This window comes from Rissa tridactyla, chromosome 1 (assembly GCF_028500815.1).
Source record: "Rissa tridactyla isolate bRisTri1 chromosome 1, bRisTri1.patW.cur.20221130, whole genome shotgun sequence".
Classification (NCBI taxonomy): Eukaryota; Metazoa; Chordata; class Aves; order Charadriiformes; family Laridae; genus Rissa; species Rissa tridactyla.
Genome location: NC_071466.1, coordinates 86,216,819 through 86,360,997, shown reverse-complemented (window position 1 = coordinate 86,360,997; position 144,179 = coordinate 86,216,819). Strand labels below are relative to the sequence as shown.

The following is a 144,179-nucleotide window of genomic DNA, read 5'->3' as shown; positions in this document are numbered from 1 at the left end:
TAGAATCCCATTAAAAGTATAATGTAAGCACCTCTTCTCGCAATGCATACTGCTCAATGAGTTTCTTCAGTTTTTCCCCCAGTTCAATATTTTCCTGACGGAGCTTGGCATTATGCATATCGTGCTGTTCCAGTTGAGCCTGAATTTCATTCAGCGTAATCTGGAAGTGTGCAGTTCCTTCTTTCCGTTTTTCTTCATATTCACGCGCTTGACGCATGTTGTCTTCCTTTTATGAGAGAATATTAATGTGTTCAAGCCAAACCGTGCACTTTTTTCATATTTTTGAGTCAGAAACAACGGTAATAATTCACTTCTGTAAAGTTTCAAGTTCTAGAGTGCTAGAGTTAATATAAGTCACAATCATAATATGCTATGCTGACTACCCATATGAAGCGCATGGAACGAAAAACCTAGAAATCCCAAAGATTTTACAGAATCTTGTCCTTATCACTACCAACATTACTTAGAGGCTGGTATTGTTAAGATGCTACATGAATACCTTTGCAAGCGTAAGAGTTACCCAGATGTTAGAAACACCACTGATGAAATTAATGAAGTTTTCTACAGTGATCACAGATAAGACTCTCTTGGCTCTCTTCCATTTCACTCCTGTTCATTATATTCTGTCAGAATTAAGCCTTTTCTGATACCCTGCCATTTCATACTACTGTTATTTCACTTGTGCTATTTTTTCCAACAGTCATCAGCACAGGTCCCAGAAACAAACGTGGCAAGATCACATACTGCAAGTAATATGACCTATGAACCAGTCTGAGGGGAAAAAAAGATTAGCGAGTTGAACTATCCCCATATTCTTTACCTTAAAATCAGGTACACTTACACCACATGACACATCCTCTGCAGGTACAGGTAATGGACAAAGTGGAAAGTAAAAAGCAGTGGTCCTCATTTTAAGCAGTAATCAGCAAGTAAGATTTCCACCACTACTCACACTGTAATTTATGTAAATAAACTAACCTTCAAAGTCTTGTTATGACGCTGAAGCTCCCGACAGAGAGATTCCAGTTTGCTGCGTGCCAAAATGGCCTTGCCATGCTCACTCTGCAAGTGGACTTTCTCCTTCACAACTTGTGCTTGCTTCTTCTGCAGTATCTTCATCTGCTTTTGAACATTCCGGCTCTCCTCCAACTAACATTAGAGAGTGTATTTATTAAACAAACATAGGTGAAACTATCTTTATGCATCTAGATCAGCAGACTGAACAAACTTTTAAACATTTCAGATGAAAGCAAGGAAGTCAGTAATTTCATTAAGATCCCCAAGTTGATCTTAAAGAGCAACTCCCATCATCCTACGGAAAATTTGAGATGTGTAAGGACACAAGATGAGAACATACAAATTGCAACTTAACAGACATTTGGCTTTAAGGAACAGGGACCACGGACCTGTTGACCCTGGGCTATCATCTTGTGTTCAGCTACAGGGATAGGGCTAGCCTTGAGAAAGGAGGATGTAGCAGATACAGTTAAAAGCTGACTGAGACTGTCTTTTCAACAAGTCACAACTTTTTCCACTCTCTTATCTGTAAGGTACATACAGCTGTTTATCCAACAGGTCTTGTTTTTACTATCAAAAAGAAAACCCCACATGACTGTGTACAGAGTTCATTCTTGTCAGCAGGAGCTCCTACCAAAGGAAGCAGTAATTTATACAAGTTTTTAAAATGCTAAGGTATTTCAGAAAGGAACAGATACAACTAGCAGCCCTGATAAATCAAGTCAAATACTATTAAAGCTGCACAGCCCAGACTTTGTTGACTTAAGAGATCTGTAGTCTCAACCATTTGAAGGAAAATTTTTATTTTGTTTCCTTTAGGCTGCTTAGATGGTAGACAACAGTGTTAAACTTTCTACATGGTGTCAACTTCAAAATCTATTCTATGAATATCCAGTTAATGCAAGAAACTTCTATTCACATCTAGTTGAGAGTAAGTTCCATTATACATGATTTTTGGGCTCCCCGAGAAACCGTGGTATTTAGTCTGTTCTATTGTAAGAAGGTAACAATGTTAAATGCAACATTGCACCTTACTAGATAGTGCCTCAGCACACCACAGGAAAAGAAGGCCGGCAACAAGGAATACCGCCGTGACAGAGAAGAATACAATGCTGGTTTTCTGAAAGAGCTCAAAATAATGCTAAAGCATAGAAGAAAGAATAAATAAAGTTAAGGCCCTCCACGACAACAGTAAATTAAATGTATATTTAATCTAGTTTAGAGAAAAGGAGCATTAAGGAATTATTTGACATCCAGACATAAAAAAGCCCTTTTCTTGGGTGGCCATAAAAAACACTTCAAGTGGCTGTGCTGTTTGCATACCTATGAAACTTCAGGCCTGTAAGAGTACGCCAGTGTGAGACATATCACCAAGGACACAAACCTTCCTGCATCATAAATTGATCTCCTGATAGATTCCAAATTAGGAAAAAAAAAATTGTGGAAGATCTTTTGCCAGGAGAGAGGCATTCCTACCTTTATTGTACAGTCCTTTTCATGAGACACCACTGAAAAACCTGACAGTGAGCTTTAAAGATGATGAATCTTTAAAAAAAGAAAAAGAGCATTGTAGGTGCACTGTCATAAACAGTTCAAACCTCTGCTGGCATTAAAGCTGACACCTATGCCAGTGGTTCACCACCACTACCATGAAGAAAAGAATGCATCTTAAAAGGAATACAACCAGATCCAACCTAAACTTTCTAAGGGGAACAGAGTACCTCTAAGACTCACTCAGCTAAAACAGAGCTACTGTTACACCCGGACAAGCTCCCACCCAACTTCCCAGCAGTTCTGAGCATCATGGGGAAAGCAACTGGTTTTCTACAATGGTGAGTATCTGTGGACTCTGAATGCTTACTCTACCGATAGACTATGGATCCTCTTCCTGGCAGGGGAAAAAAACATAACGTGAACCCGTCTCTCCTGATTGCCAAGCTTCCTGAAGGAAATTAAAAATAATTTTGTCTAGCTGTTACCCAATTGTTTTGAGATCCTTCCTTCAACAAGAAAACTCGAGTGAAGATGGTTCAGACTGTTCTCTTTCTGCAGAAGCAGGGAATTCATGCCAACCTAGCTTCTCATGCAGGCCATCAGGATCACCATTGATTTGACACGGGAGCTGTTCACTCAAATACTTTTCTAACAGACATGCACAAGCAATTGTTCATAAGAACTAACTCATTTACTGCATTTTTCTCTCACAAAAATCAAAGCTCATTTTTAGGTGGGCTCCCCATTCTTGAAGTGCACTATAGAAGTATTACTGTTTCTCATTTAAATGAAAGTGACTTCTTAGAGAAGCTGCCGGTTTTGAAGGATATCCACTCATGTGAACAAGAGCATGCATGTAAGAAAACATGAGGAAAACAAAGCAAAAATGTAACAGACCTCCAACGAGGACTCAGAATTTCCTAAAGAGAACTAATCTTAATTTACTTTTAGTGGTAAGTATTGCCTCTTGTGAGTGAAAAGACTACCTGCTAGCTCATCCACAAAACTTTGGAGACATTAATAATCTCAAAGGAAAAATAAATTTATTTCAGAAGAGTTATGCCATGTTGTGCAGCCATTATGTCATTTTCATAAACGTTTTCATATATAATACACTTGACATTTACAGAAGGCAAACCGTATGCTTTTTTCCAAGATATTCAGTTATCTCTTCAGGTTTGCATTCATTTTATATCTACAAACATGGTGGGAAAACATATACATGCAGTATTCCTAGTCTTTCCATTCTTGTCTGTCCCTGTCTCAAGATGAACAAGCATTTTTGTCTCCAGGCACATTCTTATGAGCCTTCCACACACTTCCCCCCCTCCCAGTTTTGCCATCAATTAATTTAGAGAATAAATTATCATTTCTCCTACTTGGGGTGGGAATATACTTCATGATTAATCGCTGCAAACATTTTGCCTTTTTGGTTTGTTACTGAAGAAATGTATACTTTTCTATCCATTGCTTTGCATGATCAGAAAACACAAAGCAAAATTAAACCTAGATCTTTCCAACTTCTCCTACCCACCAAAAATCACTAAGGACATGAGTACAACTGACACTTTTTTTTTTTCCAATCTCTCTCATTATCACAATACGTCCTTTCCCTTTATCCTAAAGGATATAAATTATAAAATGCTAGCACAAAAGCATTATCAACAGACAGCAACTAAGAAAACAATTACTCCCAAAAGATACTCTTAGCTTTTCTGTTAATCCTAATGTTATGCTTCAGCACCAAGTTACCAAAAAGTTATCATAACCTATTTTTTTCTTTGGATTTATGCAGTCACGTAGAAGTGAAATCACTACATGCAAGTTTGGCTGAAGCAAAACTCATAATAAGCCTAAGCGTGGGTTGTTTTTTTTTCCTTCTTCCTATCAACACTGTGAGACACTCAGTCATTAACTGTCCTGTATTAGAAGTTCCTGCATTCCACAGTTAATATTAACACATGAATAATTCGTGCTATCTTTACAAATTACTTACCAGATCAGCATACTTCTTGCACAATGCTGCCAGCTTTTCCTCTGGCGTAGAAAGTGTGTTCAAGGCTTTCATTAACAACAGCACTTCTTTTCCTATGAATTGGATGAAAGACAACCATATTGAGAAAAAACAAAGCAGAAAAGAACCATGAGATATTAGTGTGAGTTAAGTTGTTCTTTAAATTGTTAAGCTGCATAATCCTAACAGATGACAAATGGTAAATCATCACAGGAAGAGTAAATTTGTCTTGCCTATGTGCCATTACACAACTTGGATAGCAAAAACTTGGATTACTTTAATCTTAAACCACAAAAATATTTTTGTTTTCTGGTTTATAATAGCACAGGAAAAAAAAAAATGAAAGAGTGAAATTTAAAAGGTTAAGTTTTGCTAATAAAGGATACTCACACAAATGTTTTTACTTGTGTGTTAATACACAAATATTTAAAACCTTGGGAATTTAAATAGTGGCAGTGCTTTGGTAGCATTAAACACCACAATCCCAAATTTAGAAGTTAATCCCACAACTGGAAAGTTAAAAAAGTCAATTTGTAATTAACACATTATTATTATTAAAGTTCCAGTAAGAATAGCGCTACCAGCAGAATTCTTATGTATGCATTAAGAACTATTTTTTCCTAAGCAGAAGTACACATTTTCTCAGGACATCCTGGTAAAGATGACAAGTTTTGGCTACAAAGTAAGCTTGAGACAGAGAATATACGTATCTATTTTACGAAAACATTAAAGCCATTTAAAAATCAAAATGCCAAAGAGAACATACCCAAAGTTTTTTCTTTGTTTTTTTCACTCTCTGGATCTTGTTGGCCATCAGGTGGATCAGTACGGGCTTCTTCTCTCCCAGGAGTCTCCTCCCGAGACTCTTGAGAGCAGCACACGGACCCTGGGTGCTTTCTATTCTTTGTGATATACTCAGCTTCTTCCAGTGCGCCCGTGTTTTCCAGGCCGTAACAGTTGGACTGCACATGCTGCAATGCTGTATAGGACAATTCATTGCACTTGCTGTTCACCAGCTGATCCTGGTTATTCATTCCCATCTCCTGAGATCCAGCTTCTTCCATTGCACCACCAACCAACTTCAGAAAGGAAAGGAATAAGTGGAAGTACACAGTCAAGCAACTGTATTTAAAATGAAAACTTAAACCTTTCTTTTGCATAGACAAATAAGAATAAAAGACGGGTATACAAATAACTATACAGAGAATAAGCCTAAAGAGTGATAAAGAAAACAGCACACACCAGCCCAAAATATTAATTACTCTATTATGAACCAACCTTGATACCTTGTCATTGCAAAAATGTTTATGCTCTAGAAATTAGAAGTTCACACAGAAATCTGTTCTTAAAGCTCCAAAACAGCTACCAACTCAGCTGTTAAAGCACACAATCTTTAGTGAAAACATTTCTCCTTCATAGTTCTTAAAAAAAAAAAAAGTATCTCGCAAATCATCGCTAAGTATAATAAATGTAAAACTCAGCAAGAGTTTAACTAGCTTTATGTACTGTTATTTGAAAAATAAGGTACAGAAATTGAGACAGGAGGACACCGTTATGAAAAACAATTTTATTACACGTTAGCTTCATAAAACTGAAAGACATCAGCTTTATAATAATTCAAGAGACATACTTCAAGAAAGAAGGGGAGAAAATTAACCTGCTAGGAAGTCTAAAGAAATCCACAGAAATACACTGTTTTGATAACGTAGAGGGTTAGAGTTTAAACTACTTCAATCAGAATGCCAAATATGATTGTCAGGTAATGACTGGGTAAAGTCTGTCGTTATAACAAGAATGATAAACAGGACTGGGAGCACGTCCATTTTTGAAATGTTAAAATTCACATCTATGAAATCATCACAAAACTGACTACTAACTGGCTTCAGATTTGGACCCTATTACCTATGATTTTTAACAATACATCATTTCTACTCAATTAAGCACAACTTTCCTGAAAGATCTCTTGAACCCCAAAATGTTTACTCATTTAACTAAGAAGTTAAACATCACCAGTTTTAACACCGCAGTGATATGTCTGTAGTTTGGAACAGCACACCTGATGATACTCTATATCTTACGAAGCAGCCACACTACCAGACTCCCCTCTCAATCACCAGAACAACATTCCCAATTTCTAGAAACACTTCTGAGAACTTCAGTGGTGTTTTGTTGGGCATTTTTTCTGTTTTGTTACACTACAGAGGGCGGGACTCGGGACAATACTTGGAAGTGATTGGGTATTTTTTTTGCTGTCCATTTACTATCCTACTATACAACATACAAGTTAAAAGCAGATAAGCAGAGCTGAACTGACGCTACTGCAAAAGCAATGCGATCATTCTCATCGATTTATTTCCCAGGAACTGAAAGTAAATTTCCTTAACAAGTCACAAGGAATTATAAAAACAGGGCTTGTTTATATTCACAGTTATGCTGTTTAAGCACAAATTAATTTCAGATTATCTTATATTTTCATATTAAAAATTTGCTAATTCTTAAAGCCAGGAGTTTGCATTGGGTTTTATATTCTGCACAGATGGACCCTTTTCCTCTTCAAAAGGAATTAGCCAACATTGAAGGAACGCAGCCAACACTAATAATACATCGTGAGATATATTTCAACTCCCGATTTGTTCAGTATACTTGGAAGAGTTATTTAAAAAATCATTAAACAAATATGCATTAATGTTGTAAAAAAACCCATCTAACAGCTTAGTTGTCCTCTATACTTAAAGCAAGTCTCTTGCTTTAGACCTTTATCTCCAGGCAGATTCATTCTTGAAAAAACGGAATTCATACGATACCTTTCATGAAGGACAACAAAGGTTTTTAACTGCAAATAATCTATATAGACATAAAGGAGCAATTTTTGACTTATTAAGGAAGATTCACTTTGCACTGCTCTTTACAAGTGTGGAAACGATGCACATGCTTTACAGAAAAATATAAAAGCACTGCAGTTTTATCATTTTCCAGTCATGTCAGACCATGTACTTGATCAATACCTTGCAGAGGTAACGCAGTAATAGAATTGCTGTAACAAATAACCAACCCCGACATTTAACAGTTGACATTTTAGATCAGTAAAATGCCTATTTTTTCCTTAAACTGTGAGGCTTCCATTGGCATGGGAAAGGCTTACCCCTCCAAGTTTAGGGTCAGCTAAATAACCAAGAGATGCTTCTTAAAAAAGGACAAGAGATGTGAAACCAGTAGAGCTCCCTTAATCTTTTTGCAGGTACCAATGGTTGAAACCATGCTACAGATCTTTAAAACACAGGATTCATACAGAAGCTCAAGACAGTGCGTCACATTACATGGACAAAACAGGAACGATCAGAGGTATCTGAACACAACATGATACCAAAGTAGAACTGCAGTACCAACACAACTACTAAAGCTTGCAGGTTTTCCATCGCACAGAACGTGAACTTACAATTCAGATTCTCGTGCCTAAGAAGCTCTCCAAAAGGTAGGGAAAGTCAGCTCTAAACTCAAAAGTTTCTGGGTTTGCACAGTATTTCCAGACTTACCAAAATCCATAAACAGACTCAGAATTTTCTTTTTGAAAGCAGAGCACAAAATTGCCAGGAACTCCAACAAGCAGCTGAGAAGGCCTGACTGGCTGCGGCTGTGGTTACACATTGAACAGCAGCGGTGCCCAAACAGCGCTCTCGCTATCATTTCATTCCCCTTTCTCATACCTGCCTCTGTTGTGCTAGCAACAATGTTCATGCAACTTGTTCTCACACAGTTCATAGCCAGATCAGTACCTCAGCCCAGTTCACTGCACAGCAACAGGCAATCCTGCCAACCAGAAGTGCTAGTACGACGGTTGGAAAGAAGCCAAAGCACGAGAGTCACTAAAAAAAAAAAAAAAAGTCAGCCTAATCACAGACAGAGCACAAGGAACTAAAAAAACACCTTATCCTAACCACAAGTACGTAGCTAACATTTGACTACTGAGGTACTGAAACACTGTCAGCAAGAAGACATTCATGAGCAGCACTGCTTCAAATTTAGGCAACCCAGAGATTTCTCATATGAGAAAATTCTGCCATTTCTGGGGAAAAAAAGAACAACTACTGGCAAGGGCATACATATGACCAGTATGTCACGAAATGCCCACCTCTATTAGTAAACCATCATAGTAACCTAAACATCTGTCAATTCAGAGCTGGCAATTAACATGCATATTCTAAAGCATGTGGAAGTTTCACAGAGTGAAAACCACCACCTCATTAATTCAGCAGAGCTTTTTGTAGAAGTCAAATTAGGTGTCAGTCCAATTCTTTACTGACAATAATAATTTCTTAACGCTGAGTATTCTCTATCCTTTGTCAAAAAAACCCACAAGGATTTTCAGAACTTCTGCCTTCTCTGTTAGTCTTCAGAGAATGAGTCTGAAATAACCTTTAAAATACTGAAGAAAAAGGTTTGTGTACAAGTGTCTTGTACATCTCAAATATATGAGATATACCACCTGCTGTGGGTGACCCTGCTCTGGCAGGGGGATTGGACTAGATGATCTCCAGAGGTCCCTTCCAACCCTATGCTTCTATGATATTTGAAAATAACAGCAATAGTGAAAAAACTATAGAACTTGTCAGCCTTCTCTTGGTTTTCCAGTGAACACGGAGCAAATCCAAGCTTACTGACAAGCAAACATGTTCCCTGCAAAACCAAAGCTCAGTGTGGCAGTAGACAGTTTTTGTAATAATATCCAATTGCCTCAAATACAATTAAAAATTGGTGACCACAGGCTAGAATACTGTATTTAAAGAAACGGTTCTACCAGCAACTAGAACAACTTGATAACATAGAAAAATAATTACAAAACTCCCTACCAAATAGTCCATAAGTTTTGTCAAAACTGACAGTAGTGGCACGACATACTAAAATTCTAATGTATTTAACCTACATTAGAAAGTGTTGTTTTTTCCATTTTAAGCAGAGAAATCTGCTATTGCCTGACAAAGGCCACAAACACTAATAGCTAGATGACTTCCTGATTATGACTAACAAAGAATTTTCTACATTAGCTGTCACTTTAGATATTAAAAAAAATAACCAGAAGTCTAAAGAGCCTTCTTAGACTCAACTTTATTCTTAAAATGCTTTAACTACAGATAGTTTCAGATTTGATCTGCATCAAGCTTCAAGGTGGAGTATAGCAATAATAAGCATCACATTGAGAATGGTCAAGTACTAAACTGTATTAGTATCATCAAAATTGTCCCGTTCCCCTCCCCTTATTGAGACAACGGTCAGAAAAATTACAGACCCCAACTATTACCTCTATCTTTTCAAACGTATGCTCATCAGACGAGTGAACTTCTCAGTTTAACATTCCAGCCAGAACAGAGCACTTCCAACAGCACATTGTATAACAGTGCTGATTCAGTACTGACTGAATAAAAACAAAACAAAACCACCCCACCAAAGACCTTCTACTGAAATCACCGCTACCTTTTCTAGCTGCTACCGTGCTCTCTCAGCTTCTAACTGGCTTCCAACCTCCAGCTTCTAACCAGCTTTAATAATAGGTACCTTATAATCTGACAGACCAGAATTAAGATTTTTACATACCTAGAAAGATTTTCAGTGAGAAACAAAAAGAGTATGTTGCACAGACATGCCACTTCATAAGATCACAAAATTGTTTATCAAAATTCAAAACTACCATTAAAAAATAACATACTTGCCACCTACCTAGCTGTAAAACCAGCTATTAGAAGACGCTTACATTTCTGAATAAGCATATCATCTTCAAGCTACTTAAGATAAGAGTTACCGGCCAAACAACTCCAGGATGCCTGCAGGAAAATTACTGGTAACATCTCTCCTGCTCACCCCAAAGTTTTCATTCACTCTTCGGCTTTATTCTCTCAACTTGTACCTTGATCAAAAAAGGTGCACATCAGGAAAACTCTACCTTACTTCATACCTAAAAGATGAGAGTACAAGAGAGGTATCTATTTATGAAACTGGCTATGATCAAAAGAGCCTAAGCCAACTTTACTTCAAACGATACTGCTTCAGTAACATGCACCCCATGTAAGGACACAACAGGCACCTAGGCAGAACTAATCAGGAGCTAATCAGTGCCCCTGGAGGCAGCCTGGGCTGCAGTGATCATGCACTGCTGGAGTCTGCAGTCCTGAGGGTTAGGCAGAGTGAAGTCAGGACCCTGAATTTTAGGAAAGCAAACTTCTACTTTTTCAAAGAGTTAGTCAATAGGACCCCCTGGAAAACTACCCTCGGGGACAGGGAGCAGAACAGAGCTGTCAGATCTTTAAGGACAGAGCACAAGAGCTCTCAATCCCCAAGTGTAAGAAATCAGGAAAGGAAGGCAAGCAGAAAACACACAGGCAGTGGTGGAAGCAGGGGCAGGTATCCTGGTAAGATTACAGGGATGCTGCCTGGTTGTGTAGAGATAGGGTCAGGAAGGCCAAGGCACTGAACTTAACAAGGGACACAAAGAATAATAAGGGCTTCTACAGGTATGTCAGCCAGAAAAGGAAGGTCAGAGAAAGCATACCCCCCCGATGAACAAGACTGGCAAACTGGTAATAACAGACAAGGAGAAGGCTGAGGTACTCAACTTTTTTGCCTGACCTGTCACTGGCAACCTCTCTCCCCACACCTCTTGAGTGGATGGACTGCAAGGCCAGGACTGGGGAGAAAAGTCCCTCCCACTGTAAGAGATGATCAGGTACATGACCACCTGACGAACCTGAACATACAGAAGTCTATGGCACCTCATTAGATGCATCCCGGAGTCATCAATTGCTTGGATGCTCACATCCATAGTGTAGTGGTCAACAGCTCAATCTCCACATGGAGATCAGTGACAAGTGCTGTCATTCAGGGGTCTGTTTTGGGACCAGTACTTTTCAATATCTTCATCAATGACATAGATGGTGGGATCAAGTGCACCCTCAGGAAGTCTGCAGACAACACCAGGCTGAGTGGTGCAGCTGACACACCTGAGGGACAGGATACAATCCAAAAGGACCTGGACAAGCTTGACAAGTGGGCCCATGTGAACCTCATGAGGTTCTACGAGGCCAACTGCAGGGTCCTGCACCCAGGTCAGGGCAAGCCCTGGGGCAGGCAACAGGGCACCCAGGTCAGGCAACCCCTGTATCAATACAGGCTGGGGGATGAAGGGATTGACACCAGCCCTGCCAAGAATGACTCGGGGGTGTTGGTGGATGAACAGCTGGACATGAGCCAGCAACATGCACTCACAGCCCAGAGGCCAACCTTATCCTGGGCTGCATCAAAAGAGGCATGGCCAGCGGGCCATTGGACCTGTTGGAGTGGGTCCAGAGGAGGCCACGAAGACAGTCAGAGAGGTGGAACACCTCCACTACGAGGAGAGGCTGAGAGACTTGGGGTTAAGCCTGGAGAAGAAAAGGCTCTGGGGAGACCTTATTTAAGGGGGGCTTATAAGAAAGATGGGGAGAGACTTTTTAGCAGGACCTGTTGCTATAGGACAAGGGGTAACAGTTTTAAACTAAAAAGGTAGATTTAGACTAGATAGGAAGAAGAATTTTTTTTTTTTTTTTTTTATGCTGAGGGTGGCAAAACACTGGGACAGTGTTCTAAGTGTGACAGGTTGCCCAGAGAGGTGGTAGCTGCCCCAATCCCTGGAAACATTCAAGGCCAGGTTGGATGGGGCTCTGAGCAACCTGATATGGTTGAAGATGTCCCTGCTCATTATAGAGGAGTTGGACTAGATGACCTTTAAAGCTCCCTTCCAACAAAAACTATTCTATGAACTTATCCTACCATGCCAAAATGCAATATGAATGGACTTATTTTTTTTTGTTTTACTTCCTACAAAAGTCTGTAACATGCAGCATTACCTAAAATATACTTTGCTTGTTATTGGTACTACACATACTAAAGTACCTATGTCTTATACTCCTGTGCATACACACATTCAGTCTTTCCCTAAAACACCTCTCTGTACCTCTTACGAGAAGAAACCATAATTAGTAGCTACACCAACATCCTTTTCTCCTATATGTTAGCAAATTACCCTAAAAAAAAGCACTGGCATTAAACTATCAAAACATCTACATTCCCCATAGTAGCAGTTGGCCTGTACTTGAATTGAAAAAAAGACTTGGAATTGCTAATACTTTTTAAAAATATCCTGGAAGCATTAGAACAAGCATGAGTATATAAAACAGATTTTCACAACTGTAAGACAACCTAAATATACAAGTCTCACTGTCTCAGATGGGATGGAGCTGGCAGCAAAATTTTTTTTTGCTGGCAGCTGGTATAGTGCTGTGTTTTGGATTTGGGATGAGAAATACTTTTGATAGCACGCTGGCATTTTCAGTTGTTGCTAAGCAGTCAAGGCCTCTTCTGCTCCTCACCGTCCTACCAGTGACCAGGTTGGGTGTCCACAAGAAGCTGTGAGGGGACGCAGCCTGAACAGCTGTCCCCAACTGACCAAAGGGATAGTCCATACCATATGACATTGTGCTCAGCATATAAAGCTGCAGGAAGAGGTGGATGTTCAGAGTGATGGCATTTGTCTTCCCAAGTAACCATCACACTTGATGGAGTCCTGCTTTTCTGGGGATGGCTGAACACCTGCCTGCCAATGGGAAGCAGTGAATGAATTCCTTGGTTTGCTTTGCTTGCGTGCACAGATTTTGCTCTAGCTATTAAACTGTCTTTAACTCAACCCATGAGTTTTTTCTCACTTTTACTCTTCCAGTTCTCTCCCCCATCCAAACTGGGGCAAGTGAGTGAGTGGCTGCATAGCTCTAGCTCTGCGCTGGGGTTAAACCACAACAATAAGCGAATATGTCATCATTCACTCAGCATCAGGCTCCAGAAAAGACCACTTGAATAACACTGCTCAGCTGACTACATTTTCAAAGTTATCACACATGCAACTGGACATCAAAGCCTTATACTCATTATCCTTACCAATTGCATAAAAAAATCTTGTATGTTATATTTATCATAACTGTTTATGGTCTATAATAAGTTTTAGGCTTCCTACATCTCAGCAATTTACTTTTACCTATCAACACAGGAAAACTTACTTTGAAAACATCTGCAATATATGTTTCCTCAGTGCAGATACTCAAAAAGACTTCATTTAACATAACTGTATTGTGCTGAAAAATCAGTCATTCTTGGTAGTAATTTTATTCATGACTTCTCCATAAAAACTAGCATTTGTGGATGTCACAAAATTTGGGTTTGAATTTTATAGCAGATGCACCTTCATCCACTCGTCTAGACACAATAATTCAGGTGCTTGTAACCACAAGACTAGCTTATTAAGGTTATTTCTCCATGCAGTATTTCTCTATACTGTGCTCACTGACCTGAATGATCATGCAGTCTAATTATACCTTTCTGAAAACCTGATGGCCTCTGAGGTGGCTTACCCACTGAACTAAAATCTTAGTTGTAAGATCAGAAAGTCATTTCAAACAAACACCTCACCCTGTTCTGTCATTACCTTAAAAATTATGTTCTGTGCACTCATTTATCTACTTTCAAAATACTGGACTGAAGCACCTGCAGTATTGCTCATCATTAGTTTCAAAGCATTGCAAGGTTAGAAGTCCCAACACAGCAGGAGGACGATTAACAGATACCTACTTTGGAAATCTGTATTTTATCTTTATAAAAGTCAATACGGAGTCCATGTTAATAGAATTCCACTATTAATACTGCCGGCCTTACATTCAAGATATGGTATTTGGTACTGGTTCAGACGCTTTCTCACGTGACCCCTTATGGTCCTTACTTTTTTGTTACCCTTCCCATGCTTCTTGCTCTGTCTTTCAATGGCCTTATGACACAGAAGACATTCCTGCTTTTAAAAATATTTATTTTTTTTTCTTTACCTCAAACATAATCTCAAAGAAAAAAAAAACATATCGGTTTTGCATCATTTTTCTTCTCTCTGCTCTGAGAAAAGATTAGAAAGATCTCGTCCCTGCTTTAGCTCAAGACACTAAAAAAAGTTACTGTAATTCTAGCAAAAATTTCACTAGAGGAACCCAAAGCTTAAATGGAAACTTTCAGTGAATTTATATGCAGGGCAAAGTGCTGCACATTTCACCAGCCCTTTTTTAATGCAAGCATCTGAGACAGGTGCTAATTAAGAAAACACTTAATATAGCATGAATCACTTCCGCTAATGAGGTTTCACTTCCTCTTTACTCTAAACCTAATAGTTTTCTAGTCATCCACAGTACGTTTCTGGAAAAAGCAGGGTAGACAAGTTCTGAATTCCCAATGCAAACAGGTCACAAGGAACCTAAAAATAAAGAAGCTCCCGTGTTCCAAGGCAGGGGGAGGGAAATCTGCAAGAGACCGCTGAAGGATTTTTAATTCACAAAAAAAGTTCAAAGTAAAATTTGCTTAATACTCCCTGACATATTTTGCCTTTCTTAAAAATGAAATTCTGTTTGACAGTGGGTATATGAAATACAGAAGGTGCTGGTTAGTTTGATGATTTTGTTGTGTTGTTGTTTGTTGTTTTTTTTTTTTTAAAACATCATCATCATCTGCTTTCATAGCGGACACTAAAGTTACTTAGAAGCCACTTCCTAGTAAAGAACTTCAGAAAACACGCAGTGGAAGAGATGTTTTTTCATTGAGGAAAATTAGCTCCACAGCCTCCTAAATCTCGCTCCACCACGAAAAAGTTACTATTTCTGGGATGTTATTATCTTTTGTAACACAGAAAAGAAATTCACCATAAAAAAAAGCCACTTGAATTTATGTAAGGACACAGGATGAGATACTACAGAGGCACATGAGATTACCAAGGTAGTTGTGTCACATAAAACACTGTGTTGGTAATATTACATACAGCAGCTGAATTACAGCACATTTTGAGTCTTTGCTGTTTGGTGCCCAAATACACATATTTTAGACTTTTCCTATGTAAAAACTCAACCAGAAATTACTGTCACCGAGGACACCAGGACACCGTTGCCTTCAGCGTCGTTTCAGTAGAGAAAGGGAAAAGAGAGAAAAGGCCGTTTTTACTTATTTCGAAGGGTAAGGAAAACACTCCCGTCGCCGCCCCCGCCCCCCCCACCGCGCTGGAGGGAGGCAGAGCCAGCCAGGCACGCCTCGCACCTCCGCCGCACGGCTCGCACCGGCACCGGAGTCGCCCGACACTGCTGGGCCGCGGTCCCTCGGCCGGACCGGGGAGGGGAAGACAGACAAAGCTGGGGCCGCCCGGCGGAGCCCCCCGGGGCCACCCAGACCTCGTCCCCCTCTGCATCCCCTTCGCCGGGCCCCGGCCACGTGCTGCAGCCGCCAACGGCCCGGCGCGCGCGCGAGGCAGGGCCCGCCCCTCGGGGGTTTGGACGAGGGGGGGGAAACACCCGCGGCTCCCCCGGGGGAAGGCGATGACGAGACTCTCCCCCCCCGCCCACGACACACAGCCGCGGCTGCAGCCACAGGTCCGGGTCCAGCCCCGGGGGGGGAAGCAGAGAGGAACCTGGCCTGCTCCCCACAGCGAGGCGGGGGGGAGCGGCAGGGGCCCTGCCTGCCCCAGCACCCGTGCGGGCCGGCGGCGGCGAAACGCGGAGGCCGCATGGGGACGGGGTAGGCGAGGAGAGGGAGCGCCCTCCCGCCGGGCCCGGCTGCGCGCCGCCCTCACCTCCGGGCTGCCGCTCGGGGGGGCCGCCGACACAGTCGCCGCCGCCGCTTCCTCCTCTTCCTCGCCGCTCTGGCTCGGCCGCCGGCTCCGTCCCGCCGCGCTGTTGCTGCTGCTACCGCCGCCGCTGCCTCCTCCGCGCGCTGCCTCCGCTCCGCGCGTCGCCATGATGTGACGGCAGCATCCAAACAAGCTGCCGAACCGAGGGAACACCGGAAGCTCTCCCGGCCGGCCCGCCCCTTCTCACGGCGGCAGCCAATCGTCGTGCAGTCCCCCCCTTTCAGCCCCCGCCCCATCTGGGGGGGGACTGGCGCCCTCCCCTCCCGCGGGCTCCCCGGGAGAGAGGCGGACTGCGCTACCCAGCCTGCCCTGCGCGGGGGCGCGGCCGCACGGATCCAGCGTGCAGCGCGCGGCTCCCCTGCGCTGCGGCCGCGGCAGGGCATGGCGGGAGCGGTAGTCGGGCCTGCCGCGGGGGGTGCCGGGAGACGTAGTCCCAACTGGGCCGGGCCGTGGCCGCGGCCGCAGGCAGACAGCGTTATTAACGGCCGGTCACAGAATCACAGAATGGTAGGGGCTGGAAGGGACCTCTGGAGATCATCCAGTGCAACCCCTCTGCCAGAGCAGGGTCACCCACAGCAGGTTGCACAGGAACGCGTCCAGGCGGGTTTTGAATGTCTCCAGAGAGGGAGACTCCACCACCTCTCTGGGCAGCCTGTGCCAGTGCTCTGCCACCCTCAAAGGAAAGAAGTTCCTCCTCATGTTGAGGTGGAACTTCCTATGGTCAAGTTTGTGCCCATTACCTCTTGTCCTGTCACTGGTCACCACTGAGAAGAGCCTGGCCCCATCCTCCTGACACCCACCCTGTAGATATTCATAAGCATTGATGAGATCCCGTCTCAGTCTTCTCTTCTCCAGGCTAAACAGACCCAGGTCTCTCAGCCTTTCCTCATAAGAGAGGTGCTCCAGTCCCTTGATCATCTTTATAGCCCTCTGCTGCACCCTTTCCAGCAGTTCTTTGTCTTTCCTGAACTGGGGACCCCAGAACTGGACACAGTACTCCAGGTGCGGCCTCACTTCAACCTGCTGGCCACGCTCTTTTTAATGTCCCCCAGGAGACCATTGGCCGCCTTGGCCACAAGGGCACATTGGTGGCTCATGGCCATCCTGTTGTCCACCAGGACTCCCACGTCCCCCTCTGCAGAGCTGCTCTCCAGCAGGTCAGCCCCCAACCTGTACCGGTGCATGGGGCTGTTCCTCCCCAGGTGCAGCACCCTACACTTGCCATTTGAGAGTAGCAAGAGAACCAGGCAAACATGCTCCAGCTTATCCCAGGATGGCTCATGCAATCCTTAAATAGGGCTTTAAGATTACTTTTAATTTCTCCCAAGCATTATTTGAGAGTGTGTATATATGTAGCAAAACATAAATTATTCTTTCACCCTCCTTCCCCTCCTTAGATAGGCACTTTTTGGAATAGAAGGAAGATTAATTACAAATATGAGCTAGTTTGAGAGAGAATGGAACAAAGAACCACAGAGTTCTTGCTGGCTGTAAGCCTTTACTGTAATAAACATAATTGTGAGGCCTATTTTGGTGAATTTGGGTGCCAGAGAGGTTAGCACACATTGTGCATCAGAAGCAGGCATGAGGCCATTCCATCAAGGGGGACGAAGTTTTCTTCAAAAACTACCAGATGTTAGAGCATAGATTTCCAGCAGTAATTCTTTTCACACTTGAACTGGCGGGGTTTTTTCTGTTGATACAGTGACACAGATCAATTATAATAATTTTGTGAATAAAGATACTGCTTTAAGTAAATTTTTACAGAAGTTTAGGGTTTTTTGAGGATAGCTGATGCGGGCGGAGTGAGAGAAGTACCATCAGCTTCCAAACTCAGTCACAGATCTCTGGTGCACAGATTACTCGCTGTGCTATTGTCCTCTGAAGAACACAAATGTGAAATTGAACAAAATAGCTACTTTTACTGTTTTCAGCTACATTTATGGTTGTCTCTCTATGTCTCTTTACGTGGTTTTGTGAACTGTTTTCCTTAAAAAATGCATTTACCAGCAAAGTGCATATCAACAATACTGGAAATCCATATTGCACTCCTGCAAGTAGGTACATGTACTGCCAGGAGAATGAGAACATATTTGCAGTTATGCCCTGTTAATGACCCTGCTGGGGATTCCTTGTGCGAGGGAGGAACAGTCGTGGACTATACAGCAGGAGCAGCCAAGTAGATAGTCCACCCAAATGGCCATTGCCAAGAAGCTACTTAACTGTTGCCCATCAAAAGTATTGGTCTCATGTTTTGACAGGCAGGAAGCTGAAATTTGAGGAAAACTACTTCTCTTTTATCATTGTTCTTATTTAGGATATAACTAAGCATCCATTGGTAAAAATCATTAGTCATCAACTTTTTATACATTTTCAGGGTAATCTACTTTTACGGACTACATCCAAGTTATGTGGTTATTACCATACTTAAGAGTAGTCTAACTTCATGAACACTGTATGCTTAAGCAGTCAATCTGACACCTCTCTGGAGTACTTCACTGCCTTCGTTGGGGTGAGGACTCCTAGGCAACATGGTGAAAAATAAGTTGCTTCATTATTTTTTTAAAAACATCACTAGGGTGACAACTAGAACAAGATGTTTAAAACTCTAAACAATGACAATTGAGAAATTATGAAACAAAGATAGTATTTATTTTCTTACAGCATTGTTATAATATGCAAGGCAGTCAGGAAACTATTGGAATGCAGCACCAAATTTAATTTTGTCCTTTTTATCATGATTACTATGATGACTGCTTTCAACAAAATTTTCAAGAAGCTTTGGACTACCAGAGCTTTTCTTGGAATGCTTTCCCCCTGGTACTCATAGAATCACACAATAGTTTGGGTTGGAAGGGACCGTTAAAGGTCATCTAGTCCAATCCCCCTGCAATGAGCAGGGACATCTTCAACTAGATCAGGTTGCTCAGAGCCCCGTCCAACCTGACCTGGAATGTTTCCAGGGATGGGGCATCTACCACCTCTCTGGGCAACCTGTGACAGTGTTTCGCCACCCTCAGCTTAAAAAAAAATTCTTCCTTCTCTCTAGTTTAAATCTGCCCTCTTTTAGTTTAAAGCCATTACCCCTTGTCCTATCGCAATAGGCCCTGCTAAAATGTGTCTCCCCATCTTTCTTATAAGCCCCCTTTATGTACTGGAAGGGGCTCTAAGATCTCCCTGCAGCCTTCTTTTCTGCAGGCTGAACAACCCCAACTCTCTCAGCCTGTCCTCGTAGGTAGGTGCTCCAGCCCTCTGATCATCTTCGTGGCCCTCCTCTGGACCCGCTCCAACAGGTCCCTGTCTTTCCTGTGCTGAGAGCTCCAGAGCTGGATGCAGTACTCCAGGTGGGGTCTCACCAGAGCGGAGCAGAGGGGCAGAATCCCCTCCCTTGACCTGCTGGCCACGCTTCTTTGATGCAGCCCAGGATATGGTTGGCCTTCTGGGCTGTAAGCGCACGTTGCCTGCTCGTGTCCAGCTTTTCATCCATCACTATCCCCAAGTCCTTCTCAGCATGGCTGCTCTCAATCCCTTCATCCCCCAGCCTGTATTGATACTAGTGGTTGCCCCAACCTGTGTGCAGCACCCTGCAGTTGGCCTTGTTGAACTTCATGAGATTTACATGAGCCCACTTCTTGAGCCTGTCCGGGTCCCTCTGGATGGCATCTCGTTCTTCAGGTGTGTCAACCGGACCACTCAGATGGGTAGGAACTGTAATTCTTCCAGTGTTACTTTTCACAGGATGACCAATCAAAAATGAAAATGAAGGCAGGAAGGAAACCGAAAAATACGAACCAAGCAAATGAAACAACCCAAATCACCGCTCTTGTACTTCACAGAATCCTAAAATTAAATGATGGCTACTAGGGAAATTGCCTGGGGCCCAACGAGGACAATATTGCAAACATGTACTGGCTGAACCTGAAAAATAAAAAAACCCAAGATGTCAGAGTACATAAGGAATGATATGAGGAGTAATACAGAAAATGAAACTAGCATGTGTCAGCTGGGTGGTGTGTTCTCCTATGTGCCTGTTGCATGTATCACATCTCTCTCCCTGAAAATGAACTTGGAGTGTAAATGTGCTTTAAGGAAAGCTGTCACAAATTATTGGGGGCTGTCCTGTTTTCAGCCGGGATAGTGTTATTTTTTTTTTCCTAGTAGCTGCTGTGTTTGGATTTAGTATGAGAATAGTGTTGATAACACATATTGATTTTAGTTGTTGCTAAGCGATGTTTACATTAGTTAAGGACTTTTTCAGCTTCCAGTAGAAGCTGAGAGGGAGCATAGACAGGACAAGCTGGCCAAAGGAATATTCCATACCACAGGCGTCAAGCTCAGTATATAAATGGAAGTTGGCCAGGGGCAGGAATCCGGAATCACAGCTCAGGATGGGCTGGGCAGTGGATCATCAGGTGGTGAGCAACTGTATTGCATCACAATTTTGTATATTCTTTTACCATTATTTTTATTTCCTCTTCTGTTACTGTTCTACTAAACTGTCTTTATCTCAACCCATGACTTTTTTTCCTTTTTCTCCTCCTTCTCCCTACCCTGTGAGCGAACGGCTGCATGGTCCTAGTTGCCGGCTGGGGTTAAACCGTGACAGGGGCATAGAAAGCTCCTGTATGACACGAGTGAAAACTGTGAAGTTGCTTGCTTGGCTCAGGAAAGTAACAAGTGAGACATGATGAAAAGAAGGCCAAGTCAGGATCTTCTGTTTTCCTATGTCACACAGAGTTAAGTTAAATCACAAAGTGGCACATTTAAAGCCAATAAAAAGATTTTTCCCTGTCACACATTAAGAAATAATTACCCCACAATACCATTGAAATAATGAACTAGATTAAAAAAAAAACTGGACACTTGTATAGGTAGGAATGATAGCCAGTTACAGGTCCCTGCAGTCGTACTTTGAAAGAGAATTCGGATGCCAGTCACCAGGGTCTGAAGGCAAGCCTTGGCTCACGGTGATGAGGGAGGCAGTTGGTCTGGATGAACCCGGCGCTGCTTACCCTAACGCTGCTCATGTCCGTGTTTACACCAGCCTGGACTGGGGGCAGGACACCCGAGCCAGAAGCTGTGCTTGCTGCTGTGAGTTAAATCTGCCAGTGATCGTCCTCCAGCACCCAGACCGAGGGGATGCAGACCATTCCCTACCGTAGCCCTTGGCGCTCAGCCTCCAAAGCTGGGTTACTCAGCAGCTCCACTGGGAATAACTCATTGGCCGGGAGTGGATGGAGAAGTTGCTTATTGGCTCAGGGCAAACATTTTTAGGGGTGTTTCAAACTGTTTATAAGCATTCAGCTTTCAATACGTGCTCAGACACGTCAGTTGACTACTATATCCATATCCAGAGGGGCCCGAACTGTGTCCGATACACCAGTTCCTCCACCTGAAAGATCCCATGCACCAGTATTTTTGCCTGCTTAGACAGTGGTTTCAGCCCTTTCATTCACATGCCCTCTAATCCTTTGACGTCACATCCCACCGAGAGAGACTGTTGTTTCCACATCCACACTAAATGTCTGTGGAGGCTCCTCTCCACCCCAGTAATGCTCTTACAGCAGCACTTTTCATCCACCCAACACACGATGGGCTTGAAAGTCTTGTTACACATGACGCACGATGCAAGGCAGTGATGATTCAGCAAAAGCAAAAATGTTTGATGTTTAAATTGCAGACATCAAAGTCACGAAAGGGCACATGGCCAGCATGAAAACATTTCTGAAGTAAGTGGGACAAGAAGCTGGGTGTCATCAATCTGTTCTCTGGCCATTATTTGACTGCGAGGTAAATTGGGCTCGTTTCTCCTCAGGAAAAATAGGAAATGCAGAAAAGCAGCAGCTGTATTTGGTTCTAAAATCTTCATATTCGAGTATGGAAACCGTAGCCAAGAGAACGAATAAATAAAAGCAACTGCAGAATTAAGGTTTTGCGCATGCATACAATTAAAAAAACCCACGCTAATCAAAGCAGACATCAAATCTTTATTCTTCTAATTTTATATATAACCCTTAACTCACTGCATTTTTCTTCTGTCTTTCCCTACTTTGTCAGAATCACACTGAAATAAAATAACCTTTCTGCCCATGTAGTTTTGGATTAAGCATACCTCCCAAGTGTATCTGGAGAGGTTTGTCATAGCTTCATGAATCCCTGAATCAGCAAAGGAATACGTTCCCAACCTGTGCCATAATGAAAACCAGGCTTTTATGAAACGAAGCAAGTGATTCATTCTTCAAGATAATTTCTACAGAGTGCTGTCTCATTAAAAATGATAGAGTGTCAAACTAATGATAATTATTTTGGTTGCTCCTCCTCCCAGCATGGTATCTAGTTAAAAGTAACAGCTGAAAAGTACATTATGATTTTTTGAATATATTTAGACACCCTAATAGATGTGGGTTTGCATTTATATATATGCATGGTCTTTATATGTGTATATATAGAGAGCCAATTCTGGGCTATACTGAGAAGAAAATGAAGCCATGCATGTCTTCTGATGTTTTTGCAGGAATTGTTGTGTTCTGAAATAATTAACTTCAACATAATAGAAAGCAAATATAGCAAGAAATTAATTCACTGTTACTCACCATTCCGTTTGAAAAAATCGGAATGCTGATCTAAAAACAAAACCCCAAACACCCTAATGTTTAAGAAAAAGGAAAAAAAGCATTGAAAATGAGTAGTTTGGAGCAAAATCCTCCTAATGGATAATGTTATTTAAGGCTAGTCTACTTTACTGTTGTTGCTATAGATTCATCAGTCAGCATGTACCGAGACAAACAGTATCAGGCCGGAGAATACAACTTCAGCTGAATTGAAACGCAGACCCTTATCAGCGCGGTTCTCGATGCTGTCATCGTCCAGCCAGACTCTAGATGCAGCACATGGACTGAGGGCCCGATGTGGCTGCGACTGCTTGGCAGCGCGCTGCTGAGTAACCAGGCACACTTCGTTCCCTTTTTATGTAATAGCTATTGCAAAGTAAAAGTCAATAATATGTGAGCGGCCAAGAGTTCAAGGATGCATATCGTGGTCAGGTGATACGCTCCTGTACCAGGTTATTCTTTAAGTGCATGAGGTTAAAATCGACATTCTGCGCTTCAGTGCTACATACATAACCCCACCAAACAAACACCAAGATAACTGAACAGCAAGGAGAAAAAACCCACTTTTATGACCCAACTGAAGTGACAAACTAAAGAAATTCAAAGTTTACTGAAACGATTCAGGAAACTGAAAACTTTGGTTAACTTTCTTTAGAGACCAGCTGTACACGACCGAATGAAAATAGGGGCACATTTTACTACACTTTTTTAATTCTAGCATTTTACGATCTTTCTTCTTCCTCCTCCTCCAAACCAATTACTGCATCAAAAAATTCCATACGCATATTCACTAATACCAACTGGACTAGTAAACTAATAGTTGACTATTAGAGGATGCTAAAAAGAGGATACTAAAGAGGCTGCTTGGTGCACAGAATAACTGGAGATGTTGGCATCTCAAAAGATAGCTGTACACTGTTCCAAGCTAACCTAAATGATTCCTGGGCAATCTTTTTCCCCATTTCTCAAAGTTTAATTCAAAAATCTGCAAGTTTAGCTTCTTCTAAGAAAACTTCTTAACAATCTTTTTGCTTGTTTGCTTTTTGTCAATGTTTTAAACAACTGCATTTTCTGTTACGTTGTCTCCACAGGTTGGTATTACTTACATCCCTTCTTGGTTTCTTTTGGTTTTGTCATGGATTTTGTACCATTGTTGTTTTGCTGGATTGTAGCATCTGCACTATCCCAGTGCTTGGAATAATGTTGTTAAGAAAACACCGGCATACTCATTTATGAAATATATTATTATGACACATTTGGGCTAGAAAGGCCTACAAAATTCACCATGAATGTACAGAGATCACAACAAAAACTTCTCAGCACTTATAGCACTGACTTAAATGAAAGGCATGGGCCAGTCCTGAAAACTGCAGGATTTATACAACACTTTCCAAGTTAACACTAGATACGTAGATTTGCAAACATTAATATGATTTTTGAGAAGAGGCCTTAAACTAGCAGAGCTCAAGTCAGATTCAGCCTTGCTACGTTATTGCCTTTTTAAGTGCAAATTTAAATAGTGGGTTTTGATTGTTTTTTTTTTTTTTTCCTAGGCATACTTGCGTTTCATGAGACTTGGAAAACTAAGGTTTATATGTAGGAGCCATACTCTAAAACAGATGGAGTTTAATATCTACAACCATTACATAGGCTGTGCTTATATGAAAAGAAAGATGAAGCTTGATGATGTATAAACCCCATGCAAATAAGCCCGTCACATATGTGAAAAATACTAGGAATGATCAGGCTGGTTTTTAAGAAAGTGGACATTTGGAGCAGTGATTTTGAGCTCTTAGTCATCCAGGGAAGATTTGCCACCATAACAATAGAACTACCTCTCTTTTTAGAAGGTGTTGAGTCAAACTGTACAGTAGGCAGTTTCTAACGTCTCCAGCTTAAATCTATGAGCAGTTGTATTTGTCAAGAGTAAACATTAAGCTTTAAATAGTCTGATTTTTATGAGTGTAACAGATTTAACTTTTGTGGCATTTAATTAATCTCCGATATAAAAAGCTCCTAAAGTACCTCTTATTTACCATGACTTATCTTGCATCTGTTAACTAAATGTGAAAAACACTATAAAAATTCAAATTGTGCTTAATATAATTTGTAGTTGTGAAAGTGTATGGTAATAAAGAAACTAATTTGAGAAGCCAAATGTATGCAAGTTTAAAACAATTAATTTTCCATAATGAGAAATACAGGAGGGCTTTCCGTCTGAGTTGCTAACAGAGACAATTTTAAGTAGTCCTTTCTTACAGTAACATCAGTTAAAACTAACTTCTTAGCTCTTTTCAATTCCCACGGGATGAATATTGACTGAATAATTACAGCTATAATCTTTTCAGTCTCTTCACAAAAGTTTTCTGCAGAACTATGTCATTAAGACAGTGCTTACTGTATGTAACATGCCCATAATTCCATTGTGCTTAATGGCTCCTACCTACTTCATTTTACCCATTTTCCTTCGTATGTTTTGTCAGAGAAGTTTATGAAATAGATGATAAATAGAACATTAAATTTTCATTTATATACATAAAGATACTGACTTCATGGTAAAACTACAGGAAACATCCAGATGTCTAAGAACAAAAAAAAAAAAAAATCTTTAAAAGAAAACTATTTTTATTTAAATTCCATGTCTTAAGCACTGTGACAAAGTATATTTTTAAACTTGTATAAGTCTGAAGTATGTTTGCCCCTTGCTCTGCCCTCCCTCCAAATAAATGAGCCAATTTTATACATATCTACAGTATTTAATAAAGATGTCCAAACCAGCCAAAGTTTTTACATAATTGTTTCAGCGCTTAAAATAAAGAGAAATATTTAATTTGCTCTCACTCAGACAGCAAAGTTAAATGGAGACATAACAGTCTTCTGAAGAAAGAATGCATTAAACCATTTCTCTCTGTGGGAAAAGGTAGTACCTTAATATGATGATTTAATAAAACCAACAGTTTAATTCAAGCAGTTTATAACTCTGTTCTTATTTAAATGCTTAAATGTTTGCCAGTTAATCATACCCAATGAATAATTAATCAGTATGTCTTTTGGAGTCCGAATTAGTATTTTTTTAACAAACTATGGGAAGTTATTCGATAGGGTTTTCTATAAATTCTTTGGCTACATACATTAAGGAAGTTAAATTCACGTGAAAGCTACTAGCTACAAGTACTTTAAAATAGTACACATTTACAGATTATACAGGGATCAGAGTGCAAATGTGACGAGAAAGTTATTTTCAAGGATTAAGTTACTTACAACATCCATTTTTACATCCCAAACAGAAGGCTGTAGACAAAAAAAAATGAGATTCTTAGATTGAGAAATCTCTTTGCAGAGCTTCTTGGACACCTAAAAATGCCTCAAACTAAACTGTTGCTTCATGTAATAATGTTATCGCTTTTAATTATGACATGTAACCGGCAGTGTCTGTCTTTTTTTTTTTTTTCTTCCTCCTTTTGAAGACTGTAGAAGTTCAGAAACTGCTCATATAAAGAACAGAAATACTGGTTGTATTCCCATATGGAATTATAATGATTTTAGATTATTTTATGTCTTTTGAAGATCTTTCGTAAGCAAAATATGAAAGCAGAAATCCATGTCAGTTCTCAGAAAAAGCTTAGGGTTATAGTGATTTTCTGAAAATGCTTAGTTTTCTTCTTGCAACATTTCTTCTATTTCTTTATCCCAGTTTTCATCACGCTTTTCTGATTCTGTCACCACCTCATACTCTTGAAGCTCTTGTTGTAATTCCTTTTCCCAATCAGCAGTTTCTTCTACAAGAGAGAAATGATGTGTAAGAATTAACTTGATAATATACAATGTTGCTTATTTATATAAAACTAGGCGTATTTGCACTGCATATTTCATATCCCATAATTTTTATGGACAATTCTCCTTAAAAATTAAAGAAACTTGAACATTAGAAATTTCATCTTCTTATTGACTACAGATAGGAGTTAATTAATATACAAGTCTATACTCCTATGTGCGTACTATAATAAAGATATAAAGAGCAAATATGGGGTTTAGTTGTAACAAGCGTCCCTTTGTAAGTTCATTTCCTACAGTCTCTGAGTCTACTATCAACTGAATCTCCCTTTGTACTTTTAAATCTCTGGAAAAAAAATGAATGAAGTTCATAAGTTTGTTGGATATCCTGTTATGAAAAGAAAAAAATAAATCACGCTCAAATACTGTGGATAATTTAAAAAAAAAAAAAAAAAAAAAGAGGTAGGCATTCTCCTCACTGACGTTTGTAGCTAGGCAAGCTCATTTAATCAGGGTTACAGGTTACAGGTTATATTTCATACTTCAGGGCAAAAAATGAGTCAGAAGGCATTCCTGTGTTGTTAATCTCTGTTTTAATTAGCTCTACCTATCATATGCAAGATTATAGGGGAGGAGATGGGTGTTTGAGGCATTACATGCTGGTTAGTACTTCAGCCTAGATATGAAGGTACGTAATTCCATAGTCCAAGTCACCAAGGCCAGCTGAGATTTCTCTGAACAGATTACATGACTTATTGAAACACTTCCATCCATACTTATTAGAATTCCTCAAGCTTGCCTATGTACTGGAAAAAAATAACAATTTCAGAAAAAAAGGATTCCGCAACATCTAAAACACATTGTAAGATGAATTCTGAAAACTGTATATCAAGCATCTACATATACAAGTGTCTTCATAGTAAATTGTTCATTGTGTATGACCAGAATCACATCATCACAGATTGTTTTTATGCATTTTACACCGGTATTATTCTGAATTTTTTTAAGTATAAGCCCCACTTTATTTCTTCTCATCCTTCTTGAAGCTCTTTGTTAAATTCTAACTGTTCCAAATGCATGTAAACCTTTTACAGAGGCATCTGGAAGCTCACACTCTGGTGCAAATGCTGCCTTTTTAGCTGGTATCACAAGAAGAAAACAGTCTGATTTCCAAATACTGTACTTTACCTACAAGGATGTCAAAGAAAGAAAAATTCATAGACTCTACTGCCACTTTCATAAAAGAACCACCTAAAAATTGTTAGGTTCTTTGGATTTAAACTCCTCACAGCTAATGTTCTGTATAGGACGTGGTTTGAATGTGGTGAGAACTACCATTGATTTCTGCAATATTTCATTGCAGGTCGTTTCATAGACTTTGAAAAACAGTCACAAATCTACTTTCTTAAATCAAATAACTTTTTTTTTTTTAAATCATTCTATCTTAGAATTGCTGTATTTAAGACACAGAAGGTAATAATAGCTTTACCTTCTACTACTGAAGTTTCTTCTTTCTTTTTGTCTAGCACCAGTTGTTCCATTTCTTTTCTTAGGTCTTCCTGATTCAGATTACAGGCATCAAAAGCATCACTCACAAATTCTGATACACCTGGACTTGTGGAAATCTCTTCCTCATCCTGCAGTAAGACAGTTTTGTGTAAGCTTATTGAAAAAGGGGAAAAAAAGGTCACTGATACATACTTCCACTCATGTGACTGACTACCTTTTGAAGAGTATCTTTGTACACACAAAAATGTTAGAATGCTGTACTGAAAGTGATATGCTTTTCATTCTAGGCTCCTTTCTGTGTTCTCTTAACAACTTTAATTGATTTTGTAATCTTACAGAAATAATAATAAACTCGTAAGTAGTTTAGAACAATACCTAAGACTAATATTAAATTCTGACCACAATTCAGTAACAGTTTTCTACACACAAATAAGATTGAGAGCACTGTTCTTTGGAAATCTTTCTAGCTTAATTTAGTCCACCGCTTATTATTGGCAAGTGAATGCACAGCTCGTCTTCTGCCAAGAGTGTTCTCTGGCACTGATTTTACAATCCAGAAATTAACAAGGGTCATTACGTGTCTAAGTTAAAGGTTTCAGCAGTATCAAGCAAAACTTTCCTTGCCATTGCAATAAAATGATGTTGCTATTACAATGCATCATTTAGATTTCCTATACTTAAGCCTGAAAACTACTGAAGAGTTGGACAGAACATGGTACATGAATATATTTTTATGAAGGTACTCCTCATGTTTAAACACAATGCAAGCCTTCTATTCCAAACACTTTGGAAATGTCACTCTTCAGAGTCAAAACATGTTTTATTATAGCGTGCAGGATACTAATGAAAGTATTCTTCAGATAAACTACTGTTTTCTTCTACTGGAAATGAGTTTAAAGTGTATGCACCAAAAATTAATATCACAGCACAACAGCAGCAGGTTAGGACTGTCAGATATTATATTATTATGGTTTCATAGCACAACTTACTCAAAAGGATGCATAATTACCTATTAAGTAACAGTTTCACATACTAAATACCAGATAAAAATAGAACAGCATTTTTACCTCTTGAGATTTTATTTGAGGCTTTATTGCAACAGGCGGTGTTTTTGGCCGTACTGTTTCTATCAAGAGGGGGGGCAAAAAAAAAGGTAGATTACATTTAAATATATAAAGATCTGCTTTAATCTGCATAGCTATTAAATGTACAAGAAATTATTGTATTTTGTGTTTTACGGAATCCTGGTGTTCAAAGGCTGAATTCAGCCATAGGTAAAGCATTTGCAACAACAACAAGGAAGAGAAGCAATTTTCTATTCTTAATTAAGTAAGGCAAATTTAGCAAACCATTCCTCATTATGACTGCAAAGTTAAATCACAGGAACACCTCTGGCCCTCAAAACAATCCAAAGATTGTATATAGGAACAGCTGGGAATCTGAAAGAATGTCTTCTATAAAACACTTCCAGATTGCACTGCATGTCACAAGATCTTTAAAGTTACAAAGGTGTAGAGTACGTCATGAAATCCAGTTACCACCTATCACAGAAGTTCCCAAACTCCCCTGGTCGGATGGTACTGCTACTAACGTGGGCACTAGTTAGCTCTTGGGTACATCAGGCTACATCTGCACCCACACCCCTAAATGCACATGAGAGGAGCGCTCCGCAGCCTTGCCTTCTTTCACACAGGCAGAGGAAGTCACTGAAAAAGATAAACCCTAGATGCTGAAGTAATTCCCTAACTGGTAGCTGTCACTGCTTATACAGCTCATCTACTCAATGTTTGCTGCTCTGTCCCTTCCTCCCCCTTCCCAGTCTTGAGAAGATCAGTTACTGCACCCAACACCGCAGCTAAGGAGGATCCAGCACTCCCTGCTCAGGAAGGCTGTAGAACATGGCACTAGCTTTGCTGTTCAGCATGGAGTGCCCAAAGCACCGTGGAAAGTGAAGTGCCTCAAGCTCCATCTGCTGCTCTTATGCAGAAGCAGCACAGCAGCTCTGCACTGGGCCACACACCAGTCTGATGTGACTGATGTACCATGAGCACTCTTCTGGATCTACTGGCCTAGCGTCAGCTCCTCCACTGCTGATGTGCAATCTGCACAATTCCCAAGTAAATAGTTACTAATACCTGGAGAAGAACCAGAACTTGGCATTTTCTTATAGATCTTATCTAGTGTCTGCACTGGAACATGGAATATCTTCCACTTGTCCCTTCTTTTTTTTATTTCACATCAACCATGCTAATTTAACTTTGTGAAGACAGCGGGTAAGGAGAAGACAGACAGGGATAAAAAGGGAAGGCAATTAATTCTATTTTATAGACATCAGTCAGCTTTAAGAAGAAACCCTGAACATCATGAAGAGTTACCAACAGGTAATTACTTCCAGTTTTAGCCTCCAACCAGGGAATCCAACCTTCAAAAAGGTTATTTAAATCAAAAATAACACAGATGCTTCAGAGCTTCCCAAATCTATGCAATTTTTGAATCTAACAAAACATGTATTTACTACAGTCTGGTAAATGTATCTTTTTATTACAGAATATACAGTTATTAGGATCTATCTGCATATCCTATACTGGTCTCATGAATTGTGAGAAATACATAACAGGTGAAAAGACAGTGCCCTTTTTTTTTTTCCCTCCAATTTTTTTTCTAGATGACAATATGTTTTGTTTTCAGTCACAACGGTAATTTTACTAGAATTCTAGAATTTTACTTCACTCTAGATTTTACTAGAATTACTAGAACTCTTTGGGTATTAGCCAGCAACTTTTCTCTTTGACCGGGAATTTCCAAGGGTTTGGATGACTCAAAGATAACAGGGTTTTTTGTTCAATAGGGTCGGTTGCTATCCCTCCTGTAGAGCTGAGATACTTCAATTAAAATGGCTATAGTTTGGCAAATGTGAGTAGTGTAAAAAAAAAAAAAAAAAAAAAAAAAAAAAAAAAAAAAAAAAAGAGGTTATGCTGCCCTAGAAACATGCAGTTTAAGACTGTCCATTTAACTACATATTTAGCTTGCATAAACAAAAGCTCCAGCACTGTAATTAACAATAGAGTAACTTCTATTTGTCAGCCACAACAGCAGCAGCTTTCTTTTTTTCTGAAATTGGTTTAGTGAAGCAATGATATGCAGAAACAGGAATATCAAATAAAAAGCTCAGTGGAAAAGGGAAGCATACTGATAGTAAACAAGCTTCACAGAGAATATGCTTATAAACAACAGTGAAGAAAATATCTCTTGGCAGAATTTATGTTTCTAATCTTTCCAAACACAGCCTTTTCCTCTATACAAAGGACTAAATGCAGTAGCAAATGAAAGAATCTAAGTCCGCACTTTTGACCTGTTTAGGAAACTGGTTGACGGAGTCCCTTGGGAGGCAGTCCTGAAGGGCAAAGGAGTCCAGGAAGGCTGGACATTCTTCAAGAAGGAAATCTTTAAGGTGCAGGAACTGGCTGTCCCCATGTGCTGTAAGACGAGCCGGTGGGGAAGAAGACCGGCCTAGCTAAACCTAGAGCTCTGGCTGGAACTCAGGAAGGAAAAGAAAGTTTATGACCTATGGAAAAAGGGGCGGGCCACTCAGGAAGACTACAAAGATTGTATCAGGCTAGGCAGGGAGAAAATCTGTCTACTGCTGTAAAAGGCAATAAAAAATGTTTCTATAAATACATTGGCAACAAAAGAAGGACTAAGGAGAATCCCCATTCTTTATTGGATGCAGGGAGAAATACAGTGACAAAATATGTGGAAAAGGCTGAAGTATTTAATGCCTTCTTTGCCTCAGTCTTTTACAGTAAGACTAGTTGTTCTCGGGGTACCCAGCCCCCTGAGCTGGATGACAGGGATGAGGAACAGAATGAACCTAACATAATCCAAGAGGAAATGATGAATGACCTGCTACAGCACTTACGTCACACAGAAGTCTATGGGGCTGGATGGGATCTACCCAAGGGTACTGAGGGAATTGGCAGAAGAGCTCACGAAGTCACTTTCCATCATTTATCAGCAGTCTTGGCTAACTGGGGAGGCCCCAGTTGACTAGAAGATAGCAAATGTGACACCCACCCACACGAAGGGCTGGAAGGAGGACCCAGGGAACTACAGGCCTGTCAGTCTGACCTTGGTACTGGGGAAGGTTATGGAGCAGATCATCTTGAGTGCCATCATGCAGCACATGCAGGAGAACCAGGTCATCAGGCCCAGTCGGTATGGGTTTATGAAAGGCAGGTCCTGCTTGACTAACCTGATCTCCTTCTATGATAAGGTGACCTGCTTAGTGGATGAGGGAAGGGCTGTGGATGTTGTTTACCTGGACTTTAGTAAAGCCTTTGACATAGTTTCCCACAGCATTTTCCTGGACAGGGTAAAAAACTGTCTGGATGGCCAGGCCTAGAGAGTTGTGGTGAATGGAGTTAAATCCTGTTGGTGGCCAGTCACAAGCGGTCGCTTTGCACAGATCTGGCCTAGATCTCCTCTGTGCTCCATGTAATACACTCAAGTGAGGCCATGATTTTTTTTTTAAGCTTAAAAAGCCTGAAACAGCATGAACAGTGTTTCTATGATTAACAGCATGCTGTTTCTACATGGGGACATGCTCCAATGTTTGATTTTACGTAGTCCACTGGGACAGCAGACAACTGTCCTGGATAAAAGAAGTCACAATTGGTGCCTCTTGGTCTGCAGTAGGTTCTGGAGTGACCTGTCCTGTCAGCATTGCTTGGATTTTAACTCAGAAAAAACTACTTTTTTCATTCTAGATGTGGACCTTGCCTATGCTAACACACAGGCACTCAGAACAGAACCTGTGAGAAACAGAATGAGACAAACTGACAGCAAAGGCACGCACACACACAAGCTTGAGGAAACTACTACAGTCCTTTTTGAAAAGATATCTTTTATGCAACATGCAAGCCTGGCTCTGTAATTCCCTTTGTAATGTCCCCTTCATCCCAAGGTTCAGCTGCCTGTGTCCAAGGAGCCAAGACCCAGCTGAGTAACCTTATCAGTCTGTGCAGAAAATCACTAAGACTGTAAAAAGAAAGGTGAAATTAGAAACTGAGAGAGAATTAGAAAGATGGGATCATTAGCAGTACAAGCACTCAAGAGGAAAAATACCAATACGAAAATATATTATATTTGAAAGGAAGGAAAAAGATGTCAACTTTGCAGTGATCAGTTGGTTGTCAGTCAGGCCAGCAGTGTCAACAGGACCCAGCGTTAATGGATTTCATGGATTATGACAATTTATTGATTTTGGGGATACGAGAATCTGTTCCAAGGTGCAGTGAAGGCTTTCTCCTTTTGCCTAACGTCTACCCAGCCTACCAAGATTCTTCAGGTGTCTTATCGGGGTGCTGAGCATACCTAGCTTAAGTTAAAATTTAATAAGCTATAGTTATCTTTTGTCTTAGCCAGTAACTGCTTTACACTCTTTAAGCTGCACATATTCCTGCCTGCAGAATTTGTTTGCATGCAGATAAAAGATGCCCAATGGTTCAGTAAATAAGAATAATCTGTATAAACTGATCAGTGTAACTGAAGATACCTACATTGAAGCAGCTTTTTCATCTCACGGTTGAATCCCAGGTAGACTCTTCGTCCTCATCTTCCTCTACTTCTATAATACACAGTGTGCTTTTCCATGTCCTGCATGCGTCTCTGCCTCCACCACCACAGTAATTTTATCCCCATATCACTAACTTTGTTTAGCCTGAGGCCTAAGCAAAAGCCAAGAGCAAAGCGTATGCCAGCTGGCTGGATTGGCTAGTACCTCTTGCCTTATCAAGTGAACCAAAGTTACCTCCTACTTCTTTCTGAGAAGTCAAAAAAGCACACCAAAGACCACTAGTGGTCTTGAGCTGTTGTAAGCCAAGTACAAAATTTCACCTCTGGAGACATCCGCTCTTCTGACAAAGCTGTCTGAAACTGGAAAATTACTTAAAAGCACTAGGAGCCCCCTCTTCCCCATCTGGGCAAACAGACCAAGTATGATGAGAAAAGCTCTGATTTCATAGGAAATCCAGGATAAAAATTCAATGTCACTTGATGTACACAGTCAATATGTACGACACTAACTTAATGAGCTGTGCTAAAACAAATCCTTTCCATACCTTTCAATTGACTGTCCTCTTCGCTGCCTTTGTTCTCTTCTTTTCCTGCTGCTTGCTGTTGAGCTGCAAGTGCGGTGAGTTGGGCGGACTGTTTAATTAGGGACACCCTGTAGAAATAATTTCTCCAGAACACCTCCTCCTTTACGCTAGAGAGAACAAACAGGTTTTGATTACTACATTTGGAAATATGGTTCCTTTTACCATCTAGCAATGAAATAAAATTAAATACTCAGAGGGAAGGAGCAGGAATAAGCTAACTTTTAAGTAAAAACTTAAGAAATTTCTGATATTAACAAAGTTTTAAAAAATCCATCATTGTAGAAGTTCTGGATCTCTTACATGACAGTTACAATGGACTTGGACATATAATATAATAATAATAACAATAACAACAACGTTATTTTTTTAGATAACAAGCCAAATAACTCTGTTCTGTTCACTTACTCTCCAAAACCAACATTTTATCACTGTCAAACTATACTCATCTACATGTTCCAGTTCCACCTGAGGTCTAGGGAAGATCTTTGATCTATAGGCAGCAGCCATTCCTAGATTGCAGCAGAACTATTTCACTATCTTCACATCTGTCAGCACGTCTGCAGGACCTTCTGTAACTAGAAACTGCCATCTTGCAAATGACCAGCTCTGATAAGTGGGAAAGTATCACATGTTTTAAGGTAATGTTTCCCTCTGATAATCCTCCAGCAAGCAAGAAAAAACCCAACTTTAACCCAGAGGAAACAGAAGCCAGAAATAGCAAGGCCTACGAGGAGGAAGGTGTGTAGGTCAAGAAAGAAAGAAGAGAGTGAAGTTACCTTCCCTGCATTCAGGCAAACGGTGACTACTGAGACTAAGAACAGGAAAAAAAAAACTATTAAGCAATGGGGCGGGATAGGCAAGGATAGCATGACTAGAGGCTGAAGACAGAGCATCAGAGAGAGATCTGATGAAGACCTAGAATATGGGCAGAGCTTTAGGACTGACAGCAGCAAAGAACAGCAGGGAATGGGGTAAATAACGTAAGGAGCTGGGAAGGTTTATAAATGGAGGAGATTTAAGATAGCAAAGTGCACAAAGAAAGGTTTTAATTTTTTTTCCTGTTTCCACCCTCAGACAAGAGACTAATGTTTGGAACTCCTGCTTAACAAGAATGTTGACCTGTGAAACAAGCTTAAGGAGCAGAGTCTGGGGCTGGGCAAGGAAGGAGAACACCACTAGAACAGAGCTGGGATCAAGAAGCCATACTGGAACAGGCCATAATGGCTGGGACAAAGACCTTACAGATCTTTTAGTTAGGTCTATTAGAAGGAAGGCAGTCACAACACAGAGCTTTTCCCACTGCCTATTCAAAACCAGTTTTTCTTGCTTCATTGCTGCTGTTTTGTGATGTCTTCTTTTACCATTTCTCCGGGGGGACTCTGACTATCTCCAATAACCTTTTTGGGGTGTCAGTAATGCCAGTAGATCTGAACATTTTTGTTGCTGCATGTACCTTTGTTTGGGAAAAATATTTTCAATTAATTTAACACAGTGGACATGGAAAAATTTAAGGCCTCTCCCATACTTAAGTCAACAGGTCCTTATTAGTTCTGAATTTCTAACAGATCTACTTCTGTTCTTTTCTTTAATTGCTAAACTGCAATGTACTGCAATATTCCATGCATTTGAAATTAGCAGATATAAAATATATATGGAGAAAGTATATAAAGAAAGAATTTAAAGAAATGAAAAGAAAAAGGAGTAATTTATGAATATTTACAGACACATTAAAAAGTACAACCATACATAGTTACCCGCAGAAATTACTTACTGTTTGGGAACGAGATCAAATCTCATCCTATTGAGAAGTTCATCTTCTTGTAACATCACCATTGCAACAGGGTACATTTGATCAAAGTCAAAATTAAACTGCACACCTGCTGGAGGATCCCGCAGAAAGTTTCGTTTATCCTTTGAAGAACATATTTATGATCATTAACTGATACCAGAAAAAGGATATCATATTTCACACACAAGATCAGCAAAGCAATCACACTTCTCACATAATTCTATCATACCACAAATCTGCAAAGCCTTTATAAAAATCAAAAATTATATTTGGGATCGACTTTGGCTCAAGTTGATACTTAAAGAACTATTTACTCTTGCACATAATCAGTACAGTAACAGACACATTAAAAGAAGTACACTGAAAATACATAATTTAATAATGCCAGCCAAAATTACTTTGGGAAAAAAAGGAAGTTTTAATCTCTCCAACAGAAAAATTTCAGATCTTACAGGAAACTAAATACTTACTGCTGATAAGGCCAGTATTTGTTGTTGAATTGTCTCTTCTTCATTGCTGTCTACCCAGGGAGGCACTGCTGCTTCTGTTATGGAAAGGAGGAAAATAATTGCACGTGTATTACTTTAAACAAAAAAACCCAAACACCCAAACCTTACATAAAGAAACATATGATGTCACAAAAATAAGCAGACTTACATCAGTAAGCCAATTCATTGTTCCTTTCTCCAAAACTAAGTTCATGGCATAAGAGAGAAAGTCTAAGAATGAATCTTTACTTATCAGAGGTAAAAAAAAAAAAAAAAAAAAATTTTGCCGATTTCTGTTATTGTAAAATAAAATTGTAGGTATTTCTTTGCAGCATGCGCCAGTCAGAACTTGGTGCCTCTTAGTTTAGTTACTGAAGTAGTGCTATATAACTGGTTAAACTGCCTGCAAATAGAAATTTCTAGATTGACTTTAAACATGTAAACTTTGACTAAAAAACTCTGTCTAAATTAAGTTTTCAAAATCATTTACTATTATATTAATTTTCTAACACCCAGAAGACAGCAATTCTTTAGCAATGGAGAAAAATAAGTCATTTGTTATAAATTACACGTTATACACTGAATAAGCATACTCGAGTTCATCCAATTTATGTATTTACACAGATATTTCTAAAATAGTTCTGTAGGCTGTACATAGAGGAAAATAAACTATTGTAGATGTATAGAAATCTATTAATCTCTTCACTGTCAATGCAAATTCAGCCTACAGAGACATTATGATGCATCTGTAATAGTTAACAAATAATTCTTGTGCACTTAAACTAACAATGCTTATTTGCTTATGCACCTGACATCAGCAAGATCTTTCACCCACATGGCTTCACACCTGATGCTAATGCTTCTTTCAGTTAGGCCATCTGTTACTCCTTCTTTTGGCAACCTAGCTACCTATTTTCATGAAACTTGTAGAAATATATAAACAGATGCCAAAGTTTGCTAAGAGACAGAAATACAGACAACATGATCACATAAGCAGTCTTGCAAGAAAAAAACCAGACTAAGATAGTAACTAACGACAATATGAAAAAATATATCACAATCCATTTAAAACCAGCTCATTTTCAAGATTAAAAATAGATTAACTGTCAGAAATTATTGCATTCAGGTAACACATTAAAAGAGGTAAGAGCCAATGATGAAATGCAATGTAAAAAAAAAATATTGGGGTTATTGTAAAGTCTCAAATAGATCCACTGACGTCATAGTACACTAGTGGATAACTCACTCAAAGTATTTAGATCACAAATAATTATAAAGCAAATGGTTTATGGGAAAGCAAAAGAGCAATTATGCCTTTAACGTAAGCAGAGCAACTCCTACAGCAAAACTAATAAATACTATAGTGCAAACCCTAACCCATGTTTTTCATTTAATTATGAAAGCATGACACGATTGCTAATGCTCAAAAGAAAAGTAATCAGCATGCCTGTTTTCAATAAAGACACAGGCTTAAGATTCAAAACAACAATAAGAGATCAGCTTTGTTAGCACAGCGATCTTTGAGTTAATTTCATAAAGCTGAATTTGGTTAAAAAAAGCAAATCTAAACCAACCAGATAATATAACACTAACCTCACTTAAAAAGGTCATCTTCCTATTCCACAATGTAAATTAAGTTCTGCCATAATGCATTTCATAAATAAAGTTTTGATAGATTAGGTTTAGATATAGGTCAATTATGCAGCTTCCCGCAAGTTTTAGCTTATGCAATGTTACGCATTACCAAAAAAAAGCATACATTACCTGATTTTTTTGTTTGCTGCTCTTGGACAAATTTTTTCTGTTCCTTCTGAAAATCTCCAATAATTGTCTGAAATAAAAATTAGGGAACCACAATAAATAAGAAAATTCACTCCTCTTGTTTTGTGTTCACTCAGAAAGTGCTTTCAAATACTTGCAGGATCATATTCTTATATCCCTGGAGGCCCTTTTTTTAAGTTAAACGTGCTTCATGGAACTCATACATTCCACTTTACCAAAACATTTGATTTTGCCTTCAAAACTTTTAACTATTGTGTATGCTTTCAAAATTATATTTAGTTTTATCAAATTCAGGGGACAAAAAAAAAAAAAGAAGAAAAATCGTAGCTGGTAATTTGAATGTCAGCATACTATGCATATAAACATACCACCTTACCATATCAAATACAGATAATGTAGACTGTTTAGACTTATTTAAATATGCTTTTGATGCATTAAACTTTTAAAGATACTATTGCCCTTACAATAAGTTTCAAGAGTTGCCTAAGAAATATACCCATTGCAATAAATCAGACTTGTAAAATTGTTAAGTATGATTTTAAGAATGTCTGCTTAGCTGAAATAAAATCCTTTCTCCATTTATGTTGACAAATTTTCATCAAAAAATTATGTTCAGAAATATCCTACATTAAATTTAGAATTAAAAAAAGGAGAATGGTCTCAGAAGTTGGCATGCCATAAGCTAGAAATAACAATGCAAATGTTGTTCTGTAGTTGAAAGCAGAGGGAAAAAAAACAGTAAGTTAGAAATTAATACTTAAACCACTCACAAAATACAAATTTTATGCAGTGAGGTCTATGGCTTAACAAGCTGCCCAAAAGCATGCAAGTCTTCAAGCTAATTCCTGATAAATTCCTACAACATTTTTTTTCCTTCAAAAACCCAGCATTTCAGTTTAAGATTAACATCAGTGAGAGAAGTACTGTAGTGCCTGTTATAGAAGTAGATCATTGTGGTTCCTCTTGTAAGTTATATGAATTTTTGATATTTATGGAATAAAATAATTTACATGGTGTAAGAAAAAAGCTTTATGATGATATAGCTATGATCCTGTTGCTCCCATATCTAAACTTATTAATTAAAGCAGGAATTCATATAACTCTAAGGCATTCACAGAAAAAAAGAAAATGGTATTTTAAGCATAAAATATGCTGTAGGTATTTAGCTACAGTTTCTTATGAGCATTACTGTGTATTAAATTACCAAATAGCCTTCTTACTTGATTTTTCCTTTTTGATGTGGATCAAAATTACATTAGACTCTAATATATTGTAGTAGATACGTAACTGCTATTATATAAAGACAGTTGTCACTAAAAAGTCAATGAAATCTGGAGACAAAATTCCATCATAACAGAAATTTAGAAGTGTCACTTGATGATTAATTTGGAAGACAACATGAACATTAATTGTATCAAGAAATTGAACTTTATTGTATTTAAAAAAAAGGCAACGCTTTAATTCCCCTGACGGGGTGTCTGAGAGACGGGAGCCGGAGGAGGGGTCTGGCGGCATCTCGCATGTCTGACACTCCTGGATGCACAGTCCCACTACAGCTGTGTTGGTTTTGGTCAGTTCCCTTCCCAGCTACCCTCGCCGACAAACACAGAGCATTACATAGCACTTACTGATACTTTACTTTTTTTTCTTCTTTTTTTTTTTTTTTTCTTTTCTTTCTTTCTGCCAAGTTCATGACTTAAAGCACTGGAAGAACACTCACTAGCAGAAGCTAAGCAACTGGCACTGGCAGCCAGGAATGTGGAGGGCAAGAGATAAGTGGCAGACTGAGGGTGGGGGAAAGAACAGGACAATAGTAAACTGTTTCATTAACTCATCGGGTCTTATGAAAACACACCCGTATAGCTCTAGGGTCTTACATACAATACCCACAACGCTGACCTAATTCTGAATCTCACTTCAGAGATGCATTTAAGATTCAAGCTACAGCATTCCTCTTTCCACCTAAATAAACTGGGGAAAAAACCCAATCCACACATCTCCCAGACATCCCCCAACAGCCTGTCTTTACTGGCCTCTCCTCCTATGTCAGCATTTTTCATATTTTCTTCTGGTCATTCTCCAGTGTATCTACATCCTGAAGGAATGGAACACAAGTGCAGCACTAAGTAAAGCACAGTGACCATTTTTTGGCACATCTACCCCGAATAAAAATTTCAGTCACGTTACTTGTCATGGCAAGAGATATGTACTTTTGAAATACATAATTCCTAAAGGCAGCTTAAAGAAATGTTATTACTTGCCAAATTTGCCACATTACAACAACCGTAAGCAAACAGATCTTTCAGATCAAGTATCTAGAAATAAAATACCTTATCAATGATACTGTCGATTTTTCCTTCTTCTACAGACTTCTTTATCGTCTGTGCTGTTTCCGCAACAGATTCAGATATCTTTTTTGTAGCAGCAGTGGCAAAATTGAAGAGGTAACCTTTCACAGACAAAAAAAGACAGACCTGAAAAAAGATCTCTTTACATCCAGTTCTCTTACTAGATTTAGTTTCCTTTCTCTTCAGACATCTGGATATCTACTTGAAAGCTTCTTTCAAAATCATTTAACCCAGCTTCTGGCCTACAAAGAACTCCTGAAATTCTATTTATTCTTTTCCAGTTTGTATTCTTTAATGATAATGATCAAACTGTACGTTTGATCACAACTTTCTGTAAAACAAACTATTATACAGGAACCTTGTTTACTAAATCAACCATTCCTAACAGTCCTTGAAATACTGCTTTCCAACAAATTTTCTGAAACAATGTGTCCTTCCTAATTTCATTTAAGTATTTTGGAGACATTAAGCAATAAAGTAACTTTAGCAACAGTATTAAAACACAATTATATTTTTTTAATAAAATCAACACGCACAATAAATTCTCATGAAGGCAGCAAATGCATGAAAAATTTCAGGCAAGTAACACCAGAAATTCCTTCAGAAGTCATAAGACAGAAGCTTGCTCTTGATGTTTCCCTTTCCTATTTTGCATTGTCTTCCTCTTTTTAGCTCTATGAGAAGCACTGTGGCTGTTTCTTATTTTTCTGAATACGCTCAGTGTCAGAACAGTAGTAAGAAATATTTTCAAAGACTAACTAGCACTTTTTTTATATTAGCAGTGCTAAAGTGAAGAAAGATGGCAGGGGAAGAACTATGTAGCATGGGCAAGGTGCATTGTATTGTTCGTTTTTAATTAAGGAGAACAAGCTTGCAACCAGCAAATGTATATCACAAACCTTCAGAAACATTAAATATCAGTTTATTGACAAAGGATCTTAAAACAACATAGGTATTGTTTATTTCTCAGATAATGACATGATGCCACAAGCCCTTTATTACATTTGAACAGTTGTATTATGACTGTAATATCACTGTTACAGTATATACAATGATAAAATGTCTGCAAATGTCATAGTAAATATAATAATTGCAGAAGGATCTAGATAGATTGGAGCATTGGGCAATCATCAATGGCATGATATTTAACAAGAATAAACACTGGATGCTGCACCTAGGATGGAGTAACGCTGGGCACAAGTATAAATTGCGAGAGGAGTGGCTGGAGAGCAGCCCTGCAGAAAGGGCATGGGTCAACAGCAGGCTCAATAGGAGTCACCATGTGCCCTGGCAGCCAAGAGGGCAAGCTGCATCCTGGGGTGCATCAAACGCAGCATCACCAGTCGGTCAAGAGAGGGAATTATCCTGCTGTATTCAGTGTTGGTGCAGCCTCACCTTGAGTACTGTCTGCAGTTCTGGGCCCCACCATTTAAGAAGGATGTTCAGGTCCTTGAATGTGTCCAGAGGAGGGCAACAAAGCTGGTGAGGAGGCCTGAAGGCACAACCTATGAGAAGCGGATGAGAACTCTGGGCTTCTCTAGTTTGGAGAAAAGGAGGCTGAGGGCTGACCTCATTGCTCTCTGCAGCTTCCTCAGGAGAGGAAGAGGGGAGGGAGGTACTGATCTCTTCTCCCTGGGATCCAGCGATAGGCGATGGTTTAAAGCTGGTTTAGACTGGACAGTAGGAAACATTTCTTTACTGAGAGGGTGGTCAAACACTGGAACAGGCTTCCTAGGGAGGTGGTTGATGCCCCAAGCCTGTCACTGTTTAAGAGGCATTTGGACAATGCCGTTAACAACATGCTTTACCTTTTGGTCAGCCCTGAATTGCTCAAGCAATTGGACTAGATGATCATTGTAGGTCCCTTCCAACTGAAACAGTCTATTGTATTCTACTTCTGGGGTTAGCAGTAGTAATGGTGGATCTAAACTGCATAGTAACTACCAAAGATATATTTGAGGCATTAGTAAGAATGCAAATAATGTGGGATGGTAAGGTATTTTAGTTATTCCAGAAAATCAACTTTGACTTTTATACAGGGGACTTGAAAAACCCCCAGCACTTCTGTTTCAAACAAACAAAAACCCACCTTCCTTCTCAAGACCTCACAAAAATTCCAGTTTCCTTATGGGTTAGAAATGTAACAAATAACCCTACCATGCAAAAAAAAAAAAAAAATTCAGTTGTTTAACACACAGTTGTTTGCCACTGGTAGAATGAGTTACTTTGGAACACTGATGTCACCTTTTGGAAAGCTGACTGTTCTTTGTGGCATATAAAATATTCCCTCTTTATGACATCAGCAAATCAATACTGGAATATGCTGAGGTCTAGCCAGCTGTTACGAACGCCATTGTTTGTTTTTGTTTTGTTTTTTTTTTTTAACATGTAACTTCCATTTATAAAGCCACAGAATGGTGGCAACCAAACTTCATTCAAGTACTTGCTAGCATCTTTCGTATCTGTTATCAGCTTTACAACCCATCACATGCTTCACACTGTATATTAAATAAAAAAAAGCCTATCTTCTACACTGTAGATATAGATACATATACTATCCCTCTTATAACAGTAGGGGAAGCAGCAGCCTACTGGATTGTTTCCTCCCTGCCAGCTTTTATTGGTTGTTTTATGTATCTCTGGAAACTTTCTCACATGCAATTGTTTTAAGCGCAAAAGGTGCTGAAACATTCACTGTCCTGCAATGCTTTGGTATTGTTGGCCAGAGTGGTTTTGGCCAGTCCTGGAGCCAATCTGAAAGGCAAAATGCTCTTTATTTCCATTAAGGGCAAATATTCTTCTGAACTAAGGTACTTATAAGCCTCAATACAAGGTGATACTTAGCCTTAGAAAAATAGAATTAGTGGTGGAAAACCAACACTTCTACTTTCAAACGATCAAGAAGGTTTCCCTCCCTCTTATAAATCTATGTCTGTATTAAGAATACGTATCTAGCAATATTTCTAATATTAGTTCACATTGACAAACTCTCCTAACCTTTGTAATGATGTGATAAGGAGCAAAAAGTAATGTATGTAAGGCTTCAGTTTTACCAGTAAAATTCTTTATGTGCTAGGGGCGTCCTTCTGCACAGCTACCCTGGTTGTTAACCACGCAGATGTTTCTAGAGTCATCCTGTGTTAAAGCAGTGACGTCCAAATCCTTACAAAAAAGCCTTCCCACTACAGTCTTCTCTAGTGTCACAGACAAGACACAGACAGACACAGATACATAAATCACTAAACCAAATTCTCACTTCCAGAGCAAGTTATGGGATGGACTTTTAGATCTGTAGCAGTCAATACTTATTCTTCCCCTAACAACTCAAAGTCTTCTTTTCCTCCTGAACAATCAGAGTGACTACCAGATTAGGATTGATTTACAAGAACCAGACAAGTATTTGACCAAACTACACAGATTATCTGCTGCAGCTCAGACAGCCCAAGACAAAGCACAGTAAAGAACGTTCTCCGACTAACCCTTCAGATGATATTGATCCAGCGTTTCAGAGCACCAATTAAAAAAAACCAAAACACTTCAGCAATGAGTATGAAGCTGCACTTTGGATTAACTTTATCTAAGAATCTACTACAGTAAAGCAGAATTCTTACCTGTAGCCAGTTACAGCCCTGGTTCATTACAGATTAGTTCAACAAAATCAAACCCCATTACTTTCCTATGAAAAAACTCATAGAAACCTCTCACTACTTCATGAAGCACATTTTTCCATATGTACACATCACTTCTGACACAGTCACAACAGATACTTAAAGAAATGTTGTTAATTTAGTAACAATTCTGAAACATATGATAACTAAAGGAACACAATTGTAGCCATTTATTTGGTTCATATTTTAAACATCAATTAAATTTTCCAATAAATTAAAAATTTTTTTTTAATCTCCAGCGAGGCAACATGCTGTGCACAGAATTGTTAGCAATGTAAGTCTTTCTTGTTGCTAACAACTGCTATTTTAAAAGATTCACAGAAATGCAGAAAACTGAAGATGTGAGTTAGGTCACTTCCAAACTTGCGGCTTTATCAATTGCCTAGGACTGTTTCAGAACTGTGGAAGAGACTGGTCAAGCTGCATGAAAAACTACACAGAAGTGACGCGTGTCATAGACTGCCGTTAACAAGCATCATTTAAAAGAGATGCAAAACAAAGATATGCAAAAACATAAAATAAAAAGAGAGCAGGGAAGAGTTACTTTTAACACTTCTTCACTGAAATAAGCTTCCATACTAGCGAAACTGACCTGAGTCACCATTTGCATACAGAAAGATATGCTTCAGAGCTGTTTTGCTTTTTTAAAAAGAGTATGCTGTCACCTCAAACTTGCGTTCCCCATTTTGCATCACCGTGCAAGCTACGTTTAAGTTGCAGATATCCAGATGAAAAGCGATTTTTCTTTTACAGATGTTGAACTGAGAATAAACATGCTTATCTCATCTTAAAACCTGTCTGTAACTGTTTAGTTCAGCTAAAGCTTTGGTTTAAGTGCCAGTGGTAAGTAGTGGTAACTTTTCCCCTATCCCCAAAACGTGCACTAAACCGGCCGACCTTCAGTTCTCCTGTTGCCACCCTGTACTACTCTCACCACACCAAGGGACTTTTGCTGCTAAGACCAGCTTTTTTTTAAAAAAACAAAACAAAAAAAACCCAGACCCATAGCAAAACGCCCCGGGGGAAGATGCCAGGACACGACACACCCCTCCAACAAGCGAGGCTGCTCCTTTACTTAAGCTTTCTCCCTGCACGAAGCCCCCCAGCCCCGCCACGGGTGTGTGTGGGAGGGGGAGGCGACCCACCCCCTTCTCCGCCACGGCCCAGGGTACCGCGGGGGAGCGGAGCGGGGACTCTCGGGTCGCAGGGAGGCACAGGGGCAGCGGGTCGGGTGCGGGTGTGCCCCGAGGCCGGCGGTACCGGGCCGCCCCCGCCCCACTCTCCCCGCCGGGCGCGGGCAGAACACTCACTGCCGAGTCCCTTGGCCTGGCTGAGGAGCGCCTCCGAGTCCGCCTGCAGCTCCGCCGGCTCCGAGCTCTGCGCGGCCGGCTCCGCGTCTGCTGCTGCCGCTTCCTCCTCGGAGCTGCTCCTCTCCTCGGCCGGCAACAGCTTCTCCTCGCCCGCCCGCTCCAGCCCCAACCAACTACCCAGGCCGCGCAACATGGCGCGGGAGCGGCGACGGCCGCGCTCGGGCCGTTAAACGGGCACTCCCAACGCCCGGAGGGAGAGCAGCCCTGTACGCGGAAGCCTGGGCTGCCCGCTCCTTCCGCGTACGCCGCTTCCGGAACCGGCAGGCGAGGTGGGGAGGGCGCCGCCGGCGGCGGGGCGGGGCAGGAGGCCCCACGGAGGGTGCCTCCCCGCGGCTGCTGGGTTCCTCCCTGAAGGGGGAAGCGTCGGCCGGGCTCGCGAGCGCAGCGTTGCCCGCGGCTACCGGCGAGGTGTCGTCGCCGCCGCCCCCCGCGGGTTGACGTCAGCCCGGTGGCGGCCCCGGTTAGCAGGCACGCCTCCGCTTCGCTGCCGGTTGGAGTATCCGCCTTTAAAACCCCAAAAGGGCGGCGCGGGGGCGGTAAGTCACAGGCCGGCGGCTGGCGGCCCTTCTCGCCCCGCCGCCCTGCTCCTGAGGTGGTGGCCGCCTGGACGACCGGGCCGGGCCAGGCAGGGACAGCCCCTCTCCTGGGCTCGGCTTGCTGCTGGCTGGAGCGCAGCGCGTTTGGGGTGGAGGGCTCCGAAATCCCCGCTGAAGAGAGACAGCTGCAGTTGATAAGGCTGTACGGAAGAATTCCTCTTCCTCCCGGCCTGTGCTGATTGCCAGTTCCCAGCGCACTGTTTGCTTCCAGTATTCTCTTTTTGCTTTCCCCTCTCCCTTATTTCCTTCTCCTTTTACAAGTGACTGCCCAAACCACCTGGAGTTGTTTCTATTGCAAGTAAACAGCATGTTTCCTTAAGCTGCTGGGGAATCGCTGTTCTTGCTTTTTCCTTTTGGTTCCTCTAAGCAAGGTGACAGGATTTAAAAGTTTTAAAGTGGCATATATTCAAGATTTATACCTGTTGAATTAATTCCCCCACCCCCCTTCTTTTTGTGGAAGTAGCTTTGAAAATGGCTTAGATGATTATGAAGTGTTAATGTTCACAACTGCATTAGCTGATTTAGGAAGGAAGAGTCTGAAAGAGGAGGTAGGCTCCAAATCTTGAAATCTATGCCATTAAAAAAACAGAAGTTACGTGTTAAAATTAAATAGCAGGGAAAAGTTAATTCCTGATGATCCTTTTCTCCTGATTTAAATCCTTTTGATGGTTGTGGTCTTCCTTTTGTCTACATTAACAAGGAAATAATAGGTTATTAATTCTTGTGATCGATCATAAGAGCATTGATAACAAGCATTGTTAGATCCTTGAACTCTCCTCCTGAAGATCCAGGCCTTATTTATGTTACTTCAGTATTTTGAGGGGAAGAGGTACAATGTTTGTCCACAAGCTGCTGCTTACTGCCAACATTTGAGGAACCATACCGCGTTGATTTATCCTGAGTGCTTTTAGATCAGGTCTTGTTGCATGTTGTTTTGAACGAATTAGGTACTTAAGTAAGGAAAGATTTTCTTGACCCTAGAATTTTTGCTCTGTGGCGAGCCGCATTGTCGTTGTTCAAAAATTATTCCATTGATTAGCTTCCACAGCTGCCTGAATGTAATGTGAATGCAGTTATGGATGAGATACACACAACATCATCCTGTTTCAGAAGGGGTGGAGAAATGGTGGCAAAATGTACGTGTCTGTGAAAGCCAGGTGAAGTGGGAGAATTGCAGGGACAACATAAACAGCGGTCAGTGAGAACAGCGGATTATAGCAACAAGAAGGGTGATGAAGAATTTTTAATTAGGGTAGTAATTATCAGAGTTTTTAAGGGGTGGGAGTGTCTCCCTGTCTTCTCCTTTAAGAGTTCTGGATCCCTTACCATTCATACTCACACAGTGCAAGGTGGCATAGGTACACTAGCATCTATTAGATTATTCCCAGCCCCCCCGGTCATATGCTTTGCTTAGTATATTTGAATCCCTTAGTTCATAGCAAGTCCCTTTTTTTCAATTTTAGTTATCCGGGCTTCTTATAAACAGCAACATTTTCAAGAGAGGAAGTTTCTGTATCTGAATAGCCATTGTTGCTCATGCTAGTAGTATTGTAGAGTACTGTGAAATACGATGTTTTGTCTGATCACCATAATCTTCATTAACTCTCATGTTTCTGTCTTCAGCATATAGAGTTAGTGAGTACTCATAGTTGCAGTTCCTTCTTGTGAAGAATCATTTATTTCACTGTCTAGTGAAGGCCACATGAAGGCCACATGCCACATCTCTCAGAGCTACTCTGTCCAGAGTTACCCTTCTGAATTCCTGATGCTAATGTGTGTCATAACACACATTATGTGTTTCTCTAAATCTGAAACCTTAAACCGATACAATGTTGTTTTGTTTTCTAGAGCAGCCTCAACTCTTACTCTGCCTTGGAGTCCAAAAATGCTAGGTGATTCTTTTTCTGATTTTTTTCCTCTCACAGTAATTACACGGAGAGGGAGAACGGGTAGGTATGTGAAGAAAGGACTCTAGGCTCTTGATCAGTAATGTACTGTAATATAAATATGGACATTTTAGTTCAGTTTTTCTTTCCTGGTCTCATGCTCTGTTGATCTGTACGTTATTGTAAGACTTTTAGTGAAATACTTTATACACTGTAAGTTGGAGAAGTGAAAGCTGCTGAAAAATGGAGTGGGTGGTATAACATTTTGATTTTAATAGATATTTAAAGCTACAGTTGCTATTTTTGAAGGTAAGGCTACTGGGTAGAGAATGTAAGTGTTCTGGCTCATGTAGCAATGAACAATTTTTGAGCTAGCTTCTCAAAATACGTGTGAAATGATTAACTTCTTTAATTTACAAAGAATCCAGGGTGAGATTCATCTTGCCTAACTTGTGGTTCTAAAAGTTAGCTGACTTTTCCTGTCACAGGAGAGGAATGGGCTGGATGAAGTGTGCCTCTTTGGCATCTCCCCAGGGCAGTGTATCAAAATGGTATCTGTTTTACCACTGACTGCGAAGTGGGTTTAGGTGCTCAGCTTACATATTGGTGTATAAGCTGGGAGAGACGAATCCTACTCCCAGATTCCAAAATGGTGATTTTGTTTTCTGTTTCTGAAGGTTGTTTCAGCTTAGATTCTTTGCATACTGACGCTGTGTTCTTCCCTGGAATGAATTTGCATTCATCAGATGTATATCTTTTGTCATTTTAGATTTCCAGCTGGAGATCAGTGTGCTTGTGCTGATTTTCCGATGAAGTACATCCTGGTAACTGGTGGTGTCATCTCAGGCATTGGCAAAGGAATCATTGCAAGCAGCATTGGCACCATACTAAAATCATGTGGTCTACGTGTCACTGCAATCAAAATTGATCCCTACATAAACATAGATGCTGGAACCTTTTCACCATATGAACATGGTATGGAGGGCAGTGCTGTTACCTTTTGCATAAATATTTATATTCACAGTAATGTGGTGGTTTGGGGTTGGTTTTGTTGTGGTTTTTTTTTTTTTGCTTTGAAAAACAACAGTATGGTAGTTATTAGTCATTTTATAATGTATTTAGCAATACAAGTTTTCCCCGTACTATGTGTTCTCAATGGCATTGTCTGCTCTAAGTAAGGAGAGGAGAAGCCCATTTGGTGAAGATACTTTTATGAGTAGATGTTTCCTTCCTATAAAGTGCCACTTTGTTGGGAAAATCCTAGCTCTAGGCCTTGTTCAGTCAATGGTATCTTCAGTTCAACTTGATTTAAAAAAAAATAAAAATGAATAGTACTGTAAATCTTTTTTGAAACTTAGCTTCTCGACGGTTACTCGTGAATGCTGTTACCTGGGTGTTAGTTGTCAGTGTCTCTAGTGTGTCTTCATGAGAGTTAGATTAAGTTCCCATTTTAGACAATGAGGATCTAGTCAAAACCATCAGTGAAGCTTAGAGAGCCAACTAGTGATATAATTTTAAAGTAGATATTTGGTTGGTTAGTTCTCTTAGCTATGTTGGTTATATTGACTACATTGCTGATGAGCTACAAGACAGTCTGACATGCATTTATAATTTTGAATGTTCCTTCAGCTGTCTGTCTTGTTACTTGTACATTTATTTAAAGCAATGGTTTTCAAAGTTCCGAAGTACCTTCAGCCAATAGACATTTCTAACTTTTTTTATTTGTTTTTGTCTGCTTACTTTTAGTCTAGACCAAAATTTTTTGAACTGGAGATAAATGTGTTTATCTCCTGAACTGAAAAAATACCACTTTTCTTTTTAACTGGAGGAAGAGCACAGTGCATCAAACCTCTCTCAAAAAGAGAAATTTAATTAATCCAGTAGTCCTGCATTTTCAGAAGTGCACCTGGTGCTACTTAGGCAGTTGACCAGGGAAGTTATGCCTTTACCTTTTGTGGTAAGACTGCTGCAATGACTTGAGATTGTGAGGATGTATTCCTCACCTGGATCAGGTACAGAGCAGAGGGGATACTATGGCATGTAATTCCAACATGACCTTTTTTTCCCCTCCTCGCTTGAGAGTTTGCTACTGCTTGTGAAGAAACACTGGCTTGCTGGGTAATAAGTAGAAATTCTTTTCTGTGAGGGTGGTGAGGCACTGGAACAGGTTGCCCAGGGAAGCTGTGGATGCCCCATCCCTGGAAGTGTTCAAGGCCAGGCTGGATGGGGCTTTGAGCAGCCTGGTCTAGTGGGAGGTGTCCCTGCCCATGGCAGGGGGGTTGGAACTAGATGATCTTTAAGGTCCCTTCTAACCCGAACTGTTCTATGATTCTATGAAATTCACACAAGTCAGAATGCCAAAGTGTTAATAAAAGAGGCTTGCCAGAAATATGATTGAGCCAAAAAAATTAAATTTGGTGATTTCCAGTTAACTAAAGAGTTGGTTTTTTTTTAATATGTATTTTTTTTTATTCTTCCAAGGCCGGCTTATGAGAAGTGATGGTTCCACTCTGTGTCTGTTGGCTTAAATGGCAACTTAGTACAGAGGAGGATCAGGCGTAAATCTTCCATTCTGTTGTATACATTGTGGTGTTTTTGTTAAACCATTAATTGGACTGTTGCATCTTGTTGTGATATATATTTCCATAGTCCACGCTATACCTTCAGGGGGATTGCTTTTTTTTTAAATTGTGCATTAGTCCCGTAACTTGTTTAGTTGTTGATTCATTGGGTCATGGCAAAATATTTTATGGTTTTTCTGAAGAGCTTTCAGAATTACCTCAAGATATAGCAACTTCAGTTCCTTCAGAAGTTGACTAGATTCAGAATTTAGAGACTCTTTAGAGGTCTAAGAAAAGTCTGGACCCGAAGGATATTTTCATTAGATTTTTAAGGGTCAAAAATAATCCTCGCTGGGGACATAGTGAACCAAATATACAAGATGAAGCAACCAAACAGTGATGACTTTTGAAGAAGCATTTATGTTCATCATAACTTTACTCCTGATTCAAACCTTAGTCATTAAGATCCAAACAACATGAATTTATAGTGAAACACTTTGAACATGCGTAATAGTTAATGCTTATAAAAGCATCATTTTGGGCTGCCATGTGTAAATTAACATTTTATTTGTTACTGATTTATAATTCCTGGAGAGTGGTTTCTTCTAATCAAGGATTGTATAATGCTGTTGAAATGCTTGTTAAATATTTTTAAGTCGCTTAAATATTTTGGCAATATAACTTAAATTTATTTGCAAACCTATACATGACTGAGGGATAGGCATTCAATGTAAAAGTAATGACTCGGATATTAAGTCTGATTAATTATTAATTATTAAGTCACACAGAATGACAACACAGATTGAGTTGCAGCATGTTCTTTATTGACATGTCATTGTGCTATGTCATTTTAAAAAACATTCAACTTTAAGATAAGTTTGTGGTATTCCTGCTGTCTGTGTAATAATTTCTGATTATTTTATTGCTTTTCTGTCTGTTTTCACTTTCTTTTTTCAGGTGAAGTTTTTGTACTGAATGATGGTGGAGAAGTTGATTTAGATTTGGGAAATTATGAGAGATTTTTGGACATCAATCTCTATAAAGATAACAACATTACCACTGGAAAGATATATCAGCATGTCATTAATAAAGAAAGACATGGTGATTACCTGGGAAAAACTGTTCAAGGTGATATTTTTAATTCTGTGGAATACTAGTCCATTCAGTCTTCACAAAAGAGTCATCAGCTAGAATAACCTGCTCCTTGCAGCATCATCGTATTCCTTTCTCCTTCCCAAAAGATATGGGCGTATTCCTGTAATGTTGGGCTTCTGGGTTCAAGGAAAAGAGGAACAGAAAAAGGAGCTAGTAGTTTCCTTTTGACTTTCTGCTCATTTTCCCCCTTTTGCATGCGAAACCTGGTATATGGGCCTAAAGTAAGATCTGCTTGCATTCTTTGGCTTTGTCTTGTAGTTGTTCCACACATCACTGATGCAGTTCAGGAATGGGTAATGAATCAGGCAAAAGTTCCGGTGGACGATGACAGAAAAGAGCCACAAATTTGCGTAATTGAGGCAAGTATGGAACCTTTTAGGATATATATCTGCAGTGAGCACAAAGAACTAGCTTGCTTTCTCTTTGCTACTTACTGTAAAAAAGGTCAGACTGAAGTTTTATGGAGAGCAGCAATGCAAAGACACGTTTTATGTTCTTTGATTTGCTCTGAAAATTATAGGCATCATTATCCCTACAGCTTCTGTTTACTTGACTAAATCCATTCTAGAGTACTTTTGAAACTGAGCTGCTTAAGAATTTATTAATTTATAAAATTAAAGCAGCCGGTGTCACTGTAATGTGAAGTATCTATTCCAAGATACAGACATTTGACTGAACCTTTATACTGTTAATAGTATTGAGAAAACTTGTGTAATACCTGAAGTCTCCTATGGTCAGTAGGAGAGCCTGTAACATTCCAGCTTTCCATATGGCTTCAAATGTCCATCTCGTTGCTCGTGGTCATGTTTAAAGGAATATATTTAAACACTGTATAAGCTAGTTTCCCACTTTCTGGTGTTATTTTTAAGATCTTTGGAGGCAACTTTGTTAATCGCTTAGCCAGCCGATGTTCTGCACAATGGAAATAATGAGTTTTACCCATCCTTAGTAGGCTATTGAGAAAACTGGAGAAAAGGCAGTCAGTAATTGCTAGTATTGCTATTACAGTGGAAAATACAGAAAAAAAATATACCTGAGAATCTGACAGAAAAATATGTCATAGATTTAACGCCAGAAGTGACTGCGGTAATCAATAGTGTGATAAACCTTGTGACGCAGGTCACGGAATTGCTTAGTATTTCTTATACAGAAGAATTTGCCTTGATTAAAATACACTTATTGGTATAGCTATAGATCTTTTTTATGATGTGCACAGTAAGAGTCAAACATTTCATTTAAAACAAATGTAAAAACAGTAAATACAGAATTTGCAGAAGAACATTAATAAGTCATGGCCTTATCAGTTCATTAACTTCAAACTTAATTTTCTGTTTCCTCCACGTAAGGTTTTTTTTTTTGCCTGACAAAAATATTTTTCTTCAGGACTTTAAGGATAATTGTAATGTTTTTCCATGACAGAATCACGAAGGAGATAGAGTGAATATGTGTGCAGCGTACAAATGTAGTTGTCTGAAATTTTTTTGGTACTGGGTGAACACATATATGCAATTCTGTCAAAAACCACTTGGTGGCACAGAAAGATCATTGTGAAATACAACTAGTTCAGAAGACTTACGTGCTAAACACTGGTTTATTCAGTGCTTAGTCTACTACAGCTCTTTGCATCTTTGAAAGACATCAAGTTTCTGTCTTTATAAATAAGCTTTATCATGGACTTAGTCTTGGGTTTTGGTTTGGTAATAAATTTTTGAAGTCCTTTATAATGTGAAATATTCTTTCACGTTGTCCATATGGCATTTATTGATGTTTGAAAGCTATGATAACGTTGCTAAATATCTGTATCTTGTTGGTCACAACTGTTGATTAATTTGACAGACAATAAAATAAAAGTTTTTCTGTACGAAAACCTTCGCATTAGCTTAACTACTGATTGCTTTTTCACCACTTTGAAGGCAGTGTGAAAGCATGTATTATTCAGTAGTTTATGTATTTAGAAGTTTATGTATTTGGTGTAAAGTGCATATAACAAAACTAGAAAATTGTTTTACGTTTTCCACAGGAAACAAAATGCCCAGAATAGATGAGGGTTCTTTGCAGAGTAGGCCTTCAAATTTCAATTGTCAGGGGTTTTTTAAGATAGAAATTTCAGGAAACTTGTTGAGTATGTAAGAGAGAGATATTTTTTTTCTTTTTTTTTTTTTTTTATGCTTTCTGCCTCTCTGACATATCCAAGCTTTCTTTTTCAGCTGGGTGGAACCATTGGAGATATTGAAGGAATGCCATTTGTTGAAGCATTTAGACAGTTTCAGTTCAAAGCGAAAAGAGAGAACTTCTGTAATATCCATGTTAGTCTAGTACCACAGGTAAGTTATTAAAAATTAATAACATAGATTTTAGTCTGTATTGGGCTTTATATTTGTTTACCTCTCCCATTCACCCTTTCATGCTGGAGGGTTTTAGAGAGAGAGATATGAAACCCAGGCACATGGGGGTAAAGGCAGGCCTTGATGATTAATTTATTGATGTGAGAATCTGTTTTAATATAGTAGGTTGCCAAAAACCCCAAACCCTTATCAACGCTAATTTATCTAGAAGGCTAAATATAGTTGTGCTTTGCACTGGAAGGTGAACCCAGTAAGAAGGGCACTCAAGATTCCGTAAGGTATCGTTTAGCATTGTATTTGTTAGAGGTAAGACTGTACGGAGAGACCAGTATAAAGGACCTTGGGTCCCTCCAGCTGGTGATGTGGCATTGAATGGCCCTGGCCAGCACAATGCTGGGCGGGCCACATCCATAGAAGAGTCACCCCTTTCGGTCATTTGAGCTAATAGATGATTTTATAACAAGGAAACAACTGTCTCATTTTTAATGTCAAATAGAAAGGAAGTTCTCAGGAGAACTCGCCGCATCCCTCGGTAAAGGCAAGGCCACGCCGCCCCTGTAATGGCAGGTGGGAGCTGCCCGCAGGCTCCTCCGGTACACGCAGCTGGGGGGGCTTGTCCTGCGGCCGAGGGATTTGCGCGGCACAGGCCTGGGCATCCGCAGGTGAACGCTAGGGTTCAGTTACTCCGCGGTGTGCAGTGGTCTTCCAGTCAATAACAATTTTTTGTACAGGGCTAAAAGTATTTTTCCATTCAGACTTTAGATTCTACTTCACAAAGAGGTTTTCTTATTATTTTAAGAGGTAAGTATTCATTGGGGAAATTGTGGTAAGCAAAGGTTGGTAATGATGATATAACTGCACCTTGTATAGATTAAAAACAGAATTATTAACCACTGCAGCTATGGATTAGAAAATCAATCAGCAATCGGTGGGGTTAATTTTGTGTATTTGAGAACAGAATTATTCACTACATCTGATTATTTTCAAGGACAGTCACTGAAGGCTTTGTGCTATGTTGGACATTCTCCTTTTATTAGGAAAATCCAGCTTTTGGAATATTCTTCTCCTGCCTGAGTCAATTATATTGAAACTTTTCCTGCGTAAGAAAAAAACCAAAATAAACCTGACCAGAGTTAGGGCTGTGTGGTTTCTTCACAGAACTTCTTATATATGTAGTAATAGTGGTGCCATTTCTGTTTCTGGCATATTGTGTCTCTTTTTGGATATGCTTGCTTCTTGCAAGCATTATTACTTGCAATGAGTTTTCTCCATTAACCTGTAATTGCTCTGTTTGTAGATTTTAATTGCAATTTGAGCTTTCAAAATATGTCTTTCCAGCCTAATGCCACTGGTGAACAGAAGACAAAACCAACACAGAACAGTGTTCGAGCATTGAGGGGTCTAGGCTTGTCTCCAGACTTGGTGAGTCAATAAATGCAGATTTTTATTTAGACATCATCAACTAGTGAACCTGTGTTCAAAGTATAAGCCTTAGTCTCCCATGAGAGTCAAGAATTTTAGAAGATATGCAACATGCATGCTGCACTGCTTCACTAAAGCCACAAGAAATCAAATTACTCAAATTTACTCTGTTAGCTTAATTCAACTAACTCCATGCAATATCTTGGGACTGTAGCTATGCTCTTCTTCTGAAGGGATCTTTGCAGAAGAATCATTCTGCACTGCTAAAAATAATCTAGTCTCAGTTCACTTTGTGGGAAGACCTAGAATGCTTCTGGCTTCTAACATTCTCACAAATTTCTTTTTATGCGTCATTAAAAAGAAACAATCCTTCCTTTGAAGCACAGCCTTTAAAAATACTCCTGTTTGGAAATATAAAACATGTGGGTGAATCTTCAGAGTAAGGTTCCTCAATCTCTTTCTTGTGTTGGACTTGCACTGCATAGTATAGTGAACCTAAAGCCAGCAAGTTTCACCTTGTGCCAATTGGCAAATGATGACAAATGCTCAGCTCCTTCCATTCTCTCTCCCCAGTGCCCTGGTAATGAGTATGTGCTTATGTGGATGCAGCGTTTGCCTCCCTGGCACCACTTCATGGGAGCAGAGCGGAGACATAAGTAGATTGCAGCTCCCTGTTGTGGTACCTGTCTGCCACTGCAGATGTTAACCTGCTTGGTCAAGTGTTGATAGCAGTTAAGCCAGGGCAGCACAGCTTCAAATACCAGTACAATCCCAGTTTAAATTTATGCTTCATATCTTCCTGAGCTGCAGCTGGTGCAGCTGAAAACACATTCTGTTTCTAGGTCTGCTTCAGGAACAGAAAATGGTGTTTTTGCTCTTTTGTGTGAGGCTGCTTGTTAAGTCAAAAAATATTTTCCATAGCTGATTCTGGAAGCTGTTGAGCAGTTTCCATTCCTATAAAGTCCACTGGGAGAAAAAGCTTCCTAACCCTTCTCAGAAATGAAAGAGCAGTGAGAATAGTCACTGCTTCTGTATAATATTTATATCCTCAAAAAGGAAAAATTATTTGCAAAAGGACAGTCACACAACTCAATCGTATGTTGTGTTTCTTTCTGATTTTTTTGAACTCTTGCATTTTACGTATATCAAAAAGCATGTTTATAGCTACAAACTAGTGGCTTTATAAATAGGATGTGTGAAGGATGGGTTAGGTTGCTTCAAATTCTTGTGACCTGCTAACTATAATCAGCTTGTGGAGGGAAAGACTTTTATTACCGCAGTGCTGCTGTATATTCCAAGCTTCAGGGCCTAAATTTCAAAATCCCTCTTGAGATGCTAATTGCATATTGAAAGTTGCATGTGATTTTTGAAGGCCTTTAAGATAATTGCCAGTGCCTGACACCCACCCCCTCCCCCCCATTAATTTTTAAAAGCCTGTTAAGTGTGTGTGTGTGTAATAAATGGAAAACAGACTAATCTAGTCACTTTCTCACATCTTGAGTTCTTGCCTGGGGCAGTTCTGGGACTGCCAGAAGCACAGTATTTTATTTTTTTTTCTCTTTTTTTTTCTTTTTTTTTTTTTTCCCCCCCCAAACTGCTGCTGTTGACCACTGAAGCACAGAGGGATTATACTCTGAGCAAAGCCTCTTGGCGCTGTTGTAAAGTTGCTTGGGCACTGCTTCAAGAAAAATCTCTAAATGGTTCCTCTCTTGGGCAGGGGCCCAGGGCCAAATCAACACATGGGGAAGCTCCTGAAGAGCAGTCAGGAGGGCTTCCTTCATAAGCTGTGCTGCCGGGCTGCCCCATCTAAACTTGGCTGGACCTGTGCTTAATACCTGCTGCCTCGCTGTCTGGTCCCAGGCTTCCCCGAGGCGGCGTGCTGGGCCAGTCTCAGCTGTGTATGTGCGAGAGCTTTTCTGTTCTCCATGGGGTGTTCTAAGCGCTTAATGAATACACCGTATCTGCAGATTTAATGGCCTCTGTTACAGCGTTTTGAAATCTGATTATATGCTCGTCAGTGCTGTCTTGTTCGATTGAATTGTTTCTTTGTATTGGGTTTTTTGAGATGCATTTCTGCCACTGTTACTGTAGCTTCGTATTTTCATGCTGACTCTGATGTTTTTGATTTCTGTGACTCCATTACCTTTAAATTTGTCTCGGCAAGATGGATGATAGATTTCAAAGTGGATTTAATCATGTGCTTATACTGTCAAGGTTTATGAATTACGTCTTCAAACAGTACCCAATTTTTAAATATAAGTTGTGCTTAATTGAATAGAATGTACAAATTGTTTCATAATTCTATTTTTATTACTAGAATATGCACTAATTTTCCCTTATACTCGGCATTGTTTTTCTCTTTCTAGAATTTCTTGCAAGGGTAGGGGAAGTTAATTAATCTTCATCAATATCAGTGTAGCTAAACTGCATTCTAGCAAGGTGATCAAAGATCAGCTACATGTTTCTGAACAAAAAAGGTCTTAATGCATAAAGTAGTTGCATTTGCTAGACAGATGGGAAAGAATTCATCAATCTTTTATCAGGATCATCCCACTTCATGTTATACATTCAGGATTCAAAATAACTGAAGACAGTAGACTGAGTAATCAATAGGCACGTTGATAGAGCAGTTCTGCATTTTGAGCTAGTTGCCTGAAGTTACATGATGCAAAAAAAACCCCTTCCAACAAACACCAAATCAAGGGCTTATTTTCTTTATTGGTAAAAATTATCAATATTTTCCACAATTACCAAGTTTTACATATGTCAGCAAAATAATATCAGAATAATTGCACCAGGAAAACTCCACAAAATTATGAAATAGTTTTCTCATCTTCAGGCTCCTCCTTTTTATCATGATGTGCAAATTAAGAAGTGCTGAAGTACTGAAATAGTAGAAAACATGCATATAAGCCAAGTATTACTGCTCTAAATTTAACTGATAAGATCACAGTATTTCTTTTGATTCATCATATTATTTGTACTTACAGAGGTGCTAGGCTTTAGGTGAAGAGTATTACAAAGGAGAACATGAGGAAGCAGTATTGCAGAGAATGCCAAAGAAAGATTAATAAAAGTGGGTCAGTACAGGCAGGTGACTGATTTACTTCTGCCTTGCTAGCAGATATTTGTGAGCTCTGATATGTTGTAGAACTCCAAAAGAGGGGAAAAAGGAAAAAAAAAAGGCACATTTGTTTGTGCCTTCTCCATGAACAGTATTGAGGATTTTCTATTGGTTTGCCTAGTAAACATTTAAGATTTTTCCTTCTGTTATGACAGATTGTCTGCAGAAGTGCAAAACCTATAGAAATGGCAGTGAAGGAAAAGATTTCCATGTTTTGCCATGTGGAGCCCGAGCAGGTCAGTACTTCAGTATTTTATTTGTCATTATTTAAACACGTGGGAAAGCATACAAATATTTCTGAGCATTTCTGTTTTCAAGTTCAGACAGTTTCATTAATATGTAATTGTTTTTACAATTTCTATCTTGCTGTAGTGTACACTATAACACTTTAAAAATATTGGAAGCTTATATGTCAAATTTTATGTGAAATGGTCATTAACAAAAAGAATAGATTTTGAGTGCATGGTTAATTGCTATACATAGTTGAGAAAACTGTGCAGTGTCAATCTGTGGTTGATTATTGTCCATAAATCATCTCAGATGGTTATAATAATGGGTGAACATGGTGTGGTTAAAGCTAGGGGTTTTGCTTATGTCCATAGATTATTACAGCCACATGAACACTCTTACTGTGATAGTATGTAATAGGCTATTCATGCCCTTTAACGTGTTTAGAACATCTACTGTGTAGTTATATATCCTTTTATAATTCACATGTGATTTTTGGCCTTAATAGTTTCTGTGATTAATTGCTATTCGAATACTAATTTTGATAAATCAAATGTTCTTTAATATTTTCGCAAGTGAGAGCATTTCACTCTTCAATGTAATGGATGATATTAAAGGGATAATAGATGCCAACAGTTATGTTATATTTCAAATATGTGTCACTGTTGACCTCTCTCCCTGCAGTGTGTAAGGAAAAGCTTTTTATAGTAAGATTCCCGACGAGGACATAGAGGGCCGTGTGGCCATTACTTCCCCCCCTTGCTTTCATCTTGCTATCCGTGGAAGACAACACCCTTGAGCTAGCTTCTGGAAAAACCTTCAGAAATGCCTTTGTGGTTCCTCTCCAGCCAGAGAGAAACAACTGGAAGTTCAATCAAATGAAAATGGTTTGTGCTTTTCTGGCAGTATCAGGCCACGTGTAAACATGTACATACTCAGATTCCAGCTGCAGTTATTACGCCAGTCTTAACTGGACCAAGAGTCCTACGTGTAACTGAACTTCCCCAAGAGCTCCCTGGCAGGGAGGGAGCTGTCTTCATGGCACTGTTGTTTTTTGTTTTTTTTTTTCCAAAGTTCTACCCTTTAGAGTAGAAGCTCAATAGTTGTACCAGTCATAGCTTTCATGAGAAGCTGAGTATATGATCCCGGGCAGAGTGCTGCACTCTTCTTGTGCTCTTCTGGCTAGCTCAAATGTCTATTCACAGCACTGCATTGTGTAATATAGGTGTATGTTGCCTAATATAGGTGGTTAGACCCAGTGGACTGAACTGGGATGTTGCAAGGTGCCATACTGTGTTGCAGCCTTATTTTTTATTTTTATTTCCTTTTTGTAACTCTATTAATCAGAATTCCGCAAAGCCATTCTTAAGTCCCCTGTGTGTCTTAAAATTAATGAAGCACTTCTGGATTGGACATGGACATGGACACTGGCCACATGTCTATATATTCCCTAGAATGATCCTGGATTTGTTGTGAACTGAAGGATTAGAGGCATCATCAGTCTTCTTCCTGGAGTTATGTGCAGTCCCAGTAGAGAAGAAGCTACAGGTTTTGTGTCTAGAATGGTGGTTTACAGTCTTGAGGAGGTCAATCTTTTCAGTCCACCTTTCCCATTTATTTGCTGTCATAGAATCACAGAATAGTTGACATTTGAAGGGAGGTCATCTGGTTCAACCGCCCTGCTCAGACAGGGCCACCTAGAGCCACTTGCCCAGGGCAATTATTCAGGCAGCTTTTGAATATCTCCAAAGATGGAGACTCCACAACCTCCCTGGGCAACCTGTGCCTGGGCTTGGTCACCTTCACAGTGAAAAGGTGGTTTCTGATGTTCAGAGGAACAGTTTGTGCTTGTTGCCGCTTGTCCTGTCCCTGGGCACCACTGAAGAGATCCTGTCTCCATCTTCTTTGCACCCTTCTCTCAGGTATTTCTATACATTGATGAGATTTTTCCACCCCTGAGCCTTCTCCAAGCTGAACAGTCCCATCTCTCTCAGCTTTTACTCATAGGAGAGATGTTCCAGTCCCTTAATCATCTTCATGGCCCTTTGTGGGCCATGGACTGTTTCCAATATGTCCATGTCTCTCTTGTACTGGGGAGTCCAGAACTGGACTCAGTATTCCAGGTGTGGCCTCACTAGTGCTGGGTAGAGGGTAAGGATCACCTCCCTTGACTTGCTGGCAACACCCCTCCTAATGCAGTCCAGGATACCCTTGCTTGGCTCATGTTTAACTTGGTGTCCAACAGGACACCCAGGTCCTTTTCTGCCAAGCTGCTTTCCAGCTGGGTGGCCTCCAGCATATATTGGTGTGTGGGGTTGTTCCTCCCCAGGTGCAGGACTTTGCACTTCTCCTTGTTCATGAGGTTCCCGTCAGACCATTTCTCGTGGTGGCAGCATGATCCTCTGGCATATCAGCCACTCCTGCCACTTTGGTGGCGTCTGAAAACTTGCTAAAGGTATGTTCTCCCCCATCATCCACATTATTAGTTAAGATGTTAAACAGGACTGGGCCCAGTACTGACCCCTGGGGTACTCTGCCAGTTACTGGCTTTCAGCTAGACTTTGTGCTGCTCATCATCACCCTCTAGACCTGGCTATTCCTCTAGTTTTCCTCACTGTCTGCTCATCCTGCCCATACGTGAACAGGTTGTCTATGAGGATCTTATGGGAGACAGTGTCACTTCATGAAGTCCAGGTAGACAACATCCACTGCTCTTCTTTCATCTGCCAGGCCAGTCACTTCATCATAGAAGTTTATTGAGTTGGTCAAGTATGGACCTCCCTTTGGTGAATCCATGCTGACTACTCCTGATGATTTTCTTGTCTTTTTATGTGCCTGGAAATGGTTTCCAGGACTGTCACAACTAGTCCATGAAGACCACATGCTGTTCCACAGACTTCCTCTAAGTGGATTTTTTTTTAATTCGCTTTTATCAGGTGAGTCCTCCCTCCTCACTTCAGTGTATTTACCACCGAAACAAAAGCAGTGTCTTCAGCTTATTTCAGGATTATAACTGTTTCCATGGTCAGCACGGCTGTAACCTAGAGCAGCTGGTGATTCTTTCTTAATGCTATATCCTTAGGATGGTAGTAGCCAAGTTTGAAAGAACAGTTGGGTAAGCCTTATTCCTACTGTAGGAGGGCTGTGGTTCCCCTATTTTTGCTGTTGAATGGGCATGCAGAGAGGCATGGGGCAGCACGCATGTGTACATACTTAGGTGATGAACAGAAGTAACTCAAGGATAACTAGGCGAGTATCCTTTACTTCTCGTGTATCAGGGAAGAGAACGCTTGTGCTCAGGTTTCTGAACTCTGCAGTCTCATGTAAGCCAAGTGCAGTGAACTTAACTGCCAGCAGCTTGGATGCAGATTATAAATGTGTTCTTAACTAAATGGTCCTTGAAGGGACTATGCTCATTAATTAATTACATAACCTAATTCACTATGAAAATTCCTTCAGGAGACTTTATCAGAACCCAATTGGATCTGTTTTGTTAGATTCCGTTTGTGTTCTTTCTTTCCCAATTAATATTCTTCAAGTTTGTGAGGAGGAAGAAGTGTTAGCGAGCATGACTGCTTTTGGGGCCAGATGTTTGTATTAAAACTGATGCGTTGATAGGCTTGATGAGCTATTTTTGCATGATTGTGTGATGTAGAAGCGAAGCCCATTTTTACCTTTTGGGTATCTTCTTCCTTGTAGATTTAGTGGAGCCTTAAATATGGGCTTTGCTACCCTGCTTATTCAAAATAGAAGTATTTAAAAATTAGAATGTATGTTGAATAAAAAACGCATGTAGTATACTAAAAATAGAATGTATATTTCCTATGAAAAATATTTAGGTAAGCCTTTTACATTACGCTTTTTTTTGTTAGGTGATATTTATCCATGATGTTTCTTCCACTTACCGAGTACCAATCCTGTTGGAGGAGCAAGGCATCATTAAGTATTTTAAACAGAGGTTGAATTTGCCTATTGATGACCAGCCAAGCGATCTTCTAATGAAATGGAAGAAAATGGCTGACAGGTATTCTAACTCCCGCTGCTTTTTCTAGAAGTGTTTTAATTCAATGTAGGTTTTTAGCTGCTGTGAAGTCACCAAACTGGACTGGGTTCAGTAGCATGCTGCTGATCAACACTTGGGAATGGTCTGGATTTAAAAACATTGTCAGCTTTGAGATTTTAGAGCATGTTTTGTGAAGTTAAGTTAAAGAAAAAGCAAACACTGTTAAAATGTTTTCTTTGTGAAAATTGGTGTAATAATCAAAAACCTTGTTTTTGTCAGATACGAAAGGCTGTTGAAGGTGTGTTCCATAGCTCTCGTTGGCAAGTACACAAAACTAAGTGATTGCTATGCATCTGTCTTCAAGGCTCTGGAACACTCTGCGCTGGCAATTAATCACAAACTGGATTTAATGGTGAGGATGTTTCTGGATTTTGCTTTCAGGAATATTTTGAATATATTCTACTAGTTTCTGTCATGCGAGGCAGTTTTAATTCATGTGGAAATTAGAAAATGAATCATGCAGATAAATACAGACTGTCATCTCATTTTTTTAAAGCAGCTTTTACAGATTTATTTATTTTATTTGGAACTAAACTTATCTGAAAGAAATGCTGCAATTACCCAAAACAGAATCTGACGCAAAGGCAGACTTTACCTGCAAATTTATATTTACTATCAAAGGTAGGTTTCACTTGTTCTTATGAGATTGCTTATCATGCTTAAAGACAGGAGAAAATAGGTAAATTGGAAAGCAGTTTACTTTCTTTTTAAAATCTGGTGCCAGAAGCTGTTGCTCTTCATTTCAGTTGATATTCTGAGACCCATCCAATTTATTTTCAGTAGGATTCCAATGATAGCAGAGTTAAGCCATGAACTTAGTTTCTCCAAGATAGTAGTTCCTCAAATAAAGGACTATCTAGGAATCTAATTTGTCTCATTTTAATGAGAATAGAAAGTTGAACTACAGGGGGAAAAACTATTAATCAGCTTTCTCACTGGTGGAACTGTCAGTTTCTAGGGATGGCAAGCCTGGGGCAGAGGAACAGTGTGGAAGTGTGTATTATTATCACGTAATGGGTACAGAGGACATTTTAGCAACATGTAGTATCAAGAGAGTAATAAATGTTCACAAAGTATCAGCAGCAACACGCTGCTTTAGAGCGATTCATTAAATGATATAAGATAAACTGATCAAAGTGGTCCGTTGCAGGCTGTACTGCACTCAGTAGGTTTTGGTCTCTGCCTGTCTCTGATTGAAGTAAGTTTGTGTGTTTATGCGCTGAAAATTGCTGAACCCTGTGACCTTTCTTGATCATTCTCTTTTTCATGATATACAAACCAGAAGATACTGGAGTGAAAATTTCAGTGTGTCAAAAGCTATGCATGGGTTGCTTAGATAGTGCTTGTGCAAGGAAAGCAGGCTGGTTTCACTCAGCTCTAGAAAGCTTCTCACTGGAATTAACCACTTCTTGACAAGAAAGGTCATTAATGTCCAGGATGACTTAACAGGTTGCTAAAGGCAGCAGGCCAAAGACATAGCCACCATTCTGTTGCCTCAGTCTGTCTACCCCAGAAAGAAGCAATGGGACCACCTAGAACAACCAGGGTTGCATATATACTTTTTTAATGAAGCACAGAGTAATGAATACATGGGAGTCCTGTTTACCGTGTGTGGCGGGTTGACCCTGACTGGACACCAGGTGCTCACCAAGCTGCTCTATCACTCCCCCTTCTCAGCTGGGCAGGAGAGGGAAAATATAACAAAAGGCTCTTGGGTTGAAATAAGGACAGGGAAAGATCACTCGCCAGTGACAGTTACAGGCAAAACAGACTTGACATGGTGAAATTAACTTAATTTATTGCCGATCAAATGAGAGTACAGTAATGAGAAATAAACCCAAATCTTAAAAAGACCTTCCCCCATCCCTTCCTTCTTCCCGGGCTCAGTCACACTCATGATTTTCTCTGCCTCCTTCCCTTGAGCAGTGCAGGGGGATGGGGAATGGGGGTTGTGGTCAGTTCATCACACGTTGTCTCTGCTGTTCCTTCCTCCTCAGAGGGAGGACTCCCCACACTCTTCCCCTGCTCCAGCATGGGGTCCCTCCCATGGGAGGCAGTCCTCCATGAACTTCTCCAATGTGGGTCCTTCCCACGCGCTGCAGTTCTTCATGAGCTGCTCCAGCGTGGGTCTCTTCCACAGGGTGCAGTCCTTCAGGAACAAGCTGCACCAGCGTGGGTCCCCCGCAGGGTCACAAGTCCTGCCAGCAAACCTGCTCCAGCGTGGGCTCCTCTCTCCATGGGTCCACAGGTCTTGCTGGGAGCCTGCTCCAGGCACAGGCTCTCTATGGGGTCACAGCCTCCTTTGGGTGCATCCACCTGCTCTGCATGGGGTCTTCCATGGGGTGCAGGTGGTTATCTGCTCTACCATGGACCTCTATGGGCTGCAGGGGAACAGCCTGCCTCACCATGGTCTTCACCACGGGCTGCAGTGCTCTGCTCTGGGCCTGGAGCACCTCCTCCACCTTCTTCACTGACCTCGGTGTCTGCAGGGCTGTTTCTCTCACACATTCTCACTCCTCTCTCCTGGCTGCTGTTCCGCAACAGGTTTTTTTTTCCTCTTAAATATTTTATCACAGAGCTGCTACCAGTGTCGCTGATAGGCTCAGCTTTGGCCAGCGGTGGGTCCGTCTTGGAGCCAGTTGGTGTTGGCTCTGTCAGACATAGGGCAAGCTTCTAGCAGCTTCTCACAGAAGCCACCCCTGTAGCCCCCCCACTATCAAAACCTTGCCATACAAACCCAATGCACTCCACCCCTCGCCTCTGTAAATCACATATTTAAGAATTATCATTAAAATCCACATTCATCACACAATCTTCACAATCTTCACTCACATCAAAAAAAAAAGAATTCCGCACACCACAATCAAAACAACATCATCACAACACTGAATGAAAGTGGACGATTTACATACAATCCACCCCTCATCCCTTCACTGCAATTACAACAGAAATTCCCCACAATCATTCCTCTCTTCACTCTCTAACAAAATTCAGTCCATGTTTTGCCCATTACCTCTCCAAATTACCATCCTTATCTTGAATTCCTCATGCCCTATGTTAGGCGCCAAAAAGGACTGTGGTGAGTTGACGTTGGCTGGACACGAGGTGCCCACCAAGCTGCTCTATCACTCCCCTCCTCAGCAGGACAGGGCGGGGAGAAAACAAGATGTAAAAATACTCATGGGTCAAGATAAAGGCAGTTTAATAATGCAAAAGCAAAGGCTGTGCATGGAAGTGAAGGAAAATCAAAGATTTATTCTCTATTTCTCATCAGCAGACGATATGCAGACGCTTCCTGGGAAGCAGGGCTTCACTGCATGTAGTGGTTACTCTAGAAGACAAATGTCATAATAATGAATGCACCCCCCCACACACACATACCCTCCTTCCCTTAGCTTTTATTGCTGAGAGATATCATGGTATGGAATAACCCGTTGGTCAGGTTGGCTCAGCTGTCCTGGCTATGTCCCCTCCTAAGATGTTGCCCACCCTCAGCCTACTGGGTGTGGGAGGAGTCAATGTTGGAGAGGCAGTCTTGGTGCTGTGCGAGCGCTGCTCAGCAGTAGCCAAAACACTGGTGTGTTATCAACACCTTTCTAGCTACCAATACAAAGCTCAGCACTATGAGGGCTGCTATCGGGAAAATTAACTCCATCTCAGCCAGACCCAATACACAGTGATATTTTAAATATCTTCTGGGAGAAGATGGTGAATTCCCTAAACCATGAACACCGAGTACTAAAGAAGGAATTTCTTACATCAAAAACCTGGTAACATACTAATGTTTGGTTGAGAACACAGGTCACCAGGAATTTATCGCCTCAGGTGTTTTCTTTCCAGTGAATTGGTGAGGGAGGTGACTAGCCCTGTACCAAGATAACCAGTTATGTTTTGCACCCTCCCATCGCTGCTTGGTTCTGATGAACTATTCAGATGGTGCAGTAGTTGCAGCAGCTTGTGATGGCGTAGAATGTACTTTTCACTGTGGCTTGTGCTGTTGTGGGCTCTGAAATCACCCTGTTGTTTTCTCACAGTATCATTCTGCCGCTTGTCAGGCACATCAGTCAGCTGCAAATCCTTCATGTTTTGCTTCTCATTGTTGATTTCATCCCAGAACCTTTTCAAGTAGGGAAGACATGCAGAGATGCACAAACAAAAGCAAATCTGAACTGTTTTTTCTGTAGGGCTTCTTTACTGAGAGAAGTGGGTTGATTTAGTCTCTGGGGAGGGGGGAGAGGCAGTTCCTATCAAGAGAAAAGGAAAAAACCCAGAAACTGCTTATCTTAGTGTCCTTCTACTCTTGTCCTCTGTAAGATATGCTGAATGTTCAATAGTATAGAGACAAAGAACTGGTTGCTACTGATCATGTAAAACAGCTAGGGAAGCACTCAAGAAAACAAAATAACTTCATGTTTAATAAGAGGAAATATTTTCCTACATACTGAAGAACTTATATATTGTGTTCACTGCTAAAAAGTATCTCTAGGTACCTCCCAAGACCTCCCAGGGCCCTTTCTGACCTACATGACTCTGTCACTTTAAATAGTGTTTTATGCAGGCAGCTACATAGTGGGTAAATTTTATGATGTGTAAAATAACTTTGCTTTTAGCAAAAAAGTGAAAGGCACCAGGTTTGCAAATACGTGGTTAGCTTTGTGTGCAGCCAGTCTTGAGTTCGGTGGAGCTTTTGCATTAATGAGCAAGTGAATTGATGACTGCTGGAGTTCCAGCACGGTGCTGAAATGTCAACAGACAAGGGCTCCTACTGTACTTACCTGCATGTGCTAACCTCCTTTTTAGTGTTTTTGTCCAAAGGCTCTCCGTATAATCCCATGTTCTGAAGGAACTGCTTAATATTGTATGTGGCATCCAGCTCATAACCTAGCATCCACATCTCTGAATTGTGAAATGTTGGTGCTGCTTGAAGTGATAAATGTGCTGGCTCAACATGTTTGGCAAGGAAACCACAATTAACTTCAACTGTAATTAGTTTCTCTCTCCAACCTCCCAGCATGATAAAGTGTGCTTTTAGTAGTCATGAGTAGTTATTTTTATGTTGTATTTTTGATGCCTTCTGGAGTGTGGAAAAAGTAGAAAATGCTTGCTAGAATGCAATCCTATCTGGAAAACTTTCAGCAATCTTCTTGATGGTTTTGTTTCTCTGTACATAAATGAGTTCTGTCATTTCAGGTGATCTCATTTTTATGGGGTATGGACTCTACAGCAGGACGCTATTAATTATGTTACTCTGAGAAAAAGACTGGCAAAACCAAGAATCAGACTCTGATCTTTTGTGTCCCGAGTGCCGTACATAGCCACCTCGCTCATTTGCTCTAGTGGTACCTCAGGAGCCATGCTTATTAATGACAGTAGAGTTTCTAATGCAGTATTTCTAGTAATAATACATAGATAATGAGTCTGCTTCTCCCTCTACAGCTGGTGCTTTCACGTCAGTCCCCAGGAATGCCTTTCTCACAGGCTAGACAATGCAGGTTTATCCAGTCTGTGATAAGATTAGATAAACTGTGGCATGCAAAAGCTAGGAAAGTTAACACCCTGGCTGCGTATCATTTGGATGAGATAAGGTCAGCACCACCCCTTGATTGGTGCTCTGATTTCCACAGGAAGAAAATCTGGGTACGCAGCTATGGAGCATTACCTGGAAGGTGGCAAAATGAGGACTGGAGGCGCAGACAGAGCTTCAGAGCTATGCGCAAAGGGAGGGGCGCGCGTTACTGCAACTAGGGCAGGCACTGGGGTTTCAGAGCAAATACTGGGTCTTCGGTGATGTTGTTATGGGTTTATTGGGAAATTCACTGAAAACTCTAATAGGTTTGTCTTAGTGCTATTAAAAAGTTGGTTATATAGTGTATGCGGCTCTTTCTGTGGAAGAAATGACTATTTTATGCATATCTTTTTATTAGTATATAGATTCAACAGAACTTGAACGTTCTACAGAAGCGGAGAACTCAGTGAAGTATCACCAGGCATGGCAGAAACTGTGCAAAGCAGAGTAAGTGGCATTGGGTATTCTGTATCCCAAATGCATTCTGTGATATTTATTTCATGTGATGAAAAATGCTTTGGTAAATCATTTCTCAGTGTATCCAAACTTCCGTTACTTACATAAAGGGATAGATGTACATGGTTCATGACAAGCTCCAGACTTAGCAAATTATAGTATCAACCTATATCCTCAAACTCTGCTTTAATCTCTTTAGACAGGTTGCAGTTGTTTGTTTGGTTTGTTTTGGGTTTGGGTTTTTTTTGATAGCGAGGCTTTCTTTACAGTGCAGGTCAGTTGTCAAAGATTTTTCTTTGTCAACATGCATCATAGTGAAAGGTAGTTAGACAAAAGCTTAGTAAATGCTGGTGACACTCTGCAAATGTCTCTTAAGAATCATTGGCAGGATTTTGTATTTGTAAGAGGATGTTGTTTGTTGTCAAAATGCATTCATTTCTTCAGTATTACTTAGTAGACATAAAGTTTTTTGTGTTACGATCCTAGAGTAGTGGATATTTAGCTAGTTTATTTAAGCAATACGTATTTAAGCAGTAGGAATTTCACTGTGAAGCATGAGGTTGGTCAGATAAGAATCGTGGTGGGTAGGTGAGGGACTTTTTAGGATGTCGGGTAATGGTAGGACTAGAGGGAATGGATTAAAACTAGAGATGGGTCGATTCAGACTGGACATTAGGAATAAGTTCTTCACCATGAGGGTGGTGAGGCACTGGAACAGGTTGCCCAGAGAGGTGGTGGAAGCCCCATCCCTGGAAGTGTTCAAGGCCAGGCTGGATGGGGCTCTGAGCAACTTGATCTAGTGGGAGGTGTCCCTGCCCATGGCAGGGGGGTTGGGACTAGATGATCTTTAAGGTCCCTTCCAACCCTAACAATTCTATGATTCTAGATGAGACAAATCTCCAAATTTAGAGTTAAATTATGTGTATCCTGAATGGCCATACAAAACATGCCTTTTGTGCATTGGGCTTGCTTTGTTATAACCTAAAATGTCTTTCTTCAATTTGTATGGACTTCCTTTGCTGGTTTGATTCTAACTGTTGGTTGCTTTATATATGGCTGTCATTACAGTGGCATTCTGGTCCCAGGAGGGTTTGGAATTAGGGGAACAGAAGGCAAACTCCAAGCTATCTCCTGGGCAAGGACAAAGAAAAAACCTTTTCTTGGTAAGATCCTTAGAGTCAGAAATTATTGTGGTTTGGAGGTGCATAGCAAGCTAAATAAAAGCAAGCTAATTGATTTGATTTAAAAAAAAAAACCACAAAGAGCACACACTAGGGAAGGATCTTTTCTTAGGGGAGTACCTATGCTGTTGTGAATATTTGCCTTGTAAATAATGTCCAGGGTCATAGTCATGTACTACATCTGCTGTATAAGGAAGGAAGAAAAAGACTGTCCCTACTTCAAAGGTTTTATTTGCTATATTCACATTTTATGTGAGAGTCTTTGCTTTACATTGTAATTAAATCAGGATCGTTATAGATACTAATCAGTGTGTAGAGAACATAGGTGTCTTTGGACACATTTACTATATTAAATAATTTTTGTTGATTTACTGGTATATTTTATTATGGCAAAATCTAAAGATGCCATCTGGCCTACAAGCTAAGTGCTGTTTGTTTAAGTGCCTCCAAAGCTTTGGTTCTTACTTCCCATTTCCTACAATTTTATAAGTGACTACTGTGACTAGTTGCCAAAGCAAAATTTGCATCTGGATACATAGGTTTTCAGCTTCTGTTTGTCTTTATTTTTTATTGGTAAAATAGATGGCAGGAAAAAAATTCTTTGAAAGGGCTTAAAGCACATAATTGTGTCACATGTACTTACAGTGTGCCAAGTTTGAAGAGTGAGTTTTTGGTTTACATTAGCCGTTTTTGGTTTACATTAGCCATTTTTGGTTTATGTTTTTCGTAAGTCTGTGTATATACACCGGGTACCAAGATTTCTAAGCAGTCAAGTTTAAGACAGAACAGCAAGTACTTTGTCAGTGCTGCTCTTTGTCCTGTTAAATTCTGGGGGGTTTGTTTTCTCTCCTAGGAGTTTGCCTGGGAATGCAATTAGCAGTTGTGGAGTTTGCAAGAAACTGTTTGAATTGGAAAGGTAAGCTCAGTATGACTGTGTGAATATGATTTGCTTAGAAGAAATTTTATTCTACATGTGAAATGTGTATCTATTATTAGAACTATTATATAGAGCCTATAATCATTAGGTACTTGCAACATGATCATTTTCAGCTAAGCACCCTGTGCTACCTTTTTGTACAAAGGAGTAGGAACTCTTATTATGCAGATTGCTTGAAACTTGCTTCTTGATCTAAGCAGCATAGGAGAAAGTGTGCCTACAGTTCACCTCTGTCATCTCTTTCTGGAGCATGCAGGTGGTGAGGAGTAAAAAGTAAGAAGTGTTTCCACACTTGCTTTCATTAATTGTAGTAGCCAAACCATAGCCGTTGCAGTAGTAGTATGAAGCGATTTAGCTCACCAATGAATTTCTGTCACTAAGAGCTGAGAGGAAAAGGGTTTTGGAAGTAGGAAAGGGAGCCTGTGTGACGGAGGTCATAGGCTTCCTGTGGTTGCTTCAAAAGTGGTGCAGTATGTGCTTCAACATACAAGATTGTAGCTTTAATGCAGACAAGCCCTAAAATTTAACAGAACTGTTATGATGAGTTTATAGTGCAGGTAGAACAATGGAAATGTACTGTGTTTGTTTTGAACTCCTGTTTCAGATGCAAATTCTACAGAATTTGACCCAGACACAAAAAAACCTGTTGTAAGTACTGATTTTTTTCCTGCATATGTTTTTTGCTAAAAAGGGAGTTCCCTGTGTGTACATTAAGGTCTATATATATTTTTACATGGTAAAAGAGGTGAAGGGGTGTCCGCTGTGCCTATTAATTGTTGTTTAAAAAGGTGTTTTCTTTTAATAGTCCCTTGCTGTCATTTGCTCACTTTTGTGATTTGCCTTACCTTTATATTTGTAGTTTTTCTAATAGTTTCCTTTGCTGTAGACTGATTCTGGGAGTAGACGATAATGATTAGGTTGGCTTTACAAGAGAATAAAATATAAAGGGAAGCTGGAAAGCGTAGCACAGAGCTATTATCAAAATATAAATTTATATAAAAAATAAGGATTATATGGAAAGCTGTTGAAAAATTCTTGTTTTTCCTTTATATAAATAGTATAAATAACCAATACACCCCTCCTCCCCCATGTATCTCACAGTCCTCCTTTTGAGAAAAATTTCAATGCTGTAGTTGTGACAGGGTTCTCTGTATCATATGCCAATGGTAGAATTTTAGAATGGAGTTCTTCCAGGCATATCCTAGTTTAGGAGAGTATAGTGTCACATTGTCATAATAGTAAAACTTAAAAATGATCAGTAAGAGAAGGTTTTTAAGAAAATGAAAAGGAACAGAAAACTACGTGTGAGATGGTGTAAGATGTATACATCTGTTCTAGTGATAAGTTAAGGGGGCTGCTCATAGTGACTCACTGTTTCCATATCAATTTCCTTCAAAAGAGTTTTGTTGGGATTTGTAAATAAAATATTTTTTTTCCTCATTTGCTTAGCCAAAACATGCAAATAGGAGGTTTGTAAAGTCTTTGACCTCTTTGTCAAGGTTGTTTATATGCATAGGAGAGATGATCTAGTGTGAACTTTTGAAGGTAAATTAGATACCTTCAGAGTTTCGGTGTGAGACCTGCTAAAACTTGGTGGCAGTTGGAAATGTCCTCAGATGAACAAAGGTAAACTTTGCATTTGGCATCAAATTTGTGGGTTTGACATTGTAAGAGGTCTCTTCCTTCACCCTTCAACTGTATGTGAAGACGTACTCTTTCTCTGGAGGGGTCAATTTCATAATAGCAGTATGTTGTAAAATGTGGAAGGTGGTGGAAGATGTTGAAAGCTTACTGTAAATTTTTTGGGAAACAAGGGATAGTACAGAAGACTGATTCTGGGTCATCTTTGTTTCTAAGGGTTTTTAGTGTGAGTTTTATTTAACTTCCCCTGACTGCATTTCAGCTAATCACCTCAGGTACCTTTTCAGGATGTAGTCAGATCATCAGGAGAGGGTGAGACACCCTTTGGAACTGCTGGTTTCGTAGAATCCTAGAATGGTTAGAGCTAAAAGGGACCCTGAAGATCATGTAGTTCCAACCCCCCTGCCATGGGCAGGGACACCTCCCACTAGACCAGGCTGCTCAAAGCCCCATCCAGCCTGGCCTTGAACACTTCCAGGGATGGGGCATCCACAGCTTCTCTGGGCAACCTGTTCCAGTGTCTCACCACCCTCACAGTAAAGAGTTTCTTCCTAATATCTAATCTAAATCTACCCTCTTTCAGTTTAAAACCATTACCCTGTGTCCTATCATTACACTCCCTGACAAAGAGTCCCTCCCCACCTTTCCTGTGGGTCCCCGTTAGGTACTGGAAGGCTGCTTTAAGGTCTCCCTGGAGCCTTCTCTTCTCCAGGCTGAACAACCCCAACTCTCTCAGCCTGTCCTCATAGCAGAGGTGCTCCAGCCCTCTGATCATCTTTGTGTCCCTTCGCTGGACTTGCTCCAGCAGGTTTATGTCCTTCTTATGTTGGGGACTCCAGAGCTGAACGCAGTACTCCAGGTGGGGTCTCATGAGATGGGAGTAGAGCGGCAGAATCACCTTCCTTGACCATTATTCTAAAGGTTGTTCACAGTAGCTGGCTCTGATGCAGAGCTCAACACTTAGCTGGTCAGGAACACGGATGCTTGTCTGCTGCAACCCTACCAGCGGTTTCTTCTATTACAGAAACTGTGGTGTGTATTGGTACAATATATCTGGGACAAAATTTTATTCCACAAGTAATTAACTGACTGATTTGCAGTTTGCATTCAAGGGCAAGTAAGGTATATATGTTAAAGAGAAACTTATGTGGACATAAAATTAAGGAAATAATGGAGTTAATGTATGTGTCATAGAAGATTAATACAGTGTTTACAATTGAAGCAGTGTGCTTACAGTACATATAATGGATATTCTTTTGTTCTGAGCTGCGTTGAGGTTCTGAAATTGGTTATTACCAGTCATATTTCAGCATCTTAATCTGATCTTTGACATCTCAATTCTGTGCGAGAAACAGATGTAAATCATTCCAAGGGGGAAATTTGCACTATCAGTAATTATAACTGCTAAATAATCTGCTTTAGCAGAGTCCATCTTGTGCTAAAAACTGTTTAGATATTCTATATAATAACAAATAAATAAAAATGATAGGAAGAGAAGCAGATTGGTGAAGCTTGTGAACTACCTGATGTAGAAGTTTCATTGCCCAAGAAGGTTAATTGGGAACACCCTATCAGCACTGATAATATCTTGCGATGCCGCTGTGTGGTTCAACTGAGTGCTAACTTACGAGCAAAGCAGTGTGCTTTTCTTTTGGTTCCTGCTCCTTTGGAGACTGAAGAGGGAGAAGAAAGGCACTGGTGAGGCAGTAGTTCTATTTCCTTTTATTTTTAAGAAAAAGGAGAAAAGACAGAAGTTCAAATATGTAGTTTGGCAGGGGAACTCAGGGGCAACCATAAAATATGCAGCTACTTACATCCCTTCTTAATTTGCTGAATGTTCAAATACGCAACTGTACTCACTGAAGCACAATGAAATATCTTGGTCTACTTTGATTCCCTTTTATCTGCATCTATGGAAATTTTGCACCTTTTTTATTAGAAATAAAACCTGAGATTTTCAAGTAATCATGTCACTCAGAATTAGGCTTCCAAAGGAAAAACAGGTGGCGGAAATAATGAGAAATTATATGACTGACAGCTGTCTCTCAATTAAAATAAGGTTTTTGTGAGGCTATTGTGACTTGTTCTGTTTTGAACAATAACGAATGCACAACTAAACGTGCAAACTTAGAGAGTTGCTTGCAATGCTGAATATGTTTCATTTTATCTGTTCACCTATTTCTACTAAGTATCACTACAACAATGTTGCTCAACGTGGGTTCTGCAAAAGCACCCATGAGTAATTTTATATAGGAGGAAAACCCCGTGTAACCCTGTATTGCTTATTTCAGGGAATATTGATATCAATTGTATTGGCAGTAAATGACTTCAAGTATTGTAGAGTTAAGATTTCAAATACCTCGGGAAAAATAGTAGTCTCTTCAAACAAAAAATGGAAGTTAATGACTTAATAATGTCAAACAGCCAAAATTGTGTATTGAAAATGCTGTAGGGAAAAAGAAATTCCTAAAGCTGAATATTTATGATGAAAACTTAAAGGAAATGGGACCTAGAATTTGAAAATATTAATAAGCTGTGATTTGGCCAAGAAGGCCAATGGCATCCTGGGGTGCATCAAGAAGAGTGTGGCCAGCAGGTCGAGGGAGGTCATCCTCCCCCTCTACTCTGCCCTGGTGAGGCTACACCTGGAGTACTGTGTCCAGTTCTGGGCTCCCAGGTTCAAGAAGGACAGGGAACTGCTGGAGAGGGTACAGCAAAGGGCTACCAAGATGATGAGGGGACTGGAACACCTCTCTTATGAAGAAAGGCTGAGGGATTTGTGTCTCTTCAGTCTGGAAAAAAGATGACTGAGGGGGGACCTTATCAACACTTATAAATACTTAAAGGATGGGTGTCAGGAGGATGGGGTCAGGCTCTTTTCAGTGGTGCCCAGCGACAGGACAAGAGGTAATGGGCACAAACTTGAGCATAGGAAGTTCCACCTAAACATGAGGAGGAACTTCTTTACTTTGAGGGTGGCAGAGCACTGGCACAGGCTGCCCAGAGAGGTGGTGGAGTCTCCGTCTCTGGAGACATTCCAAACCCGCCTGGACGCGTTCCTGTGCAACCTGCTCTGGGTGACCCTGCTCTGGCAGGGGGGTTGGACTAGATGATCTCCAGAGGTCCCTTCCAACCCTATGCTTCTACGATTCTATGATTATAAGCTGTGTTTGATTTATAGATTTGAAGTTGCTATTAGATATTTTCATTTTGGCTTAAATTAAAAATGTGTACTCTGAATCTAAAAAAAACCCGCAAACCTCTTACATGACAATTATCTGTATTCACCAGACCATACCATTTACACTGTCAAAATACCACCTTAAGGTTTTGGCTTCAATTCTTCTTTAACACAGGTTTGATTTCAGTAGGGAAAGTGAGGGCGGTGCACGAGCACTGATCACAGTCCCTCATGTTCTTGATCACATCTTGGTTGAATATTTGGAGGTCGTGTTCCCATTATATCTTCTTAAGCTTTCTGCTTTACTTTCTAGCCTTTTGGAAAATAATGATAGGAAAATTACTATTGTTATTTGCAGGAAGATAACTGTTTGGAAAAGTAATGCATGTGCTTCAGAGTAGTGCTTAGTATGAGTTTTCTGTTGCAAACGATAATTCTAAAATTAACTCCTTTAAAGGGAAACTGTGTAGTCTGTGAACTGCTGATGAACTGGATTCCTTGGATGGCAAAAGAGTTATTTGTTTTGTTCCACCTCTCTAGTCTTCCTCTACTATTAAACTTACCTTTATTTTTTTTTTGGATGAGCCTCTTAATTATGTTCTCTGTCAAATTTATTGCAACTGCATCTAATACTGTTCCAGGAAAAAAAGATGACTCTTTCCAGAAATAATTTTAACACACTTCTTTTTTTTTTAAATTTAAAAAGGCTGAGTTTAATTGTGACTGTTGTTCTTTATGACCTATTGCATCTCGTGTATGATCATGAAACTTTAGATATTGTGCTGGGTAAAATGAGTGCATTTTCTATGAACTCAAGAAATTGTGCATAAACAGATTTTGCCAGTAGGTGACACTCTTACAACATATTTGTTTCTGGATGCCAGCTTTTCCTATTCAGGATGTCCGTAACCTGATTGAATTAAAAAATTTCTAAGGTTGTCTAAGAGGTGAAAAGGAACGTATGTCCCACTTATGCAAAAGCACCTCTTAAAATTCTGTGGTTTTACTTATGTGTGTAAAATAGCTAACATTGCTTAGTAAGCAAATGTGTGTGAAGTATATTTAGTTTTGAAATCAAAGCATATTTTAGTTAATTTAGAATTACGTTTTTCATAAATGAGAAAAAAGTGGTAAATATTATAATTTTCTTTCCTTGCAAGAAGCATAACACATTTTAACAACTGAAGGCTTCGTGTAAAAGAATGGCCCGGGAGCTTGTTAGAACATTCATATCGTGTTTAAATATCATAATTTTTGAGGCTTCTGTTACTGCATCACTGGTGTGGAGTACTTTATTCCTCATTTCATGGGGGGGAAATTCAGGGATAGGAACCACTGTAGTATGGGATCCTGAATGCACTTGGTAGGCTTTGCAATTAAGTTGAGTCTTTAAGTCTTTAAGTAACTCTGAGATCTAACTGATTTGTCAGGATAATGGATGACGTTGGTGTTAAAATTCAGTCTAAAATTCCAGAGTTCTCTCGTAGGATTAGTGGCTAATCCACTGAATTACTTTTTCTCAAAATTTCCGTTCTTCTCATTTCTCTTCTTTTTCACTAATTTCCTCCTAAATTAAATAATAATGCCCGTGGATTACATGTGTGAAAGTACGTATGTCACAGGGAATCATGCAATGAGAAGGTTAAAACTGCACCAGATAAATGTAATGAATGTTTTAATTGCAATGGCAATCACTCAGTTCCTATATATGCTTATGTAGTCCCATTTACAAGAGTCATAACCAAAAAAGTACATACTTATGTAAATGCAATTTAAAATGAACACGTAATGTTACAGTCCTCATACTTAGCATTGTTACATCATTGTTGAAAATAAGAACTTTATGTTTTGAAAATTTGAACCTTTTTACTGTGTGGAAGCATTGTCTTGTGTGAATGATGAAACTGAACCGGGAGGAGTATTGGATAGTATACACCAGGGGACACTCCTCAAATGGAATGATACAGCTTTCCTTTTGTGTGTTTTAGAAACCATTTGATTTGAAGTGCTCTAGAGGTCAAAATAATAGCTCAGGTAAAGCAGGGTTTATTAAACAACACATCCTCAAATGTAGCGTGAAATAGAAACCGGTAGTCTGAACTAATTGTGAGGCAGCTTAGCTGGAAAGTGTGGGTAGCGAATGTGCAGGAAACACAATACAAGACACAGTTATATGTCAAATCTTTATTCTGTATGTTTTAAAATCGTAACCAATCCGTGGGTTTAAGTGTACATATAATGTACACGAACACCAGGCTCTTCTCCGTCAAAGCAGTGATATTCATTCTTGCAGATGCCTTACTGTCCTGTACCGGTTATCTTTTTTATAAGCATCACAAACTCATCAAAGCTGACACTTCCATCATTATTTTTGTCCAACGATTTAATTATGTTGTCAAGTGAGAATGAATCCTGTTTTTATAGGAAAAGAATTAAAAAAAAAAAAAAAAGAATGAAATAAATAGATTGCCACGACTATTTTCGTATGAGGAATGTTGCCAAAAAGTGATGCAGTCGATAACAGTCAGTGTTACTTGAAGATGTTACTGGTAGCGTTGTATTTACCAGTTTTACTGGTTAAACTAGAAATACAGTGCCTGCTATTGCCTGCCAGAAATGTTAACCAAGATATGATAACCATTTGAGAAGTATCAAGTATTACTCAAACAGAATACTTCAGTCTTGTGGGTAAATTCGGATTTTAGGAAACTGAGCAGACGGAATAGCTGCAGCGTGTACATAGTCACCAATAAAAATTAATATGTATACCACCTACTGCTTTATTAGATACTAATTTTGGCCCTGCATACACTATTTGAAAACATGTCGCTACTTTCATTAGGCTTTTGACGAGGATCTGAGAGTCTCTTTCCCTCTGCTTTTTCTCTCTTTACTAGAAATACTGTTGAAAATGTCTTGCTAATGTATTAAATCTAGTTTAGATTAGTAGCTCCTTTTATTTGTCATGTCTGGTAAGAGTGCTTGTAACATCCTGATGCAGTGAGTATTCTGATAACATCCCTGATCAGGCTAGCTAATATAAAACCAGTTTTGATTTATAATTTAAATTTTTAAAATGTTTTCTTTCTTCATACTTTATGTCTATGCATGTTTTGTAATGTCCTATCCTGCTTTTACGTTGATTTATTATGGTGCCATATAGTTCTGCAAGCAAAGCAGATGCTTGAAAATGTCTGATATCCAGACAGAAGACATCAGTATTGCTTTTCCTGCGCAATTCCATTTCTACATATGTGGGAAAACGGGTATGGTGCCAAATTGTCTACAGCTAATGTAAAAAGCATTATATTTCTGAATTGGCATCACATGTCCTATTAATTTTTGGTAATTAATTTCTGACATGTTTTTTAAGGGAAAAAACCTTTGTGTTTTATTAGGTTTTTGGGTTTTTTAATTAGCCACTTCATGTTAATGAAATGACTAAATTGGATTACTGTAGTTCTCAAAATACTGGATTTTTGAGGCAACTTCTTTCAGACCTTTAGCAAAAATTACTTTTGTCAGCTATCTAAAACACAGTATTTAAGGATATGTTGAGCAAAAGAATCTAAATTGAGTCCTAATGCAGTTCAGGAAAGGTTTGGCAGAGTGTATATATGAAATCGGAACCTAGATTTTTTCCAGCTACAGGAAGTGGGTATGTCTCTGTCTAGCTTGGTGGCATCTCTTTTCTTTACTTGGCATCTTTCTGGAATAGCAAACCTTTTATTTTTTGATGGTGGGAACTTAATCTAGATAGAAGTTGGCTCATGTCTGTTACTTTTAAATTTGTCCTACTAATTTACTTAGTTTATAGATTTTTATATATATTTTCTAGATTCAAGATTTATTATTTAGACTGAAACAAAAAATACTTTATAAGACTTAGATGCAATATTCTGGGTGAAATTTAGCTCACATAAAAAACCCAACCAAAACAGCTTCTTAGATTTTTGCATAGGGCTTTGTTATAAACTCCCTACTCAGATATCTGTTTGGAGCTACTGTTCGTTAATGTGAATCAAGTTTTATAAGCCAACACTTATTTAAGGATTATTTATGGAGTTAGTGAAAACATTTGGGCACAATAATCTGCCTTGCAACATCACTGTCTGTATTTCCTTTTTCCTATCCATTTCATAGGAAGCACAGTGAATATAATGAGTGAAACTTACCTTCAGATACTGTGCAAATTGATTCTGAAGTAGATTTTTCAGCCCACCAATAGACAGTGCACTGGTGCTACCCTCCATTAAAGCATACTGGGTAAAATACTTCAGAAGGTTATCATTGAGTAAATGTTCCATGTTTCTCCGGTGTTGTCTTGAAGAATAGCTGCAAACAAAGCAGACAATAACAATCCTGCGCATCAGAATTTTGAAATACATCTGACACCCTGTTCATTCATTTAATAACCATTTGAAATTAATACTTAACCTAGATTAAAAGGGGGGTGTTTGTTTTTTTTCTTCCTGTAAAACTGGATCAACTCTCCCAAGAAAAAAAAAATAATCTAAGTTAGGTTCAAAGATTTGAAATACCCAATATGTTTAGGTCATGCTTACCTCACTCAAAATCCAGAGCTTTCAAATGTATCCAGCAGAAGTGAGAGTCTCAGATTGGGGCAACCTTTATAGTTGCTTGCATGCTCCACCCTAATTATGAAACTAGCATTTGTCATTGAGTCAGTGCACTAGTTTTATTGTGCTTTCAATAGTCAAAGGAATAGGATACTTTAGCAACAGAAATGAGTAATATTTTTTGTTATCTCTGAAATGGATCAGCATCAGCATTCACCACTGAACTTGATGTAGGTTTATTTGGTCTTTATAGGCCACCCTGGAGAGGTTTTCTCTCTTAAATTTGTGTATTTTACACTTCAAGATGTACCACACCCAGAGAAGCCTCAAAAAGGCTCCTATGGGAATATGTATATCATTGGTTATTATAATGGTCTTTTGGAAAATGGTAAATATAAATTTGTTTTTAGAAGATCCAGAAAAGCAAATAAAAAATGAAGGAGCTACTTGCCCTTTGTGTGAGTCGATAATCACCAATGCCAAAGCCAGTTCTCCAAATTTTGTGCTATTTCTTAGCACAAGAGTGATGAATTTGATCTGGGGCAAAATTTTGGTTGATACTATTAAGAATCACAACAGTCCGTGATGTGAATGGAAAAAGACTGAAGCATTCTAAATGGGAAAGGTGAATCTAAGGTTCTGAAAAATGGTTCCTTCTTGGGAACACCTTCATAACTGAGTGTCGTGTTCTGCAAGTTCTAAAATAATATTCCATTGATGGTTTGTGGGGCATTTTTGAGTGATATTCAGCCTGTGGCTGATGCTTCATGACCCAACGCTGTTGGTTTTGCAACTGCTGAGTTGCTGGCTCTGGCTTTTACATGCTACTTAATCTGTCTGATATCTGCTGTTGTCATTTTTGGGTGCTTAGCTCCAGGATTACTTACTAGATCTTTCACCCTGTGCGTCTCTTATTAAGGATCAACCACCATTGCATCACTTACGACTTTGGGCCAAGAGCTTTGTGGGTCTGTAGGAGATGGATGGGTTGGGAAGGGTTTTTTTGGTACTGCAGATATATGGGTCTAGGGTTCCATGACAGGTAAGTAGGAGGTTTCCTGAGAAAACTAGACAAGCTTTGCTAGATGAATCATGTAGATATACACCTTGCATTAGCAACCTGCTTGTATGTGCTTATACTCATTTCCCTAAGTGTCATAGAGAAGAGTATTAGAAGAGTCCTCCAGAGATCATATAATTCATTCTTCCCTTTGCCCTAGAGTGGAGTCACTGGTATTTATGTTGGATGTCTGCTTAACATAGTCTTAAGTGCCTTAAATAACGGTGACTCCACAACCTCCTTATCTGGTCCATTCCTTGTGGTTCCTTGTTTTGCTATTAGACAGTATTACTAATGTCCGCATGCCTTGTTACACTTAAGCCCCTTGCTTCTCCTTTCTCCACAGATAGGGAGAACAGACCTATCATCTTCCTTCTTAAGATGTCCTTTAACTTATTTGAGAAAACCTCTGTCCTCCTTTTTTGGTTCAGAAATCCTTGCTAGTTTAGTCTTCCTTTAGGAGTCCTGTTTCTTGGATCTACTCATTTTCTTGGCTTTGTCCAGTTGGTTCTTATCCTGCTTGAGATGCCATGTCCAAAGCTGTACAGCTTGTTCACCACTCTGGGGGCTCATGGTGTTGCAAATTTAAATAGCGCCTGAAGCACTTGGTTGATGAGGAGGACCTTAATGTCATTTTTCAGGAAGGTGGCAGGATACAGGTCTTTAATAGTGGAAGACTTTGTCAAGTTTCTTGACACTTTATTTCAAACTTGTGGGGAGGACAAATATTCAGCAAAAAAAAAAATTCAGCGCAAAAGCCTGGCATTAGTTTGAGGATCAGAGATCAGGCGTGCCCCAATCTTTGTCCAATCCAACTGAGGGATGAAGCTGGAAATGCATTTTTCCTGTATTTGATTTTTGGCTCAACAGAAAGTCAAGAGCTGCTGCCGTCATCACTAGCAGAACCTCTACTGCTGCTACAGTAGATGGTGGTAGTGATGCAAGCCAGTCTGGGAGTCCTGGTCTAGAGTGCATTGTATGGGTTAGGGCAAGTCCCATACACCAAACTGAGGCGTGAACTCCATCATTGTTCGTGAGAGTAAGATACTCATAAGTCCTTTTCTCTTCCTATTCTTTCTGCAAACAAAATGCAAAACAAACATCTTTCTCCTTCCATCTTGTTTTCCACCTTTGGTAGATGATGAAATTTTATTAGTAGCGCATGACCAGGTGATCTTCTAAGTCTGCTGCTTCCTGATAAGGCTGCTTGCCTACAGCTCCTGCCTGTGGCAGCGTCACCACACTTACTGCTTTATCCCTTTTGAAAATGGTGTCAGTAAGCTGGTGTGCCTGATTTGTATTGTTGACACTACAGTATTTGCAGAACTTTTTTTAAGTATTCAAATGACTTGTCTTTACTTGTAGCAAAGGCCCCTCCCTGTCTTGAAGAGGTAGTAGATGCTTAGTAGTATGGAAGAAGAACTGTATTTCAAGGGATCACAACTCAAGGAATTCGGCACATTAGCCTTGTTAATTTGTTAAGGGTTCATTAAAGAACACCATCAAATTGCAAAATAGCATAACCAGTTTTACTGAAACATCTTCCCATGGAAGTGAGAGACCAATGTCTGGAAATTTAGGTGACCTGCTCAAGAGTTGCATGCCAAATCTGGGGTCTCTTCAGTTTAGCTTTATTCACAAGGCACTGTAATCTATAAAACATTGTCAGAGTGAGAAGAGTAAAGAGAGCATCAGAGTTGGGGTTTGTAGCTTGGTCTCCCAACTCTCTTCCTCTTCTCTCTCATTTAGACCACAGTGCCCTCCTCCAATAATTTGTGTGGTATCTCTTAACTCTGTATCGTAATCAGCAGCAGAACTCAGTTTGACAGGCCCCAGTACACTGTCTTTGCCAGAAGACCCCTTTGCAGGATGTGAGTGCTATTCTGAAATAGGTACAGTTTATCCAGCACAGCCCAGCAATGTCAGAATGATATCCAGGAGTAAGGAATTCTGGTCACTGACCAAGAATTTGAAGAAAAGTAGGGGAAGATAATATATTACTTTTGCCAAGAACAGCACTTGGTATCAAGCTTTGATGTCAGTGCAAGCTGACTCCCAGTGTAGAAGCAGCAGTCCAGATTTGGTTTACAGTGTTTTGCTGCTCTTTCTTGGATGTATGAATATATATTGTTCCTTCAGTTTGTGACATAATTCAATTGGGTTTGCCCTGGGCTAGAGAAATCATGTTAGTAAACACCATATCCTTTTGGAATTGACGTTTTTATTGTAGCTAGATACAAAGCCATTAGCAAAAAAAGAACTAAGTTGATGATGTGTTGCAAGTCTGTTTAGGGATGCATCTGACACACATGTCCCTGGGATGATTGTGTGTCATTTGCTTTCAGTGATGGTGTCTGCAGATTCAATATTCATTCAAAATTGGCTGTTGCTGAGTATTGCCCTAGTAAACTGGTTTGCTGGCATATTTGGAGCAAGCAATTCCAATCACGTTGGAGAGTAAGAGAATACAAGCTGCAGGGATGACTAAAGTTTGGGCACCACTGCTAGTGGTAGGAGTGGTGAAGCCTATGGCATCATGGTCACACGGTCTTCATGCACGTCTAATGATGGATTAAGTGGGTGGGATGGTAACTCAGGTGCTATCTCTTTTGCCCTTGTCACATCCTTCCTGCCACCATTGATGGCTGAATGGTATGTGAATCTGTGCTCCTTTTTTACCTTAACGTGCTGGACTATAAATTGGGTTGGTCTACAAGTAGATTTCTATGCCATTCACTGTCATCATTGGAAGGCACAAGACACCTTCAACAGGGGTGGGGCTGTCACCTGAGGGCAACAACTATCTCGGTCATCCTGTTTAATCCTTTGCTGATAGGTTAACGCCCTAACCGTCCAGTATTTTTCCAGTTTCTTCGGTGTGTTTTATTTTAGCAGCATCACTGTTACTTGTATGTTAGCCCAACTACTTTAAAGCTAGTTGAGGAACCTCTGTGAGGCTTATGTTACAGCCTGACCGCAGTACAGAAGTGTCTACTGTCAAGGTGAAATCGGCTATAATTGAGAACATATATTTGTGGATGTTGTGCATTTGGAAAGAAAGAACAGGAGGTGGTTTTGTGCTTCATATTCACTTATTTCTACTTCTGTACTGCTTGTGCATCATCTCTAGCTTCCAGACGTCACTCACTGGATCAAAGCCCTTGTAAACTTTGGTAACTTTCTGGAGTGGAAGTGGAGAAGGAGGATGGGACAATAAAATAAGTTGGGCTGGATTAGGGATTCTGTGGAACATACGATTTCTTAACTGATTTGCAAAGAAATCTTGCACAGGTGTCAAATAATTTTGATTTCTTATTAAGTAAAGTAGCAGAGCAGTATTTGTATAGAACCAATGCTAGTATAAAGAATGTATATGTGTCTATGCCTGTTTTAAAATACCAATCTCTAGCTGCATCTGAAGTTAGATACAGAATATGTACAATAATAGATCGGTAGGAATAATATTTTTTTAGGTGGTTGTACTGTAGATAATTTGCAAATAATAAAAGGAAAGCCGTGGAGATGCAGATGTCTGCTGCTGCCATGATGTGTGTTCATTTTGACTATAAGGGCTTTGGTGAGTTCTGCAGAGAATCAGTCTTGCGACTGCAGTCATCTCCAGACATTCTTGCACCACCTGCAAAAAGGAAAAGGCTTTAAAGTTGGGATCCTGATAGTCAGTCTACTACATGGGACCTTTTTCAAGGTGTATGTTGGCAGATCTGGGAACTAACTCTAGTGCAAATAGGGGAGTTGCGATACAGCTTTTCAATGTTGCTATTGCCATGGGTTCTTACTGTCAGGCTAGGAGGAGACAAAGGACAGGTTGAGAGAGAAGGAACATCCAGTTAACAAATTTTCTGAAAAAGATCAAATAATTACGGGTGAGAAGTTCAGAAAACTGCACTACTGCCACTGTAGAGAATCTGGCATTGCTTTGAGGTATGGAACTGTTAGATGGAAGTTGAGGATGGGTTGTAAAATCCTTTGTGTGTCACAGGTGATGCATTTCTTATGTTAAAATTGCCATTGTTTGTAAAACCTGCAATGGTGACGTGTGAAAGGGTTGTCTCATCTCACAAATTAAACTTGAACTATATGGGTTATCCTGACAAGAGTTTCTTCCAGGCCCTCCCTTGTTATACTATGACATACACCTAATGAGACATTGAAGGTGTCTCCTTAAACAGGACTGGGTGCGGCTGCTACAGGGATGAATGACTTCATATGATGCGTTGTTTGTAGTCAGCTTTAAATTGATGTTGTATTATTCATTGTAGCTATATGTGTCAGCTTTTGCTGCCACATGAAGACATCTGGAAGACAAACTATTATATCGCTGAAACTACCTGTGATATAGATATTCTATGTTACATGAGACAGTTTTGAGGGAGAACGTGTCTCAGGAAGGGGTTTTATCCTTCCGCTTTCTGAACGTTGGCTCATGCAGCAGTGCAATAAGGTTGTTACTGCTACAGCTGAAATTTACAGTTAGTGTAATTGCTAAAACGCTAAAATTTTTTGTTTGTTCCTAAACTCAGATTTCTTTTGTGGCATTCTTAATAGTGCTTAAAAATGCATAAATCTCCATTCCAGCAAGGCACATATGCATTTACAGAGGAGTGACAAAAATGTTTCAGGTAGGGCAAAAAAGTATAAGTAAGGTAATGCTGTACAGGGGGCACTAGCAAGTTTGTTATTTTCCTGATGAGATCAAGTCTTCTCTCAGCTGTCCCCTGACCTTGGAGGTGCCTGGACTCTTTAGATGTAGGTACCCAGCTGTATCTAAGAACCCTTCTTCATTCTGAAAATTAAACTGATGAGGAGAGATAGAATCAAGTTCTGTAGTTTGCTTTCAAAGCATTGTTGTTGCTCTTAATGCAAAGCTGATGGACTAGAGGTCTAGAGGTGCACCTAATTAACCACATGGGCACATAATGTAGGAATTACTTGGCACTGAGATACCTAAATCCCAAAGTGTGAAAATACTAGTAAGAAGCTCCTTTGCACAGCTTTCTTCTTGCCTAGAAATACCTATAACCTCTTTTCAGGCAAGTCCAGTACTACTGTCTGTCAATGTGATAACCCTACTAGTGGGTCAGAAATGACACATCTGGTTGTCTCGATCCTGGAAGGGCCTAATCCATTACATATTCTCACAATTTATTTAATATGATTTGATAGAAAGGAGCCTGATATAATTTGAGTTAGTGACACTTCCGTTTTAAGCAAGCCTACAGCTTGAGATGGTATGGTGATGTGATAGGATACTCTTGATTCTCTTTGTGTGCATGTGGGGAAGATTGGGAAACCTGGTTTCTGGCTTCTTTATCTGAAACAAATTTGCCTTTTACATTAAACAACAGGAGCTGGGAGAATGAGTATTCTGAATTTTTGACCACATGGATCGGTGTGCGCTCTTGTGTGGATGTCTTTGTACACTGCGTGGAGACAGGGGGCCCCCAGCACAGTTACAATGCTCAAGCCCCTAGAAATCGGGCACTGAGGTCTTCTATCAGAATTGTGCTGCAGTGACCCTCTAGGCCATTGTGACCCTGCTGCAGCTGTGTTGGCCTTGCTGCTGAAGCAGAAGGGTATTACTGAGACAGTGCCACACACAATACTGAGTAAAGGTGCTTGTGCTAGGAAATGCCCACCTGCTTTCCTCCAGGAACAGGTAAGTTTGGGGAACACAGCAGCAACCATGGGAGGTGCTCTTAGGGGGAAAGAAATGGAGGTCATTTTACAAGGCTTCTTTGGTCTCAACCTCTGAATCTCTCTGTTCAATTTCTTTATCTTCAGCACTCTAAGAACAACTAGATCAGCCTTGCCAGCCTTGTCAGACCGAGCAGTGCAAAATGCGGAGGAGGAGAAGTAGCATAGTGGTGAGAACCTTGGAGCTCTCTCTTACATTCAGAGAAAGATGTGTTTATATGCACTGGTTGAGCTCCAGTAGTTGCTAGTTCTCAGTCAGAAGTCTACAAGTATGCCATGCCATGTAAAATCAGATAATTAGTGGCATTCTGGGATACGTTTCATTACCGATGTGAAGCATAACAAAAACGATGTTACAAAGTAACAGCTTTACCTTTGGCGTACAAATCCGTCCTCTGTTAGCACTTTGATGTGTTGATTTGTAGATACAATAGATATTTGCGAAATTCTTTCCAAAGGAAAACTGTCGAACTGTTTAAGTAAATTACCATGAAAAACTGTCCGTTCTCTCTGATATGTGAATTTGGGACAATGGAAGCAAATTAACAGAAGTCTCCCCCTGCCTCCTCTTTTGACCAAGTCAAGAGTTACCCTGGGACATGAGGGAAACCCAAATATTAAATCAGAGGGAACTAATCAGGTGTATGAGAAGAGTGGCCCTTGTCTAACTAACGGTATAGAGCAATAAGTTGTCTAAATATGTTATATGGGATTATGGCCTATTGAAAGAAATGAAGCTATTGCTACTTAACAAAAACTGTAGTCAAGAAGGAATAGTGCATGTGTACCTAGCTTAATGTTAGATTTGCTAATTACCTAATGTGATTGCTAAATCAAAGCCAAATTATAATAAATTCAATAAGTAACAGCAATAGTAGTGTGGAAGTTCTCAGTTTACACAAATGGATCAAATGAGGAATTTGTAAAGAACTGTAAAACAGAACTTCAAAGAAGTAGATTTGCATTTTGTTATAAACTGAAATTAACAATTTATCACTCTCAATCATAACTCATTTCTCAGTTGTGCTGGTGAGGAACCCGACTATCAATTAAGTTGAATTGAAGATTCAACCTTAGAGCCGGTTTCATTTATTTTGGGTTAGTAACTAGTCTTGCCTTCAAGACAGAAAGGTTTTGCTTTTTGCTTTCCTTTCTTTCCTGTAATACACAGAAGTTCACAGCTAAGCTGTAACAAATTATAGCTTTACGAAGTTTCTTAGGATTCAGAATCAAGAGTGGAGAGGATTTTATAAGAAACTTTTAAGTGTATTTAGCTTGTAAGGGTGTGCACCAGGTGCCATGCGGAGCTCGGCCTTAAGGCTAGCATCAGTTTGGAACAGACCTGTGTAAGCCCAAGATCCCTGTGCATGCTGTGGCCTTTGTGTGTCAGAACTAGCAAAACATCAAAAAAGGAGAAACATTGGTTTTCCTCTGAGATGTTACTAAAGTTGATTTTTCCCAACACCTCTGCACACTCACCTTCTGTTGTCCATTGCACCCTAGGATTAAAAAGCCCTAATATCTAGCTGTGAAGAATCTGGAAATATTGATTTGAAAATAATGAAAATATGTGGATAAAACCACTTAGTGATTATTGCATTGCGGCTAAAAGATAATATAATTTAATTAACTGTGGCTTCCATTGGGATTATAATTTGGCCTGGCTAATTACAGAGAGCCTGCATAGGGATCGGAGATGTAACTTGCCGTGAAACTGTTAACATTGGTCTTCACTGATGAGAAGGGAACCCAACAGTTGCCAAAGAGCCTGGCAAAAATACCAAAGCCTCAGTATTGCTCAATCTGTAAACTGAAAAAAATGCTTTGACAAATCACAGCAGACATGCTGTGCCTGCAAAGAATGCAGATCAGCAACCATTGCTTTCTTGCACAGCTTGACTTTGTGCAAAACTTTTCGGTCTTATGGCAAAAAAATACTCTGAACTTCCTGAAAATAATCCGTTTTAAATAGAGATAATTAGGCTTCTTGCAAGGTTTGCATTGTCTTGCTGTTTCACTGTGAATGTGGAATTGTAAGTGATGGTATACGAATGGTATATGAATTCTGTAACACCAAATAAATTACTGGTTTTGAAATTCAATACCATTAGCACTGTTATGCGGTGAATATATTTATATTAGCACTCTCTCACCCAACCTAACTGCCTTTTGCCTGTGTTTTCTGAGCTGGATTTTAAGTAGCAAGACACATGTAATTGTCTCTGTCTTCTTGGGGGCATTAGAGTACTTAAGCAAAAAACTGAAAAAGTTTCTAAAGATTCTTTCTTCAGTTAATTTATTTAACTTCTTCTTCATCCACCATGTCCCTGCAAACTCATCAAAATCTGAAGTTCGAATGACAAGTAGCACTGGGAGGACCTTTATTTGAGATAACGAATTAAAAGGAAAGAACCCTGCTTTCCTCTTAGAACCCAGATTGAACTGATGAAATATATTTGTGAACTAAGCACACTTATGGTTATATCACAGGTAGGAAATGTGTTTGGTGTTCTCCAGTGCATTTTATGGTATCACCTTTACTTAAGAAAAGCCCACTGTGTCAGACCACAGCTCCATCTAGGTCAGAGGCCCGTTTGGCCCATCGCCTGTCTCTGTTATCATTTATGAGTAATTATCTGTGGAAACATATAATAGAGCAGGTGTACAGTGATGCCTATACAGAATATTTTCTCGTTTCCTACAACTTAAATAGCTCAGATGTTTTCAAACCAGAGAAGACTGGAAGATCTAAACTGCGCAGTATAAACTGTGGCCAGCACAGACATAAGAAGTGTTACAATGATCTCCTCTACTGTGGTCTTTCTTCCTTTTGTAATTGCTAATAATGTTGAATAGCTTTTGACTGTTACTGAGTGTTGAACTGATATCTTCATAGAACTGTCTATTGTAGTCTTGAGGTCCTGTTCCCAAGGGGCTGTGATGCGCTCAAAGCGTGTAACTGTGATGTGAAATTAAGCTTGTTTTATCCCCTGTGCATGGATTTATATTTGATTCTGCTGAATTTCAATTGACATTTTAATCTTTCATCACTAAATTTCAGAAGGTCCTTTCATGATTCTTTGTAGTAAGCTATCATCTTTATTACCTTCAGTAAATTAGGTGTCATCAGCAGGCTGTCACTTACTGTTCGTTCTTTTTTCTTTTTATCAAATAAGTTGAATATACTATTCCTAGAGCCTTGTTCAACTCTGCTAGTGAATTTCCTCCACTGTGAAAAACTATGTTTTATTCTACTCTTGTACTTTAACTGTATTTTGTGTGTGTTAATCTCATAGCTGCTTAGTTTTTTATGAGTCTTTGATGACATGCTTTACGTGCCTTTCTAACGTCTGTTAGAAATCAAAGTGGACTTCGATTATCAACCAAATCTCCCTTATCCATGTACTTTTCCTCTGGAGAACTTCAATAGCTAGGTGGCAGACAGACAACCTCCCTTTACAAAATCTTTGCTGGCAATGTCCCAAAATGTTAAAGCTGCCCAGGTGCTCCCTACTTCTATATTTTTGTTAAAGATTCTTCAAGTTGCATGGCACAGACATCAGGTGTTTCAGACTGTATCTCCTCTGAAGCATTTGCGACTTCGGAGTCTTTTTGCGTGACAAGGTCGATGAGAGGTTATTCACCACAGTTACTAGATTAGCTATTTCACCCTTCAATTGCTTCAAAATTGAGCGAGTACCATCCATTTCCAGTGTTGTTTTTTTTTACTGTCTGTTTTGTCTATTTGTTTTGTAATCACTTCTTTTAACACTTCAATTTGAGATGGGCACATTAGTCTCCCATGAAGAATGTTTTCGGCTTGGGAATGTCTTTCAAACTCCTTGACAGTGCACACAAGCAAAATACTCATTTTTTAATGCCATCGTGATAGCTTCTTTGAGTATGAGTTTTATTTTTTTAATCCTGATAATAGAGTAACTCTAGAATAACAGATTTTTCACCTTAAATGAAAATGAATTAAAAATAATTTAGTTACTGATGCCTTTTAAAAGTTGCTTCTCAAATATTTTAGGATGGACTAATGATTTGGTATTTATATATTCAACTTAAAAATATTTGTGTGTGTTTATCTTCATTTGGACATGGATTTAGTTTTTGAGAAGGATGCCTTCTTGCTGTTAATAACCTCCCACTTTTTTCCTTTCTTAAGGTTTTCTTCATAAGAAGGATTTTTCTAAATAGAATTGCAGGTTATGTTTTCAGAAAGTCTTTGACCTTTCCAGTACTTACATAAGGAATTATGTATAACTAATTGTAAATCAAATAGGAAAATTTATGCTAAGTACAAAACAATTTTCTGGACGAAGCGGACATAGGTGAGTATCTGTCAGTGCCTGATTTAATAACCAGAGAACATTTATTTTACGGAGGGCTGTATGCCCAAGTCTGTCTTGGTAACGCTGCAATATATTTGAATAGTGTTTCACTTCAGTATGAACTATGGATGCTCCAGGGGAGGTATATCTAGTGTTGATGAATTATGGATGTGGAAGGGCCATTCACAAAACCCTCTTGTGCAAGCAGGTTGTACATGTTCAGGCAGAACAGCGCTGCCTGCCTTATGGCTTAGACAAGGATTTCAGGCTGCCACACGTTTTGGTGTGATTCTCCAGCTGGAATCTATTGGCCTCTGGAGGTGCTTCGCTCTCTATAGAGAGGAGCACTCAGGTGGGTCCCTTAAATTATCTATTTGAAAGTTATGTGGACAAAGTTATGTGAGGTGATTCCCACACATGGGGACTAACTTGGGAGCACTGTGGTAAACTAGTTCCTCACAGTTGTCCTGTTTGGCAAGTTAAAAACGCAATACTGATCAATGAAATAGAGTAAATGTGGAAGGGGGTTGTCCAGATCCCTTAATACCGTGATTACATTGCTGAATATAATGCCTCCAAAACACCTTCTCCACACCCCTGGCCCCCAAAAAACACCCACACAAACAAGCTTGCAGAAACTGTGTATGAAAAAAAGAAAAAAAAGTTAGGAAACATGAAATAGATTACCTGTATACTGCAGCTCATGTGTGGAAAACTACATGAAATCCTGTTCAATATTATGAATGCCATTTCCATAGAAGTTTCTCCTACCTAGATAACTGACCAAGCGACATTAAGACACCGGCCTTGTTAGAAGCTCACCTGGGAATGTGTGAGTTTCTGTATCGTTAGTTGCCTTGTTTCTAAAGTGTAGGAACAAGATAAGGTGTCAGAGAAGTCCTGGTTCTGCTAGGTTAAACAAAGTGCTTAGTCTGCCTTATTTTTCTCATACCAAGTGGAGGTAATGAAACACACTTGCCTTTGTAAAGTGGCTTGATACCTGCAGGTCTGCACAGCAGCTGAGGATTTCCACCCTTTTCCTAACAGCCTTGTAGACGTCCAGGAGTGAGAACTGGAATTGAACTTGCACCTAAGAGTGCACGGGCAAGAAAAACCTGAGGAATTGAGATCAGTTGCACAGTTGTATTGGAGGGTGGTTTTAATGAGATGTGAGTGATCTGTTCATTGTGTTCTGAACAGTGTAATTTTAATAAAAAATAAAGAAAAACTGTCAGCCAAAGTTTTATTTTTAAGGAGTACCCCACTAGCAAATTATCTGTTGGAAGCGAGGCAGAAGAATAATAAAAAGGTTCCTCCCAAAGGAAGACTTTTTTATTAAATGAGGTTTTCGGTTTTCTTAATTCTGTATTTATTTGCCTCCCATCCTTGACTTTTATGTGCTGATACGATATTCCGTACTGTGCAGTTACGCACTGAACAACAGAACTGCATTTGCAGAACTGGGTTGGACAGTGATTCACTGTAGACCTGGGCTTTCTAACTAAAAATTGTTTCTCGTACTCTCCGACTCTTAATTCTGCCATTGGGGACACAAAATATTAGAGGTGCAGGTGAAGGATAAAAATGAGTTTTGTATGGGCACCGTTAAATAATTGATTACTTTGCGAGGTTGTAGCAGTTCTGTGTTGCTTTGTATGAGAGCTAGCTGCTGTGCTCGCTGCGTGCTGTGTGTGATACTGTGCTGGTTGGTGACACGGCCTAGAGCTTTTGCTGTGTGGCAATATCTTTTGCTGGTTGCTTGGTAAATATTTGTAGCATTTGAGTGGATGACTGCATTATCTGTTGAATTGATCTGTACCCGGCCACCCACACTTTTCACAGAGGATGTCTGAATTATGCTGGGTGTGTTCATCTGATGTCACATTTATTAAATCCCTACTTGAAATGTGCTATTATAAAGGTGACATTATTCTACAGATGTTACTTTCTTAGAAACAATATTGGTAAAATATTTCTTGTAGGCTTTTGCCATCTTGTTGCTAAATGAGAAATAATCTGAAGATCCATTTCTCCTTCTTTCTGGTCTTTTTGCTAATGGTTCTCCACATGCATGCACACATCCTCTCTGCTTCTCTTCTTACTTCCTTGTGTGTATCTCCTCCTATCTGATTATATTTTAAAAGTATGTACCATATTCATCTCTAAAAATGAATATGTAGATTTGCAATTCTGGTTTTATGACCTGCTATCAAACAAGAGCTGCACAGGTATATCTGTACTGTCATGTTAATTCTGGACCTCGTAGTTGAATCCAAGCATCCTAGTGGTGCTCGCTGGTGTCTTGTTGGGTGAGGAAGTGATTAACATTTGAGCTCTGACAATGTAGGTGGCATGGATGCAACTGGTCAAGCCACTTGTCTTTTTAAACGGAATCTGAACTTGACCACTAATACCTGTATAAAGACAATTTAGGAAAGCAAATTCCAAAGAATTCTTGTCATTTGATGTTGAAGGGGATAGAGTTAATGTGCTAGGGGGAGGATCACAAGGAGTGCAGAATTAAATTAAGGTCTGGACAGTGATGTTTATCAGGTTTTTGGAGCAGTCAGAACAGACAAAGCGAGACAGGAGGGGTCCTGCTCAGAAGGAAGACTCGTAGCTTCTGCTTGAAATAAAAAGGATTTGGATTGTATGTCATAAATCTTCTACCGGAATTAAGATTCTTCCAGGCAAGATGTTGTTTGGCCAGCTGAAGTTTTCTGTGTGGAAGCAGGAAACTATTAAATGTAATATACAGCTTGTACAAAGCATCCCTGAAATGGCTGGCAGAGGTAATTAAGATAATTGAGCTCTGCTGTGATATTAATATATATAATTTCTTTTGGTTTTCTGAAGCTTGTGAGATATGTACTGTTGTTAGATAGACACTAGTGAAAGTGCCAAGGTACTTTTTTGCAAGATAATCTCACTAGTTAAAGTTGTATCATCGTAATTATCTACCTATGCTGTCTTCCTTTTTTTGTTCTTACGTAGTTCACAGTATTCTTAGGAAATCCTAGAATTAAAAGTCAGTGCCTTGATTACCATTATATGATATACAGCACTTGCTTTAGTTCTTACAGTTTTCCAGCTGGAATGAGAAATATGATGTGTGTAGGGGAGAGAGGATAACGACTCATGAAAGTAATCTCCACTACTGCTATCACTCCGTGGAGGAAAGAAAATCCTGTAACTCTTTGCTGGAGAGCTTTCCAAAGGACTAAATGTCCATTCTTTATGACTAATGAGATATCCAGCATTCAGATTGTTCTCTGTAATTTAGGCCAAATTACAGGCATGAGAGACTTGATAGGACAAGGTACTTTTATTATCTTGGGCATGCCATGGAAGACAAGTGGTAGTAGTTAAAATTACAGTGTTTGTGCCAGAGGCTTTCTGCCTAGAAATTCCCTGTTATAATATGTCTGTCATGCATTTAGTCCATAAGATTATCACTACTAGAATGTCTCAAATTAGTAAATTAAGTGTGAGGACCACTAAGTAATGTGGTGGCCAACTTCAGTTCTATAGCTCCTTTTATTTTGTGTGCTTTTGTTACGGGGAACAGAATGTTACTGGATGATAGAGATGAGGGAACTGGCGTGACATTTAAACAGGAGTTAAACAAAACCAGAAGCTTCCAAAGGGGAAGAGGGAAGGAGTGCAATACAAAAATGCGTATAAAATATTACAAGATATCTGCGTAGTAGATATGAATGTCTGTTTAAACGCTAAAACTGATCCTGTTTGCCTTCTAAAACCGGTTACTTTAGCTGGCAGTGTTTGTTATTCCTGGCTGTGATCCTTTGTGAGATCCCATTTCAAAATGCAAAAACGAAAACAAAGAAAAGGAGATGGAAGGTAGGAAGAAGCATGACTACACTGTAAATGAGTATGAGGACTACTCTAGCTTTCATTATCTACACTTCTTCATTACCTGTATCTATCTTCATTTCTATAAATTTACAGCTTAAATGTAAAAGCAGAGTTGAAAAGAAAATAGACTTGCTCATCAGAACAAATTGCTTCAATTAAAGGTTACAGTGGTTGGCATGAGCTGGTTGTTTTGTGTGGTTTTGCAGGGTGGACTCAGCTGAGCTGCTTGTTAAATGAATTAGATTGGCACGGGATTTTGGCACAAGGAGTAGAGTAACATTTACTTTCACAAATTGTCTGCAGTTGTCTACAACTTCAGTGGGATTTTTTTGCAAAGATACACAACCTGCAAAATACCTTGTAGAAGTTTAACAGGTTTGCTCAGCAGTGTCTTTAAAGCATTTCAAGATATTTTCTCACTACTTTGCCTTTACTTGGGATCTTGGATTGTATTGTGGGTTTTTTTTGGTCTTAGAAGTTAGGAGTTAAACATTAGGGATTTTTTTCCTGAGTAAGTGTATTCTTTTTTCCTTATATTCAACTGATTTTCATAAAAATGCTCACCTATCAGAGATTTAGTTCAGATAGTAGAGGATTGTCTTTTTGATGTAGAAGTGTCATGTTTTAAATTCTGGTGTCTGTTTCGAAAGGTGATCAATCAATCGTTAAAGCTCATGGTCTGCCACTAATCTTTGGGAAAGATATGAAGCATGGTATCCTAATTGTGGGAAGAGTGGTAACGGGCTGCTTCCTACCATGTCTGTAGCACAGAAATCCTCATGGAGCTAGAATCCTTTTTTATTTCTGTTTCATTCATTTACTCCAAATTCAAAATAAGGCATTTTCTTGTGGCAATATCAAGCAATGTGATAGTATCTTTTTTTCCCCTTCAGTTTAAAAATTCAATTTAATATTGAAGTTATTTTAATATATTAATATATTAATCAAACATATATTAATCATATGTACAGTAACAAAAGCTAGTTGGTGCAGTCACCTTAAAGTGCATGCATGAAGTCGTTAATCAGTCAAGCATATGTTGTCAGAGTACGTAAAAATGATTTATTAGGCTGAATTGCAGACAGAATAAAGCCATTTCTCTTAGAAGTTAAACGACAAAAAAAGAAAAGATACGTTCACATTTGTATTCTTATCACTGACATGGATTTCAAGCTCTAGATAGCATTTGGATATCTTACTTTCTTCTGGGAGTAGAGCTCTTGAAAACTTCCAGTCTCTTTTTCAATATCAAAGAACAGTATTGTACCATTACCTTACGTTTTTCTATTCAAATAGCTATCCTTTCGTTAAGATGCTTTTCCATCTCCAGTAAATGAAAGATGTCTTTTATTTCCATTTCAACAACTGATATATTTTAGCACGTATACACACAATTTCAACAAATTTATGTCAAACATGTCTCTGCACCTGTCTTGGCAGGCCTGAAAAAGGAGAGTGGCTTACAAAAAATAATTAGAAACAAGTGGCCATGGCTTGCAGTTCTGATTAGCGTTTGAGATATATTACTCAAAAGAATTCTTTCAACTGATCCAGGACCTTTGCAGAGATTTCTTCTCAGCTCTGAAGTTACCTGGAAAGTTTTATACCACAACAAAAGTACCTTCCAACTAGAATAAAAATTAAGATAGGTCAATCTGTAATTTTCTACATGCTGCCCACTGACTTCCTTTCTAAAAGAAATGACTCGGTTTCTGCATCTCTGATCATCAAGTACCAAATCACCACTGGGCAGATCTGGAAGATGGACAGGATGTCAGGGTGATTGGTGACACTGTTCTGTGAGAACAATCAGTGGTTGGAATCCAGGCAGTCTTGCTTGCAAGTCTGGAAGCGGTCTTATTACATTAGGGAAATAGGATGGAAAACAGTTGCTAGTTCTCTTCATGTTACCTATGAGGATATTGATTTTTATGGCAAATGAGCGTAATTTCTTCAAGAAATACTAGGATAGTGCGGGTCATGGTACTGAGCATTGCCTGGAAGCTGATACCAGAAATTCTTCTCAGTGAAGGTCTGGAGCAGTGGGCACTTAAGTAAGCAATTTTCCGGCTTACTTTCCTTGAAGTAAGCAAATTGTTTTTCTGCCTTGCTTGCTGAAGGCAGAGATAACTGATAATGAAGTGATTGTAACTAATGCTACCTTGTTAATGAATGAGAAATAAGTGGAATGGGAGCTCGCTCATGTGTGATAACTCAGGGTGGTGGAAGTACAGAACCCTGTGGACAGTTTTAAGGGTAAAACATCATGTACTGTGCTTTGTCTCTACTAAGGACAATCTCATGTCTCCTTGGCTACTTTGCATAGCTTAGCTAGCAGGGCTTCTCCGTGGCCGAGTCTTCATGGCAGTTGCCTGTAGGATATAATAATTCTCTGAGTCAGAGACCATCGCGCATGCTACCGTTTAAACAGTCTTGGGCTGTGTTTGAGTATCCCCATCTCATCTTTGTGGCTGGGATGTTCGATGAAGAGAGGATCAAGCTCTGTCTCCCATTGTAGGTTCTTCCCTCTGCTTTAGAATGCTCAGAAACACAGACTTGCTTCATGCCTTCCTCCTCCTGATGTATCTTTTGTGGATTTAAGTGAATTTGGTAAGGGCAAAATTTCATCTACTAGCAATTTGAGTTGGAGAAGTCCCTGTCAAAGGCAGTGACAGAGTTCTAATTTTTTAAATAGATGTATGCAGTAGGAAGGGAAGGATTTCTCCTAGTTACAGACATGCTGATCTTTCTGAAATTAAATTAGTGAGTATTTTGTCATTAATTGTTAATGCGAACTGGACCAATCCAAAGCCTAAGAACACTTTTCCACTTTCTTTGAGTTATTCAAGTCTGTGGCAAATCCTGCACTGCCTGGCATGGCATGACTGGCACCCCAGCGTATTTCTATAGCCAGCACTGTTTGACCCTGTTCCTTTTGCTAACACTAACGGTCTGAACATTTCTGCTTGATTAAGTCTTTAAGCTGACTCTGAGACATGTGGTTGGAATAACTAGAATGAGTTTTAAAATGCTGTTAAGCAATATCTATATGGGTTTTGCATATCAACATCTCCATTAACTTTCTCAGTTCACTGCACTGTGCTTATAAGTGAGTAAGCAGTGTTTGAAAAAGGAGTTGCACCCTCTATGACTTTTTCTGAAGAAAATGTTACAAAACATTCTGTATCAGAATCAGGCAGAATCTATCTTAGGGAGTTTTTAGGCTTTAATTGTATAAACGCTCTAGGGTAATTACTTAATTCTAAAATAGGAAACAACAAATCTCTGGAAAAAGGATTGCCTGAACTGGAAAATGGTTAACAGTAACATGCTATGGGATTTTAAGAGTTTAAGAAATTTAAGCTGATATTTGTTGGAATATTTGGATACTGTTCCATAGTTTAGCGAAGAGAGCAGAGGATGGGATTTTTCAAGCTGGTTACTCCTATCACTGTGTAGCTGCATGAATGAGCTATTGATGATTTCTGCTTTGATCTTGTACATGACAGTGATCATCTTTTTGAAAACAAACATTTCTTCAGCCAGAGTAATAGAGCACTGTGTAGTCCGAAATCTGCAAGTGGCTTTATGGCAACTACTTCCATCCTAGTGGGCTGAGTGCTTAAGATTGGTGGGCAATGATGGAGTTAGCTTGGAACTAGGATATCTTTGGGGAACAAGGGAGTGAGGGCTTCTGGCAGATACGTGATTCTTGCACCTTCTTTCAGTAATTGAAAATGTCAAATTCCTGGTTTTGAATGAATGGGGAAAGAGTGTCTTTTTGGTTTACTTGCCAAGTTGGAAGCTGTCAGTACCACTCTTAGTGTTATGTTTGTCAGTTTTTTCTTTAAAATGTTTGTACTATTGTTTCTAAAATGTTAGTATAAACATCCCATTTGTAGGTGGCTGGGTCTGTTTATTGATGAACTTGTGATTGAAACAGATCAAATCGAATCCAGCAAGTACTGACTAATCCTACAGAGGAATGATACAAAAGTCAATAAAAGAATGGGTTCCTCTAGTTTGGGTTGAGTCCTTGTCAGTTTGTGTTGCTGGGGTTTTTTCATAGCTGTGTTCAGCAGGGATTAATGTTCATCAGTATCTGTCACTGTCTTTCCTGCTCCTGTGGGCTTTCCCTCTGCACATCTCGTGTGCCGAGTGTCCCACAGCCTCTTTTCAGTGTTCAATTAATCTTTAGGGTCGGGGCTTCTCCTCGTGCTTTGATCAGCTCTTACATGTATAGCTGTTTCTTTCAGCAGTGACAAATCATTTGCTCACCAGACTGGGACAGAGTAAAAAAGTAAAAAACCTAAAAACCTGCTTCCAAAGCTGACTTACCAAATTGTCGTTCAAGTAATGTCTCCTTCCTCCCTCCATCCCCATATCCCCTCCCCTGCAAAAAAAATAACCCAAGCAACCAAACAAAACCCAAACAGATCCCCCCAAGGAATCAAGGTGGATGTATTCCTCAGAACGGCATTGCAAGATGTGAGGCAAAACAAAGACAAAACTTAATGGTCCTAGGGTGATTAGTAAAATGATAGGTGTTGGGTTTTTGGGGCCTTGGTTGCTCTATGTTGACTGTCTGGGCTTCAGAGGTTTTCTCATTAGCTTTTATATATTTCCAAATGACAATGAAATGATCCAAGCAGTAGATTTCTGAAGGAAGATTGCAGTTCATGGGTAGTTAAAGTTACTGTTCATCAGTAGCATGATTTAATACTGATCGGACTGTTTTATATCTAGAATGTGCAGAGTGATTCATTATTTGTTTTTGCCTGGCTGTCTGCCAGGTAATACATGATCTCTGTAAAATCCCTGTAGCGTTAGCAGTTTTCCAGAGATTTGGGTAAGAAAGACCTAATTAATGCCTTATCCCTTCTCCCACCCTCTCTGCTGATGCTTTTTTGTTGCTTGTGGTGCCTGTTGTTCTGTGCTGTTCTCTGCTCTTCAAAGAGCTAATGCATAGTAAGAGCTGATGTATGCTGTGGCAGGAAGCATAAGCTCTTTGAAGAATGCATTCAGTTGCACAGTTGTTCAAAATAACCACCACTTGAAGGTTCATCTTTTATCTGATCAAATAAATTCTGTAAAATACAGCAAAATTTTCCATAATATGAGTTGCTTTTCTGGTACTTATTACTGTCCTTGGGCTGTAGGGCAGCAGTGCCACTTTGCTTCCAAAAGCTTCTTGCATAGACTTTGTTGCAGAGAAACTCATGTAATACGTAAAGGTTGAGGGCTGCGTGTGATAGTTGTGTTGCAGAAGTTGATCAGAGCCAGAGAGGAGATCAAAAAGGAAGATTCAGAGTCAGAGTACCTCTGAGGTATTACTTCATAAGTAGCTCCTTTCCTCACCAGACTACAAAAATTAGTATTTGAAGCCTTGTCTATTTTCTTACTATCCTAAGCCTAAAAATTTTGGGGAAGACGGAGAGATGGTTTATAATGCACGTATCTATAACAAAACACGGACACACGTTAAGCTGCTTGATGCTGAAACTCAATGCAACTGTCACATTGGCAGAAAATCTGCTGCAGATAGAAATAAGATTGAACGGTTGTATCGTGCAGTGTTTCTTAAAAGGCACCTCAATTAAGACTTAGCAGACATTAGTGAAAGTTTTAAGGGTCGCATCCTTTCTGAATACGTGCCCCAGACCCCACTAATGTAACTGTTGAGGCAAGGAAGCAGGCCTTTCAGAAGGCAAAAATTGAGGAAAAATGCCTGGATCTTCCTTGCGAGGCCATTTCTCCACTGGAATTTTTGTTGGGCTTGCAGCCCCATGTCGAGTTCTGACACAAAGGGTGGCAGAAGCCTGCAGAGCTTCATTCTGGGCCATTATCTAGAGCTTTATTGGGACTTATGAGCATCCAGTGATTGTTTTTTGCCTGCTGAAAGAAGGAAGAACTGAGAGTGCGGCTGTAACCTGTTTGAACTGATATGCTCTGTTTAATGAAGGAGACCATATATTTGCTAACCAATGTTTCTGAGTCTTCCTGGAGAACACCTTTAAGCATAGCAAATTAGTGAAATCTGCTGTGGACTGCATAGACAGGTCCACTTCATTTGGAGCCAGTGGTTTAGTTGAGGAGTTTAAGAGCTGAGCATTCAAGAAGTTACCATCCCACTCATTGTATCCCCATGCCGTCTTCTATTTATGGCATTATGCTCGAAATGTTGTGATAGAATATCTTAGCACAGCGAATACTGAAAGGTGAAATAGTGAAATCTGTTTTTTTTCTGAGAAGGGGGGGTGACCCCAAGTACCTGACTATTACCGTAATTCAGTTAGCAAAATTCGACCAAAACATCCTGCCCCAAATTTTTAGGAAGAAAAATCTAAAGCTGAGGGGACAGTACTTAGGTGCTTGATACACTTTTGAGAATGAAGGAATGTCTAATCTTGACTTTAGCCTCCAAATATAAAAAAACCCAAACAAACAACAAAAATCCCTCATTGTTTTACTTGTCAAATATTTGTTAAACAGCTCTTAAATGAAATTTTTGTAATCGGAAGAGAAGCATATACTTGAAGTCCTTGGTAGCTGCTTGTTAGCACTTCATCTCCATTTGACAAGAGTCAGGAGCGCAACTTGAAGGTTATCTGTTGTATGGGAGTAGGCAAGTGAATAACACCTCCTGGAACACGTTTGATTTCAGAAGGTCAGAGTGTTAGACAAATACACACAGTTTGCTGTATACATTTTAACTGCTTCTGATGTCCTCTGGTTTTCTGTGGCCGCTACTTCAGAAAAGAAGTGAAAGTAAATGTAAGGAAATAAAGTAAAAGCAGACAATCCCGTCTTTTTTTGAAGTAATAAAGATCTAATGAATGATTTATTATTTTTTTAGTTTGTGTTTTGTTGGGGTTTTTTTAGCTGGATGTACTGCATAGTTTTCACCTTCATGATTTGGGAGGTAATTAGGGTATCTGTAATATCCCACTGGTTTGATCACAACTTCTGCTTGTGACATTTTATAATGAGTATATAGCTTATAAATAACATTTTGAAGGTATAAGATTATACAGAGATAATTGCACAGCTGAAATGCATTGGCACAAGGCCAAAGGCTAAGCACTTTCCACCATCCCTTCTAAATTGAATAACTTCACTTTATGAAGTGTATCATCAGAAATTGTTTTCATTACTCCCAGAGGGCAAATTAAGGTTAATAAAAATCCAATTCCAGATTACCCATATGTGTGAATATTTGTATTTTTAGAACCTCTCTTTGTCAATTATACTCACAGAGTGTGTATATGTGAATACAAGCACGTAGGTCATAGTTTCAGCTCAACTCTTTGTACAGTTTTGAACTGTTTTACCTCTCTGAGACAGACTTCGTCTAATCATGATTGTGAGACCCAGCAGGATTTTTCAAACTGAGCAAAACCAAATGCACTCCTTCCACTAAGCCATTGTTTCTCACATCCCCTGAGTCCCACCATCCTGGATTCCATTTTGACCCACCTGCCTCAGTCATCAAAACCAGTATTTGTATATCCTCTTCTTTAAATGTCATGTTAAATAGCGTGTTCTTCATACAAGGCAATTTAGTATTTTGTGGATTCCTAGGCAATCTGAGAAACCCTTTAGTAAAGGTGAGTTAGAGGGGGGAGGTTTTTCCATTTTCTCCCTGTGATAAATTAGTTACATATATGATCTGAAATAGCACACACATGTTGGAGTCACCTCTTTTAGTACTCTGCTTTTACAACATTAGATTATAGTCTTGTTTCAAGTGCCCTCTTTGCACTCTGCTGCTCTGTGCCCTCCTCTTCTCCCGCTTCCCAAAAAGAGGACTTCCGCTCTCTTGATAAGACAGTTCTTTCTGCCTCTTAGTGTAAGAAAGAATATTGTGTGTGAAGAACAGTGTAAGAAAGGGCCCAGTGTACAGGAATATTTACCCAGGATAATTTTTCAGTCTCTGTCACTGTGTGGTTAAGGGACTCGCTTTTTCAGAGATGGTGTCTTTATCACTTTGTGGATTTTTTTCATCTATGAATTTATCAGTTTTTAAAAATCTGTGTACTTTTATAGCACCAAGAATAGCTTTTGGCAGAATTATCCTATTGCTAACGTTTTGGTATTTTTTTTAAAAGAAAGGTTTTTTCCACTCCAAAAATTAAATTAAGGAATTAATAATTGCTTTTGTTGATCTTAACATTAAATGAAAAAGTTTCACACCAGTTAATATCCTCAGTCTATTGCAGTGCCAATACTGAGAACAAAGCAGTAGGAAAACCAAAGAGGAAGTCATAATTAGGAATGCTTGGAGGAAAAATAAATAATGTTACTATTTATAAATCTATGCAGCCTGTTACACAATTGTTTCTTTTTTCTTTTTTTCTTTGTTGGATGAAACAGTGTTTAAACAATTTTTCTCTACAGGTTATTGACATGCCAGAACACAATCCTGGAGATATGGGTGGAACAATGAGACTGGGGAAGAGGAGGACTATTTTCAAAACAGAAAATTCTGTTTTAAGTAAGTTATATTTCTGCTCTTATGACTTGCCTTTTGAATAGGAACTCTGTAACAGGGCAAAGCAAAAATGCCAAAGCACCCAAAGCACATCTTGTTAAAGGACTACAACCTCAAGCAAGCAGTTGTGTGACAGCTGCCCCAAGCTCATGATTCTGTCCCCTTATACATTTATCTAGGATAGGCATGTAAAGAAAGAAATGAGAGACATCTGGAAGCTTCAGTGAAAAGGTCAGTTAGGGTCCAACACTTTAAATAAACGGTGAGATAACTGTTGAGATAACTGAAATGCATTTTATGGTAGCTTATTTCATTATTTTCTTGGGAAGATCAGAGCATTTTCTTCCTATTTTGTTTATGAGTTGATAGGACATGTGAACCAGGGCTTATTGTTCTACCCTTGAAGCTTTTTGGTAGAACTAACCCAAACTCCCACTCATTATGCTCTTGCCAGACCTACAATGACCTTGCTTGTCATTCCCTAGATTTGCCAGTACGCCTCAGCCTTAAACGTCATCTGACCTTGCTGCCTTAGTCCTCACCTTGTCTTGATAGTGTTTGCTAGTTTGTATCTTAATTATAGCCAGGCCCTGCTTAACTCCAGTCTCTCATACAGCACTGCCCTAGACCTAGCCTAGCCCTGGAAACAGTCTTGTGTTGGGAAAACAAATTATTTGTTGTAGGAAAGGAAAATTATTTGCTCTAACAGGATGCTTCAAAGGGCAAAATAAAAGCAACCAGAATATAGAATAAAAGATTCAGTTTGATCTATATGTATTTTAAAATTGAAGTAATACTTGTCTCCTATTCATCAGCCTATTATACAGTAATAATATATGTGAAGCTGAAAATGTGTAAAAAGTGGTTTCTTGTCCATCGATAAATATGGGCATATTTCTTATACTGCTCTGCCTTTGACATTGATCTGAACTATTACTATATTTAGTTATGTTGAACTTACGGAATATATCCTTCTGAGCTTCTACAAATGTCGTTTACTTCGTCAGGAAACCAAAATGTAATACATATGCCCATTTAATGAAAAATCTGCCTTTCTAGGGAATGCCTGTGCTAGTTTAGGCCTAAACGCTTTGTGGAAAAGTTAATAAAAATTAACATGGTTGTAACTCTTGACCAGCATTATGAGTTGTTTAGATGACCATATTTATCAAACACTCTAAGAAAGCTCTGGTAGTTTACTCAGGAAATCTGATTCCTGTTCCTAATGCTTTTCAACTTGAATGGAAATAATGGTTTTGAAAAAGTGGTTCCTTAAAATTAACACGTATACCACTTTTTGTAAAATTGCAGTACTATCACTCTACAATTTTTGGAGATCTTCTTGGCAGCCTAGTTCTTGTACCAACCCCTAAGTGAGATAGTAATCCTAATGACACTAGGATAAATTGAGAGCAAAGTTTGAGCTGTAATGTTAAGTAAGATATATGATTAAATTCTGGTTTACTGCATACCTCTAGTTTACTCCTTGTTGATCTGCATTGTGGAGTGTTCCAGATTAGGCTCAGAGGACTGCAAAAGTCATTTGGGTAATGAGATCAGGAAAACAGAGAAGAACAATATTCTCTGTTTCTTGTTGGAGGTATTATGCCAGCTGCCATGCATAATCTATTAAAACAGAACAGATGCTACTAAAAGGCTTCCTTCACTGCATCTTTTGCATACAACTGTTGTAAAACCCTGAAGGGATTTTAATGTTGCTTGTTCACTCAAACATTTTTTATTTTATTTTGGGCTTTACAATTTAAACTAGTTTAAGCATGGCCTTCAGACTCTAGTCTACCTAAGCTATTTCTGGTCAAGAAATGTTTATATGAATCCTGATTAAACTCAGGTAACAGTAAATTAAAAGAAACTAGTCATCCCTCTGAAAAACAGAAAGCTGGAGTGAGATGAATAGTGTCCTTTTATGTTTTACATGGGAATTTTTTTTTGAGGTTTAAATTACAAGAAATAGTTGTAACAACTATTAAAGCAACACATTAGCATTACTTTCTTTTTTGTTGTATATTCAGGGAAACTTTATGGTGATGAAATGTTTGTAGAGGAGCGACACAGGCATAGATATGAGGTAAGCACTACTAAAGTACTTTGTGCTCAAAAGTTAAAGCTTAAGCAAATTGTGTTTCTCTTGGTAGGCGTGATTCTCCTTAAAGCCAATGGGAGATTTCTTACATAAACGTAACCCAAAATTTAATAGTGGCTAGATAGTATAATTTAGATCAAAAGGAACCTCTGTAAGTCTTCTGGTCCAACACCCTGTTTGGAGCTGAGCCAGCTTCAAAATTAGACCAGGCTGCTCAGGATTTTGTCCCATCTATTTTTGAATCTCTCTTAAAAAAGAGATTCCACAACACCTTTTGACAATCTGTTCCAATGCTTAACCACATCATTGTGAACCCTTTCCCCCCCTTATATCTAAGAGGAGATTTGCTTGGGCAATTTGTCTTTTATCTCTCAGTCTTGTGCTGTGCATCTCTGAGCAGAATCTGGCTCAGTCTTCTTTATACCATCCCATTAGATAGTTGAAATCAGCACTGAGATCCACCCTTTGCCTTCTCTTCTCCAGGCTGAACAAATCCAACTCATCCAGTCTCTTCTCCTATGTTGCATGTGGTCCACCCCTCTAACCATCCTGGTTGGACTTCCTATGGACTCGCAACATTTTGTCAATCGCTTTCTTGTATTGAGGCGCCTGAAACTAGACAGAGTATCACAGAGGTCTTCTTCTAAGTGTTCAATAGAGGGGAATAATGTAGTGTACTGTTTCTGTGGTAGAGATGGTGCAGTGTCTAGCAAAATGATCTTGGAGAGTGATGTCAGATATTACCTGACTTGACTTCCTGTGAAGTATTTGAAAGGTAAAGGCTTATAATCCTCAAATGCATTGCTCCTTGGCTGATTTGGCTTATTTAAAGGCTTAGATTATGTTCAGGTAAAGCACATTCTTTCATACTCTAAATGTAGGCAGACTTCAGGCATCTACAACTTGGAGGCTAATTCAGATCACTTGCTTCCTGCCATCCAACTCTGTAGGACCCTTGTATAGGTCCACTCCTCTGTTTGAGAACATTTGAGTAAAGGTGTCTGTGTACATTCAAAATACTGTCATTCAAGGAGACAGACAAGACCTGGACTCCTAGAGTTATCTCAGATAGTTCAGAAGGGACCTGACTCCATCAGTATCTCCAGAGGGGTCTGAGCTATGAGATGCGTGCATGCTACAAACTGATTCAAACAATGTTAAGTTTACTTAAAAAGCTGGAAGGAGAATGGTGGTAAAGGTGCTCAGAGTTTGAATATTAACCGAGTGGTTAGAACACCACCAAGGAAATGAAACAGCTCACTGCAGAGCTCCTCAGTTTCAAGGAGGAGCTGAACCACAGCTTGTGTCATAACCACTGAAATGCAGTGTTCAAATAGGAGGTCAGTCTTTACGCCTACCGTAGTGGGCCTTTTAAAAATCAAAGCAAGCTGCTCAGAAGCAGGAGGATAGCAAGCAGAAGGGACCTTGGCTTTAATCTTTTGAATGTTATGTAGTAAGTTTTAAAATTACTGAATCATGTCTTATTAAATAAGCATGCTCACTTTTACAAATTTATACCAGAGTTGTTAAAACAAGAAAGAAAAGGTTCCCAACTCTTTTCTCAATTCTTTTCATTCTTATATGCATACTAGAAACATTACGATTATCTACTACTGTTTGTTAAATCCAAAAATAAATAGAACTACAATCATTATTACTTTCAATATTTCAGGTGAACCCAGAATTGACTCATTGCTTTGAAGATAAAGGTTTGAAATTTGTTGGCCATGATACGGAAGGGAACAGAATGGAAATTATTGAACTGGAGAGTGAGTGTCTTACTTGTCTGTTGTATTTTCCGCATCTATTAAAACTGTGTAAACTGTAGGTTGTTAAATGACATGTAGGGACTACATTTAGCTGTTGTAACAGCCAAGATCATGTTGGGAGATACTGCTGACTCCACCTGTGTATTACAATGGGTGAAGATTCAGAGGATGTTAGGAGAAGTCCTACGCTTCTCAAGGATTGTGCATGTATTTGGTTATCAAGGGGAGACATGCTCCGTTTCCAAAAGGTCATAATTCTAGCTCAGTGGGATTTGGCTGTGTAGAATCATAGAGTGATTTGGGAGGTCATCTAGTCCAACCCTCTGTTTCAACACAAGGCTACCTTCAAATATAGATCAGGTTGCTGAGCACCGTATCAGTCAAGTTTTGAGTATCTCCAAGTACCCTATTGGTTAGACTTCAAACCCACCCACCACTACTCTTTGAATCAACAGTACAGCCATTTTTTAACACATTTTATAGTCTACCTGCAGTCCATAGCTCCCAGCTTGGGTGCTAGGAAACCATATCAAAAGCCTTGCTAAAGTCAGGGTAAATGAAGGCTACAGCTCTCCCTGCATCCAAAGACTTATTGTTCCCAAGCCTGTTGTGCCCTGTCCTTCATGTGTCTGGAGATGCCTTGGAGGAGGATTTGTTTCATAATCTTGCTATAAACGCAGGTTAGGCTGACTGTCCTGAAGTTTCTTGGATCCTTCTTTTTGTCTTTCTTGAAGAAGGGCACGGTGCCTGCCTTTTTCCAGTCATCCGGGATCTCATGATCACCTTGGCCTTTTAAAGAGAACAACCAGCTTCATGATGACATTGGCCTGCTCCCGAAGCACCCCCAAATATTCTTAGTCGGGTCCCATATATAACTGTGTTCAATTTCCTCGCGTATATGAAATATATATACATGCAATATAGCCAAAGTATAAAACTTTACTGGAATACGTTACCTAGAGAGGCTGTGAAATCTCCATCCTTGCGGATAGAGACCTTCAAAACTTGAGTAAAGCTGTCAGCAACCTGATTTAAGTTTGAACTTGACCCTGCTTTGAGCAGGAGGCGGGACTAGAGACCTTCCAAGATGCCTTCCAACAGTCTGTGTCTCCTTCTGTTTGCTTGATTCTTTGATTAACTCCTTGCTGTTAAGTCACTATTGGCTGGATGAGTATCAGGCACATGAAGATTCAGGCTATCTTACAACATATTTTTTTCTTTTCTGACATGGCCCCTAATTGCCATTGGTTAAGATAAATTCCACGCACAGAAACATAGATTTATCATAAGAATATATTATCATCCTATGGAGTACTATTTGTGACGTGATGCTTCCGAGAATTCAGTTTATATTCCATGGTATGTTGAAGAACAGTGCTGTAATTTTGAACCTGGGTTTATAAGTAGGTGTCCATATTCAGTGTCAAGCAACTGCACCATAGAGAGTAATCTGAGAGCAAAGGATACATGTGAATTCATAAACTACTAATTGCCATGGTGTTCTTTGCTTAGTTTGTTCCTGATAAATTACCTCTGTTATGCATGCTGATGTTGGGAGGCTATTTTGTCTGCCCTGCATGAAACAACTTCTATAGAAAGCATTGTGAAATAAATCAGGCAGGATTTTTAAATTGCATGTTAGTGTGAAAAGAATAAAAGCAGCAGTAAAACCTGGGATTATTTCAGAATGGGCTCCAAGGAGACTCTGATTACTAAAGAAAAACAATCATCATAGAGAGGAAAGCGGGTTGGAGCAGAAGCGCAGAAATAACAGTACACCAGATAGCTTAGGCAAAGCTTTTAAGCAAAATATCCCCACGGGAAATATTTGATGCTTTGTCATTGTCTTGTTTTACAGCTTTAAAGAACTAAATTGCATGGTAGAGAGAAAGAAGTTATGGGATAAATTTAGGATTCATGTTGTCTTTAAGACGTAGAAGCAGAGAGAAGAGCAGTGTACTACATCATATGGTTTACCTTTATCTTCATAGAAGAAAACCCCAGCTTTCTTGTTATCAAATACTCTGTACTGCAGAGAAGTTCCTTGAATGTTTGGGATTGTTTTGGAAATTGTCAAACTGGAAGAGATCTATGGTTCATTTTGTCCAGTGTCCTGGCACTAGAAGTGGTTAATGTGAATATTAAAACAATATTCAAAGAAGGAGCAGGTGCACAGCATGGAAGAGTATGAAAACATTGTTCCTTCCTTATCCTTTCAAAGAAGACAGAAAGGAAACAAGCAGTAGTAAAGAGGTGCTTTGATTGGGAAACAGCTAAAGATTTAAGAGAAGATGAAGCAGCATGGCTTGTTTAGCTCAGCAGATGGAGTTGAGTGATGGTGATGTTGTCATCCTTAATCACACAGAATAAAGAGCAGGCAAGAAGAGCACCACAAGAAATGGATATAAGTTGGCTGTAATAAAGATGGCCTGTGAATTAGGAAAAGGTTTCTAATCAAAAGGAGGGAGTATTAGAAGAGCTTTCTAGTGGGAGCAAAAAAACCTAGGGGGTGTTACGACAGAGCCTTGACCCTTTGTGCATGAGACTACACGATGTAGCTGCATTCACTAGCAGGCGACTGGACTTAATGTCCCAAGAGATCCCTTCTAGGCCTAATTATTTGAAGCTTGTTTTCCCCAATTTTCTCTGTATGTTTCTTTCATATCCATCTTTTAGTGTGTAAATAGTTGCTGTATGGTAATGCTTGGTTTTTTAGGAACTGTTTTGTTTTTCGCTCAGATATGTATGGGTGCATGTTCTGAATATACATGCGTAAATATGTGTTGAAAGCCAAAGTACTATGAAAATAATGTGATAAATGTAGACTTTGTGGTTGTTCCCCCTTTCCCTCCTTTACATGTCAGTACAGGTTTATTATTCAGCTTTTAATTACATCATTTTGCGCGTTAAGATTGAATCACAGGATGATTTTTCCTTAATTGGCCTTACTAACCTTCGGCCTCTGTTGTCAGTTAATTTTTGTGGAAAAAGTTAAGATTCCTGCTGCCCCGCCCTTAAATTCACACATGCTGATCTGGCTTCTGGACTCCTGTGTGAAATCTTCAATAAACTTTTTTCCTAACAGTTATTCTACTGTCTTCTTCCTACATCTTATAATTTTCTTTGACATCTATCTTGCAGATCACCCATATTTTGTGGGAGTTCAGTTCCACCCAGAGTTTTCCTCGAGACCTATGAAACCTTCACCTCCATACCTTGGACTGTTGTTAGCAGCGACTGGGACACTCAATGCATACCTGCAACGTGGATGTAAATTGTCTCCAAGGTAATCTTTCTTTCTTACGTGCCTGCAGTTTGACAGTCACATTTTTGCGGGAACTATCCCATCCATCAATTCAGAAGTCCAGAAGAGGAAAGGGAGTTCTTCACGTATTGATTTACTTGTTCCTGTACATGCCTAACATAAACCCTGATGTAAAAGCATCTGTAAGCAGGAAGCACAGTTCCTGACTTCCTTTTCAGAGGCTATTAGAGCTAAACCCAGATCCATACACTATAACCAGAAAGAAGTAAAAAGCCTGGAGTAAATTCATGTGAAGTTAGTCACCTCCTATGTTAACTTTCATTAACGGTAGTTTCACAGGGAAAGAGATTTCCTAGAGGATCAAATAATGAAGTGAAATTCTTACTGAGTTGTATTTGAATGATTATAGTAACAGAAAAGAAAAAACTGATTTTATTTTGCAGTAGCTAAATAATTAGTACCATCGAGCAGAGGCAGGCCTGCAACAAGACAGTTGGGATATCTTTAGACTTATGGAAGGGTTTGGATCAAAACTGCATGGTTCAGCCAAACCAAAATCCTTTGTGCCAGTTGCCTTGGACACGGAGTTTTTGGTTTGTTGAATGTAGCAATAGTTTTTCGCCAGTGTTAATTCATTCTTGTTTATTTGAATGATATTAATAGCAGTAACAATTTCATTACAATAACAATAATAAAGAGGTCAGGGGGCAGCTCAGGGTACAATAACAAAAATGAAAAAAAAAAATTAAAAAAATAATCACAGAATGACTGAATAATGTCACAGAACATATCTAACCCTGGCTTACTGTCTTTTCCCCTAAACAAGGCAGCAAACTTACTAGTTTTGGTTGGGTTTTTTTGTGTGTTTTTTTTGAACATTGCTTTCTATTCTTAAAATGAGGTCTTTTTCTTAAGTGAGAAGTAGAAATTTTGTTTAGGTTTCAGTAGTAATGGAAAATAGCCAAGCCAGACCAGATTAATCTATTTTGGTACCCTTTCATAAATGCACTTCATCTTTGCTCACCCTGGCCAATTGTGCGATGATCTACATACAGAGAGAATTTCTTTCTGATCTGCAAACTACAGCTTGATTGAAATACTCCTCTTACCTTAGCCTGTCTTTGTTATTAGTGGTCATAACATTATCTACCTTTTAAAATTTGTGCCAGTGCATTACACAGGTCAAAATTTTGTGGTGCTTGGCAGGAAGGGGAGTCTTCAAGCACAGTGACCTTCAGTCTTTTCCTCTTGTGGGCACTCTCTGTCTCACAGTTCATCTTGTTTCCCAGGTCCCAATGTGCTTTCTTTTACTGCTTCCTCCCATGAGTATACCTATTCATGTCTCTGAGATAAAGAAAAATTACTTTTTTTGAATGAGTGATCTGCATGGGTCACACTAATTTAAATTTACATCCCTTCGCATTACAGCAAATATATTTTCTAACCTTGACTTTTAAATTTCATCAATTACTGAATGTGCTGCACTTACACTTATTTAAATTAATATATAATCAATAAAAAAGTATACCAAACTCTTTTTCTTCATGTTCATACAATAAACTCCAACCAACACTTAACCATTTGGCAAAGACAAAAATTCATACCCCAAAACTTTATATATAAAAATACAAATTTTGCCATTTACCTGGTTACACAGCAATCAAGGAAACCCCTCTGTCTTGAGATAGAGCATTGGAACGGAAAAACATTTTGGGCCTGAAAGAGGAGCATTTTGCAGGGAAGAACTTTCAGGAGGGAATTTCAGTGCAAATTACAGCACACCCACTCATATTAGCATATCCACCTGCTGAGTGGAAAGGATTTCCAGTTTAAACCTTTAAACCCCAGAATGCTAGTGATTTCCTTGAACGGTAAAGCTAAGGCATGTCATAAGAAGACTGAAACAAATCTGAGGAGGGGATTTTCTGCATACCTTATCCACCACTGCCTACACGAGTTGTAGTCGCGCTGTTGACTAGAGCAAACACATAACCTGAAAGAGAATTTGCCAGCAACTCCAGCAGATTACCTAAACTAGGCTATTAAAAGCACTAAAAAGAGAGTTAATGAAGAAGTCTTGAGACAAAAGGAAATACATACTTCAGCGTGAGATTCTTAACAGGAAATCATTACCCTAGAATATTTAACAGCCCCATAATTAGGACACAACTTTAGAACATCTGACACCTGGACAGAAGCCTTAGCTTCTAAGCAAAGCAAACAGTAAATTTGAAGATGCATCACACCTCCCAGGAGAGTGCCCTAAATAAATAAAAGTGAATAAACCTTCTCTTAAATTTTTGTGAGGCCTAGTCTGGTAGACAGCCTGAGAATGCTTACACATAGGCATGAGCATACCTAGTTTGAGACCGGAATGCATCCTCTGGGGTAAACTTAGTTCCCAGGAGCTTTGGTGTAGACAGAGGCAATTAAGAACCAAAGACAGGATTGGAGTAACTCAGTGATGAGTTATTACTTAGTTACCTGAAGTGGTAGTTGGGCATCTAAGTTGCCTTTGTGGTTGCAGTCTCTCGTGCTTTACGGCATGCGTGGCCAACCATCAGACAAAGCCATGCTCTTAATTTCTTTGTGAATGCTTTTAAATCATGACCTTTTCGAAATCTTTCCATGGAAATACTGAAGTCACCATTTCATAAGGAGCTGAGGAAGGCGAGGGGCTGCCAGTTTACATGTTTCATTTTAAAGGACAGAGAGCACTAGAACCACAGGAGATGCTCAGAAAGTGTACAATACCCACAAATGTGCTGCTTTTTAAGAGAAACTGAAAGGTTTTAATAGAAAACTTGTGGATTAAGAGAAGAACTTCAGATGTAGTGTTGGCTTTTACTGAGTCCTACAGAATTTCACTTGGAAAAAGTAATAAAAACTGGCTTATCTTTGGGAACATTGTCATATGGATTGCAAAACCACTGATGTACAATAAAGCCATGTTGCTGGGGTTTTTTTGCAGAGCAAGTTTAGCATCAGCAGGTTTTATTTCTTCTTTCCCCTCAACCAACATCTTTATTAACGGCCTTCAATAGTAGGCTACAGTGTATGAATGATATTTGCAAATAATATAATTCAAAGAAGAGCCAAAAGCACTATTCAGAACAAAGAAATAACATAAAAAGATACAGAGAATTTAGAAACCTGAGCTGAAAATAATGAAATCTTGTGTTTCTTTGGAATAACGCAAATGTGCAGTAGATGGGAGGAAATGTAGAAAGTGAGAGATGTTCCTAGGTGAGAAAGCGTGGGCAACTATGACTGCTGCCAAAAGAAATTTTTGCAAGTCGTTAGTAAATATGCTAATGGAAGGCACCAATCCAATACCATCTAGTGACAGAATAATCTGTTAAATTCTGGGCAGGTTATTAATAAAAGATGACTTATGAGTTGCATTCAGAGACAAGGTACAAAAGTGGCCAGGGGACAGGAGGAGTGGAGCATAAAGAAAAAAACCTCAGAAAGCTTGTCCATATGGTGCTTACTGCACTAACGTGGTCCAGCTGTCTCAGTTGTGTAGGCAGGTTTGGGCAACAACCTATAAACAGGTTCTGTGTTTATGTGACATGTGTGACATGTTCTGGTGTATGAGGGACAAAGGAGATATGGGCAGGGCTATCTCTGATGTCCCTGTACATTGTCCCCAACCAATAATAGATCTGGCACAGCATCATATTTCTGTCATTGACCCAATGCAGACATTTCAGAAGAAAGTGAAGAAAATCTTGTGGCTTGAAGACTGTCAAGAGAGCAGCAAGAGAGGGGCTGCTCCACAAAAGAAGGCAATACTGGAGCAGGGGCAGCAGCTGTACTAGTAGGGGTAGTGCCTTCACCAGCAGGAGTCAGTGCCACAGTTGCCAAAGAAGGCAAGTGGACCGGCTCCAGTGACATTCATTATGTCCTACAGACAGTCCAATGCAGAAGTGCAAAGTGATGGGTTGGGTCTGAGGTCAATCCAGGAAGTCCAGTCACCAAGTACAGAACTATAGAGGTGGGTACAGGCATGCCTGTGACATAGCGTGGGCAAGGACTGGGGGCCAAGGCTCCTGGGCCCATAGGTGGAGGCCCCAGGTGAGGATGATTAGAGCAGCTAAGACCCCAGAGCTCTTAGAGAAAACTACAGAAAAAGTTTTAAAGGAAATCCCTTCTCAACCATAGTGGTACTTAGTGATGAACTTAGTAATAGTTAGTTGTGGCAGTTACTTTGTCATTTTAATGTTAGATGTTTTCAGAGCTGGTCACCCCAAGTCTTTTTGTGTAGTGGCTAAGTTAATATACACTTCAAAGGAGCCAAATAGCTCATCTTAATGGTTGAGTGAGTCAGAAGCATTATGCTCCACAAGTGCCTGTTTCTCTCCATTGACTGTAAGAAGCTGGTGGCAACTATCTCAGATGAAGATGTCTAAAGCTATATGAACTGAAACCCATGCATGACACTCAGCTGGGAGTTTTTATAACATCCAAATATCTTCTGGCATCTTGGTTGTGATTTTTGTAATGCTGGGTCCTAATAAAACCATTATTCTAGGTCCAGTTTTGTGAGTGCAGATGTCTGGCAGGTTGGAACTGGAGAGTCTTAGGTATGTGCTGAGGGATGCTTTAATGAAATGATGTTTCGTGGAAGCAAAGGATCATATAATGATGGGGATCGCAATAAATGATATATGTTAATTTTTATGATCATATATTCATAAAAATATGCACTGAGAAATATGGGTGACTGCAATTATAACCATTGCACAATCAAATATGCATTTACTTTAAATAATGTTTTAATGACTATAATAATTTTAATCATTCAGCTTTATATGGGGGAAATAATAATGATAATTGACAGATTGCTTTTTGCTAGGTTCTCGAAAGCTATAACAATTGTTTGTTTTAAACTGTCACAGCCTGTACTAAAAGTAATTATGTTTATCTTTAATTTGGATTGAGGAAGAAATGCACTTAGCTTGGCTCCTGCCTTTACAGGAATAGCATTACTGTAACAATTGTTTAAATTGCTTCCATTTCTGGAAAAGGACTTTTTTTTGTTAATGATACATTAAAAAGGATGAAAAAAGCCCCCCTGCAACTGTGTCAAATCCTTTGTTTTTAAAGAATGTTAATCTGGATTTTCAAAATGAAACAAACAGAATGTTCAGGGAGTACCCATTTTACAGTTGCCTTTGTTTCTTACTAAAAGCATCGAAAGCAGGCAGTTTGGGGCTTTTGAGCAGCTGTTTGAGAAATACAGGTTTAAAATTGATCTTGTGTCTTAATTCTAGTGGTTTTGTAGCTGAGATTGGTTGCTGAGGTGATGCATTCCAGCCTCATGCTGTGTGGCCCCGGCTATCGGCTGCCTTCGATACCATACCAATAGGGAATCTTCTGATCTTACCTCCTTCCGTGCTTTATACTGATGCATAGCAGAGTTATGATGATGCCTCTGTCAGCAGAACAGAGAGATCTGAAAAGGGCATGAATTTGGTAATAATGGAGCACATGCAGGGGAAAGCTCTTTTTATTGCTTATGTCTTGAGAAGACAGATACCTGAGGATGAGTGAACTTTAAAACAGAATAAAGCCCCGTCATGTAATTTCTCAACAGAGGATGTTTTCCTTGCTCCAGTCAGGAAATAATGTTGTAGTTTACTGCAAAATCGAATGCCAGCTAGGTACTAGTAGTTGTTCCGCGTTGCAGTTAACTGCAAAGTGAAATACCAGCTTAGATACTGGTTGGTATTTCACTTTGCAGTGAATGTATTTCCATTAACTACAGGTAGATTAGGTGTAAGGATCAAAGTGACTACAATTCTTGATCTTGAAGACTGAAGTGACTGACTAGATGGAGTGACGCTGCATACTCTGAGCTTTGTTCTGTTTTTCTCTTGGCCACATTTTTATACTCCAGATCCCACGGAAAAAAAAAAAAGATGGAATAGAACCACTGTAGTGGCCTTAAATCTGCTCGCTAGATCCTTTTTTTTGGAGTCCAGTGTTGTGGGAATAGTTACAAACAAGATAAAGTGGGTGTCAGGTTCCTGCCCAAGGTAATTACTAATTAATTTGTACACAAACTAAGAGAAAACTTGATGAAGGAAATGCAAGCATATTTTTTCAGTTGAGGGCTCAACGTGAAAAAGAATATCATAAAGGAAAAGCCGGGCTTACTTGATTTTCCACCACCACCACCATTTTCACAGCCAGCACATTGAAGTAAGGTTACATAATATTAGCAACTATAAGCACAAAATAGCCATTTGGGTTTTGTGTTTAATATCTGTCTAGAAACTCAATGTAATTTGAAAGGAAGTACACATTTATTCCGAAGAGAGGGGATGACTCATTTGTGGTTAATATCACCTGGAGCTTTTCTTCAGATTACTTACCAGTTGAGTACAGTTCATATCACAGTAAATCGTAGAAACTGGACATCAGCTCTGGTTTGAAGCTGTAGCACACAGATACAGATATGCCAAGATTCATGAGTCCCTGCTTGCTTTCAGTGGAAGCTTTATTCTTGAAGAAGTTCAGGTTTCCTTGGACCCCAAGTTCTTCTTGGTAATTGATGCCACAGTCTGGAGGTGCTTAGAGATACCATTCAAGAAGCTGAAACTGTGAGACTGACAGTTAACCTGAGTCTGAAGTTCAAGGGCTGACCCTTACCTGGATATTTCCCCTACCTTTCTTGCCACTGTGGCCTGCCTATTAGAGATACAACTGACTTACACCCAGGAGGACAGCCTTAAAGCAGGGGAGAACCTGAGGTGCTACTGCAAAACAGTCAAGAATGTGGCGACAAGAGGCCTGCTCTGGAGTGTGGAGTCAAGCCTTGTGCTGAACTGGGAAGTGGGGAAACAGGAACAAAATTGTCATTGGCTAAGTGTTTTAGCCTTTGGGCTAGTGGCTAGCCAAGTGACCCTCAGCTTCCCAAACTGGAAAAAGGCCTGAGAAGCTGGGGTGGTAAATCAATGAAGTGATGGAAGCAGCCAGCCTTGTGTGACTGCTTCTGTGGGTGAATGCCTCTAAACCCCATGACATTGAGTGGGGGAGGGCCGATGATGAGAGTGCTGGCTGGGGATCAGCATGTAACTGTCGTCAAGAGATGAAGCTGGGCAGTTCTCCACTCACCTCATTGGCCCATGAGCATTTTTACTTAAGCATGTGTGTCCCGTACTGTGGTGTATATGGAGCTCCGGCATGTGTTTTTGGGCTGTGACTGCCACTAGGCAGCAGAACCCATTAAAAAAAAAAGTTTTCTGAAGACTTTGGGCTTAAACCAGGGCTATCATGAGATTACGCAGCTCTCTGCACAGTTTTACCCTCTGTTCTGTGGAAAATTTTTGCTATTTTGCTGTGATGTGAAAGTGCAAAACTGTTTTAATAATGATGAATTTTTATTCCATGTTTCCATGGGTACTTTCAGAAAGAAGTAAGTACAACGTTGGTGATGTTGTGTTTGTCTGTGTGCATCTGGCATGCTTGATCGTGCTGTTAACAACACTTTCCTCACTTGAACTGTGTAATTGTTCGCCAGCTGGTGAAATGATCAAGTTGAGCACTTCTCACTAGCCTGATATGACACATTCTTTATGAGAAGCGCAGAGACAACATACGTGTCATGCAAAGGAAGGGCAGAATGCTATAGGCAAAGTCTTAATGTTAGAAAAGTCGGAATTTGGTACAGTGATTTGCTGCAACTGTGGGAGACTTTCCTGACAGTCAGAGGGAGAAATTAAATGAGATGACTGTTGGTGCCACTCCTCCTGTCCCACTCCATTAAATGGCCGTGATTTTTAAAAAATTTTTTTTTTTTTTTTTTTTGCAAAGAAGAGAGGATGAAATTCAGGCTACAAAGCAGCGCTCAGTAAGAAGCACCAGTATAACTGAGTGCAGTTTGTTCACTGTTCCACATTGCAGGCTAGATCAAAGATCTCCAGCTGCGGGGTTACGTGGTTCCCCTTGAACCATTGCACAGCAGGCGGTCACTGCGGATCAACTGCTAAGGCTGTGTCTAGGCGGGACACGGGGTGGTGATGTGCTTGATGTCTCGGTGGGAGATCACGCCCACAGTGGGGGAGCGTGATGTGACTGAGGCCCTGTTGGCTGGAGGATGAAGGTGTATGTGGTGAGTGAGATGTGAGCAGACAGGCCCGCAGCGGCCGCAGTAGAGTGGGTACCCAAGGCTGGCACTGCTGTGCCCACACAAACGAGGTCTGAGATCCCCACCTGTACTGTATTAACCATAACCTGCACTCTGATGTATCACAGAATTGATGAGAATTATTGCCTCTTAGATGTACTTGTCAGTTCCCTGGGCTCCCTATGCTGGCTTCTGATCTTGGGAAATTCAAGCATCTGGAAAACAGACTGTAGAGATGAAGTGTAGTAGGGGGAGGTTGAGGCTGGAGTTAAGGTAAACCTGGAGACCTGACAGACATCACAGCGGACTGAAAATGTGGTTTGTGGGCACTTCTTTGTCTCGGTCACTGTGGTGATTCCTGTCCTTCACTGTTTACTTGTTCTGGCCACTTATAAAACGGTCACTTGCATGGCAGTTTGTTTTGTGAAAATCAGTCTACTTCTCTCAGAAAACAGCAGAAGGGAATAAAACCTCAGGAAAAACTGTCAGGATATTGCTTGGTGCAATGACAACAATTTATGTTCTCACTGGAAGAGCGAGAATTGTAATTTAAGTATAAATTGAAGCATTCTGAGTAAATAAAGTTGCCTTAGCTTTTTCTTTGGTCAAACAGTCACTTTCTTTATTATAAAGGAGAAATTCCTTTTAGTCTTGCTCTGAATACCTGTTATTCTCCATGGTTTTAATCATGGTTGCAGGCACACAGCACCAGCAAACTGTAGAATGAATGTACAGGAGCCAAGCAAAAAGAAATGGAACATACTGTTTATATGGTGGAATATTTTTTCTCATCAGTTCTTAGGCTCCAAACTTAAGCCCTGTAGAGAAGCGTGTTCTAAAATACCAAAATTGAGCATGAGCTTAAAGTAGTTTTCTGGAAATGGGTTGCATTTGAGGAAAGTGTTTGTCATGTGCATCATCTGGGTTGGAGGGTTTGAAATACAATATTTGGTTTAGATCCTTCTGACTGTGTGTTGCTTTTAACAGTGACAGCTACAGTGACCTCAGCGATGACAGCTCTCCAGAGAAAGAGTTCTCTAATTCAGAAATGAGCTGAAATGATTGTATGAGATCACAGAAATGGATGATGCTGCTGAGGTAAACAGAATCGTTTTGATCCTGCCTTATGACATTTATTTCTTCTAGACTTGAAACAGGAGACAAATTTATCTTGATTCTCCCTTTTGTTTCAAATCCCATCTGAGAGCTTATGTTTTCTTCCTTGCCTGCAGCACTTAATTGTTTTCCTCTTCTGCTGCTTAACTCTGCAATTGTTGTATTAAAGTCTGCTAAGTGTTTTGGGTCCAGCTTATATGTAGGATGATGTACAAAATCAGGTTGTGTTAGTGTTTGAAGATACAATGAAAATATATTTTTTAATTATGTTTTCTTTTTTTATTACTTTGGTTTGCAAGTTTAGATCACTTTGAGTACACCATGTTGACATTACTTTCTGTTTTGCATTAAAATTCATCTGTAGTTGCATTTGAGGCACTGATACAACAAAGACATCCCAAGATAAATACTTGGTTTTAATCTGCAGAGTGATAGAGATACAAACAAGTTTTATAAAGTTGTAGCTTTTTTTGCCGTAGGCTTTGCCAAAGTGATGTTGTATTGATTGTTTCTTTCACCTGTAAACATGGCAGCCATAGATTTCCTTTCAGTTCGGAGGTTGTATTTGCTGCGAGACACCTGATCTCTGCAGGATCTGGGTTTGAGTCTTAGTCTTACTTTATTTTCCCTACACAGATTCAACAGAGTTGTGGCTGGTATGGTACTCTGATAATATGTATACGTTCATGTTTTTCAGGATTTCTGAGCAGTTCTGTAAGCAGGACACAGCTTTCCCCTCTGATTTTATTCCTCTCACATGGTGTAGTCACTGAGCAGCTGTGCCAAACAGACAATTAAGGCTGCATATGAGTGATGCATTTCTGCCTGATGGTCTCCTGATTAAAATACTGGCATGAGATGCTAGACATTGGAGTTTAGTCCTTAGCCGCAGCATGGGTTTCTTCTGTGATTTGTAATTTATTTCTTTTTCCCTCTCATTTATCGCATGTTAAAGATAATAATATATCCCCAAATCATGAGAATGGAGAACAGAATGTTAAATGATTTCATGACCTGGTCCTAGAGTGACAAAATGTTCCTTTTCACTCTTACCTGGATCCTTCCCACCTCCAAATACCATGGCTCTGTTTCTTGAGACCAACGCGTAGTACAGGACAGCCCCTTTAGCTTTGACCTTGCTTTTCTCAGTGGAATTTATGAATGGTAATTCTCTGTTTACTATTGCAGATGTCACTTTTTCAGTGCTTGGATGAATGTACTTTTGTGATGCTTTTAAGTAGTTATCAGTAGTCTGATTTTGTTTGAACATGTCACTAGTGGATACCAAATGTATTCAACAGAATTACTCTAGAAACGATTAAGTAACTAATTCCATATATAAAAGAAGGATAGAAGCATTGGCACATTTATTTTTATCTCAGGGTTAATTCTACCCATTAATCAGAGCTGGATACACATATAGACTATATATAGCTTTGTGGTTTTGCTTTATGCTGTTTGACCTAGATGAAATGCACCTACTTGTAGTATTTACCATAGGACTACTTTGAAGTCACTCAACGGATTTGAGAGAAAGTTACATAAGCATGAAATAAACGGAGTTACAGAAGAAATATTTTTAATCATTAATTTTTTTCCATTTATTCTTCCTTCCCCTCCCTGTTTTTGTTACAGAAAGTTGGGAACAGGACAATATTGAATAGAAGAAAGTTGAAGAAGCTGCTTATAGTCTTCATAGTGTCTCCTCCTATACGGTTCTCAATAATTCTCTTTACAGATGACAGTTTTACTGTTCCGTATAAATGCGGTTTCTCTTTAAAAATTACAAAATGGTTGTGCACCTTAGCTGTTAATCACTATTGATCTTGTCCTATATTTCAGAATGATCTCAGGTGAATATGTATTAATTCACTACTTCACAACTGTTCTTGATTTGAAGGAAGATTTGATTGTTTTCAGTTCGCTTTAGAACAGGAAGACAAAATGCATTAGTTCTTGTGAATGAGAGGGAATGCACTAAAAAAAGTAAGGGAAAGTTGTCTTATCCATGAGCAGAAGAAAACTGTTTCAGGTTTGTTTCCCTATTAAGCTTGTTGTATATATATATTTTTTTACTTTTTTGCTGTTCAATATGTACAAATGAGAAATTGTTGCTGTATTTCAGCTCTTTGTGATTATAATAATTGATGTTGGATACACGTCTTTTCACTTTGCTTTTATAAGTGATTTCACTTTACAAAAGCTCAAGTCCATTTGCTCTATTTGTCCTGAAAGTCTGATAATACGGAACGTAATTCTGACCTACAAAATTACAGAAGTGATATTAGAAGGTGGTTTTGTATTTGTATTTTGTAAGAGAGAAAGTAAATACACTCATATGTTAAAATGTAATTTGAACACTTGTATGAAAGTTGTAGAGGAACCAGTGATTAATCTGGAGCATTATCTGGGCACCATCCATGCAACACTCAGTTAATGTCAATAAATTAATGTAAAGGTGAATTAAGGTTCACCCTTGTTTTCCCTCATCCAGTGACCACTTCGTGGTCGTGGCACTCATTCCCCAGTAGAATAGAACAATATATTTTAATTTAGAAATCACAAAAGTTATTCTACTGCATGGCGATTGCAGGCAGCCCTGCAAAGCCAGGACTGCAGCCTGAATTGCTGAGAGAGAAAGGGAAGGTGAGAGGTGCTGTACCGTGTTTAAGGCTGGATCCCCTTAGCAATGTGGCATCATCAGACCTGTCGCAGAAGCTGGACCTGAGCTATGTAACCAACGGTCTCCAAATGCCTGGGGCACCCTCTCCTATAAAGAAAACTCCTGAATTTTGAGCTTTGTGTTTCATTTTAGTTTTGGGCAAAGTGACATTTTTAATTCATCAAAAGGTAAATATTTGTATAAAAATTAAAAGCACCACGTCCCTTATTACAGCTTTGTAAAACAGTACATTTGAGAGCTTTGCATTGCTTTAGAAAATCTCGGGTCACACAGACAATTTATCTCTTCACTAAAAAAAGCTTTAATGCTAATGCAATATAAAATATATTATTATGGCAGTGTTTTTCAAAAGTGATCTGAAAATGTGTGCCTTAGAAGTAGCAGGTATTGACAGAATTGATGTCACTGTATGTCTTCCCCAATGAGAGACACTGCCAACTGGTTCGTGAAAGGTGAAGCATTTCCTAAGATTGTCTGTAATGTGCAAATGATTTTTCAAATATATTAAATTGTGTTACTCAGAAGTCTTTAGATACTGTGTTAAAGAATCATAGTGCCAGTTGTGAACTGTGGTGTCATGGACAGAATTTTTCATTGAGTCGTGTCTGAGTTGCATTGTCTGTGAGAAGCTGTGATTTATCCAAAAAAAGGAGGGGACAAAAAGACGTACAACCTGGAGTGAAGCTGGAAACAGCACCTTAGTCTCCCGGCGCCTTTGTCAGTCCTCTTCCTTCTAACAGTCCTATACAAAGCAGTATCCTGGAGATAAACACATCACTGTCACAAGGGATCCGTCTCCCACTTGGACTGACAGAAGCAGCAGCAGGCCATTTCCAAAATGGAAGAAGGCAAATGAGCCTTTTCCAGCCAAGTCCTGGTCTGCATTAGGAGTATTGCCAGCAGGACAAGGGAGGTGATCCCTCCCCCCTATTCAGTCCTAGTGAGGCCGCACCTGGAATGCTGTGTTCAGTTCTGGACTGCCCAGTACAAGAGAGACATGGGCATACTGGAGGGAGTCCAGCAAAGGGCGCTACGGTGATTAAAGGACTAGAGCATCCCTACTGCAAGGAAAGGCTGAGAGTGTACTGGTTTTGTCTGGGATAGAGTTAATTTTCTTCATAGTAGCTAGTATGGGGCTATGTTTTGGATTTGTGCTGAAAGGAGCGTTGATAATACAGAGATGTTTCAGCTATGGCTGAGCAGTGCTTACACAGCCTCAAAGCCTTTTCTGCTTCTCACCCCACCCCACCAGTGAGGAGGCTGGGGGCCCACAAGAAGTTGGGAGGGGACCCAGCTGGGACAGCTGACCCCAACCTGCCAACGCAATATCCTGTACCATATGACATTGTGCTCAGCAACAAAAGTTGGGGAAAGGAGGAGGACGGGTGGACAGACGCTCTGAGTTATGGCATTTGTCTTCCCAAGCTACTGTTACACGTGAGGGACCCCTGCTCTCCTGGGGATGGCTGAACACCTGCCTGCCAGAGCTGGGACTGTTCAGCCTAGAGAAGAGAAATCTCAAGGGGGGAGAGGGGAAATCTCACCTATGCATATAAATGCCTGGAGGGAGGGTGCAAAGAGAACAGAGCCAGGCTCTTCTCAGATGTGCCCCGTGGCAGGACCAGAGGCAATGGGCACAAACTGAAACAGGAGGCTCCATCTGAACATCAGGAAACACCTTTCCCACTGTGAGGGTGACTGCACTAGCACAGGTTGCCCAAGGAAGTTGTGGAGTCTCCATCCTTGGAGATACTCAAAAGCTGCCTGGGTGATGGTCCTGGGCAACTGGCTCTAGTGGCCCTGCTTGAGCAGGGGGGTTCGACCGCATGACCTACAGAGGTCCCCTCCAACCTCAAACATTTTGTGAAATGAGGCATGATTGTCACAGGCAACCTATAGTTAGGCTTCTCTCACTAAAGAGAGAGGAGGATGTGAAAAAGCCAAACCTTACATACCCAATCCAAAGTCTGAAGAAATAATTCCTAAGAACGGATGAAGGGTAAAGCTTGAAGTTATCCTTCTGAATCAAAATGTTTGTGAAGCGTGCTTTTTGCATTATTTCAGACCTCTCATCCTGTTCGAGTAAGGCCTTCAGTGGAAATGTATTCATTTCCATTTTTATATTTACACCTAATGCTGCATTCACGCAGAGAGCAGTATTTTGTTAGTGCTGTGGCAGGACAAAAAAAGACAGCCTGCTAATGCAGAAGTACACACCACATCTTAACAAAGCGAGATCGCGTATATGTTTTTCATTTGCATGTGAATAGTGGCATTTGGATTCTTGTAAGGGATAACAATGAAATAAAGCAGTTTGCTTTTGTGTTTTCATTCCAAAATTGGGCATGTAATGAAAGCAATGTAGAAAGAAAGATACAGTTACTCTGAGACCATTGATCTGCACCTGTGATTTTTGTGATCGTGTCTTGATAGACTTGGATCTATTCTTTCTCCTTGGGAAGCATGAACTGTTGAGCCGGTAGCTTAATATACTGAACTGTCTAGGTCAGTACCACTGGTTAAAACTCTTTAGCATATACTTGGAGCACAGCAAGGTCTGAAATCCGTGTTTTCCATCCTATGTTGTGTCTGTTGCTTAGGTTCAAGGGCTGTATTTGTAATAGTAAATTAGGGCAGGGACGTTAGTGTCTTTTGAGCCCAGCTGCAGTGGCTGAGATTGCTTCTCTACAGCTAAACTTTCATGGATATACTGGAGTGAGACCAGTGAAGGACTGTAGGGATGGAGCATCCATTATATGATAGGCTGAGAGAGTTGGTGTTGCTTAGTCTGAATAAGAGGTGGCTCAAGGGGGATCTTATCGATGTTTATAAATACCTGATGCAAGGGGAATAAAGAAGACAGAGCCAGACACTTCTCAGTGGTGCCCAGTGACAGAAGAAAAGACAATGGCCAGGAACTGAAGCACAGGAAATTCTACTTAAAGAGAGAACTTTTTTATGCTGCAGATGGTTGAACACTGGAACAGATTGCCCAGGGAGGTGATGGAGATCTCCATCATTGCAGATGCTCAAAACCCAACGGGACACAGCACTTAACAACTTGCTGTAGCTGACCCCGCTGTGAGCCAGGGGTTGGACTGGACAATCTCGAGGTCCCTGCCAGCCTCAACTATTCAGTGATTCTATGAAACTCACCTCCTAAGGGGGCCGCATTCAGGCTGACTGCTGGGAAAGGTCCTTAGTGCATGCTAACTCTCAGAAAGGTGCCTAAGGGAGAGTGCTAGATACCCTGGGAGAAAGCTGTGCTATATTTTGCCAGAGTGGATGGTCATGTACCTGTTTCTGGGCATGTTCTGTGAGCCTGTGTATTTTACTAGCCTAGAGATAGCTAAGCTGTGTTGTCTGGGAAAACCTGACGCAAAGATCCGTCGGGTGTGGTTGTTGGGGGCTGAAGATCAGTTGGGTGCCAGGAAGATGTATTTGGTATGTTACAGGATGACACTTAAAATCTGTGCCTACCTCATCCAGAAAGCGGTCCTGTGCTGATACGCCAGCTACCCTCAAGTTTTCCTTCACAGAAAGTTTGGTAGCTTGGTTGAGTTGGAGCAGAGGCCGTGCTTGTCTGCAAACAAGGGGAGCAGCATCCAGGTTTGGATGGGACTGCAGGGTAGGTATTGCACTTAACCGATACTGTGTCTTACTGAATATCTATTCTAGTCAAGAATTTCATCTCGACAGCATAGATTCCTGTTTCACTGTGATCTTTACATGTGAAGTCCTTTAGCATCTGCTCGACATATTTTAGCTTGTATTACCTTGAAGTTGAGGTTTCTTTCCTAGTTTATTTAGCAGCTTGGAGAGATAACCTTCATGTGCTAATGTAATGCCTGCAGAGGTTGAATCGAATGGAGAGGCATTTTGCTACGTTTTCCTGAGTCACTGAGGAGGATTTGCTTGGCCGACCAGCCTATTCCTCATTAGGGAGTACTTGTGGCAGGGTGGGCCGGATCCTGCACTAGCTTGCTGTTTTTCTGAAGCCACTGAAGTGGTGCCATATTCATAGCACAGGAAGCGTGACTTTTTGTTGATTACAGGGTGGTACCAAAGAGGGCTTACTGTCATCTGTCATTCATGGCACTCAGGCATGATCCTCCTAAATTCCTCTGCAGGCATCGAAGCCCCAGCTTGCCGGGAAGACACTGGAGGTTTTGACCTTATCGCTCTCTACAACTACCTGACAGAAGGCTGTAGCGAGGTGGGCGTCAGTCTGTTCTCCCAAGTAACAGGCGATAGGACAAGAGGGAGCAGCCTCAAGTTGCGGCAGGGGAGGTTTAGACTGGATATTAGGAAAAATTTCTTAACTGAAAGGCTTGTCAAGCATTGGAATAGGCTGCCCAGGGAAGCGGTGGAATCGCCATCCCTGGAGGTGTTTAAAAGATGTGTAGATGCAGCGCTTAGGGACATGGTTTAGTGGTAACTTGGCAGTGTTAGGTTAACAGTTGGACTTGATAATCTTAAAGGTCCCTTCCAACCAAAACGACTCTCTGTTTCTATGAACAGGGGCTGTGAAGACCTATGTGGGACTGTCTGAAGCTCATTTCCCCCAACTTCACTGTTTGCATATGTGCGGTGACTAAAATTTGCTGAGAAAGGGAGTAAGGTGGATCAAGGAGGGAATCAGAGTAACATTGCCTTTAGGAGAGCGCATGGCCTTCTCCAGCATCCTGGGGAAATTCACCCACTGCAATATGACAGGGAAGCAAACAAACAATACAATCCTTTCTGTACCTAGGATTGAATAACACCTCATCCTTGCACAGCAGCAGGAGGAGGCTCCTTCACTTGGGCATCTTCATGGGAGTCGTGATACATGTCTGTGCCTCAGCATTTTGTCCCACGTAGTGCTTAGTTTTTCCCTGCTAACATAGTGGTTGGTAGCTGTTAGATCTGTGATAACTTTCAGACAAACTCTTCCTCTTACCAGTTCACCCTGGCCCCGCTGTTGACATGGTCAGTGCTTTTTTCAAGGATTTCGCTCATCTTCCCAGTTAGCAGCCTTTCTATTTTTGATGGCAATGAATTTTATTCCTCCCTGTATCAGGTTCTCAGTACTGTCTCGATTTTTCAGGTATTCAACTGTATCTGAATTGTTAACCACTGTGTGCTGACAGGGTGAAATGCATTAAGGACTCCCCTAAAATAAGGATATGAAAAGAAGCTACATATTTTCTATTATGTAGGAACTTCATATTTGTGTAATTCTGCTAAAATGATTCAGAATTGCTGGTTGATTCTCTTGCTTTTATCTGTAAGCTTTTTTTTTAAAAAAAACTATGTATTTTTTTTAATGAGAATTAACGTTTCCTGAAGCACAGAGGTGGACCAGTTCTATTGTTCTTTATTCGCATCCAAGTGAGTCATCCTCAGTACTGTCTGGTTCCTTGCTCCTTAAAATTCTTCATGGATTGCAGGATCTAACATCCTGGTCTGACCTAGCTGACCTGCTGCTGCAATAATGCCTGTTAAACTGTCTTTCATCTTCTAAAAAGTGTGTACTTTAATCTTTACCCTTTGATGGTTTGTTTGTATGTGAAATATTTTCTCCGCTTGTAACATCCTAGTTCAGTTGAGGAAATTGGTTGCCTTATTGGACTCATGCCTTTTTCGTGACGTGCTCTCACAGTTTTGGATCAGAGCCTACAAATCCAGCTTTGCCTGAAATGTAGAAACATTCTGCATTTTAGGAGGGCTACTGGAAAGATAAGTCTATCTTTCCTACCTCTGTAGGCTGTATGGTTCATAGTTTAAGAAACTTAACAGTTGGAAGCTGCTATTGAAGCTAACAGTAATATAGTTTGCATAACCTAAGAACTGACTCAAGTCTTGGATTAAAGCATAATACAAATCTCCATATATTTAAGGGAATGGTTAGGATAGTCTGCTCTGAGAGCTTCTGCATAACGTAACCTCACCCAACAACAGCTTCAATAAACTCCTGATTTCACAGAGTCAAACTGAGAAATAAAAATATGATCTCATGTATCTTTTAGCTTGAATATCACTTTTTCTACCTTTGCAATGTACTCTTTCTTGTCCAAGTCTAAATTAGCAATTTGGAGAAATGGTGCACTTTTGAAGCAAATCCTCTCCATTTGCAGCATGTGCTTGGTTTCTCGCAGCAGTTGTTGTGCTGTGCAGCAGACCGCAGTTCCTTTTGGAGGAAACAAAAAGCCGAAGATCCATTCCAAATGCTGGTGTGATTCAGTTCTGAACCCACTCGGGGAAGCACTCTGCCGTGGGGGCCTCCAACGTGTGTTTAATGAGCGTGTGCCAATAGAAGGTGTTCAGACCATTCCTGTGACACCCAAAAATGGTTCCTGTGCTATATGGGTGTTGTGTCCACCTTCCTATCAGCCATTTTTTTTTGCAGAGAGCTTCCTCAAACTTCTACGCAGACATCCTGCTCTGAGTTGCTGGAGCTGTATTCCCAGGTGAGAGGAGAAACCAGGCAGCGCAGTGCTCGAGTCACACTGGATGGCCTGATCTGGGTCCTCTTTGAGCTTGGTAAATGTCCTACTTGAGCGGTGGGACATTATGCAAAATGCAGGACCACAGTCTTTGTTTTAAAGTAGGTGAATCATGCTCATCTGTGCACCTGCACAGTATCAGTTTAGTTAAATGTCGATGCCTGTCTGTGAGCTACTCACCACAGGCTGCTTTTATAATCGGCAGAGAAAAGCAGGAGCTTTTCAGTCCTCCTTAGCAGATCAGATGAATCACCGTGGGTATCGCTTCTTTCTGGTCATGGAGCTCAAAGAAGAACCTCCCCCAAATGGCTCAGATATCTATGTTTGGTTAGATGACCGTGTTCCTGGTGTGTAGGTGCTGAAGTGGGGATTAGTCACTGCTCATTGTTTCTAATCAGCTAGATTTAACTGGCTCCTTTCTTTTGGGGGCTCAGGTAGGCACACTCTCCCCTGGGTAGCCTGCGCTTCCCCAGAGTGCGACATTCATCCTTCCCGTGGGCCCCAAACCATCTTTGTGTTAGTCAAGGCCTCAAATTTAGCAACTCTCTCTTGCCTAAGCCCCACCAGGACCCTGTACTGGTGTCTCCCCAGTGTGGGCGCTCAGGTAAGCCGCCTCTGAATGCTCTTGCTGGGCCCAGCTCCATGCAAGAAGCAGCATCAGCATCTGCCATCATGTTTTACCATGTAGTGTGCCTCCCTCCCTTGACAAATAAAAATCCCTTTCCCAGAGCACTCCCCTGGCATGTAGGAGACATGCCCAATTTCCTCCTGAGTTTCAGAGGCAGCCAGACCCCCCTCTCCTTTGGGGGCTGCCCACTCAACAAGGTTAAACATCAGTTCTCAGTGACATTGTTCATTGCTGTCATAACAACGTTAGGACGATCTGAAATAAAACCACCTACTGGTCCTGTGTCAAAGAAACGGCGAGTATATGGTTCTGTAGGTGAGGCAACAGGAGGTTCCTTGGAAGGGAGGGAGGGGGGGAGAGCACCTGACCCCAGGTCTTTAGACTGCGTATGTATTTTAAGAAGTTATTGAACAAAAGATAGAAACAGTTGTTGGCAAAGGAGCCAGAGGACAGGACTCCTGTTTGCTAAACGAGTGCTATAATAAATATGTTAAAGAACCCCTTTTGCTGTCTCTTTTTGGCCAAATAAGTCTTGAACCCTATTCTCTGGGGTGGCACAGATTCAGCAGGAAGAAGTGAGAGCGCCTCTCTTTTCAGTGTAATGGCTGGAACTTGCTGCATCACTGCTTTGTCCATCTAGTTATTATTCCTGCTGGTTTATAGGAGCCTGTGCCAGCTTCTGCTTCTGCTAGTGCCAGCCTCAGGCTCAGGAATGCTTATTATTTTTTCCTCTGCTGGATGTGCTGCTCATTCATCTGTCCTACCCAGGATTTTAATTTAGTTTATTCCAAAAGGTATAGAAGGAAGCTTGTAAACATAAAAGAAAACTGTTCTCAGCATAGTTCCAATGCAAGCACTACCTGGAAGAGCTTGAACTCCTGTTAACATACCTGCCTAATAATATGCCTTGGTTGAGTCTCAAGGTTTGAGAAATTGAATAGGCATCCAAAATTTCGAACAATCAAAACATTAACTTCTAAGGCTTGTGGCTGGCTAATGTAGTTGTAATGTTGTGGCTGTTTAGTCTTGCTAGCATGATGTGACATCTTTTACAAAGTTTGGTCAGTGCTAGTTTAGAGTTGACTATAAAGTAGGCTCCCGATTTTGATTTATTTGTGTGTATGCTGTCTTACTGCTAATATCAGTATTAGAGACAGAATTGAGTCTACAGACTGACAAGGATACCACTCTTGGGAGCATCTTTTTCCAGTTTTACACAAGCTTTAAGAAAGACAGGCTTTGACCAACGAACATTTCTCTTCAATAATTGAAGATACAAAGTTCTCCTGGCTGCGTGAAGTTAGATAGCAGCACAGTATTGTGAGCAGGAGAGAATCACCCCTGAGTGGCATGTATTAGGTGATTTGCTACTTGCAAAAGTAAGTGAATTAGGGATGACATTACACATGTAATGGTCTGCTTTTTGCTCAGGGTAATGCAGCTCTGAGTTCACTGGGGAACAAAGACATGCTTGCTTGTTAAATTGAGAAGTGTGTAGAAGACGTCCTGGGATTGCTTTAGTTGAGACTTTTGACAGAAGGGCTTCCTAGGGCAGGCTAGAGTAATCACAAGATTGATTTATGTGCTTTTATATTTAATGTTGCAGTGATGCAAATGTAAAAGTTTAACCAAGAGCTTGCACGTGGCTTAAAATACGACTGCGTAAAGTAAAAATCTAGGTACACAATAAAATGTGTAAGTGGCAGTTCTCTGCAACTGCTTTTTCTAAGGTGATACCTTCAACATCTGTTGGTCATCTCATTGTGTGAGGCAGAGGAACACGTGAGTGTGAAAGGGCCAAAAGCCGTCACCCAGTCTACTTGTTTGCTGGCTTTGTTCTTTGACAGTAAGGAGCCTTAATTTACAAAGGTGATAATTTATCTCATTTTTGTTTCTACTGTAGAGACTTAAAAAAATCTGTTAATATTTACTGCAGTGTTCAGCAGCATGAGCTTGGTAAAAGAACAGGTTCCTACCGCTGTCTGAACTAATACCCTGGGCTTTGCTGCCTCTTTGACGCATCAGTTAACGCTTTGACTGTGAAGTCAGAGAGGAGAAACAAACTTGAAGGCAGACGTAACGGTCTTTATCAAATGAAAAGATTTATCTAGAAGAGTTTTGACAAGCTTTTGGGTTATCTGAAGGAGAGCTCGTATACCTTCTGTACTCCTCATTGCAGATTTTTGACCAGCTCAGTCTGAGGGCTTACTTATTTAGATGTTGTTCCTAATTTCTCTTGCCCAGGGGCTTTTAGCTGTAATTCCCTCTAAAATGAGTTTGAAGCCCTCTTTGAAGATTCAGTAACTGGATGCCTGGTATGTTTTGTTCCATGTTTCTCAGACGGACCCCATCTCTTCTTAGTTTTATTACTTTGTAAAACTGCAACCTACAGTGAAGAAAATGATACCTTTTTGGCCACAGTATCTGTGAAACTGGTAATTCATTCCCAATATCCCAGGATGTCCTGCTCCTTATTGTCAAGACTATGCATGTTCTGAGATATCTTTTTTAAAGGTAGCTTTAGTAGCTCTGACCTGTATTGTACTTTGCAGGATAGATATGTGATCGTATCTGATCGTATCTGGTTTAGGATCTGGAGAAGCTGCCTTCTTGGTAGAGTCCAGAAGTAAGGATTGAGAGACGGAATTTTATTCCCCACAGCGAGACCTTAGATGAGTGAGTTTGTTCGTGCGTGCTTCCGTTTAGCCAGACGGATGTCCTTTGGAAAGCATTGTGGATGAAAAGTACTATCCAAGTATTTGGTGAGAGGAAAAATTCATTTAAGAAGGATTATGTTTTCACACATTGTGATATATTTTAGGTAACAACTTCAGAGTCAGATATGGCTATTGTGGATTTGAATGAGAATTTATAACTTCAAATACCAACTGAAGTTCATTCACCTGTTTGTGTAACTTACATTAATGTGCCCAAAGGCAACATTTGGCCCTCTCCTTTCAGCTAAGCTGAAAACGGTAGGGAAAATTTATGTTACATGGGCGTTAAGATCTTAATTGCTTTAAAGCTAAATTACCACAAAGGATCTTCTACTGCCGACCTACAATTAAAGATGTGTGCATTAGAGTGAATCTGAAAATGAAAGCCCAACTTTGGAGAATGACCTTCTATCTATTTATTCCATCTATTTAATAATGTAGAACTGAAGCGCTACCACAGGATCACCATTTTAGTTGCCTGAATGAATAGCTATTCAATAACAAGTTTGTTTATTAAGAATCCAATTCCAGAACATAATCCAGAATTTCCCCTCCTCTCATGGACTGAAATTTTACTATTTTCTTCCTATTTTTAATTTCTTCTACTAAATAAAAAAATAATCTTACAAGTGAGCTTTTTAAAAACTGTATGTGCTAGTCGTATTATTTGTAGGGAAATTCCTTATTAGGGGGAACCCGGGACATTCTTGCATTCACGCAGTCTGACTGTCTTTACTATCAATGTGGTTTTTTCTTTGCCATTTATATGTAGGAGGCTCCAGTATGAAAATAAAATATATGCTGCTCCTCTTTTAGATGCTGTTTCTTTAGTCATCTAGAGATGGGGAATATCATAATGACACATTTTTCTGAATTTCCCTTTGATTTCAATCGTTGCCTCTAAGCCATATATTTTGGCTTCAAATTACCTTCCACAGCCAGGGAGACTAAACTCTCATTTTGGCTTAACTGAATTAAAAATGCCACGGAAGCTGTGAAAAGGTATTTCCTAAGTGTAAAATCCTAGCCTTGTTGAATCCAAATACTGGATAAACCTACTCCACAGTTGCCTTGGTCTACTTCTGGTGTAATCATGATTAAATACAGCGTCTATACTGAGTTTCTTCCATATGCAATGAAAGAGGGTTCTGCCGTGGTAAAGATCGCCCTGTCGCCTCCATTTTCAGCTTTAAAAGCTGAGAGCTATCTGGGCATATTTCGCGTGTTAGGATCTGATGGTTGGCTACAGGTACTCCCTTGGACATGGCGAGGCCTTTTTAGAGGATGACCTGAAAAAACAAGTCCTTATAAGCTAGTATGGCTTATTAGCACAATGCAGTGTTATCTACTCAGATATTCATATGGAAGAATAAAGAAAGAATAAAAGTTGCATATCTATAATTTTTCTTGGAGGAAGTACCAGGGAAAGCAAAGGAGGAGCAGGAAGGTAGAAGCTGGGAGAATACTTCATGGTATATTTTCTTCTGCTGCTTAAGAAAAACATGATTAATAAACATTGAAACAGCTAAGATAGATAGATACTTTGGTTTTTTGTCCCAAGTCTTCTAGACGGCTGTGAAAGATGTGTATTTTGGAGCAAGGTGTGCCCTGTTTGAGCCGATGTGAGAGCATTCTCGTTACCATCAGAGACGAGGGGGTAAGCCCCAGAGCAAGCAGTTGCTCGTGACTCCATATCAGAAGATCTCCTGCTAGCACTTGCCTTGGTTGCAGTTCAGGTCAGCCCAGCCTGCACCTAGCAGAGGCACTGCTCCAGCTCCCTGGTGCTTTTTGTCAGCAATAACTGCCATTTACCTAGTTTTTCCTAGCCAGTTTCCACAAAGTTTGGAGGAACTTAACATTTCTGACACCCCTCTTTCTTTGTTGCGCGTGATTGAAAATTTCCCCGAAGTTATGAGAAGCTCACTGACAGACTGAAGAAGATGATGGGGAAAAAATGATGCAGTCACAAAAGTCTCTTTTTCTTATGAAACAGGGCAAAAATTGTTATTATCATTGTATTTTTTTAACATCCCAAATCTCTTGTTACGATCACAGCCTTCTGGCATGTTGATGTGACAGAGCTGTTACCATGAAGACTTTATAATCTGTTTTATCAAGATAGTCAGCAGAGACAAGCAATTCCGAAGTGTTTAATATATCACTTTAGGAACAATCATGTTTTCAGAATTGGAGTCCAGAAGCTGCCTGCTGTCATGTATGCTGATAGTCATTTCCATTTAGTGCAGATTTAAAAATGCAAATATTGAATTTGGTTGTGTGTAACGTATCTGGGGGAATGGGACGTTAAAAGAAATCTGCAAATGCTAGCTTATCCTAAGTAAAACTATATCCTAACGCCCAAATTACACTGTAATGTTACTTAACAATGCAATGAGCTGTAAAATAGATGATTTTTATGCTGCTGAGCCCTCAAGCTTATTTTTACTTCTAAGGCACTGCTTTCTTGCTGTGGAAACAAACAAGTAAATAATATACATTGCTTTCTTTAGTGTTCGTTATGCCACTATCATTTTCGACCGGGGAGGACAATGAGGTAATCTAAATGGTATAGATCACTTGTTTTCTCCCCTAATAGGAAAGATAATGAATGGCTTTGTTTTGATGGCTTTATTGCCTGCAAGATAATGAAATATCTCAGCATGGATTTCATTAGACTTTCTCTAGTCTCACTGTGATACACCCATTAAGAGGCCAGATCTCCTCTTTGATGTAAATGGAACCAGATATTTCAGAGAGTTTAGCACACTGTGAAAATCTGGGCACGGGTGTCATCAAAACAGTTGCTGGGTCTTTAGATCAAGGCTGTCATTGGCTGTGAGAGACACAGACGCACTAATACGGCTTAACAAAGTGAAATAGTTCATCACGCCATAGGTATGAGGCTATGGGAGCTTTGGCATTCAAACCTCCTCATTATTCACAGGGTTCAGGGTTAGAGAGCACGTGCTGCTTAAATATCCAGATACTCATAACTGGATTTGTTTGCTGGCTTCCCAGGGGTGGTGGCTTCCCTGGAGCACCTCTGCTATAAGGACAGGCTGAGAGAGTTGGGGTTGTTCAGCCTGGAGAAGAGAAGGCTCCAGGGAGATCTTATAGCAGCCTTCCAGTACCTAAAGGGGGCCTACAGGAAGGATGGGGAGGGACTTTTCATCAGGGAGTGGAGCAGTAAGATGAAGGGTAATGGTTTCAAACTGAAAGAGGGTAGATTTAGATTGGATATCAGGAAGAAATTCTTTCCTGTGAGGGTGGTGAGGCACTGGAACAGGTTGCCCAGGGAAGTTGTGGATGCCCCATCCCTGGAAGTGTTCCAGGCCAGGCTGGATGGGGCTTTGAGCAACCTGGTCTAGTGGGAGGTGTCCCTGCCCATGGCAGGGGGGTTGGAACGAGATGATCTTTAAGGTGCCTTCTAACCCGAACTGTTCTATGATTCTATGGTTCTATGAAGTGCACAGGGCTGTCTCCTCACCAACAAGCCAGTCCTATGGAGAGTCAGCACCAAGACAGCTGCAAGGATGGACCTCTTAAGGCATAAACTGGGAAGCAGTTTAACAATCTGAGGTTCAAAAAGAGAATGTTGTAATGTCTTTCCAATGGCCAAGTTGTCTGTATACTCATCCCAACGATGAAAGGAGGCTAGGACTGGAGGGAACAGAGAAATATGAGCCCCCTGAGCTATTTTTCTGCTAAAACGTCATGTTCTTGTTGTTATGAACAGCTGCATGTTTTATTTCTACAAGGATGACAACAAATGCGTATTGGAATGAAACCAGGAAGACACATTGTATGAGAACAAGAATATTATCTATTTGATCCTTACATGAATAGGAGAACTTTGGGCCTGGAAGTATGAGAGGTCAGAGGGTAAGGTTATGCGCTGACTTAAAAAAAAATGGCAATTTGTTGTATTTCTCTTTTTTTGGCAATTGTTCATGGGGAAAAAAGCCTAACACAGTTCTGAGGTTTTATATATGCCTTTTGGATGCAAGGAAGCAGGAACCATAGAAGGCCACACAGAGATAGGTTGCAGCAGCTAAAATAAAAAGAAATGAAGGCTGAGGAGAATTTGAGCACCAGAAGGTATCAAAGGTAAAGGGCTGCACCACAACTAGCGTTTTAATATGTCTTTCTTCTTGTCATCTCTGCAACAGGTAATTGCCAGCTCCTATCAGTGTTTATTTTCTTGTATCAAAGTATTATAACAATGTCTGAAATAAAAATTTGGCAGCAATTCTCTCAGTGTAGGGGAAGAAGGGTTAGTAATTCTTAAAACATCTTGCTGTAGTCACCTTAGGGAGGCCCATACACTCTCTAAAGCAAGATGTTCCTGCCAAGGGAAGAGAATTGCAGGTACGATGTCTACCCAGGCTTTTACCTCCTGAGTTTCCTTCTCCTCCATGGAATAACTTATGTGGGGCGTTCCTGGCCAGACTTGAACACTGCACTGCTGACACCATTCACTGCTGTGACTTGAGATGAAAAGAGGAATCTGTGTTTCTGTTCTTCTCTCCCTTTCCTTATACTTGCCTGAAATGGGATTATTCCTTCACCGTGGCTGGAACCACAGTGACAGCTTTCTAAAGGTGGCTGGGGTTTGCACCATGGCTTTCCCAAAAAACATGAGTCAGTTCCAAAGCTGCCCTGAAAAAATGGGGATATCTGATAGCTAGCATAGACTGAAACAAGATTTCGGGTTTTCAAGCTATTTTGTGAAGAAAGAATCGGAATCCTAAAAGTTAAGAGTGTTTCCAGTTGTTTCATAGCTCCTCTGCCACCAGTGCGGATAGGCAAGCTGCAAGGAGACGACGTAGTACTTACATGGCCGCCCTGCCTGTCTCCATGGCTGCTATAGGCAGGGAGCGGTCGAATCGGCGGCTCTGTCTGATGAAGCAAAATAGCTGAAATGCCTGGTTGGACTGCTGGCTGATCTTCTCATCCGTCATAATTCTGCGTGTCTGATTCGGTATTGTACAATGAGACCTGCTTGTTAAGAATACTGAAGCCAAATTATTTTGAGATGAAAATCAGACAGGGGTTTGCCCATCCATGTGCCACATTCAGATGCTTTCCTGTGTCTGGCCTTTTTTGTCAAAATTTTGCAAATCTATGTCCTTTTTTTACAAAGTGTGATCTAATGTATATTTGAATTGCCTTTGTTTTTCTTCATGCATTTTCAGACTTCAGATTCACAGGAGAGGAGATACAGGGAATAGGAGGCCAGCCTTCTCCCATGACAGATAGACACTATTGGAAACCCTAATATGAATAAAGAGTGGAGATTACTTTGCTCGTCTATAGGTGTTTGTATGCCACCCTGCCAACATCTCTAACCCAAATGTTTGGCAGCTGTTGAAATACAGCAGCATTTGGGTTGCCCTCACTTTTCTTTTGTTCAACACCATGTGGGCTAAATTGCGGCAGCAAACAGGTGCTCTCGGACATAAACTTTGTGCTAAGCATTTGCACAACGTAAGTTTAGTTTGGAGGCAGATGATTCCTACTGGAATACCTGTGATGATTTCAGAGGTGATTGCTCCCCCAGCTGGAGGAAACATGAGATCTCTTCATCTGCCTCAGGGCAAAGTAAGCCAGGGTAGGTTAAACTGCCTTATAGAGCACATTAAATCAACCTAGCAGCTGGTACAGGACCGATTAAGGAGAACTCCAACAATTGGTTCTCCTGATTTGGATGGAGAAGTGTTCACCACCAGCAGGAAAGCGATAATGTATGGATTGACAGTCATTTCTGCAGAGCACACCTAAGCATGGTTTGAGTAGCCTCTGAAGCCCCAACCCAAGGAATTGAGTAGAAGGTTTTTGGAGGTTGAATTTCTCAGATGAGAAAAGAAAAAAAAAACAAGCCCAAATCCACGGCAAGTCAGATAATAAAACGTTTGGTTTTATTTCTTCCCCAGTGGCCTGAAAAGATGATTAGAACAGATAATCAAAGTCTGCTCTGACAGCTACTCCCAAGCTCATTGGAACTTAAACAGGTTAGGAGAGAATTCCCTTAGGCATGCTGGCGACAGCGTTATTGATGGCTCCGTTGCATGGCTGGATAATGCTTGGTTACCTCTTGTGTTGTGGGCCAGAAATAGTCAGGAGAAGTTGCTAGAAGAGCAAGAGGATTAATAAAAATTAATGTGTTAATTTCACCTTACTGTCTTTTTAATATTTATTGATTAGAACTTTGATTTTATAAGAAATATTTGTCTTTTTTCTCTCACTCACAGAAGTATTCTCTCCTGCCTGGTGATATGCCATATCTTCCGCTTCCTTCCAGTCCTCCTTCCTCCCCTTCTCCTGGCTTTCCTCATCATGCTGAGTCAGCACCTCTTGGACTGCAGTGAAGTTTCTGTCTGGCCTGCACCCAGGAATCTTCCTCCCCATGGAAATCACCTTGGAGAGGACACTGATAGGTGCCAGGGCCTCCACAGAGTATGGACTTGGGCCATCGCCTGGGTGCTTGTCTCAAGATGGTCCTTTTGCTCCTCTTGTCACAGCCTCCTTTTCTCCCTGTCCCAGGCCTCGGTCTGACTCCTCTGTACCTGCCCAGTCTTTTTCTTTCTTCTTCTTCAGATTTTCATCCCTTCCTTATTCAAAGTGGGACTGGTCCCTCCCTTGGATTGCTTGGGTGACGCCAAAGGAACAAGTAAGTACAAATCCGTTGCTTATCCCAGGTAGGTCCGGAATGGCTGAGAGCAGCTGTTCAGGGCAGCTTCCCACCGCTCCTGTAGGTCGAGCAGTCCTCTGGGTTGTGTCAGTGCCGGAGCTGGGCGCAGTGCCCTCAGGGAGGGCTGGACCTTTGGGTATCACAGCTATCAAACTCTCCAGAGCATCTGCAGAGTGTCTGAGGACAGTGAAGCTTAGCTGAGCTTGGCTACACCCTATGGGGAGGAACAAGTCCGGTTCCTGATGCTAGCTTCCACTTTCTACTTCCACATTTCAAATGCCTCCTCCAAAGCAAAGGGTAAGAAGGTAGAAAGAAAAGGTCCTGGAAAGTGACAAGGCCAAGCAGTATCCTGTTCACTATTTTCATTCTTGGAAATGGTTGGACTCTTCTTGCTAAAATTTTCCAGACGGATCAGTCAAAATTAGATATTACATATGGAAAATTTCAGTTCAGACAGATGAACTTTTGCAAGGAATAATTAGCTCAAAAGCAGGTCTTCTAATAGGAAATGTCCAGCCACCTTCATAACAGGCAACACTACTAAATTTGCTATGACTAATCCTTGGTATTGATTTTGTTGGCTGGTTGTAGAAAGACAGTTTGTCTGACTCCTGTAATTTAATTCAGTTAATTAGAATAAATGAATCTGCCATTTGCCAGGACTACTGCCTCCTTGCCTGTTTTCTTGCTTCATGCACGGCTTTTCTTGTGCTGCCCCAAGGACCATTAAACAACGGAATAAAGTTCCCACAAACTGATACTGTCTTTTTATATCCGAATGCTATCTCTTTGCGGTAGCTAAGCCAAATGTCTAAGTGACCACATTGCACGATTTCCAAGACTCGCAATGGGAACTGCTGGCAAAGATCTATTTATCATCTTGCAGGCATATACTACCCCTATCCAATTAGGGCATTTTATCCATGATACTACTTGTGCTGAGGCTCACACAGCACTAGGCTCTCACTTTAAAAAGACAAATTAGCTGCAGTGGGAGTTTACAGTTACTTAGTGAGTCAAAAGCTACCGAGATAAACTTTAGAACAAATGAGATGGAGGAGTCTAGGTTTTGTCACACTGCATCTTAAGCCATTCGCTGCCTGGACATGCCTCAGTTCTGATGCTGGGTTTAAGAGCTGTCAGTCAAAAGGGTGTTTTAAAGCAATAACAGCACAGATTTTATGCTATTCTTGATTGCCCTGTTTTTCAGTTCTGGAGGCAGTGAGCTAAATTTGTTTCCGAGTATTGTAGATAATGCTGTACTAAGGGGCTTTTAGTGTGGGGGCAGAGATGGAAGACAGTCTTTCTCCCTCTGCCTCTCTCCACGGAGGAAATTCAATCAGGGCGTTATTTTGCTCTATCTTGAAAATGGGAAACTTCCTGTGTTGCTTACAAAGGGCGATGCTGATGAGGAGAGAATCGGTACATTGAGTGCTCGGCTGGAACAGGAACAAAGGAGAGGTGATGAGCCTGGGATGTGTCTCCACAGCGAACATTGCTGGTCAAGGTCATACGATTAGTTCCCTTCTCCTGCCCCAGCTCTTCGGCATAATCTTTTCCCTCATCTCCTCCTCCTCCAGGGGTTCAGAGACCCTCCACAGGAACGATGATCCTCTCTAAGGCAGGGCTGGGAGCCAGGAGAGCTGCCTTTAGGGGCAGGTGGGGAAAGCACAGCTCCCTTTCTGCCCTTCTCCTCTGCTGCCGAGCCCGAGGAGCTGCTTGTGGAGCAGGTGGCGGAGCCAGGCTCCGGGGCTGGGTTGCGCAAAAAGCGCCTGGGCTGGGCTGGGCTGTGTGCTGTGAGGCAAGGCAGGGCGTGATGCAGTCTGTGCTGAACGCTGTGCTTTTTATTTACACATACGTGCCTGCACAGCGTTGGGACTGTTGGTATTACGTTTGTGTAACGCCATAATACGCTCACGATGGCAGACTGCCCACTAGCAGGCCGAACCCGTTCCTTCCCCCGTGTGATGGCAGAGTACTTCAAAGCCTAAGATGTGCTGGGAAGTGCACTAGGTGTTCTCACAAAGCCCCAGGTAAGAGATGCTCAAGTAATGTTAACCCTTTGCTGGGGTGCATTTTATTAATGAAATAATGGGCTATATGCCCGTGAGATCATTCTGGTCTCTGCTTTACTTATGGGTTTAACAGGTCTTTTGGCTCTATCCATGTAAGCCTCAGACGGACCACGTCTCCAACTTTTCTTAATGAATTGGTTTTTTTTAAAGTTGTTTGATGTCAAAAGCAACCTGTCCTCACAGCCTTCTGCATCAATCTTTGGGATAATTAGTGACTAGCCATGAAAAACAAAGCAAGGACTAGAACGAGCGGCATGATCTGAGAAGGAAAGGAGTGCTTTACAGAGCACTCATGGAAACCAAGATTAGCTTCTGACCCCCTGTGGTGTGGTAAGAATCTGTAGCCATCAGCATTCACAAAACTACTGAATATTTCTGAGGTTAAATCATAGAATCACAGAATCATATAATCACAAAATGCTTTGGGTTGGAAGGGACCTTAAAGATCATGTAGTTCCAACCCCCCTGCCACGGGCAGGGACACCTCCCACCAGACCAGGCTGCTCAAAGGCCCATCCTGCCTGGCCTTGAACACTTCCAGGGATGGGGCATCCACTACCTCTCTGGGCAATCAGTTCCAGTGAGTGTAATCCGGCAAGAGAAGAACCTTCCCAGGCAGAAGAAAACTCTCCACTGGCATGAAAAGCTCACCACTGCATACGCTACTACAATCCTTGCACAGAGGAGAGTCCATAAGAAGAGGTGTGGCAGAAGTGTAGGCACGCTTCAGCCAGGCTGTGCCCGGTTGGACTGACCCTCAGCCTCAGGAAAGTCTAGAAGAACCGAAGCACGGGGAAGGCTCATTCTCAGCATAGCTCCCACCGGGCTTGTGCTTTCTTTGCACTGAGCTGTCAGCCCTGCTGCCTTTGGAGCCGGGGTTTAGTGTGCCCTCTCCGATGGCTGCTGTCCCACAGGGTCTGACCGGGGCTCGGGTGGTGACAGTGGCAGGATCCACCAATAGTCCCAGATGAGGCAAGGTAACAAGTCAGCAGCAGAGGCACTATTGTGATGTGGGTTTGAAGTCCATGCAGGAGGCAAGGCCAGGCACGACTAGGGACACAACGATGACAAGGGTGCCCAGTTGGTAAGGGATGGGGCAGGGGACAGAGACCTGCGGTGTAGCTCAGGCAGGGCCAGGGGCCACGGAAGCTCCTGGTTTACACTTTTCAAATCTTAATGCTTTGCTTTCTCTGCGGTGCTTTTACAGTGTACTCTTCAGGAACAAATATTTGGTTTTGGTCAGATGCTGATAAGGTGAAATATGCATCAATATAGACTTCAAAAGTAGATTTGCTTGTCTGAAACTCTTAAGCACTACCGTGAAGTCCATTATGAAGTATTAAGAGTCTACTCAAATGATGCCATTCCGGGAATGCTACTGAAACATCTTGACAATCCAATTAACTTCCTCAAACCAAGGTCACCCCATTCTTTTTTTTTTTTTTTTTGACATAGAATATTTGGTTTGATAAGGAATAAGGAACAAAATGAGCTGAAAGCCATGTTGAACACAGCATCTTGTATTTCCCATCATCTGTAAATGACATTCTCAAGACCTGTGCATATGCACTTATTTCAGTGTGTGGGCCCAGGAAACAGCCCTGGGATGGTTTGAGTGTGGTGGAGAGCATTACATGAGCAAATTCTTGTAACCCTGGCAACATCCTGCTTTAAAAACCCCCAGCTTCTTCCTTTGTCTGTCTTGTTTCTCTTAAATCTAGCAACTAGGTCGAATTCTCTAGTTCTCTTACTACACCAGAAAAGCCTGTGAAGCTAAACGCTTCAGGTGATTATAGAGATGCCAGTAAGAGTGGCAATGAAAAGGGCTTTTTCTACTAGTTTTGTTAAAGCAAATGTACTACTGTCCTGTGCGCTGCAGAATCATTTCACACACGTCTTTCTTTGGTGTTTTTTTTTCATTGTTTATCTCCATGTTTGCTTGTGTGAATGCATTTGAGTACAGTAATATTTGAGTACTTCTCCAAGTTAAAAATGTGTTAGGAATTGCAATACGAATGAGGAAACTACCTTCTCAGGTGTAGAACGAAGAACCACGGTAATAACAGTACGGCGCTATTTTCCTGGATGCGGTTAGTGACAAGCTTCCTCATTAATTACCTAGAAAAAAATCCAGCAGGACCATTAGCATCCTATACTTGATTTTTCACGACACAAGACTCAGAGCCTTATTTTATGTGTCAAGCCCATAACTCCTGAATTAGTTACAGTGTATTTTGAAAGACTCCCAGGCTGGTTCTCATTTTTCCTGACTTCCAGGTATCTGCAGTGCTGATAAAGACTTGCTACGTTTGAGCCACTGAGAGTCTCTTTAGAACCTGTGTAGAGAGACAGGCACTT

The 144,179-nt window shown here is 40.2% G+C and overlaps 3 protein-coding genes across 7 annotated transcripts in view; 1 reads left to right on the top strand and 2 right to left on the bottom strand.

Moving 5' to 3' along the window:
* The window catches only part of TXLNG (taxilin gamma), a 24,180-nt gene extending 7,640 nt beyond the window's left edge, over positions 1 to 16,540 (bottom strand). Inside the window, exons 1-5 of the mRNA XM_054194313.1 lie at positions 16,194 to 16,540; positions 5,292 to 5,604; positions 4,508 to 4,599; positions 979 to 1,149; positions 32 to 226 (exon numbers count right to left, since the gene is read on the bottom strand). Of these exons, the coding sequence (XP_054050288.1) occupies positions 32 to 226; positions 979 to 1,149; positions 4,508 to 4,599; positions 5,292 to 5,604; positions 16,194 to 16,358 (936 nt within the window). The 5' untranslated portion in view covers positions 16,359 to 16,540. The remainder of the gene's footprint in view (positions 1 to 31; positions 227 to 978; positions 1,150 to 4,507; positions 4,600 to 5,291; positions 5,605 to 16,193) is intronic.
* Positions 16,541 to 25,468: 8,928 nt separating this feature from the next.
* Positions 25,469 to 46,003, bottom strand: SYAP1 (synapse associated protein 1). 3 transcript variants are annotated; one of them, XM_054189021.1, is made up of 9 exons: positions 45,688 to 46,001; positions 40,692 to 40,810; positions 38,344 to 38,410; positions 36,562 to 36,635; positions 36,074 to 36,213; positions 34,264 to 34,409; positions 29,212 to 29,270; positions 28,125 to 28,272; positions 25,469 to 26,640 (listed from the first exon to the last, which is right to left on the bottom strand). In XM_054189021.1, exons 1-9 carry the CDS (start codon positions 45,878 to 45,880, stop codon positions 26,513 to 26,515), a joined length of 1,074 nt encoding a protein of 357 aa, XP_054044996.1. In that variant the 5' UTR covers positions 45,881 to 46,001; the 3' UTR covers positions 25,469 to 26,512. The 3 variants fall into 3 exon arrangements, with proteins under 3 accessions (XP_054044996.1, XP_054044997.1, XP_054044998.1); XM_054189022.1 differs by lacking the exon at positions 45,688 to 46,001 and adding an exon at positions 42,105 to 45,632; XM_054189023.1 differs by lacking the exons at positions 28,125 to 28,272; positions 29,212 to 29,270 and having other exon boundaries at positions 45,688 to 46,003.
* Positions 46,004 to 46,062: 59 nt separating this feature from the next.
* Positions 46,063 to 130,677, top strand: CTPS2 (CTP synthase 2). Of its 3 annotated transcripts, none has more exons than XM_054189017.1 (19): positions 46,065 to 46,283; positions 48,999 to 49,204; positions 51,748 to 51,918; positions 52,204 to 52,304; positions 54,153 to 54,269; positions 55,629 to 55,712; positions 58,992 to 59,072; positions 62,937 to 63,088; positions 63,347 to 63,479; positions 69,052 to 69,140; positions 70,218 to 70,312; positions 71,184 to 71,246; positions 71,872 to 71,915; positions 104,055 to 104,151; positions 106,182 to 106,237; positions 107,925 to 108,021; positions 111,163 to 111,307; positions 120,411 to 120,521; positions 122,175 to 130,677. In XM_054189017.1, exons 2-18 carry the CDS (start codon positions 49,039 to 49,041, stop codon positions 120,478 to 120,480), a joined length of 1,761 nt encoding a protein of 586 aa, XP_054044992.1. In that variant the 5' UTR covers positions 46,065 to 46,283; positions 48,999 to 49,038; the 3' UTR covers positions 120,481 to 120,521; positions 122,175 to 130,677. The 3 variants fall into 3 exon arrangements, with proteins under 3 accessions (XP_054044994.1, XP_054044992.1, XP_054044993.1); XM_054189018.1 differs by lacking the exon at positions 46,065 to 46,283 and adding an exon at positions 46,312 to 46,485; XM_054189019.1 differs by lacking the exons at positions 104,055 to 104,151; positions 106,182 to 106,237; positions 107,925 to 108,021; ... (1 more) ...; positions 120,411 to 120,521; positions 122,175 to 130,677 and adding an exon at positions 76,547 to 81,615 and having other exon boundaries at positions 46,063 to 46,283.
* Positions 130,678 to 144,179: the final 13,502 nt, after the last annotated feature.

Coding starts and splice junctions, on each gene's coding strand:
- SYAP1 (XM_054189021.1), bottom strand. CDS start 45,880: ATGTTGCGCGGCCTGGGTAGTTGGTTGGGGCTGGAGCGGGCGGGCGAG. Junction 36,636..38,343: donor GCAGCAAACAAAAAAATCAG/GTAATGTATGCT, acceptor TTTCCATAACAG/AAGCAGCAGTGCCTCCCTGG. Junction 36,214..36,561: donor AAATACTGGCCTTATCAGCA/GTAAGTATTTAG, acceptor TGTTCTTCAAAG/GATAAACGAAACTTTCTGCG.
- CTPS2 (XM_054189017.1), top strand. CDS start 49,039: ATGAAGTACATCCTGGTAACTGGTGGTGTCATCTCAGGCATTGGCAAA. Junction 51,919..52,203: donor CCTGGGAAAAACTGTTCAAG/GTGATATTTTTA, acceptor TTTGTCTTGTAG/TTGTTCCACACATCACTGAT. Junction 70,313..71,183: donor AAAGAAAAAACCTTTTCTTG/GTAAGATCCTTA, acceptor TTTCTCTCCTAG/GAGTTTGCCTGGGAATGCAA.